We start from the raw sequence: 144,179 nt of genomic DNA on the forward strand, positions 1-144,179 counted from the left end.
ATTCTGTGCCAAATATAGTTAGTAAGCTAACAGGTGCTTCTGCCTGTGAACAAACTGATACTGTGATAAACTTGATGTGTGAACAAATAGATGGTGCTCAAAGAGTAGGCTGTGTGCAATCAAATAATGTGACTAAAATGACAAATAGTCCCAGTGGTGTTGATTTGGAAACTGTTGTGTGCAAAGAGGACACAACACATGTGGATGGTTTTAGTGACCATGCTTCATGTGAAGATAACAAATATGGCTGTTCTTCAGACCAGATTTTCTCCGGTGCTGAAATTACACCTGTCATTAAAGAAATCCAGACCAGGGATGTTTTGTCACAGTTGGATGTGGAAAATCAGTGCAAAATTAAAGGATCTGATACTATAGACAACAAAGACCAAGACAAAACTTCTGCAAGGCAGTTAAGTATTCCCAGTGAAAAAAGTCCAGTTCTGGTGGAAGACCAACTGCTTTCCTCAGAAGAAAGACGACTTAGTTCGAAGGAGGGGGTCACCCTTATCCCTGCAGTTGAAGATCGGACAGAAAAGATTGATGCAGAGGGAGAAGAGTTGAGCAGAGTCACAGACTGGCAAGGCACAAAATCAACTGGCCATGTTTCAGTACTCATTAAAGATGTAGATGCTGATATGGATGTAAATCCCAACCCTGTTACATATACTAGTCAGAGTGGCTATCCAGATTCAGATGTGCTTGTAGAACACAGTTCTTCTGAAACTCCCAGAGCCCTTCACGGTACAGCCAAAGAAGTGAAGAGGGAAACACTGACGGTGCAAAGTGAGTCTTCTGGCTGCAATGATATGGCCGTGATGGACTCACCTGGGGAGTTACATACACTGGAGTCCACTGAAGATGAAAATTTACCTGTGATTGACTCACCTGGGAAGGTGGTTACACTGAGTCCACTGAAGATGAAATGATATGGCCGTGATGGACTCACCTGGGGAGTTACATACACTGGAGTCCACTGAAGATGAAAATTTACCTGTGATTGACTCACCTGGGAAGGTGGTGATAACAGTGGACTCCACAGGAGATGATATTCTTGTGAAGGGCTCACCTGGGAAGGTAGAAACAAAAACTAAATCAACTGAAGATGTACATACATTTTCAATGAACTCACCTGGGAAGGTGATGACACCAATGGAGTCCTCAGCGGGTAAAGATTTTGTAGTGGTTGACTCACCTAGGAAGTTGATTACAATGGAGTCGACTGTCAATGAAAAGGTTGTTCAGAGACAGACACCTGGGAAGGTAGTGACGCAAACTGAGTCAACTGAAGATGAAGATGTTGTTGTGAAGCAGTTGCCTGGGTTGATGGTTAGAACAGTGGAGTCCACTGAAGATGTTCTGAAGGTAGTCACAAGAATTGATATCTCTGAAGATCAGGATGTAGCTCCAGTGGACTCTATTGCAGCTGAAGACGTTCTGAAGGTAGTGACAAGGATTGATATCTCTGAAGATCAGGATGTAGCTCCAGTGGACTCTATTGCAGCTGAAGACGTTCTGAAGGAATCAGATCAGAAGGCAGTGAAAAAAAGGGAATCAACTGAAGATGAAGATTCTGCAGTGATTGACTCATCTGGGAAGGTTTTAACTGCAGTTGACAAGATGAAAGATAAAGTTGTTGTTCTTCAGCAATCAACCCAGAAGACTGTAGTTGAATCTGGTTCACCTGGCAAGATGGTCACATTGTGTGACCTGAGTAACAAAGAAGATGCTGTGCAGGATTCATCTGGGGACACCACTGAAAATGAGAGGTTTCAAAGATCACGCACCACTCAGTCAACTACATGCAAGATACACCTTCCAACTGCATGTCACAAAAGTGTTCAAGAAGACATAGCTCAAGGTGTCAGAGACATCGGCAACGACAACAGTGCCTTTAAGAGCGTAGTATCTGGTTATAGCACCATCGTGCATGAAGGTAAAGAGAAGAACACACATGGAACAGAAAGTATGAATACTGCTTTGGAAGAGATGATGGCCTCTCAAGAAAGTATTAGTCTCAGTTCAGTCTCAGGGAATGATGTTCTAGATTCTGCCAAAGGTACAGGATGTGAACATTTCAGAGTGAAAGACACTAAACACACTGAAATGAGTGAAAGGAGTGATGGTATGGAACCATCAAAATCGAATAGTGCCGTTACTTTGAAGGCGGATGTTGATAATATTGAGGATGAGGATGAATTGTCTCCTGTTATTCCCCATCAAAAATCCTTCACCAGTCTGAAGAAAAGTGAACAAGATGACAATGCAGTATGTGAACATGACTTCTCAGAATCACAAGCAGACTTTCATCTCTACCTCAGTCAGGTAGAAGATTCACAGGCAATAGTATCTGACAACTTTGAAAGTCAAGGTGACCATGATGCATCTCTGAATTTGTGCGAAGAAGTGATGAGTGCAGATAACAAATGTCAAGGTGACATGGAGGCAGATGTGACCAATGGAGGCCCTGAAGGTCAAGGTGACGTGCAGGCAGATGTGATCAGTGGAGGCCCTGAAGGTGAAGGTGACGTGCAGGCAGATGTGACCAATGGAGGCCCTGAAGGTCAAGGTGACATAGAGGCAGATGTGACCAGTGAAGACCCTGAAGGTCAAGGTGACATGGAGGCAGATGTGATCAGTGGGGGCCCTGAAGTTCAAGGTGACATTCAGGCAGAAGTGACCAGTGAAGACCCTGAAGGTCAAGGTGACATAGAGGCAGATGTGACCCCAGTGGGGGCCCTGAAGTTCAAGGTGACATGCAGGCAGATGTGACCAGTGAAGACCCTAAAGGCCAAGATAACAAGGAGGCAGATGTTATCATTGGAGACAATGAAGTTCAAGATAACAAGGAGGCATATGTGACCAGTGGACACCCTGTAGGTAAAGGTGACATTCAGACAGATGTGACCAGTGGAGACCCTGAAGGTCAAAGTGACATGCAGGCAGATGTGACCATTAGAGAATTGTCTCCTGTTATTCCCCATCAAAAATCCTTCACCAGTCTGAAGAAAATTGAGCAAGATGACAATGCAGTACGTGAACATGACTTCTCAGAATCACAAGCAGACTTTCATCTCTACCTCAGTCAGGTAGAAGATTCACAGGCAATATTATCTGACAACTTTGAAAGTCAAGGTGACCATGATGCATCTCTGAATTTGTGCGAAGAAGTGATGAGTGAAGATAACAAATGTCAAGGTGACATGGAGGCAGATGTGACCAATGGAGGCCCTGAAGGTCAAGGTGACGTGCAGGCAGATGTGATCAGTGGAGGCCCTGAAGGTCAAGGTGACATGGGGGCAGGCAGATGTGACCAATGGAGGCCCTGAAGGTCAAGGTGACATGGAGGCAGATGTGACCAGTGAAGACCCTGAAGGTCAAGGTGACATGGAGGCAGATGTGACCAGTGAAGACCCTAAAGGTCAAGGTGACATGGAGGCAGATGTGACCATTGGAGACACTGAAGTTCAAGATAACAAGGAGGCAGATGTGACCAGTGGACACCCTAAAGGTCAAGGTGACATTCAGACAGATGTGACCAGTGGAGACCCTGAAGGTCAAGGTGACATTCAGGCACATGTGACCAGTGGAGACCCTGAAGGTCAAAGGTGACATGGAGGCAGATGTGACCAGTGGAGACCCTGAAGGTCAAGGTGACATTCAGACACATGTGACCAGTGGAGACCCTGACGGTCAAGGTGACATTCAGGCACATGTGACCAGTGGCGACCCTGAAGTTCGAAGTGACATGCAGGCAGATGTGACCTGTGGAGACCCTGAAGGTCAAGGTGACATTCAGGCACATGTGACCAGTGAAGACCCTAAAGGTCAAGGTGACATTCAGGCAGATGTGACCTGTGGAGCAAGACCCTAAAGGTCAAGGTGACATTCAGACACATGTGACCAGTGGAGACCCTGAAGCTCAAGGTCATTCAGGTAGACATGTGAACAGTGGACGACCCTGAAGGTCAAGGCCGGCAGATGTGACCAGTGGAGACCCCTGAAGGTCAAGGTGGCGTGAGGCACATATGACCATTGGAGACACCCTGAAGGTCAAAGTGACATGCAGGCAGATGTGACCAATGGAGACCCTGAAGGTCAAGGTGACATGCAGGCAAATGTGATGAGTGAAGGTCAAGTGGAGAGGCAGATGTGACCAGTGGAGACCCTGAAGGTCAAGGTGACATGGAGGCAGATGTGACCAGTGAAGACCCTAAAGGTCAAGGTGACATGGAGGCAGATGTGACCAGTGAAGACCCTGAAGGTCAAGGTGACATGGAGGCAGATGTGACCAGTGGAGACCCTGAAGGATCAAGGTGACATTGGAGATAATGAAGATCAGATGTGACCAGTGAAGACCCTGAAGTCAAGATGACAAGGTGTGACCAGTGGACACCCTGAAGGTCAAGGTGACATGAAGGCACATGTGACCAGTGGAGACACTGAAGGTCAAAGTGACATGCAGGCACATGTGACCAGTGGAGACCCTGAAGGTCAAGGTGACATTCAGGCACATGTGACCAGTGGAGACCCTGAAGGTCAAAGTGACATGCAGGCAGATGTGTCCAGTGGAGACCCTGAAGGTCAAAGTGACATTCAGGCAGATGTGATCATCAGAGACCCTGAAGGTCAAGGTGACATTGAGGCACATATGACCATTGGAGACCCTGAAGGTCAACGTGACATGCACGCAGATGTGACCAGTGGAGACCCTGAAGGTCAAGGTGACATGGAGGCAGATGTGATTAGTGAAGGTCAAGATAAGGAGGCAGATGTGACCAGTGAAGACCCTGAAGGTGAAGGTGACATGGAGGCAGATGTGACCAGTGGAGACCCTGAAGGTCAAAGTGACATGGAGGCAGATGTGACCAGTGGAGTCCCTGAAGGTCAAAGTGACATTCAGGCAGATGTGATCATCAGAGACCCTGAAGATCAAAGTGACATTCAGGCACATGTGACCAGTGAAGACCCTGAAGGTCAAAGTGACATGCAGGTAGATGTGACAATTGGAGACTCTGAAGGTCAAGGTGGCATTCAGGCAAATATGACCAGTGAAGACCCTAAAAGTCAAGGTGACATGCAGGCAGATGTGATGAGTGAAGGTCAAGATAAGGAGGCAGATGTGGCAGGTGAAGACCCTGAAGGTCAAGGTGACATTCAGGCAGATGTGACCAGTGAAGACCCTAAAAGTCAAGGTAACATGCAGGCAGATGTGACCAGTGGAAACCCTGAAGGTCAAAGTGACATTCAGGCAGATGTGACCAGTGGAGACCCTGAAGGTCAAGGTGACATGCAGGCAGATGTGACCAGTGGAAACCCTGAAGGTCAAAGTGACATTCAGGCAAATATGACCAGTGAAGACCCTAAAAGTCAAGGTAACATGCATGCAGATTTGACCAGTGGAGGCCCTGAAGGTCAAGGTGACATGCAAGGTGACATGCATAAAAGTCAGATTTGACCAGTGGGTTGACCAGCCCTGAAGGTCAAGGTGACATGCAGGATCATGTGACCAGTGAAGACCCTAAAAGTCAAGGTAACATGCATGCAGATGTGACCTGTGGAGGCCCTGAAGGTCAAGGTGACATGCAGGATCATGTGACCAGTGAAGACCCTGAAGATCAAGGTGACATTCAGGCAGATGTGACCAGTGGAGACCCTGTAGGTCAAAGTGACATGCAGGCAGATGTGACCATTAGACACCCTGAAGTTCACGGTGACATGCAGGATCATGTGACCAGTGAAGACCCTGAAGGTCAAGGTGACATTCAGGCAGATGTGACCAGTGGAGACCCAGGTCAATGTGACATCGAGGCAGATGTGACCAGTGGACACCCAGAAGGTCAAGGTGACATTCAGGCAGATGTGACCAGTGGAGATCCTGAATGTCAAGGTGACATGCAGGCTAAAGTAACAACATTTGGAGAACCTGAAAGTAAAGGTGACAGTGATGTTCAGCCAGAAGTAACACTGTACAGTGACCCCGAAGGTCAATATTTCAGGCAGCCAGATGTGACTACTAAAGACCATGAGGACCATGGTGGCATGCAAGCAGATCTAACAATATCTAAAGACACTGATGGTCAAGATGGATCACAGGCAGATCTAACAACCTTCAATAAGATTGAAGTTCAGGGTAGCACTGGTATTCAGGCAGATGTGACATTTGCTGTCACTGATGGCCAAGGTGATAGACAGGTCACAACACTGAAAGAGGCTGAAGATCAAGGTGACACTAATATTCAACAAGGTGCAACAACATTTGAAGAACCTGCATGTCAAAAGGATTCTGTTATTCAGGCTGATGTGACAAAATTTGAGGACACTGAAGGTCATGGTGACACTGAAGGTCATGGTGACACTGATATTCAGGCAGACCTAACAATATATGATGACACTGAAGGTCAAGGCGACACTGATATTCAGGCAGATCAAACAATATATGATGACACTGAAGGTCAAGGTGACACTGATATTCAGGCAGATCTAACAATATATGATGACACTGAAGGTCAAGGCGACACTGATATTCAGGCAGATCAAACAATATATGATGACACTGAAGGTCAAGGCGACACTGATATTCAGGCAGACCTAACAATATATGATGACACTGAAGGTCAAGGTGACACTGATATTCAGGCAGATCAAACAATATATGATGACACTGAAGGTCATGGTGACACTGATATTCAGGCAGATCAAACAATATTTGAAGAACGTGAATGTCATGGTGACACTGAGATGACAGATGTGGGAACATTTAGAAACCCTGAAGGTCAAAGTGATAATGAGGCAGCTGCTCTTAAATCACAGGGAGACCTTGAAGGTCAAGTGGACAAATGTGTTGCTTTGATGAAGTCAAATATGAAAGCTGTTGTAAACTCTATAAATCAAAGCGACAATGAGACCACTTCTATATTGTCAAATGAGCCAGTTGTAAAGGACTTCAAAGGTCATGGTGACAGTGACACAGCAGTGAAACAAGCTGGTAAATCAAACATGAATAAAGCAAAAGTGCATGATGAGAACAGGCATGACAGGTGCTTGAGTAGCCAGTCTAAGATTTTCCAGAAACGCAAAGAACAAGAAGAGAGTTTTGATTTCAGTATGCTGGGGACCGACTTCTCCGCATCAACACCAAAATCAGTTTCAGATTCCTTAGTAGTGAACTGTGATGGCCTGTCATACCAGAAGGATGTTTCAGTAGATCCCAGCCTCAGTGGTACTACAGATGTGGAAGAGTCCAAAGAGAGTGAGCAGGATCCTGGAGGATCTCCTCAAGGAGAAGCTGGAGTGGAATTACTTGGTAGCAGTGAGTGTCACACTACAGGTCCTCATAGTATCTCAATGACAGAGAACAGCTGCACCCTCAGTAGTAATAAGCAAGAGATGATGAAATCATGTATATTGTCAGATGACACTGAGCTTCACCTTCAGTTGTCTGGTATTGACAGCCAAACTGGCAATGCAGAGTCATGCTTAGGAGTAAACAGCAGCCCTATCAGTAGTAGTAAGAAAGAGGTGATGAGATCATGCACATCGTCAGATGAGACTGAGCTTCACCTTCCGTTGTCTGGTATTGAGAGTCAGACAGGCAATACAGAGTCCTGCTTTCTTGATGTCTCTCGACCAGAACTAACACCTTCACTAACAGGAACCGATGATCCTGACATTGTGAATGACATTCCAGAGAATGACAGCCCTGCAGCTAGCCCACACAACACTGCATCAGGAGAGGAAGCACTTCTCTCAGAAGAGGATCTGCACTTGGTGATGACAACATCGGATGAAAGTCAGCTACATAATGATTCTGCTGTCTCAGGAGAAAGTGCTGATGATTTCTTTCTGAGTCCTTTCAAAAAGTTCAAGGCATCAAAGGAGTCAAAACATTCAAAAATGCTTGGAACAGTTTGTGAAAGTGAGCCATTGTGTTCTCCCTCTGCTGAACAGCACCAAACCCCCTCTGCTTCTGACCTTGAGAGTAGTGCAAATCAGTTGAACCTGTGGCAGGAAATGTCCCAGTCTTCTTGCAACAGTGGCAAAGATGATCTCACTTCAGAAGACATTTTCCAAGGGAACATCACAGATGATGATATAACTTGTACACAAGAATCCATGATGAGCGGCATTGCTCCATTAGAGTTGAGTAATGATGCTGATGAACCTGTGAAGGCAACTGAAGAGGCAACTCAGGAAACTTCTTTGCTTCATGAACGGAAAGTTGAAACATTGCCAACCTTTTCACTTCCTACAGAAAGTGATCATGAGACTGTTTCAGAAAATGTTACAGACACGACAAATGGTAAGGGAATTGAATGTCAGCCATGTGACCAAGGATATGGATTTGCCAAATATGGAAGCGCAGGTGGTGCTGTGAAGATCGTGATGAAAGACTCAATCTCTAGTTCTGACACATTGTGTGATGACCATGCTATCAAGGAAAAACCTTCTACGATCGGTCTTTACAGATCTATGTCTGATTCAGAACCCACCTTTATTGCAGAACCACTATTCAGAGTTGATGACAGGAACACCATCATATTTGATGCAGTTGATGATGTACAAAGTTCTGAATGTAGACCCAGTTTCAGTGAAGATCTCAGTTTTCATGAAAAATCAAATATGGATGAAAAAGTTCCCAGTGATATTGATATGGTTGAGCATGAACAGGGTTGTAATCTGTCTGCCTCAAGAAGTGCAGCATCAGATGGTGAAGCTACTGAGGAAAGAGACAGTATTTCAGCTATTGACCTTGAGAGTGCAGATGGTGAAGCTACTGAGGAAAGAGACAGTATTTCAGCTATTGACCTTGAGAGTGCAGATGGTGAAGCTACTGAGGAAAGAGACAGTATTTCAGCTATTGACCTTGAGAGTGCAGATGGTGAAGCTACTGAGGAAAGAGACAGTATTTCAGCTATTGACCTTGAGAGTGCAGATGGTGAAGCTACTGAGGAAAGAGACAGTATTTCAGCTATTGACCTTGAGAGTGCACGAAACAAAACTACCTTACTGCAGCCAGGATCTATGGAAAATTGTTTCCAAAAGAACTTATCACCTGGTATTGAACGAAATTTGGTTGAAGTTCCCGATTTGGACAACTTCTCAGGTCATGAAAAGATAACATATGAGCCTGAGCACGCGACATCAAGTCTGCCAGACGACTACCATACAACAGAAATCTCAAAGAAAACTGATGCCTCAGGGATGACTTTACCATCCATGGAGGTGAATGAATATGATGGTATTGAATCAAGATCACTTGGAAGGGAACAGGTGACTATTGATGATGATAGGATGAAGATGATGAATTACATTGACAGTGTTCCTGAGTCTGAAGAAAATCTAGCAATCATCGATCTCAGGGAAGACACAACAAAGGTGATTGACCTGTGCTCTTTGTCTCCAACTGATTGTCAACAGATGAGTGGGCTTGACAAGGTGGCTACCTCTCACAAGAACCATGATGAGATGGGTGAGCCTGCAGATGATCATCTCCAGAACTGTAATCGTGATGGAGGGGTCTTTGGAATATCTTCGCTTCCATTCCCTGGTCCCAGACATGAAGCTGCAGATGATGAAGCCACAGAAATAAAAGATGATACACTTATAAGTGATGAAGACAGAGGCTGTAGGGTTGCTGCAGGAACTCCATGCGTATCTCAGTGTGTATTACTAGAGGAACAGTGCATGCCAATCATAGTGGAATGTTGGTCTAATGCTCCCAACAGCAGAAAACGCAAAGCATCAGATGACCGAGCAGTTGAGAAGAGATCTTGCCATGCAAATTTGTCATTAAAAGCACATTTAGGAAGTATGGTTGCAGACTTTTTCTTGATCAGAGAAAGTGTCAAAAAATTTCTGACTTGTAATTTGACCAGTGACAAAGAGAAATTGTCCATTGCTTGTCGAGATAGTGGTGAGCTTCAAGAGCAACATGGCCTCAGTCAGGACAGCCAGGGCATTATTGATGGCAAGCTCAGCCTCACTGGAAAAGGGCAAGACTTCAGGGATAGCCGACTTGGCCCTGATGATGGCAAACAAGGCCTTAGTGATCAGCCTCATGGCTTCAGTAATCAGAGTGATGGCCACCAAATTGGTGAGCAGCACTTGAGAGACATCAATCATGATTTGAATGCTCAACATCATGGCCCCATAGAAGGGCTTCGGGAAACAAAAGATGAACAAGGCATCGGTTTTTATGCAAATAATTCCAAAAGTGAATCCTGTCTTAACATCGAGCAGAAGATGATTTCAGCCTCACATGTTGTGTCCCAAGATGTAGTTGCAGCTGGAGATAGTAACACTGCAGTGGATGTTGACAGCATCGAAGAGGAAGCTGAGCTAAAAGTATCCCCTATTGTCATTGACCCTGACATTGATATGCCTGAATGTCCAGCAGTGTCAGCTTCTACCATTGTCATGGAGAAGATTCATGAAAGTAAGGAAACAAAACCTGATATTCTCGAGATATTAGAACCTTCTGGCAGTGTGGATGATGGAGATGGTGTTATTGTCATTACAGACTCAGATGATGAAGTAGACACTGACAACAAGCTTCCCATGGAGACATCAAAGGACGATGCTTCTGGAGAGGACAAGGAGATGTTTCATCAAGATGATCATATACTTCTGATGGAGACAGCAAATATTACTGAGGAAAGCAAGCAGACATATGAGGAGGATGGTGATGATGAGCTGAAGGGGGAATCAAATGGTGACATTGATGCTGATGAAGACACTAAAGTGTCAGGTAGTGGATCCTGTCTTGCAGCTAAGCCAGTCGAGGATGAGGATGTGTCTGACATGCCAGAAGAAGACAAACAAACAGCGACTGATCAGGAAAGCGACGTTGCTGAAGGAACCAAAGAGCCATTTAATCAGGATGATGATGTATTTCACAAGGAAACATCACGTCGTGACAACCCTGAAGAAAGTAAAGTGGCATACAATCAGGATGCTGAAGTATTCAAGAAGTCATCAAAGGGCGACATTTCAGATGGAAGCAAAGGGATATTTGGTCAGGATGTTCTGAAGGAGACATCAAACAGTGACACTCTTGAAGGAAGTGGAAAGGTGTTATATGAGGATGACGATGTACTTCTCAAGGATACATCACCTGGTGCTGTGACGAAAGGAAGCAAAAGGAGCATTGTCAAAGACAAGGACATCTCTCCAGAAGAAACATCCCATAGTTATTCATCTGCAGAAAGTAGAAGTACGTTTGAAAAGGATATTGATATGAATTTGGAATGTGATGAAAGCCTTTGTGCAGATGAAGACACACCAGAAACAGAAAGTAAAGAAACAAGTGGAGGAAGTTGGATGGATGATGTCGAGGAAGAGACCAATGAGGCAAGCACATGTACTTCTGAAGACGGGTTAGACTTAACAAGCTCTATGGATTTTGAGGTATATACTGATGAGGACACTCCAAACCTTGCACTGGAGATGGACGCAGACACAGATGAGGACCCCGTGAATCAATCTGACAATGCTAAAGATGTCCTTGAAACATCAGATCAAAGGTCGTCCAATTCACCCCAAGGTAATTCACTAGAAACATCAGATCGGGGGTTGTCCCGTTCATCACAAGAAACTGCACTAGGCACATCAGCTGAGCACAGCTCTCCACCAGATGCACGTATATCAAGTAGAAGTGCAATAGATGAGCACAGATTGGACAGTGACCAGCTTGGGACGGTACCGGACACAGTTTCAGAAACAGGAGGCAATACTGAGAACACTCCTGCTGATGCATCGAGTCTGGGGAGTTCAGTCAGTGTGCACACCCTTGAGAGTGATTATGACAGTGATGTGTATATAACTGAGTGTAGGCTTGTGGTCACAGTCCCTACTGTGAAGACTGAGCATGAAGATGAGGATGAGGATTCAGACCGTGGTAAAGATGGGAAGCATTCTGCCAAGAAACAAGAACCAAACTTTGGTTGTGGTGGTGATATTCAGACAGTGGACTGTTCAAAGATGGAGTCTAGGAAATCAGGAAACAGGCATGTGCAAAACACTGGAGTCACTGACAGCTTGTTTGATGAGGATATTCTCAATAATTGTGAAGCTGTTCATTTGAATGACAGTTCAGGGTTTGACATCAAAGAACAAGATGATCCTGAGATTGATACTGATGAAGACACTGAAGTGTCAGGTGGTGGAACCTGTCTGGCAGATGCCCAAGTCGAGGGTGAGGATGAGGATGAGGATGTGCCTGATAAGACAGGAGACAAACAAACAGAGAGTGATCATACTGTAGAATCAGCTGCAAAAGAAGGTGGAGGAAAAAGGGGGGAAGCCATTTGTTCCAATGATGTCCATGTCACTAATATTCCAAGTGATGCTGATATTAAGTTTGAGTCAGCATCAGTTCTAGCAGATTCATCCAGAAACACTTCAGAAGGTGCCAAGGATCTCATCAAGAAGGATGATCATGAGTTTACACCTTCTGTGGATTTGACCCAAGAGGTTAACTGCTCCAGTAAGAAGACAATGGCATTATTTTCAGATGGCGCAAGATACAGTCCCAGTAAGGAGGCCATTGTAGCTCTGCCTGATCCTGCTGTAAGAGAGACATCTGGTTCCTCAACAAAACCGGCTTCCATTCCAGTGCACTTTCACATGGACTTCTCAGAAGATGTGGACAATACCAGCAGCCCAGGTGTGGATGTGGGCAACATCATCGCTGGTTTGGAGCAGGACAACAGTGACACAGATTCGGACAGGAGATGCCGATCAGGTAGTTGAAGTCTCTACTAAATATCACTAGGGTTAAAATATATTTTGCAAGAATTTGTACAGATACACTTAGAGTCTGAGAAACAAAAATGTTTGTGTAATATAAATTTTACTAATATATTGTATACAGAAATTCTGTGAAGATCTGGGTTAGAATTAGTCTTCAGCTACCTGAGCTGTTTGTAAGAGGTGACTAACGAGAGTGGGTGGTCAGGTTTGCTGACTGGGTTAATGCATGTCATCATATCCCGGTCGTGTAGACTGGTGCTCATGATATCCATCACTGGATTGTTTGGTCAAGACTCGATAACTTACAGACTGTCATCATGTAGCTAGGAAATTGCTGAGCATTAAACATACATGACACAGTCATTACATGTTAATGTGTTACATAGCTGTGCGATTATATTTATTATGTCCATTTTACTTCTTGAAGATTCCCTGGATGATATATTTGATGATACCTGTCACAACACCAGCAGTTTTCAACCAGAGACTGCTGGAACCGATACTGTTGGCATCACGTCGGTATTGGTTGACTCCGGTGACAGAACAGCTCCAGGCCTTGTTCCACGAACTTCAGTATCAACTTCTAGAAAAGAACATAAGATTGTTTTAATTGATCCTGCCAAAGAACTGTTAGATTTGAGCTGCAAATCATTGGGTAGAATCACCCCTGAGGTTCGTACGGAAGCAGAGTGTGCGACTACTGTCACCCCAGAGAAGGGGAAAGAAAAGAGACAGGATGTGTCCAGGACCAGTGAGTCCATAAATAATAGCTTCGAAGAAGATGGCGATCGGTCGTCATCAACTTGTGGCATTGCAGCATCCACGGAGGAGGATGATAATGTTGAAGATTTTCCGATGTTGTCGGCTCCAAACAAGAGGAGACTGTACAGACAGGATAATGCGAAATCTGAGACAGTGAGGCCCAGAGTGGAAGAGGTCGCTTACAGCTCGGATGAAGATACCTGTTACTCTGTAGCCATTTCGGATCAGGATGTAGACTTCAGCTACAGCAGAAGTACTAAAAGTTATGAGCTGGAAGATGAAGTTGATGGTAGTCGGAATGCCAGGGACATCGACAGCACTGCTGAAACCCAGCCTGGTGTCTCGTTGATGAATGTCGAGACCCTCAGTAGTCAAAGGATGTGTATGTCTATGGATGACCTGTCCAACTCCCAGCTGAGTCAGTTGGACAGAAGGCTCTCCGCAGCTCCGGAGGAAAATCTAAAAAATGTCCGGCGTAGAAGTATATTAGAGAGAGTTCGGTCCAATCGTAGGAATCGTCAGCAGTGTGACATGACAGTACAAGATGAAGGTGAAACCCAAAACAGGAATTCCGTCAGTCCTAAAAATGTCCGGAGCAAAGTAGAGGATTCTTTGACCAAAGTGGAGGACTATTTGGCTAGGTAGGATTATTCAGTGGCAATTGTTTATGGATTTTTGTGAAAGAAATGCAGTTATCAATCATAGGTAGAGTAGGCATTCATGTGATATAATGATGTGTTTGTGTGAACCTTTCTTAAAAACAACTTGATATTCTTTCAAGAAACTAAAGATGAGGAAGTCAACTGGTACCTTTTGCAAATTTTAGATTTTTATTTAAAAAAATTCTGTTTACATGGCAACGAGTGTTCACAGATTGTTGTTTTCTTTGGTACACATACAGTGATTAAATAAGCTTAGCTTTTAATTCTGGACCTTTAAAACAGGTATCTGGCATACAAATACTAAGTCCTGAATCCTATGTGCATGTATTTCTTTTGATATCTCAATAAATACTCATATATATATTGGCAGATTGATTAAATAGGAATAATCTCTTCAAGTTGGACAGATCTCTCTTGTCAGACTTGCTGTAACAATCACATGATGACACAATTGTAGGATCAGAGTGTTTGTGGTTTCCTGGTGACTTATATTTGTGTTTCTGGAGGTCATTTGTCATACATAAATGCCCTCTGCTGATGATCTCTCGGTTGCTGTGTTTTGTTTAGGTGTAAGAAGATCCTGGCTATACTGACCGACTCTTTCAACACCACACAGGTCAGCAGCAACCCGACAGTCCAAGCATGGCGGTAAGTCCTAGGATTTACGTGGGGCTCTCCATTGGAGATTCCAGTAACTGGAAATAGTGGTCTTTGACTTCTGAGTGGAAGAGAGGGAGGTCTGTGGTTCAATTCCAGACATTAAGAGATGGCACTTGTTATTAATCAGCTGAAACAAAGTTGATTTTCAGGTGTACCACCAAGCTTGCCAAGTTTGTGTTTTTTCATACCAGAAGCCGAAGTGTTTTCATGGTCAACTTCTTTGAGTGGCATTTTGGAAGCTGGAAAGTACAAAAATTACAAACTTTATGGATAACAACTTCTTTAGTACGAGAGTGTGACATTTCGGTGCAGATTCTTGTACCATTGTAAAGCAGTTCATGCAAGAATCTGTATAGAAAAGTTTATCATTTGTGTTTTCCTGGTCACTTGCCATTTTTTGGAATATCTGTTGTGTGTGCGTGTCATTGTTTCATGGTTTTGACAGGGATGAGCTACAGACACTACACAAGACTTTACAGCTTCCCACGACCATCATAGCTGTTGTAGGGGACACTGGTGCAGGGAAGTCGTCCCTGCTGAACGCCCTGCTCAATCAGCCTTCTGTTCTCCCGACGTCTGGAGTGCGAGCCTGCACAGCTGTAGTTGTTGAGATTGTGGAAAATACACGCAGCCAAAACTTTAAGGCTGACATCCATTTTCTCTCCAAAGAGGTTTGTAATTTGATGCCTTGTCCCCTAATGTACGTATAGTTTCTGTGTATCCCCTCGGTACATATTGTTACGAGAGTGTGTTTGTTGTAATTTGTGATATCATTGATTGACTGAGAGTTATTATGGGTCACAATGTTTAGAGTTTTGAGTGTGGGTTGTGGGTCACATTTAGCATCATATATGTTCAATGGCAATACTATTTTTAGCGGTACGCCTTTTGATCGCGCTTCAGAGTTGCCTCCCTTGACTATCTTACTTGTTCTGAGTGGATAGTGATGCTGCCTATCTTTACTAGAACGCTCGAGAACTGTGTAAGAGCTATATAAAGGCTGGTTGTTGTGTTGACACACGGAATCACACACAGACTCTTTATATCACTGGAGTTGTGTACATGTGTCTTCCTTCGTCAGCATCGTCTGACCTACGTTCCATACTGACACTGCATGCTTTATTCAACTCTCATTGTAAACAACCTTCAATTAGAATATCTGCTCTCACTGTAAGTTAGTGAGTTAATATTTTATATTTGTGTCCATTACTTTAGATTTGTGACTCAATTGCATTGTACTAGATATCTGTATTGTCATTCATTGTAGCTTGCTCATTGTTTGCTCAATATATTATTGAATATTTTAGACTTGTGTGTGTTATATTTTGCTGGTTCAAAGGGAATTCTTAAACGTTTTGTCACAGCAGTTATTTAACCATAACAATATAGTTTGGTGTATCCCCTGATGTATGTAACTGACTTCGTGGTGCTTGGCATTAGTGGGTAAAACAAGCTCTGGTGGGCTCGGAATCAGTATAATGTGTCTGAGTGGGGTATTCAAGCTCAGTGACCTAGCTCTATAAAACCAGCTTAAGTCTGGGCTGGTACAAGCTGCCACACATGCACGTCGTCATATGAGTGAAATATTCTCAAGTATGACGTTAAACCCCATTTCACCTCACCTCACCTCACCTCACCTCACCTCACCTCACCACTCTGTGTATTCCCTCACAACGCTCTGATATTCCCAGAGTGTGTGTATATCCTTTTTTTTCCTTCAGGAGTGGCAGGAGGAGCTTGAGGTCCTCCTGAAGGACCTGACCAAGAGAGACGGCAGCCTGCAGACAGCACAGCCTGACCCTACATCAGAGGCTGGCGTGGCATACGCCAAAGTGAAGGCTGTGTACGGGAAAGTTCGCCAGATGAAAGTCCTCCTTAAACAGACTCAGATCACGCAGTGGCTCAGCAGGGTGAAGACAATCTCTGTCCAATCTGTGAGTGTGTCTCTATATAGGGGGTTGAAACTCAGGTTCAGAACTTGTGTAAACTGCAAGACACACTCCTTCCTTCTTCATCTGAATTAAAGACGGGTCCAAGTAACTGTTAAGAGCCCAATGGTCTGTGACTCAACATGACAAGTTTGGTTTCATGTGTAAAAAACAATACTAGTTTATGCCAGAAGTGGAGCTATGAAACACTTGGTTAATCTGCCCATTGACGATACACTGATCATTTTGGGAATACTGGTGCTGGGGAAGAGAGGAAATAGCTGGTAACAACATGAGAGTGCTGTCTTTTACCTGTCAAGTGAGTCAGACAATCTTTGTGATCTGTTCCAGGCCAAAGCACTCCGAGATGCAGTCAACTATAGTCATACAATGTTTGTGATCTGTTCCAGGCCAAAGCACTCCGAGATGCAGTCAACTTGAGTCATACAATGTTTGTGATCTGTTCCAGGCCAAAGCACTCCGAGATGCAGTCAACAAGTTTATTGAGAATACAGACAGTGGTTCTCGGGGCCAGCAGTTTTGGCCAATAGTGAAGAGGGTGAAGCTGTACCTTCCATCTTGTGAAGTGTGCAGTAGTGGTGCCGTCCTTGTCGACCTGCCGGGGGTACGTGATGCCAATGCAGCGAGGGATAAGATAGCCAAAGAGGTGAGATATGTTCTAGAGATAAATTCGCTTTTGTTGTATGGTTTTCGAACAAATATCTTCCCTGGTTTTCAACCAAATATGATCCCTCTTTGACGATATTGGTTAGAACTGCTCTGCCCATGCTTGTCGTGAAAGACAGCCAACATGGTTTGGTGGTCAGGTTTGATTGATGCTTGTCATCATATCCTAATTGGGTAGATCGATCAATCACTGGACTGTCTGGTCCAGACAGCGTTATTTTCATGCTGCCATCAGATAGGTCGAATATTGTACAGCAGTACATAAAACAACAAACAAAATCATAAACAAAATAATCAAACTTCACCGCATGTTTTCTATTTTGGCTTCTTTTCTCTGAGTTACCTGAGACAATTTGAAATGATTCAAATTTCTAGATATACATAAAGAAGTAAAACAGTGAATTAACATCAGTAACATTGTTTTGTCAACATCAGATGTATTTTATTGGGCATCAGCCATGGTGTCAGAAACCCTGTATAGCTTGGTCTGGGTGGTGGGAGTATATTAGTGTTGATGCCTGTGTTCCTGTACTTGAAGAACTATAGCTCATGAAAGTCAATCTGTAGACATGGCGATGCGGACCCCTTTAGCCAGTCAAGCTGCTGTCGGACTGACCCCTACCGTCTGGTGTGGCATGCCAGAGTTTCCCTCGGAGGAGAGGTGGGATGCAGTCAGGCGTCTCGAAAACGTCCTGCTTCCCCAGACATCCCGTCCATCGCAGCAAAAGTCTAAGAGGGCCTCGACTTCTACGCATAGCGCAGACTTCGTAATCCCAAGGCAGCATCTACCTCCAGGGAAAAAGCTAAGAAGTCATCAAGAACCTTCTCTGGCGAGATTCTTCCCGGCAGCTGAACTGGGCTTTGTATGATGATCAGCCGATCATCATACCCGATCTACCAAGAAAGCGACCAGTATCAGCAACAGTTACGCGTCAGCAGAGATCGCCATGCAGCCTGATGTGTCCATTCCGATGTCCGGACGATCTTCCTGAGGGGCCCGTCGCTAACATCGCAGAGGGGCATCGACTTCTTCGTGCGCGCAGAGCGTCCCGGACGACATGATGCAGCAGATCATGAAGAGATGATGGAGGACCGTTACAGACTGCGGCAACTCAGCAGAGCTCGCATGAAGGCTCCAACGCGAGCGACTTCCCAGAGGGACAACCCGTCAAGCGTGGCGAACCGCGACTAAACCACCTTCAGAAGGAAGTCACAGTCTACCTCCACGAAAGGACCCAGATGTACAGCCTGCGAAGGGGTTACAAGATCGTCACATTCCCGGACTCTGATGATCATCACTCACGAACAGATTCCAGAAGGAAGACTACATCATCCTTGGACTCAGACTCGGACCCCAGGACTTCCGCGAAAAGCCTTCATTGAAAGTCAGAAACGTCCTCCCCTAGATTTGGATACAGTTAAAGCTTCCAGCGAAGGGCCTCCGCGAAGGACATCAACAGCAGGCTCTAAATCTAGGCGGTCATCGGCCGGATTCCTCAAGGGCTTCGAAGTTATCAACATTCACCTCACAGAGCTTCCGCGAAGGTCAACTTTTTTCACGCAGTTCGTCAGGCCACTCACCAAGGCGATCTCCGGCGCCATTCACCACGTCGATCATCACATCATTTACCTCTTCGGTCTCCTGCGTGAGATCACCACGGAGATCTCCATGCAGGTCACCACACAGGTCTTCACAGAAGTCACAGTACAGATTGCGCCTATAGCGTCACCCGGTACAGCATTAGAAGCAGAAGAGCATCAACCCCCTTTATCGGGCGATCCCAGTACAGAAGATGATGGAGGCATCATTTTCTCAGGCAGCTGAGATACAATGTTACTGGATGGTTAACAACTTAGACCTGTCGCTACCTTCCAGAATGACAACCCGGCGATACCTATATGATGAAGAGAACGATGCTGATGCCATCACCTTGCACCTCTCAATCGACTCCGATTGCTGCGATTATAAGAACTTGGACACAGCCTTCAGCAAAGCCACTAAAGCCCAAACAGCACACTTCTACGGCTGTTCCGCGCTAACAAGTTCTCAACCCATAATATGGAACCCATTCCTAAAAAGGCACAAGACATTGATGATAACTACAAATTGATCAATGATGTCAAGAATAAGAACTATAAGATTGATGATGCCATGCAGTTGGTTCAGTTAGAAACCATGACTAGGCTGAATGTTCTTTGGCCTTAATAGATCTAGAGCGATCAATGAGACTTCTCTATCACCGTGAATTTCGAGACCTGCGAAATCTGAAGATAATAGGATGATCTACTGCGGCCCTACTTATGCAAAGAAGGACCAGCAGTTCCTAACGGATCATCTCTACAGCAGTCTCAGCGAAAGCGGTAACTCTTAGCCCGTCGTCAAGGCCTCCATAAGCTTCCTGCAACTGGGGTTGAGCAGTTTACGGCTCCACTCTATACAGCCCGTGGTCTGCTCCATCCATCTTCAATCGGAGAAATAGACAAAGTCTCCAAGGAAGTCACTAAAGGATTCCAGAGAAGTCCTTATGATTAAGTCTATGGATACGCTAGCCAGCGTCATCAGACAGGACGATCACAAAGATATTCAGGAAAATCTAAATTCACTGGATTACAGAGAGCACAGGGATAGGAAGATGGCCGGCTCCAGGGAAGATTCTTTCGTTAAGCCCATTTGGCAACTACAGAGGAGGATCAGGGAAGAGGGCAGGGCACCCAGAGGTTCCGCAACTATAACACGATTGAAAGTCAGGTTGGGGCGACTGGAGTCTTCCACCCCCAGCGTTCAGTACAACCCGGAAATCTACAAGTGGGTGGGCGCCTTCAACTACACTGGGAGAACTGGGGAATATTACAAGACCCATATGTCTCCAACATTCTTCGACAGGATATCGTATCCAATTAAGAAGCCACTCTCGTTGACCCAGTCAACCCTCACAGAGTTCGACTTCCTGACACAACAACTACCAAAGAGAAGAGGCTGTTACTTCCCTCCTGACCAAGCAGGCCATAGAAGTACTAGATCAAGTAAACATCGAACCAGGCTTCTGCTCCCGAGTTTCCTGAGTACCCAGGAAAACTCCAGGGAAAATACAGACTCATCTCTACAACATGAGCACGTTCAGCAGGGATTATCTAATGGAAACCACGAAGTTTAAGCATGATACATCTACGCCAACTCACGGCACTTAATCCGTCCCATGGATTACACTTAAGCCCGTATGAATCTTCAAGATCGTGCCTACATCCGATACATCCCGAATCCAAAATACCAAAAGCGGTTTACACTGGAAGCCGGGCTGCATTACCAATGGAAAGTGCTCCCATTAGGAATATCAAACGAGCCCATGTTTATTCACAAAAGATGCCAAAGACGCCCATGCGTCACATGCTTACATGCGTCTAGGGAGACTGCGCGAGTCGCGTTTTACCTGCGACGGCCGGGATACAAGTAGATCCAAGATCCACAGCATCTCAGAAGAAGCTACAACTAGACTGCATCATCAAGCTACTAACACGAAGCTGGGATGGTTAGTGCAAATCCTACTCAAATGATCGGACCTAGTACCCTGCTTAAGATCTGCAATTCCTAGGCATCCGATTTATCAAGACTCTCAACCGTATCGTTGTACCAGAGACCGTTGACTCAAGATCCAACGAAGACCATTTCCAACAGCTCTACTCTCTCCGTTACCCTCGACAATGGCAGAAGTCCTGTGGGTCTCCTCCGTCCAGCCCAAGATATGACACTCCAGAGGCAGGCTACGGATTCGCCCATTACGGGTCTTCATCAATGCTCATCTCGATGATACTACAACCATTCAGTCTATCGGTACACCTCAGATATCATCTACTTATGGTGGACCAGAATTCGAATGTCTGAAGGCATTTATTTAACAGAGCGGAATTGATAACCACCTCTATGTGAACCATTAAGCTCCAGGGTTGAGGGAGCTCATCACCGTGGCCCGGACGGGCTTCGAGCATATGGAATCAGCAAAGCAAGCTCCATGTAAACGTAATGTTAGAGATGGCGGTAATCAGCGCCATCGTCATTTGGAGTACCATTCTGCACAAGGGCACATCTGATGATTCCTTGCCGACAAGCTCAACAGTGAAGCGTTATGTGAACAAAGGCAAGGCTTGTGAGAATCATCGAGCCTATTATTGACTGTATGCTTTCAACTCAACGATCTCAGCTTTACCATGTCGATGCAAACCATTCAGACCAAGAATGTACTAGCAGGCGGCACTTTCTTGGCCCATACCTACCGTCACCGACAGAATGCGGATGCTCCATGCACGAGAATGCTTGCTCCAGATTATCAAGCTTAGTAGGAGCTCGCTGTAGTAGATCTGTTAAGCCACCAGGCTTCAAACAAACAAACTAAAGACATTACATTATCCGCAGTCCAGGATCCACAAGCATAGACAGCGGGCGCTCTAAGCATATCCTGGGGAAGGCCTCAGCAGCGTCGCTGTTTCAAAGCCACCAGTACTAATCCCTCAAGTGTTACAGAAAATCAGACAAACACAGAGTACAACTGACTTTGGTGTGGCTCCTTACTGGCCAGCCAGAGCGTGGGTTTCCCATTCTAATTCAAAAATCGGACCAGCCAACACTAAAGCTACCAAAAGCTCGAGATCTACTAATACATCCTCACAAACACAGAATACGAGAGCCAAGAGTATTCCAGCTTCCGCGTATGGACTGTATTAAAGTGTGTTTAAACAAGAGAGGATGATATTCTACAAAGGCGGCAAAAGCAGTCAAGCTTGCTTATCACGGCTATTCAACTCGTAGCAATGCGGCGACAAGTGGACAAGTTTTGAAGAGTACGCAACAAAGAATGGATTTTTCAATGAGGAAATGCTACACATCCACAGAGTGGCTGATTATCTGTGTTACCTCGTCAAAGGAAACATTTGAAAGGCTCGACATTGTGTCAGCATATCTTGCAGCTTAGTTCCAGTCATTACCATGAGAGCGGGATTGTCAAGTTAGCGAAGGCGCCAGAGTTACTGCATGCTTGCTCGCAGCTCTTTTAGTTTGGAAGATCAGAAGCAGAAATTCCAGCTCCAGCTTGGGATCTCTAATATGCAGTGCTTCAACACCTCACAGAGTGAAGTTTATGAACGTTAGAATCAACCACGTTTGAATTTCTCTCACAGAAGGCGGTATTCCTGTTCCTTCGCTATGCTTAGCGGCAGCCAGGATGTCAGAAATTCAGCTACTAGATTACGAGAGGATACAGTTTGATGACAATCATAACACAGAAGTGCACCTGGGATTGCGATGGGACTTTATTGCCAAAATCAATTGCCAGGTCAACCAGACGAACTATTCCATATCCCTGCACTATCCTCTATTCACCGGATCTCAAGATCGTTGGACTTATCTCTATGCCGAAGTCAAAGGCTCAAATCTATCTACGATGTTCCAAATCGAGGCATACGACATCTCAAAGCGATTATTCATCCCTTTAGCGGCTACAAATCAGACTGAGGTCTCACCGTACCACCATATCTATATGGATAAGAACTTCTATCATGCCAGCGCCTACAAGGCTGCGGGACTGGACCCTCAAGAGCGCTAATCCTCATGAGATCAGGCGGTAGCTTCCAGCTCGCTTCCGCGGTAACTGTTCACTAAATACCATCATGGAAAGCTGTTTTGGAAATCTGACATGGTGTTTTGCTAATCACTATCTGAGAGATATCTCTCCACTGGGGCGTCTCAGGTATTCACCATTTCGGTCCTCTGGTCCTCGCCTTTGGCAGTTGACAGTCCCTGCATTAGGCGATAAGACATAGTCTTTACAAGATTATTATGTATATTCATACCTGTATTATCTAAGCTTAAAACTCTCTCTCACGGAGTTGTTAGGGCCTATTGATATATTTATATAAGTCTAGTTAGTCTTAAGCCCAGTACTATGTTATGTACTTTTGGATAACTTCTCCATGTTGGGGTTAGTTTTGGTTTTACCTGTATTGATATATGTTTATTATGGTAATACCCCTTCTGTGGCAGTGTATGAAACTTATGGTTTATAGTAGCAGGAATTATCTAATTTAGTGCCAATATAAGTTCCCGTTAGGGGGTTATTACAGATATAATAATATATAAATCACTAAGTACTCTCATAAATCCAAAGTATTCTGTTCTGTCCCACCCCTCCGATTCCGTCGGATCACTACCAAACAAAGAGCATGAGTCAGGGATAAGGGAAAATATGTCTTAATTTTTGAGTAAAATTGATATTTTATACTATATCCTGACTCATGGTATGCTTCCCTCCATCCTCCCACATAACACTTTAGGATTTCCCTGTAAATTCAAGGTGTTGGGCTCGCAAAATCAGGGAGAGAGTGAAGCATGAGGCCAGAGGGTGGCACCACCTTTCCCGCACTGTAGGGGAAGGGGAGGCAACTTTCGGGGGTGAGTACTATTAGTGATTTTTACATTGAAGGGGGCTTCAATTGGGGAGATACAAAGTGTTCCACTGTGTGCTTAGGAGGAAGAAGACAAGCAAAAGGAAAAAAGGTCAGGACCAAGAATTATAAAATATCAATTTTACTCCAAAATTATATTCCATGCTTCCTTCCATTAATTCCACTGCTGTTCCATTTCCTTCCATTATCCACTACCATTTATTCTCCCCCCCACTATTTTCCTTCCAATCCCTATTCCATCTTCTCTTTCATTTATCCATCCACTTCCATCATTTCATCCACTGCTCCACTATTTCTCATTATTTCCTTCATTTTCCTTCATTTCCTTCATCCTTAATTATTTAACTATTATGTAACAAGCCTTTGTATTCTTATTTCCTTTCCTTCATTCCGTTAGATACTGTGTCCGCTGTCTATTTCTGTTTCACATACCATTCATTCCATCCTTGTCCATTTCCTGTGTCTGGTTCCTCAGGTCTCCATGTGCTATTTCCTATACACTGATCCGTGTGTGTCTGATTCCATTCCATTCCACAGGCTGGTTTGGACCATCTGTGTGTCCATGCTGTGTTCATGTGTGTGCTGTGTGTCTGATTCTGTATATTTATGTGGGGTCCTTTCTGTGTTTCCACCCTGCGTCCGGGCTTCCGGCCTGGGGCCACGGGCTTCCGTGTCGGTCTCTCTGTGTGGTCCTGGTTCCACTTGGCTGTGCCATTTCGTCCATTATGTGTATGTTGGTGTCTGGTGTGGGTCCATGATTCCATTGTTGTGTGTGTGTCCCTCACTCACGCCTGTGTTGTCTGTCCTTGGTCGGGCCGCTCCTTCCTGTCTGTGTTCAGTACATGGGGTCTGTGTGTCTGTGTTCCTCCAGTCTGGTGCCTGTGTGTATACCTGTGTTCTGGCCATGGGGTCGGGATTATGCGTTCATACCACACTGTGTCCTTGGCTCCAGTATGGGGTGGGGCTATGTGTGTGTGTGCCACATGTTCCTGTGTGGTCATGGTTCTGTGATTCTACTGTGTGTGGTCTGTGTGTGCCTGTGTTGTGTGTGTGGTGGTCTGTGTTCAGTGTTTCTGTGTGTGGGGTCGGTCTCGTGTGTGGACCTCTTCTCCCTACCCCATTCACCCAACTCTCTTCTCCCTACCCCCATTCCACCCCAGCCCCCTTCTCCTACCCCATTCACCCAACCCCTTCTCCCTACCCCATTCCCACCCAACCCCTTCTCCCATCTCCCAACCCCTTCTTCCTACCCCTTCTCTCTACCCCTTCTCCCAACACTTCTCCCTACCCCTTCTCCCAACACTTCTTCCTACCCCTGCACCTGTTGCTATCTCCTATATACTACCCTACCCCTTGCAGTCTCTCCCTGCTCCCTGCTCCCTACACTTGCCCACTGCCCGAACGCCTATGCTACCCCCTGATGTTTGCCACTGTTTCAGTCCTGTACCCATGACAGTAGTGCCTTTTGCCCTTCCCTTCCTGGTAGGGCTCTGACGGGTACTCGAGTACCCGGTAACGGGTTGGGTACGGCAGGACTCGAGTACCCGACAAAAGGAGATAACTCTAAACTAAACGTGACCTCATGTGCAGTCATGGGTGAGAAAAAGGTCGAACGTATGGGCCCATTTTGATCTTGACACTTCAAAACAACAAAACCAAGTGTTGCCTTTGCGTTTGCGGAATTATGTTGAGTTATGCAGGGAGCTCAACAAGCTCAATGAGAAAACATATTAACGTGTTTTATGGAAAGATTTCGTGTAAGTTTTCAATCAATACAGATGTTATAACTTATAAATGCGGCGTTCTTGTGTAAAATTCCGTTGAAAACTACTTAAAATACACTCACATAGCTCTCACTATTTATGCTATAATTTTCGGGTACTCGAGTCCGGGTTGGGTTTTATCCCCAGTGTACTCAAGTCTGATTTTTGCTACCCGTCAGAGCCCTACTTCCTGGTCTATGGAAAGTGCTCCCTCTTCCTTGTCCCCTGCACTACCCCGCTACCCACATGCTATAAACATGAATAAACCAATAAATGATATCTTGTAACTCCAGGTTGACTCCTAACTTCGAGACCCTGAATAATCAGCTGAAGACAGTTTTGGAGGAGTTGTCTGTCCTTGAATCCCGTCAGAAGCTCCTCAAACAAAAGCGGAGGAAACAGAAGTCTGAGATTGCTACGATGAAGGAGGACTACCAGGACTTGAAGAAGGAACTTGACCAGGAGCAGGGCACCTTGGACGAGGCGGTAATGCATGGGCTGATTAATTTAACCATTTGCCTTAAAAGGTAAAAAAAAATGTAGATCAGGATTCCTCAAAGTCTTAAAGGATATGACAGTTACAATCAGTGTGTGGAAGTTGTTTTAGCACAAGTTGCTGTAGTCGAAACAGAAACGAACCAATATATTTCCTTAGTTACGTTACCACAGGGTTGGAGGACTGTAGGGTAGCCCAGTGGTTAAAGCGTTAGCTCATCACACCGAAGACCTGGGTTCGATTCCCCACATGGGTACCATGTGTGAAGCCCATTTCTGGTGTCCCCTGCCATGATATTGCTGGAATATTGCTAAAAGCAGCTTAAAACCATACTCACTCACTCACTCACTCACAAGGCTGTATTTTACTGTAATAAACAGTGGACTTTGTGACTGATGAGAAGGTCAGAAGAAATTACGAAAGTTTAATTCAAGGAATTTGGCACCTGTGTGTTAGACAAAGACCTCTTGAATTTCAATGTTCGAACTCTGTACCAAATTGTCCTGATTAACTATGTGTCATGCCTATTTTGATAGCTAATAATGTGTTATACTTTGGACAGTAAGAATTGTTATTCATCTTTAATATAATTATAAAATGTTCTCATCACGATATGGCTGAAATATTGCCGATGTGACGATAAATATTAACTCACTCACTCAGTAAGAATTGCTAACAATGTTTTCAACCAGTACTTTAGTCTGTGTACCAGCTTGTGTTGTTTCCGGTCAGGCTGGGGTCCTGTTGGCTAGTACTGTAAGACACAGCATAGAGCTGCTGGTTGTGTTGTTTCAGGTCAGGCTGGGGTCCTGTTGGCTAGTACTGTAAGACACAGCATAGAGCTGCTGGTTGTGTTGTTTCAGGTCAGGCTGGGGTCCTGTTGGCTAGTACTGTAAGACACAGCATAGAGCTGCTGGTTGTGTTGTTTCAGGTCAGGCTGGGGTCCTGTTGGCTAGTACTGTAAGACACAGCATAGAGCTGCTGGTTGTGTTGTTTCAGGTCAGGCTGGGGTCCTGTTGGCTAGTACTGTAAGACATAGCATAGTGCTGCTGGTTGTGTTGTTTCAGGTCAGGCTGGGGTCCTGTTGGCTAGTACTGTAAGACATAGCATAGAGCTGCTGGTTCTGTTGTTTCAGGTCGGGCTGGGGTCCTGTTGGCTAGTACTGTAAGACACAGCATAGAGCTGCTGGTTGTGTTGTTTCAGGTCAGGCTGGGGTCCTGTTGGCTAGTACTGTAAGACACAGCATAGTGCTGCTGGTTCTGTTGTTTCAGGTCAGGCTGGGGTCCTGTTGGCTAGTACTGTAAGACACAGCATAGAGCTGCTGGTTCTGTTGTTTCAGGTCGGGCTGGGGTCCTGTTGGCTAGTACTGTAAGACACAGCATAGAGCTGCTGGTTGTGTTGTTTCAGGTCAGGCTGGGGTCCTGTTGGCTAGTACTGTAAGACACAGCATAGAGCTGCTGGTGTGTTGTTTCAGGTCAGGCTGGGGTCCTGTTGGCTAGTATTGTAAGACACAGCATAGAGCTGATGGTTGTGTTGTTTCAGGTCAGGCTGGGGTCCTGTTGGCTAGTACTGTAAGACACAGCATAGAGCTGCTGGTGTGTTGTTTCAGGTCAGGCTGGGGTCCTGTTGACTAGTACTGTAAGACACAGCATAGTGCTGCTGGTTGTGTTGTTTCACGCCAGGCTGGGGTCCTGTTGGCTAGTACTGTAAGACACAGCATAGAGCTGCTGGTTGTGTTGTTTCAGGTCAGGCTGGGGTCCTGTTGGCTAGTACTGTAAGACACAGCATAGTGCTGCTGGTTGTGTTGTTTCCACGTCAGGCTGGGGTCCTGTTGGCTAGTACTGTAAGACACAGCATAGTGCTGCTGGTTGTGTTGTTTCACGCGTCAGGCTGGGGTCCTGTTGGCTAGTACTGTAAGACACAGCATAGTGCTGCTGGTTGTGTTGTTTCCACGTCAGGCTGGGGTCCTGTTGGCTAGTACTGTAAGACACAGCATAGAGCTGCTGGTGTGTTGTTTCAGGTCAGGCTGGGGTCCTGTTGGCTAGTATTGTAAAGACACAGCATAGAGCTGATGGTTGTGTTGTTTCAGGTCAGGCTGGGGTCCTGTTGGCTAGTACTGTAAGACACAGCATAGAGCTGCTGGTGTGTTGTTTCAGGTCAGGCTGGGGTCCTGTTGACTAGTACTGTAAGACACAGCATAGTGCTGCTGGTTGTGTTGTTTCCACGTCAGGCTGGGGTCCTGTTGGCTAGTACTGTAAGACACAGCATAGAGCTGCTGGTTGTGTTGTTTCAGGTCAGGCTGGGGTCCTGTTGGCTAGTACTGTAAGACACAGCATAGTGCTGCTGGTTGTGTTGTTTCACGTCAGGCTGGGGTCCTGTTGGCTAGTACTGTAAGACACAGCATAGTGCTGCTGCTGGTTGTGTTGTTTCAGGCGTCAGGCTGGGGTCCTGTTGGCTAGTACTGTAAGACACAGCATAGTGCTGCTGGTTGTGTTGTTTCCAGGTCAGGCTGGGGTCCTGTTGGCTAGTGCTGTAAGACATAGCATAGAGCTGCTGGTTGTGTTGTTTCAGGTCAGGCTGGGGTCCTGTTGGCTAGTACTGTAAGACACAGCATAGAGCTGCTGGTTGTGTTGTTTCAGGTCAGGCTGGGGTCCTGTTGGCTAGTACTGTAAGACACAGCATAGTGCTGCTGGTTGTGTTGTTTCCACGTCAGGCTGGGGTCCTGTTGGCTAGTACTGTAAGACACAGCATAGTGCTGCTGGTTGTGTTGTTTCCACGTCAGGCTGGGGTCCTGTTGGCTAGTACTGTAAGACACAGCATAGAGCTGCTGGTTGTGTTGTTTCAGGTCAGGCTGGGGTCCTGTTGGCTAGTACTGTAAGACACAGCATAGTGCTGCTGCTGTTGTGTTGTTTCAGGTCAGGCTGGGGTCCTGTTGGCTAGTACTGTAAGACACAGCATAGAGCTGCTGGTTGTGTTGTTTCAGGTCAGGCTGGGGTCCTGTTGGCTAGTACTGTAAGACACAGCATAGAGCTGCTGGTTGTGTTGTTTCAGGTCAGGCTGGGGTCCTGTTGGCTAGTACTGTAAAGACACAGCATAGAGCTGCTGGTTGTGTTGTTTCAGGTCAGGCTGGGGTCCTGTTGGCTAGTACTGTAAGACATAGCATAGTGCTGCTGGTTGTGTTGTTTCAGGTCAGGCTGGGGTCCTGTTGGCTAGTACTGTAAGACACAGCATAGTGCTGCTGGTTGTGTTGCTTACTGGTCGAGGCATAGTGGGGTTGTTGGCTAGTACTGTAAGACACAGCATAGAGCTGCTGGTTGTGTTGTTTCAGGTCAGGCTGGGGGTCCTGTTGGCTAGTACTGTAAGACACAGCATAGAGCTGCTGGTTGTGTTGTTTCAGGTCAGGCTGGGGTCCTGTTGGCTAGTACTGTAAGACACAGCATAGAGCTGCTGGTTGTGTTGTTTCAGGTCAGGCTGGGGTCCTGTTGGCTAGTACTGTAAGACACAGCATAGAGCTGCTGGTTGTGTTGTTTCAGGTCAGGCTGGGGTCCTGTTGGCTAGTGCTGTAAGACATAGCATAGTGCTGCTGGTTGTGTTGTTTCAGGTCAGGCTGGGGTCCTGTTGGCCAGTACTGTAAGACATAGCATAGAGCTGCTGGTGTGTGGCATCTCACCTGTCTAGGGTTGGTCATTGGTCATGTTGTCAGTCACTGGTTTGTCTGGTCCAGATCGGACTGCTGATTGGCTAACAGTGAGTGAGTGAGTATGGTTTTATGCCGCTTGTAGCAATATTCCAGCAATATAATGGCAGTTGACACCAGAAATGGGCTTCACACATTGTACCTATATGGGCTTCACACATTGTACCTATATGGGCTTCACACATTGTACCTATATGGGCTTCACACATTGTACCTATATGGGCTTCACACATTGTACCTATATGGTGATTTGATACTGTCTTTCGACGTGACGAGCGAATGTTTTAACCAACAGACTACCCCAGCACCCCAGTTGGCTTACACGTACCAGTAACAAGTCTTTTTACTACTGTACCATATATTATACAAGTATGAAACAACGCTGTTTTAAGACTGACCTGGTTTGTGCAGGAGGAAGGTGATATCAGTGTATGAAATAAGGCCCGGCCGAGACGGGATAGATTTCTGACGGACGGTCTTAATTTACAGCTAGCCAGCCCGATGGTCTGGTACAAATTTTAGATCTTCCATACATCTGAGTAAATTCAACATATTTGGTCTGGTTAAATCCCTTTTGGGCTGGTAACATTTTGAAGTTAACAGTCCTGATGTCTGGCTGTTTGGCGTTTTTCATACACTGGTGATATGATAAAACAGGGAGTAGCCGAGTTAAAGCAGGAGTTGGAGAAGATGGACGAAGAGATGCAGCAGAAAGAGGCAGACGTGGCAGATCTAGTGGTTCAGGAGAGGGACGTGGCCCGAGAGGTGGGTGGAAATATTGCAGAACTGGGGAAGTAGGTGGAAATATCTCAGAAACAGGGAGATATGTCTGTTCTCTTGGTCTAGGTAAGGGAAGTGGATGGAAATATCTCAGAAACAGGGAGATATGTCTGTTCTCTTGGTCTAGGTAAGGTAAGTGGATGGAAATATCTCAGAAACAGGGAGATATGTCTGTTCTCTTGGTCTAGGTAAGGGAAGTGGATGGAAATATCTCAGAAACAGGGAGATATGTCTGTTCTCTTGGTCTAGGTAAGGGAGGTGGTTGGAAATATCTCAGAAACAGGCAGATGTGGCCTTTCTCTTGTCTAAGAAAGGGAGGTGGCTCAACAGGTGGGTGAAATACAGTAGAAACGGGCCGACACCAGCCTCCAGTTTAGCAAGTAGTTTCCTTTACCATAATTTGTGAGCATTTCCCCCAATCTTGTCAGTGAAATCTTTTAATGATATTGCTAAAGATTCCCGTTGTGTTGTGCAGATATCTGCCAAGAAGGACATCTGTGATGTTCATCAAAGGAAACTGGTTTCCATGTGTGCAAAGGCACGAAATGAATATTCCATGAAGCAGATAAAGAAAGATTTCAGAGCAGGAATAAGGGTAAGTACTACACTTAATACTTGATTTTTCACACACGCCACTTTCATGTCATGTAAATCAACCCCCACTCATTCACTCACTCTGGTACCCGTGAAGATGCGGGTTAGAATTCGGCAATTCAGCAACCCATCTTGTCATAAGAGGCGACTAACAGGATCTGGTGGTCAGGCTCGCTGGGTTGACACATTTCATCGCATTCCAATTGTGTAGATCGATGTTCATGCTGGATTGTCTGGTCCAGATCTGATTATTTACAGACCGCTGCCATATAGCTGGAATATTGCTGATTGCGGCGTAAAACTCACTCACTCACTCACTCACTCACTCTGGTGTGCTAGGAGTTGAAGCAGAAGTCTGAGAGCGTGTTAGTGGAGGAGGACGATATCCTGGACTATGACGATGGCGACTGTGATGACGAGGATGACACAGGCAACATGGTGGATAACCTGAAGGTGTTCTGTGTCAGCTCCACCGACTATATGAAGATGACGAGCCTGTTGACAGATGTTGATGGGGCACCCCAGGTTGGTTTGACCAATGAGTGGTTTCTTAAGACTGTGGACTAACGTTTAGGGTTAGTGACATGAGGATGAAACTATGGATTAGTCTTTTAACAATTTTTTTAAAAGTTTATGTCACCTATTGTTCAAGATGTCACAAATTCATGACTTTGCTTCTGCTAAACAAGAGGCTTCCTCCAGTAAAGTGTCTGTTTTTGGTTAACTTGTATGTTTTTCTCGCCAAAGTTTCAGGATAACACCATTGATTTACTTGTGATAAACAATCCATAATTCCTTGTGGCTAGTTAGAAATATTCTGAATCTGCAACCATTAGGACAATTGATGATGTTATCGTAAATTATATAAGACAAAGTGTCGACATTTTGTCATGTCACTTACCAACAGTGGAACAGATGACAGATCAGCCAATCAGCGGCCAAATCATGATGCACGGTGAGAATCACTAATACTAGTTTCACTTGTGTCCTTGACCTTGTGGGTAATACGATGTGTATGTGGGTCAGGTATTCAGTACCCCGGAGGAGACCCAGATCCCAGCTCTGAGGGAGTTCGTCCACGCCACCTCTCTACAACGACGGGATCGTGGAGTGCGGCAGGTCGTGGAGAAACTTGGACACTTTGTGTTTGATCTGGATAATTATCTGAAGATGTCAGAGTATAATGGAAAGGTTTGTATTGACTATATGGCACACCCATTAAGATCTGGGTTAACCCATGCTTGTTGTAAGAGGCAACTAATGGGATCGGGTGGTCAGGGTTGCTGACTTGGTTGACACATGTCATTGTATCTCTATTGCATTCATTGATGCTCATGTAGTAGATCACTGGATTGTCTGGTCCAGACTCGGTTATTTACGTGCAGCTGGAATAATGCTGCATGCGATGTTAAACAACAAACAAACAAAAGGCTCTAATTTTTTCTTACCCTAACTCATGATCTTTTGCTTATCTCCCTTTTTCTTGCGAATGCTAGTGGAACACTTGAATCCCTTGAAGTTCCTGAAGCGGATGTAAAAATACACTCACCCACGAGTTACCTCCTTTTCCTCGCGTAAACAGTCATGTGACCAGCCTTACTTGTCACTCTCTCCCTTTTCGCCCAGGTGGATGGTTGGGCGAGCACTGGACTCACATATACAGCATTATATCCTTTTTATTTAGGTCCTATTCTTCAAAATTACGCTGTGTATGGATTTGGCAATAACTACTATGTATTATATGTAAAACAATTGTAGAAATTATTTGTATTTGTGTCTTTATTTCATCGTTATGTAACTTTGTTTACATTTCATGAAATCTTGCAGTGTTTGCAGGCACAGGTTATCTGTGGCTGATCCTCACCCCCAATGCCTTTCGTGCATAAAACCATGTTCTTCCAGCTTGCGCTGTACTTATTGTGTTGATTTATCAAATCTACAATTTAATCAATATTTGTCATATCTATAGATGTGCCATGGATCGTGTATGGAAGTCATCTCAAGTCACGGCTGATAAAACAGGAGATCAGCCTGCAAACTGTATGTTGATTGCTACTGTGGAGATTCATAATACTGGTGCTATGTTGAGTACGTTGCAGGGGCAGTCTGCTGGTACAGGGGCTAAGAAGAGATAGGCTACAACGCAGTTGACTCAGACTCAAGCTAAGAAAAAGACATTGTCTTCTTCTACGTCGCAGACGAAAGCATCTGTTACCAGATCGGAGGGTAAATCTACGCGGCCCAGTAAGTCAACGCATCAGAAATCCTTCAACGAAGAGATATTACCTCCACATGAAGCAGACGTTTTTTGATGATCCCCCGTTACTTCTACCCGAAGTACCTACGAGATCGGCGACTCAATCGACTTCCACAACTACTAGATCGTCTCCTGCAACGGTCACAGCATGCCAGCTGTTTGACGAACTACCACCAACTTCTCAATGGAGTGAAGTTGAGGCACACAACTCATCAGCGTTCGCGAACGCTTCTTCTACACCACAGCAGCTTCAATCAACCCAGAACTTGATCTGGGTGAAATTATGAGTCAATTCACCAACCAGATGATGGCTATGATGGAACGGAGGTTCGAGGAAGAAGCGAAGGCATCTCATCTACTGACACCATGTGCAAACCTACAGACCTGCGCGAACCTACTCCACATAGAACTACGTCTCAAGACTACGTTGGCGAACGTACACCTTTGCGAAGGTCTCCACAGTCTGACGACTTTGTCATCTTGGAGAAGGATAGAAGACATGAGATGCCTACTCACCGTTCTACATCTGCGAACCGTCAGCCTTTTGAGAACATCGAAGGATTCATCTCCTACACATAGCCGTTCTAGATCGAGATCGCATATCTCTCACAGATGTTCGTGAAGTCACTCATCACGAGACAGAGGTTCGCGAAGAGGAAGCTCACATCACAGAGGTTCACGAAGAGATGAATCCACAGATAGAGGTTCGCGAAGAGAGGACTCTCAAGATAGACGTTTGCGAAGGGAGGAATCTTCAGTTCGCGAAAGGATGATTGAGGTTCGAGAAGGGATACAGGTTCGCAGAAGGACGATTCGTGGAGGCATAGCTCTGCCGATCAGGAGATAACTGATGTATAACCAGACTTCGTCTTCCCGGACTCGGAGGTTACAGCTTGGATAGCCAATGGTTTGAACTTGGAGTCTCCTTCTAAGGTTATAGATGAAGTCTACACTTATAAGATGCGTAATGACGACTTTGACTCGGTGACTATTCCTCCGATTGAACCTATATCCAAGGTACCTTCTAACCTACGCACAGCTTTGAGAAAGCTGCAGACATCTACAAGGTTCGAGAACTCTCAGATCTACAGGCAGATAACAGCAACGCAGACATCTACAGGGTTCGCGGACCCTAGGGTTATCAAACCCTTACATCAACAGGCAGGATGTTGACGTCGACTCTATTACCATACGGGGATTAGGATTTTATATCCTTTCAACTATATTCAACATCGGTATTACTTCAAGATCCATACAGACATACGTCTCGACAGCCTCCTTCGTCATGCTGGCTTATGTTATCCACAATGGGAATATGTTATTTATATCACTGAACAAGATTTTACACTTGGGGCAACCCTTATTCAAGAGGTGTATATGAGCGGCGTAGAATTACTCTCGCTTTTACTCAACCAACTAATTGCATCAGATTTTATGGAGGCCAACTTGCTACAACACCGGTGACGTCATGCTTGGAAGCTGATTGGTCCACGTCAGACAACGCCTCCCACTGACAGAGCAGGCTCCAGCATGTTTTCTGATTTATAAACAAACCCGTGGTGCGGGGGAATCCTTCATTGACAGCCTTGGAAACAGTATACAACTACGGCCTGTTAACATCATGGGAATCTAATAGATGTCTAGCCTTGACAGCAGGATAAACAATGTTTATTTTGGAAGTTGTCGCTAATAAAAGTCGGTATGAGTACCTGTCCCCTTTGATGCTACACTGGAGCCAGCCTTGCTATAAATAGACAACGCTTCGATGTATGCTGATCAACACAGATCGCCTGCGTATATAAGGGGAAGAATGATATATCATCACTGCAATCAGAGGTTAGCACTTCCAATGGAACGTCCTACCTATCGTCGGCTCTATGTTTATTCATACGAATAAGAGCCTATCGGCACCTATCAGCATCGAGGTCTACGCAGTGCCGGTTATCTGGACGATGGCATACAGGTTCTTCAAAGTGCCAGTCAACTCAGACAGCAGCTGAACTTCACAATTAAGTTGCTCACGCAACTAGGATGGTTAGTGAACCTGATGAAGTTGGAGTTAGAATCAAACAAGATCTTCAATTGCTGGGAATAAGAATTATCACAACACAGAATCGAATTGTGGTCCCAGAAGATCATTGGGTCAAGATACAAGCCATGATTCCACAAGCAGTCATCCCTCGGATCCCTAACCTCGGCGCAGGACTTGACTCGCGCACAGGAAGGTTACAACTAAGGCCGCTGCAACGGTTCCTGACTAAACATCTGGACAGCGTCGACCCTATCACACACGCCACTTTGATGTAAGTCAACCCCCACTCATTCAATCACTCTGGTACCCGTGAAGATCCGGGTTAGAATTCGGCAATTCAGCAACCCATGCTTGTCATAAGAGACGACTAACAGGATCTGGTGGTCAGGCTCGCTGGGTTGACACATTTCATTGCATTCCAATTGTGTACATCGATGTCCATGCTGGATTGTCTGGTCCAGATCTGATTATTTACAGACCGCCGCCGCCATATAGCTGGAATATTGCTGAGTGTGGCGTAAAACTCACCCTCTCACTCACTCACTCACTCACTCACTCATTCACTCTGGTGTGCTAGGAGTTGAAGCAGAAGTCTGAGAGCATGTTTGTGGAGGAGAACGATATCCTGGACTATTCCTCAAGTGGCGGAGTACCTGTGTCATCTTAGTCAGACTAGACATCTGAAAGGTTCGACACTAGCTACATATCTCGCTGCAATCACTACAGTGATTACCATGGAAACAGGCATCAAGTTGACGAAAGTACCAGAATTAATTGCTCTGCTGAGATCTCTTAAACTGGAGGACCAGCAAAAGAAGTTCAGAGCTCCGGCCTGGGATCTGAATGTAATTCTACGTCATCTTAAAAGTGATGCCTACGAACCTCTAGATCAGACTACCTTCGAGCTGCTGACACAGAAGATTCTGTTCCTGCTTGCGCTAGCCACGGCAGCTCGGATATCAGAGATACATACGTTGGACTTTGGTCGAACCAGATTCGATACGGGGCAACATGCTGCAGTTCATCTAGGACTTAGATGGGACTTCATTGCCAAGAACCAACTACCTGGTCAGCCAGATAGACAGATCCACGTATCTGCGCTATCTACAATCCTCGGACCAGAGGATATAGAGGACCTATCCTTGTGTCCGGTCAGAACCCTGAAGAGATGTCTTCAAAAGACTAAGACAAGGAGACAGAAATTCAAGCGCCTGTTCATCCCATTATCCACAGAGACATCAGCAGAAGTCTCAAGAACGACGATATCGTTTGTGATTAGAGCCGTCATATTGAGAGCCTATAAAGCAGCAGGACTAGAACCTCCTAGAGCTTCCAACCCACATGAAGTCAGAGCACTGGCGTCAACATTGGCTCTGCACGGAAATTGCTCTATATCAGCAATTATGGAGGGCTGCTTTTGGAAGTTTGATACGGTGTTTGCCAACCACTACCTCCGAGACATAGCCACTGAAGACATCTCAGGCATTCACCAATTTGGGCCTCTCGTTGTAGCACAGCAACTAACGGTTCCTCAAAGGCGCTGAGTTGGAAAGTCTCACCATTTATCACGTTGACTTGTTGATAACTTTTACTAAGGAAAAGTATTAGTTTGAAAGTCCATGCGCACAGTCTAGGACAGACTAGCATGAGTGATTAAAGATCCTGTACGGGTAAAGATCTTACCTGAACGTGAAGGGGTCCCAACTCATTTATGATAAAGATCTTATCATAATCTATGGGTTGTTATAGATATCTAGTAAAAAGAAGATACTAGTATATCTTAAGCCACATGAATCAAGATGATTCAACTTGTCTGAGATGGAAGTAAGACAAGAAAGTGGTCCCCCCGAGTTATAACAGAAGCTGGAAGAATAGGGTCACGGAAATGCCATTTCGCAGTTCCCATGGGGGGGATACAGGACGTATCTAAGGACAACTGATGAATCCACGAAGTGGCTTGACCCACCACCAATCCGTCGGATTCTATAAGCAAAAGATCATGAGTCAGGATAAGAAAAAATATGTAATTTTTCAAGTAAAATTGATATTTTTATACTTATCTTGACTCATGACGAGAAGCCCTCCCAACCTCCCCGCTGGAAACACTTCGGATTGCACAGCAGATCCAAGTGCTTGGGCAGGAAAATCAGGAGAGTGACAAGTAAGGCTGGTCACATGACTGTTTACGCGGGAAAAGGGAGGTAACTCGTGGGTGAGTGTATTTTTACGTCTGCTTCCGGAACTTCAAGGGATTCAAGTGTTCCATTAGCATTCGCAAGAAAAAGGGAGATAAGCAAAAGATCATGAGTCAGGATATGTATTAAAATATCAGTTTTACTTGAAAAATTCCATATTTTTCCTTATCCTGACTCATGCTCTTTTTGCTTGTCTCCTTCCTTTTGCGAACATAGTGGAACACTTGTATCTCCCTAATTGAAGTTCCCTTCAATGTAAAATCACTAATTAGTACACCACGAGTTACCTCCCTTCCACAAGCGCGGGAACGAGGGCGCCACCTCTACCCATGTGCCTCACTCTCTCCTTCTTCGCCCAGTGAGCTGGACGTGAGAGCGCCTGTGTCTCCCGACACACTATATCCTTTGATTATATTTAGTTAGTTACCTCGTATAGAGATCTATAGAGGTTTAGCTAGTATCTTTCAACAATTATATATTGATATTTAGTCGTGTTTCTACTGTTTATGCGGGGACGCCGTGCTGTTGCAGTGGATTACGTTGATAAAAATTCTGTACTGTTGCACATTACGTTTTTTATTCTGCTGCTGATCCGCATTTAATATGCCCTAGCTGTACTGCGCCATGTTTCATGTGATTCACGTTGCAGTTGCGATACTAATTTATCCAATTCTACCTTTAATAAATAATTACTTTGCGTTTGAGACGCACAGCAGATAGGTCGCGTGCAGAGTCTAGCCATGACTGATACACCTGAACCCCTCGCCAGTCTACTGCTGTTGGTCGACCCCCTCCGATCTGGTGTTCCGCTAGAGTGGTAGAGAGTGGGGCGTAGTCCGCCCGCCTCAAAGCGTCCTGCTTCCCCAGACATCCCATCGTCCGCAGGCGAAGACTAGAGGGTTTCTACTGCATCTCAACGCGACCTCTGAGGGGAAATCAACGAAGTCTACTTGAACTTTCTCAGCCGAGATTGTTCCCGTCGCAGATTTGGGCCTGTATGATGATCAGCCGATCATCATACCTGATGTACATCAAAAGAATGACCGATGTCGACAACAGTGATGTCAGCGCAGATCAACATGCAGCCTGATGTACCAACGCTGATATTCTATGATCTTCCTGAGGGTCCCGTCCTTGGCCGCTACCAACACTCAACGCAGACTTCGCACCCCAGGGCAGCGTCCGACCTCTGAGGGGAAATCAACGAAGTCTACTAGGACTTTCTCAACCGAGATTGTTCCAGCCGCTGAACTGGGCCTCTACGATGATCAGCCGATCATCATCCCCGCGTACGCCACAAGAAGCGACCGGAGACAGCTACAGTGACATCAACAGAGATCGCCATGCAGCCTGAGGTCTCTACACTGACGTCAGACGACTTCCCTGAGGGCCCCGCCGCTAACATCGCAGAGAGGGCACCGACTAATTCGTCGCAGACCATCCCAGATGAACTGTTGCGGCAAATCATGATCATGATGGAGGGCCACTACAGACTGGGAAGCAGCCAGCCCAAGGCCTGAGCCTTCGCGAAGGTTCCAACGCAGACGACACCCCAGAGGCACCCCCATCAGCGTAACAGCCACGACGAAGCCACCTTCGCGAAGGAAGTCGCAGACCACCTCCACGAAGGACCCAGATGTACAGGCGGGATAGATCATCACCTTCCTCGGCTTCATCCTTAGATGCGGACTCAGACCATCAGACCTCACGGAAGCCTTCGCGAAGGTCAAATCGCCGTTCCCCAGGACCGGACGCAGAGGAAGCTTCGCGAAGGCCTTCGCGAAGGACACCTGACTACACAAGAGCTTCGCGAAGCTATCAACATTCTCCTCACAGGTCTCCGAGAAGGTCAACCCATAGACGCAGATCACCAACACGATCTCCGCGCCGTTAACCGCGCCGATCTCTTCGTACATCACCACGTCGATCGTCTCACAGGTCACCACACAAGTCTGCACACAAGTCTACAGTCAGGTCTCCCCGAGCATCACCCGACATAGAGATAGAAATACACAGTCCACCATCAGAAGAGCATCAACATCTCATCAGCGATGCTGGGATAGAAAATGATGGAGGCATCATTTTCTCAGACGCTGAGATACGATATTGGATGGTAAACAACCTAGATCTCTCTTCACCTTCCAAGAGTGGCAACTCGGCGCAGACATACCTGATAAAGGAAGACGAGGCAGACGCCATCACCTTACCTCCGATCGACTCGATTGCTGCGGTGCCACAGTATGTGGACACAGCCTACCATAAAGCCATAACAGTTCAAACGCCAGAGGCGTATGTTCTTGGCATTAATAGATCTAGAACGATCAATGAGATTCTTATCACCAGATTTCGTGACACGACTTCTGAAGATGATAGGATGATCTACTCGGCTCTACTTATGCAGAACCAGCAAGAACCACACCCTGTATGAAGCTAACGCTCATATATTGATCGGATTCTAGACACTTCGCTAAGGAAGTCCCAGGCCACCTCCGCGAAGGAGCTAGAGCCTCACCAGTTACAAGGGGGGCGTCACGGAGGAGTAGCGCTTCACCGACCCCCCACATATTGCTGAGTGCGGCGTAAAACAAAACACTCACTCACTCACTCCTGTTGAACACAGAGGTCGTTCGCGAAGCAAGCGCTCATATATTATATATATACTGATCGGGCTCTGACTCGATACCTTCGCGAAGGTCGCGAAGGCTAAGTGGCTCCAAGTCTACCTCACACAGGAAATCTAGAATGGATGCTTCGAGAGCTTAAGCGAAGTCTCCGGCGTCCACCGAGGAATTCTCCTCCAAGGTCTCCATATATTAGCCACTTCGTCATATATAGCTACTCGTCAGTCCGTTCAAGACATCGCATAAGTTGTCTATCAACTGTATGCCATATGCCGTCTATAAGCCTACGCGAAGACAATTGCACAGGCTATTTACAACACAAAACGTCGCTATATTAATTAATCAACGGCGTTGCATAGATCTTCACAGAAATCAACCTTTCCGTATAGATTGCTAGAATATGCAATCCCGACTTCTGATCGATTATCTACATGCGTGACCATTCGCAGATCTGCAGACAATTCAATATCGAAATTGAACAGCAGCCTTGTTACAGCGAGTATAACTCATAATCGTCAAAGTTTCTGAGAAGAAATATGTACAAGTTCAGCTTTAATTCTACAATTATGGCGATACATTCATGTATACAGTCTACAAGCTGACAACTTGCAAGTTTATTGTACCTTTATATAAAGGAAGTCGAATTATATTCAAAACTGAAGTTACATTCACGACAGCCAGGAAAATAACCTACCCAGCATTAATATTACAGAGCGGGTATTTCGCGGAGGTTTTCAGCGAGTTTACCTTAACCCTCGAAACACGTGGTCACTTTCGGGTAACCGAAGCTACGGTGAAGACCGGCGATTATGCTAATATCAACGGCGGCAAGATTTTATACAAGGTTTTTCCTGCTACACCGGTGACATCACAGCGCGGTATTCTACAGAATCAAAATGCCTTGTTCTGATTGGACCGCGTTGGACAACGAGCCACTCACATGAGAGGTCGATCTTAGTTCACAGTTCAAGACTTACGTTACAAGTGACAACTATATATCAGTGAGCGAGCAAGCCTCCTTACAGTCCAGTTAATCTGAACCTTCATGATTGGGCTGCTTTCTTCAGGTTAGAGACCTCCCTGTCAAGTTAGGGAGGAGGCACGGCAGTCAGGCAATTTTACATAAAGTTCAACGAGGACAGACACACCTGGTTGTGCACCTACATCGTCAAGGACTTACGCGGCGAATAACCTAGACGGCGGGATACAAGTGGATCTAAATCCACAGCGTCTCAGACTACAGCTGAATTTCATAATCAAGCTACTAACACAACTAGATGGTTAGTAAACCTACTTAAACTTTCTGATTGGAGAATTAAAACGGAAGTTTCACCCTCCAACTTGGGGATCTGAATATAGTACTCCAACACCTCACAAGTGAGGTTTATGAACACGCCTGGATGACATACTTGGACTCCATGATACGATGATTCTATCACGATGGCCAGCAAGAGCACTGTAAATTTATCTCCACCGAAACAAACAGAAGGGAATAATACAACAGATTATTTCCTCTATCATCAACTTACGCAGAATGAAATCTCACGTACTATATCTCCGTTTGGATCAGAACTGTCATACTACGTGCATACAAGACGGATGGACCCAATCCGACCCTCCATGAGCTTTTAATACTCATGATATTAGAGCGCTAACTTCTACAATTGATCTACACAATATTATTTGAAATAATGGAGGGTTTATTTTCTGGAGATCCGATATGGTGGTTGCCAACCATTATCTGAGAGATATCATCACCGAGGACGTCTCAGGTATCCACCAATTCGATCCCATGGTCCTCGCACAACAGTTGACAGTTCCTCGGAGAAGATAAGTCAATCTTACAGATTTCTACTTATCTTATAACAGTACTAAATAGCTACATGCTATATATAATTTGCTTAAGTTCTTTTTATCATCACAGTACTATGATTATTACATCATACAATATATAAGTTAACAACTCTACAGAGTTGGTTATTATATATTTACCTTAACTTAATTATATCTTAAGCATAGTACTATACTCAGATTGTAAAAATATATAAGCTAACAAACTCTACAGAGTTTGGGCTATTATATAGGTAGCTTAAGCTTATTCATATCTTAAGCTCAGTACTATGTTTATATCATATCAGTATATTAGCTAACAAACTCTAAAGAGTTTTTGCTATTTGGCTTAAGGCTCATCATATCTTAAGCAATATGGTTACATTATAACATGTATTAGCTAACAAACTCTACGGAGTTTTTTACTATTATATATGTAACTTAAGCTTATTCATATCTTAAGCGCAATACTATGTTTATATCATATAGGTATATTAGCTATCAAAACTCTAAAAGAGTTTTTTGCTATTATATATTGGCTTAAGTTTCATCATAATTTAAACTTTATGGTTACATTATAACTTGTATTAGCTAACAAACTCTACGGAGTTTTTGCTATTATATATGTAGCTTAAGTTTTCCTTCAAATCTTAAGCTCAATACTATGTTTATATCATATAAGTATATTAGCTAACAAACTCTACGAGGTTTTGCTATTATATATGTAGCTTAAGGTTTCCTTCAAAGCTCAATACTATGTTTATATCATATAAGTATATTAGCTAACAAACTCTCTACGGAGTGTTTGCTATTATATATGTAGCTTAAGGTTTCCTTCATAAACTCAATACTAGGTTTATATCATATAAGTATTTTAGCTAACAAACTCTAAAGGGTTTTGCTATTATTATACAATTAGCTTAAGTTTCATCATATCTTAAGCAGTATGGTTACATTATAAAATGTATTAGCTAACAAAACTCTACGAGTTTTGCTATTATATATATAGCTTAAGTTTAATTATATCTTAAGCTCAGTACTATGGTTATAACATAAAAGTATATTAGTTAATAAACTCTAAGGAGGTTTTTGCTATATACATTTAGCTTAAGTCTAATCTTATCTTAAGCTTAGTACTATGGTTACATTATAAATCTATAAGCTAATAAACTCTACAGAGTTTTGGCTATTATATATGTAGCTTAAGTTAATTATATCTTAAGCACAGTACTATACTCATATTGTAAAAATATATTAGCTAACAAACTCTACAGAGTTTTGCTATTATATAGGTAGCTAAAGCTTATTCATATCTTAAGCTCAGCACTATGTCTATATCATATAAGTACATTAACTAACAAACTCTAAAAGAGTTTTGCTATTATATAATTACCTTAAGTTTAATCATATCTTAAGCTTAGTACTATGTTTATATTTTAAAGTAATTTAGCTAACAAACTCTAAGGAGTTTATACTAGCATATTAACAAGCTTAAGTCTATTAGTCTTAAGCATTGTATTAATGTTATATATACTTTATCATAATAAGTACATTGTAATAACCTTTATATGGCAGCTGATAAGTTAGCAGCAGGAATTCATCAATTCAGTGCCTTTATGAAGTTCCCATAGGGTTATTACAATCATCACAGTTCAAATCACTAATTATTAAAATCCAAAGTATTATATATTCCCACCTCCGCTCTGTTGGATTCTACAAGCAAAAAGAGCATGAGTCAGGATAAGGAAAAATATGTAATTTTTTTGAGTAAAATTGATATTTTATACTTATCCTGACTCATGAGGTCAGCCCTCCCATCCTCCCCCCAAATAACACTTTGGATTTCCTGTAAATTCAAATGTTGGGCTCAGTATATGGAGGAGAGAGTGAGGCACATGGGTAGGAAAAATATGGAGTAAAATTGATATTTTATGCTTATCCTGACTCATGAGTCAACCCTCCCATCCTCCCCAAATAACACTTTGGATTTCCCTGTAAATTCAAATGTTGGTATAGGGAGAGTACATGGGTAGAGGTGGCGCCCTCGTTCCCGCGCTTGTGGAAGGGAGGTAACTCGTGGTGTACTAATTAGTGATTTTACATTGAAGGGAACTTCAATTAGGGAGATACAAGTGTTCCACTATGTTCGCAAGAGGAAGGAGACAAGCAAAAAGAGCATGAGTCAGGATAAGTATAAAATATCAATTTTACTCAAAAAATTACATTTTTATGGCAAGACTACATTATTACATATTGTTTGTATATATTAATGTGAATACTCTTTATAAAAGGTAGGTGAACTGTTCTTTGATACCATGAAAGATGACATATGCTGTGTTACTGATAATCAACCTTTTGGACAACGTTTCGTCGGCTCCTGGGCATGAGGCTCTGGAGACCTATTCTGAGTTTGATATACAGTGATATACTAGCTGTGGATCATCTGGTTAACTTGTCATTAAGCTGGCAAATTGCTGTGTACAGTGTCCAGCGACTTTGATGTAAGTCCCTTCAGTAGCACAGTGTGACTGCTGGTTCAACGAACAGGATGTATATCTCGGGCAAGGACAATGTCTAAGCTTCACACACATATCAATAAGAATGTCTAGAAAAATTCAGAAAATGGACACCGGTCCTGAGAGTCCCCCATTTGTTTACAACATTTACTGTAATATACCCAGGGAGGTGGCAAAGTTCAGCCTGTTGTGACGAAGCACGTGACAGACCTTCTGCAGAAGATCGACCCAATCGTATCCCAGCTGAGCAAAGACATCCGAGATCTGTTTGACCGCTGCCTAAATCCCATCATAAAAGATGGATCCCAGCTTGCGGGTCAGAGAGCTCGGACCACCAGTGACAGGTGGGGTAGCAAGGTGGGTGTGCATACATGCCAATCATTAGGACTGTTGCAGAACAGTTCTGTGTGAACCACATGCCACAAACCCACAATCACAGGGTTCTGGCATGAGCTAGGGATGCAACTCTGGTTATCATCCAAAACTGTGTTCCACAGGAGATATTGCTTGTGTGAAATCAAACAATGTCTCCTAGGAGATATCATTTTGACAGTAGATTTTGTACAGTGCCCTGACAATGCTATGATGTCATGAACTTGATGACATCACAATGCTATGACATCGCTGCACTGCAAGTCTAACGGCAGAACCGTGTTCAGAGATGTACATATTTTATTGAAAACTAATGAAGAGTGATTTTTGATGATAAATAGAATCTCACCCTCGTGTCTTCTGATGTCAAATATATCAGCACTCATTGATACAAGTAAAACTATGCTCGGCAAGCCTCGATATTTGTTACTTTAATGACCCGTGGTGATATGTTTGATATCAAAAGACAGTCGGGTGAGATTCTCTTCGTATGAGATTTTGAGAACCCTGGGTGATCAGATGAAATGAACAAGATGCACGCTAATGGTGATTGCTAGTGATTACCAGAATGCATGTAGGGGTTGGTATCTCTTCATTCTTAGTCCTAAGTCACTATTGCAGGTGAACAAAGAAAACCGGCGCCTTGGTGGCCTGGCTTTCATGACGTATCGAGCAACGGTTTCAAGGCAGGGCAAGTATAGCTCGCCGACGGCTGGAGTCATTGACTTCAACACTGACCTGGCACAACCCCTCCTGGAAGCTGTCGCAAGCAGCTGGAGCCAGGTGTTTGGGTGAGTCCTGTGATGCGCTGGACTGTTGTTTTCACTAGTTTCAAAGTTTTGTGGAAGTACACTACTCTTGCTATTTTCTGTTTGTTTTAAATAATGTGTCATGGCAAGGATTAAATACATACCCTGTAAATCTCCCAGAAGACATTGTATTACTACATGTAATTACACTATTACACATTGATATCGAGATGCGATTTTGTCTTGGATTCATCAGTCGAATTTATGTGGCGGCATATTAACGGCAGTATTTTTACAGTATCAAAATTGTTTTGGCTGAATAAGCATTCAAATCTTGCTTTTAGTGTTGTTATTAGTCCCAAACATGCAGATATTGACATCTGATTACCTTCGTGATGATATACTTAGGTTACCCTCAGGTGCTTTATAGTAATAATAATAATAATAATAGGGGCCTGATGATGTACGTCTCTTCGTGGTGGGCCTAGATAGGGGAATTATATTCCCTGAACTGAATGTACATCACCCAGTTAGGGCTGACCCCCCGAAGCTGATTTTCTTAATGGGTTACAAACAGAGAAAAAGAAATCAATCTTTCACTTCCGCAGCCAAGTCAGCCTTCCTCCGGTAGTCAAACCAACCACACTGGAGATGGGACTTGCCCAAGGGGAAGGCACAGTGCCCGATCAAGACTATCTTGGTCAAACCATTTTAGAACCACACTACTTGAGTGTGCGAGAGCGACAGGGTGGCCTGATAATCCACGAATAAACGGCAAGTCGCTTAAGCTGCATTGGGACAATGCCATGCCCATGTATGCTTTCCTGACGGAGCAAAATCTCCAAGATCAATTCCGGCGGCTTAAAAATCTCATGCCCCGTGAGCCAGTTAAACCCACAACTGGTGCCCGTCAGGAACCTTTGCATGAGCAGAATGTTCAAGTGGTAGCAGACCCAAAACTTCTGATGGACGTCCGTGTTAACCTCTCTCCTCTTCTTGATGGAAACTCTTCCAGCATAGAGCCAACTAGCCCCGAAATTTCGGACCCTCACTCTTTCTTTTCCTCTTCCTCAGTTGCAGATATTTCCGAAAATCCTGTGTACATTTTGTTTCATTCTATTTATGATGAGATATCTGATTTACCTTTAGAAAAACGGAGGCCAATTAAACAAACAACTGAATCGTTTCCCAAAAATGAAATTAATTTATTAAATGACATTATTTTTATGACACTTTCTGCGGACTGTTCATTACATGAAGTTAATTGTTGTGTCTATGCTGCCGCTCGAACCTTGGAGGAACTTCACACAGTTTCCAAATAAAGAACATCCACTCCTAAGAACAATACACCAAAGAAAAACCGGTTTCAAGAGAAATTAACAGAAACTAGAAAATACATTTCCTGGATAGAGCTTTGCCTGAAGTTAAGATCATCAGGGAGTCCCATGTCTAAACGACAAAAGTCAACTTGGAGAAAATTAAAATTACAATATAGGACAACCAAAGAAAAGATACTTCTCCAAATTGCCGATTCCCTTGAGGCAAAAATAAAGGTTTGGACTGAAAGAAAGAAAAAATGGGAAAAGAAAAATAAATTCATCAAACAAAATAAACATTTTAGAAATAATGAAAAACACTTTAACAGGCAACTTAAAACAACGGTGATGGTGAGCATGATAAGCGGCCTCCCATGGATGCCAATGAGAGGTTCTGGAAATAGTTGTGGTCTGTACCCAGCGACTGTAACATGGAGGCACCATGGGTCTGTGATTATGACCATGCAATGCATGAGAAAGTAACTAGGTCGTTTGTCTGTTACATCCCACCAGATTGCCTGAAAAGTGTCATCAAAAAGTCTAAATCTAATACAGCTCCAGGGCCTGATGGCATTCGAAACTGGTATTGGAAACTGTTCCCCTGTGTCCAAACACCATTACTTCACTGTTTCACTGTTCCTCCATGGTTCTGCAAAGGTCGCACAATACTCCTTCCCAAGAAAGGAGACTTGACTGGTCCCCAAAATTCCGCCCTACCACATGTTTGAATACTCAGTATAAAATCTTCACAGGGTGTTTAACAAGTCTCGTGTCATCTTACTGCTCTTCCAATGATAAAATTTACAGAGAGCAGAAGGGAGCGAGAAAGGGATGTTGAGGGTGCAAGGATCAACTTCTTGTACAGAAAATGATTTTGGAAGAGGCTAAAACATATCACCGCAACCTCTCCATGTGCTGGATTGACTACAAGAAAGCATACGACTCTGTCCCTCATGAATGGATTCTGAAGTCTCTTCATTGTATTGACCTCCCTGAGCGACTACTTGATTTACTCAAGTCTTTAATGAGTTGCTGGTCGACTCAACTTGAGATGTACTCACAAGGGCAGGTGCAGACTTCGAAATCCATTCAAATCAGAAGGGGAATTTTCCAGTGGGACTCCTTCAGTCCTTTGCTTTTTTGTTTGTCTCTAAATCCTTTGAGCTTTCTGCTCAACAGAGAGGAGGGTTACCATCCCGGACCTCCTCAGCACAGATCCCCAACACCGCTTACTCATCTCCTTTACATGGATGACATCAAGCTCCTTGCCAAAGGAGATACCAGTTTGAAAGAACAGGTACTCCTTGTCGAGTCCTTTTCTAATGATATTGGCATGACATTTGGGCTCGACAAATGTAATACTCTGCATTTGAAATGTGGCAAGGTAGTTAATGATGGATCGGTCAAGTTACAAGGGGAGGAGTTATTGAGCATCTTGTGGAAGATCAGGCCTACACCTATCTTGGAATGCAAGTTCGAGACAAGCTCCAGAATGCCCAGATTCAAGAAAAACTTTGGGCTGAGTACAAATCTCGCTTAAAGAAAATCTGGAGCTCAGAGCTAAATGCTCAAAACAAGGTCAAAACCACCAATACTTTTGCTGTGCCAGTCCTCTCCTATTCCTTTGGAGTAGTTGATTGGACAAAACAAGACATCCAGAGTCTTGACCGCCTGACCAGAAGGATCATGTCTGATAACAGAGCCCACCACCCTCGTTCCTCTCTTAACCGTTTATACATGCCAATCAATTCTGGAGGTCGGGGTTTGATTAATGTGGAGGCATTTCATGATAAAATTTAAGTGTGTACTTTTGCACATATTTATTTATCGGATGATCCTCTGGTGATGCATGTCAAGACTCATGATGAAAGCTAGGAATTCCACAGCTATTTCAAGCGTGCCAAGCGATGGGTGTAAACCAGGTGAAGTCCTTCACCAAGTCTGCCCAGAGTCGGTCATTTATCCAGAAGCTTTCTGAGAAGCCATTGCATCGTGTGTACATGCAGTGTGTGGAAGCAATCCCACCGACTCCTTCGCCTGGATGAAGTCGGCTGGTCTCAAATGTGAAACTGAGCGCTTCCTTTTTGCTGCTCAGGACCAGTCACTTCCCAGTCGTAATCGCCTAAATGTGATTCTTAAAGAAAATATCAATATGAAATGTTGACTATGTAATGAATTTATAGAGACTGTCCAACATCTTGTCAGTGGATGCCCTTCTTTGGCACAAACAGCATATCTTAAACGACATGATGGCATGGCTCGTTGCTTTTACTACCGTCTCCGCCATGTGTGTGGCTTTGACTCCGAGGTCCATCCATGGTACGACCCTGAACATGTCCAGCCCGTCATGGAAAATGATGCTTTCATACTTCTGTGGAATAGGCCCATACACAGCCTCAGAAGAATTCCTGCCAACAAACCTGATCTTGTCCTTTTTGATAAAGCCAATGAATTTATTTATATCATTGAATTTTCTGTCCCTTTTGACAGCAATGTGATTGGCAAGATTCAGGAAAAGCATGATAAATATGCGGATCTCGAGTTTGAAATGTCTCTCTTGCATCCCAAGTACACTGTCTTCAGGCTCCCCATTGTTCTCAGTGCCCTTGGTTTGGTACCTCCTGATCTCTTGGCGCAGATCAGGAGAGTGCCCGGGTTCTCCACCGGGAGCACAGCCCTTCTGACAATCTGGGTAATGCAGAAGGCTGCAGTGTTGGGGAGCCTTCATATTCTCCGGAAAGTGCTTGGTGGGTTCGACTAGGAAGTGTTTCCTGGGAGAAGTCCCATTCGCTGTCTGGGCAGCGTGTAGAGGGGGCGACGGCCCTGAGCTGATGATGAGCCTTACCAGCCTGATTGTGCCAGGATCACCCGAACCCACTCTGCTGCATTTTCATCTTTAATCTGCAAAACAATAATAATGATGATATAAAAATATTGTATTGTGCCCTATATCATAACTAAACCAGTCTAAGGTGCTTTGCTGAAAGAATCACAAATGCTTCTGATTGTAGGTTGATTTAAAGAGATTTTTTTTTTCGCATTTCTGGAGAATGTCATAAGATGTTGAGTTTCTCCGTTTCTTATCAATGGCAGATGCCTAGATCCCTGTGTAGTTATTCAGTTTCCTGGCTTCTTGTGATGATACAAAATGTTTCAGGTCACTCTTCTGGTGCACACTGGAGAAGGTGAAAACTTCCATGATGGCAGCACTGGGAACCTTCAACGAAGATGTCAAGAACAACTTGGCTCTTGGTGGCTTTGACAAACTTCAGATAGACACTGTCATGCTTCAAATTCTTCGGGAATGCCACTGCAAAGGTGAGTTTACATTTATGTAAGATTGTTGCATTATAAAGTATTTTTAACTAATCCTGCACTACTTACTTCCTGCACTTATTGCTTACGACTCGAAACGTGGCTGTGCCAGACGATTGATGTTGAAAAGCGTAGACTGTGATAACTTCCTGGTCTCGGATAAACATCCGTCTGCGCACGCATCACCGGAAGGTGACATCAGCCACCTCAGATTATTGCTTTTCGCACGCCTAACAAGACGTGTGGTTTGCCAGCTCGACTGATTTGTATCCTATGAATTGTGTTTATTGATAATAAACTGACTTGTGGATGTTTTCCTTTGTGTTTCAGAGGGTGTAGGTATTACCCTTCTGTTTCTTTTATGTAGTACTGTTGTACTGATGGTGTTTGTGTTAAACACGATAGTTTTCATTATTATTATCGGTCACTTCGCCATTCAGAACACGTGGCTACGATGTATTCGTAGTGGCTTGTTCTTGGCTCATGCTTATTTGTTATACTATTATCGTATATTAAGCCTTAATTCTGGTCTCCAGTTTTTGTCAGTATTTGTGAGACTTTTGTTCTAAATTATGCTGTTTCCCTGTGTGTTGCTCATTACTATTGTAATGTTTTTCACTGAATGTTTGCTGGGGGTTTCTGCTATGTTGCAGTTTCTGTACGGCACATGCTGTATAGTTTGTAAGGCGGGGTATCTCATAAGTGCCTTCATTCATACTGTTTGAATTGCACTTTTCCGTGTTTTTCCCAGTTTTTTTCACATGGATGAATGTGCTTGTTGCGCTGTCTTAATATATCATCTTAAGACCTTTTTTCCATCTATGAAGCGCCAGGTCCAACACCAACGTCGACTATGGCAAGCACCCAGATACTTGCCACTTGATGTCCACTAACTATAGGGTGTCTGGCACTCCGTATTCTCCAGGTTGTTGTTTTCAGAGTTTCCATGGCAGGTATCATACTCCTGACGCCTAAGATCCATGCATGTGTCGCATGCTCAGCAGTCACTGGATGTTTCGACATCCATTCCACACTTGACCTAGTTAGCAGGGACTGCAGCGCCAGTACGGCGCATCTACCACATCGACTACGACCTCGGCGTTCAGCAGTTGGTGTCAGCGTCTCCGTCGCCATACCTACCTGTTCCAGCTTCGTTCCTGACTACAGCAAATGTCTGGTCTACCTGATCCAGCACCTTTACGGCACCTGTAATCCATACTTACCCACTAGAGAGCCTGTATGGCGTTTCCACCAGATCCAGCGCTTGTATGGCTCCTATAACACCATACTCACTTGCGCACTCCAGCTCCTGTCCAGTGGTTCCACCAGATATAGCGCCTGCACGACACCTATAAAACGGCGCCTACTCACTCCAGCGCCTGTCCGTTTTTTCTACTAGATATAGCGCCTGTACGGCACTACCAGCTGTACGGCGCCTTCGAGATCCAACGCCACCATACGTCTTTATACTAGCTGGGCTAATTAGCTGGGTTATGCTTGCCAACGGTACAAGAATCTGTATCGAAACGTCGCACTCACGAATAAAAAGAAGTTGTTATCCATAAAGTTTGTTCTATACTGGGTTGACTTGTCAACCGGGACGTTTCGGACCTTGTACCATCACACACACTGACGTGCATTTGAAGCCTCTTTTAAGTAGACAGGATCCTCATTCGGAATCCGGCAGGTACAAGTTTTAAGCCCTCATCCCCTGTGTGCTGTTCGGCGGACATTCTTCAACATGTCGGTCTCCTGCCTCACTAACCTCAGTATTTTTTTTTCTTGTAGTGGACTCGCCCATAGATGTCCTACCTGCAGTCCCCTTGACTGAGCGAGTTCCAAACCACCTACGTTTAGGTCGGCACCTCCATGCAGAATTGAGGCGCCCCCTTACTATATCTGATAATCTCAGGGTTTCGGTCATGAGCTCAATCAGCAGTTTGGAGCTCTAGGCAGACTAGTGTTTTTCGCTATCTGTCACTGGGCACATTGTCTCCTAGGCAACCCAATTGTTTGGTTTAACAAGAGTTTGACCAGGTTACTGTTTCCAGAAGTTCCGTCTGTTCTCCAGTAATAGCCGACACCCATGTCTGTCTGAGAACTCAGCATATTCCTGGGTGCAGGTACATCTTAGCGGACGCTATATCGGGATCTGACAGAGTCGCTTTCACAAACTGAATGCTACACAAAGAGATACCAGTTTATGTGTCTCCGTCTCCGGTAGTGGTGGTCCGATTAATTGAATTAATCTTAGATTGGTCGCAGTGACTAAACGACTAAGCAATCAATCATGTTTTCTCATAATCGAAGACAAACAATTCTGGAACACTTTTTGCATTAACAATATTTTTCACAAGGTTGGTTTTGTCTGTTATATTTCATGAGCACTACAAGCTTGTTCCAAGTCATGATTGAATTTATCTTAAAGACCACAAGAAATATATGTTCCTAACATACTAGTCATCCTTTAAAGATGTGCAATTTGCAAAGAAAACCCCAAGAACTACATGGTTTTTTTCTTTATGCTTTTGTGCAAACAAAAATAACCAGGAAAATTTGATAAATGACGCTAACCAATAATTTTCGATGATTGATCGGTTATAATGAACCAATCATCAATTAAGGGAGATTTTAACCAATTCCCAACACTAGTCTCCGGATGGTCAGCCTGGGCAGCAGATGGCTTAAGCCTTTTCATGGGGGAGCTACATGCAAAATACGTGTCCTCCAGTCTTGCTTCCAAATGTTTTCGTCCCAATCAAGAATTAACAACTTGACTTCGACTATATTTAGTCGGTCCCAGATGATCAACCAGAGGTTGGTTTCTGATTTGAAGCAGTCTAGTGTCCCGTGCCCCTCTTCAACTAGCCAGATGGGGAAACATCCTATAGTGTATCCTCATCCCACGCCAGAACGGTTCAATTAACACACTGCATCTGCAGGCGGCATTATGCGCCAATTACTTTTCAGCCAGCGCATTGTTACTGCATTGCTGATGAACATTAGACTCCCATCAGGCACATGTATAACAAGGGGCAGTCGGTCGAGCAGTTGTGTTGCCACGAAGCAGGATCCGCTGAATACACACACACCCTGTTTTTTTTTAGCAGACGGAATCCGTTTCAGGAGGGACATGGCTGCCACTTATGTTAGTGGCCATTCGTTTTAGCAGTCCCCATTGACAGGAGTTACCGTCCGTGCTTCGTTTTCAGCACTTGTGTACCCAAGCTGCAGTTTTGACCACCCGCCAGGACTCTCAACATGGTCCTGGACCGCCTACGCCTTGTGTTTTACAAGTCATTCACGAACACTTCCCTTGCAGACTTGCACAGCGATAGCGACATGGGTCATGCGTTTGGTGCTCTTGGTGTTAATTGGATCCAGTTTGAACGACGCAGTCATGGTTCTGTAACTCTGGGTATTTTATGGGGATTTCATCACTACAGACCCGTTGCCAGCTAGGGCAAAATGATCAACGGTTCTCTATTTCGCCCTTATCGTCTGTTGTCGGCGTGATGTTCCTGTGTTCCTTTTGTGTTCAGCTGGTGTACTCAGTTTGTACATTAAGCGAACTCGAGCCGTCAGAGGCATGTAAGCAAAACCCCGAGTGTTTTGTGGATACTGACTTCCTTTATTCATACGTATAATGCGGCTGGTCTGGTTTCCCCTACATCTACGCCAACCATCGGACACAGTCTTTGCCAATTAGTATCCATAATCCATATGTTTCTAGTCCAATGCTTCAGACCATTGGTCAACTATAACGCCGAAGAATATCACATCCTACATTGTTGTTCGCAATGAAGCACGGCGACAATGTTGTGTGTGGGATGTCGTGTGGGGAATTAGTTGTCGATTTAGGTGACCTTGACCTTATTTTCAAGGTCACCACGCACACTTTGACCACTTTTTTTAAACTCTTGTTAACGCGATATCTCATGAAATGGTGTACCCAATGTCTTCAAATTTGGTGACAGCCTACATTGGGTGATTATGCAGACACCAGTCGATTTGAGTGACCTTGACCTTATTATTTAAGGTCACCACGACACTTTGACCACTTTTCAAACTCTTGTTAACGGATATATCTCATAAGTGTTGTACCCAATGTCTTCAAATTTGGTGACAGCCTACATTAGGGGATTACGCCAGACACCAGTTTATTTTAGTGACCTTGACCTTATCTCCTTCAAGGTCACCATGACACTTTGCACGCTTTTTAACTGTTAACGCTGATATTTCATGGTCTGTTGTACCCAATGTCTTCAAGTTTGGTGACAGCCTACATTGGGGATTTCACAGATACAACTTATGTAGGTGACCTTGACCTTATTTTCAAGGTCACCACGACACTTTGAACACTTTTCAAACTCTTCTTAACACGGCATCTCATGGACTGTTGTACCCAATGTCTTCAAATTTGGTGATTGCATACATTTGGGGATTACGCAGACACCAGTTGATTTTGGGTGACCTTGACCTTATCTTCAAGGTCACCACGACACTTTTCACACTTTTAACTCTTGTTAACGTAGATATCTCATGGACTGTTGTACCCATTGTCTTCAAATTTGGTGACAGTTTACATTGGGGTATTACATTAACACACACCAGTTTATTTGGGTGACCTTGACCTTATCTTCAAGGTCACCGCTGATACTTTGACCACTTTTTAAAGGTGATATCTCATAAAAAACTTTTGCACCCAATGTTTTCAAAGTATGTTGACAGCCTACATTGGGTGATTATGCAGACACCAGTCATTTCAGGCATCTTGTATGTGACCCAAAAATAAAAAGTAGTAATTATAGATATTCCATTCTTTAAGCGGTGGGGACATTGTCATATCAGTGGCAAACACTTGTTTTTAGCAAAACAACTGGGTATGTCAGTTAAGGGAGTAACACTTGGATAGACTCAGGTCCATGCTTCTTACTGCATTCCCTAAAGCTAATAACGCTTTAAAATCGGGTGCCTTTTCCATTTGGGCGTATTACATGGCCTTATAGGCGCAATGACCACAGAGATGTAATCCCTCTCTGTCGAATTCTCAGTCTTCCAGATTCCAAGGTGTCTTCATTCATGATATTTCTTCCCACAAGGCATGATGTCTACATGTAGGGAAAAGAGTTGTTCCGAGGGAAACAACTGGGTGTAATCAGTTAAGGAGCAACACTTAAAACTGCTTTTTACTGCATTTCCTAAAGCTAATCTCGCTTTAAAAATCGCTGGTCTTTCCATTTAAGCCTACATGCCTTATATCACTTAATTACCACTGAGAAATAGTCACTGTCTGTTGACTATTCTTCCAGGTGCAATGAAGATACCTTCCACCATGCATTTTCTTCCCATGAAGCACCGACACTGTATGGGAAAAGAGTTGTTCAAGGAGAATAACTGGGTGTGTCAGTTAAGGAGTAACGCTTGGGTTAACCGAGTCATACTACTTTTACTACATTTCCTAAAGGTGTGCCGACGGTTTCCCACCACCGAGCACTTCTGATAACATTGACTGAGCTGTCTTTGTTTACCTTTATGCAGGCTGATCCCCACAGATGACACACACCTCCATCCTGCCTTTCCGATAAATGTGCAGGAAGTAAGTGTGTAGGATTAGTTGTAATTTAGTAAGGTCTAAATATTTTTATATATGTATACTTATCCTGCACTACTCATGATAGGCCCACCCTGCCCTTCCAGCTACCTCCCTCTTCGCGTGAGATTCATCTGTGGATTTACTTCAATAATCAGAGGTGGCTGACATCACCTTCTGGTGATGTGGGCGAGACGGATGTTTACCCGGTGACCAGAAGTGATCACAGTCTACGCTTAATATACAGGTTGCTGTTATTGAGGGATATTTAATATACAGGTTGCTGTTATTGAGCGATTTAATATTTGTTGATCACTCAGGTTGCTGTTATTGAGCAATATTTAATATACAGGTTGCTGTTATTGAGCGATATTTAATATACAGGTTGCTGTTATTGAGCGATATTTAATATACAGGTTGCTGTTATTGAGCGATATTTAATATACAGGTTGCTGTTATTGAGCGATATTTAATATACAGGTTGCTGTTATTGAGCGATATTTAATATACAGGCAGCTGTTATTGAGCGATATTTAATATACAGGTTGCTGTTATTGAGCATATTTAATATACAGGTTGCTGTTATTGAGCGATATTTAATATACAGGTTGCTGTTATTGAGCGATATTTAATATACAGGTTATTGCTTTAATATATTGCTGCCAGGGATATTTAATATACAGGTTGCTGTTATTGAGAGCCATTTAATATACAGGTTGCTGTTATTGAGCCGAGGGATATACATTGAGTTGCTGTTATTGAGCCTGTTATTGATATTTAATATACAGCTGTTATTGAAGCCGATATTTAATGCTGTTATTGAGCAATATTTAATATACAGGTTGCTGTTATTAAGCATATTTAATATACAGGTTGCTGTTAATATACAGGTGTTATTGAGCGATATTTAATATACAGGTTGCTGTTATTGAGCGATATTTAATATACAGGTTGCTGTTATTGAGCGATATTTAATATACAGGTTGCTGTTATTGAGCGATATTTAATATACAGGTTACTGTTATTGATCGATATTTAATATACAGGTTGCTGTTATTGAGCAATATTTAATATACAGGTTGCTGTTATTGAGCGAATATTTAATATACAGGTTGCTGTTATTGAGCGATATTTAATATACAGGTTGCTGTTATTGAGCGATATTTAATATACAGGTTGCTGTTATTGAGCGATATTTAATATACAGGTTGCTGTTATTGAGCGATATTTAATATACAGGTTGCTGTTATTGATCAATATCATAATCTTGTATATTATGTAGTGCAGCCTTTGATAAAATCACTTTCTACATGAAAGACTTATTGGCACAATATTACTCTGCAGCTGAATGAAATGGTTGATCTGATGAAAGGTTATGTGACAAGCGAACAGAGGGACATCTCCAGAATCATTACCCCCAATATACAGGTACGTGCTTTGGTGGATTGTTTGTCTAAATAAACTCCATTTCTGGTGTCCCCTGCCTTGATAATGCTGGAATATTGCTAAAAGCGGCACAAAACTAAACTCACTCACTCTAAATAAACTGAGATGGTGAAACAGTCACAGGATGATGGCAACTTCGAGGTTCTCATGGCAACTTCGAGGTTCTCAGTTCTTGTAGAGAGAGTGCCATGGCACAGTGAGTTCCCAGGGTCTGTAGGTGACTGTACATTTGTAACAGTAACACCATGTGATCATGGTACAAGTAAAAGCTGCTGATATGAAGCCAGTCATTTTTCCACATGTAAACTGGAGAACAGTGATCATGCTAAATGCAAAGTACATATAGTTGACGATTCTGCAGTTTAGAAGGAATCCTTGTTATCTAGTTCATGATGACTAAATGGGATGGTCCGACTGAGTGTTTGGGTTGCTTACGTATCCAGTGATGTGGGAAATCTAGCTTGTATCAACCTCTGGTTGGTCCGGCGCGGGTGTAGTGGTTAGAGCGTCCACCCGAGAGAGCGGAAGGTCGCTGGTTCGATCCCCCGACCGCGCCATACCAAAAGACGCTAAAATATGGTACTTGTTGGTCCCTGCCTGGCGCCGCATTAATGGGTACAACAAGGACTGGTCGGCTCGAGTCAGTATAATGTGTCTGAGTGGGGTATTCATGCTTCACTGTGGCATGGTATCTCAGTGGGCTAGCACTATAAAACCAGCTTCAGTCTGGGCTAGTACAAGCAGCCGCGACATACACATACACACGCATGCACGCCGCCATATGAGCCAAATATTCTCAAGCACGCGACGTTAAACCTAATTTCACCTCACCTCACCTCTGGTTGGTCCGGTCAAGAGTTTATCAGTTGTCTCTGTGGTAGATCTGGAACAATGCTGACTGCAGCATGAAACAACAGAGGAACAAAACATTGATCACATCTGACCCCAAAGGGGTAAATTTCTGAATTATTCACAACTTCACAGACTTCATCACCAGGTGACCAGTGAAGATCCGGGTTAGAATTGGTTTACAGCAACCCATGCTTGTCGTAAGAGACGATGACTAACATTATTGGTTGGTCAGGCTCACTGACTTGGTTGACTGATGTCATTGTATCCTATTTGCGTAGATTTATGCTCATGCTGTTGATCACTGGATCGTGTTGTCCAGACTAGAATATTTACAGTGTGACATCATATTGCTGGAATATTGCTGGGTGCGGTGTTAAACACTGTGTTTACTTCTACAGATGGCCATGTTGAGCTGACACACTGTGATATAACTGTTTACTTCTACAGAAGGCCATGTTGAGCTGACACACTGTGATATAACTGTTTACTTCTACAGATGGCCACGTTGAGCTGACACACTGTGATATAACTGTTTACTTCTACAGAAGGCCATGTTGAGCTGACACACTGATATAACTGTTTACTTCTACAGATGGCCACGTTGAGCTGACACACTGTGATATAACTGTTTACTTCTACAGATGGCCATGTTGAGTTGACACACTGTGATATAACTGTTTACTTCTACAGATGGCCATGTTGAGCTGACACACTGTGATATAACTGTTTACTTCTACAGATGGCCATGTTGAAGGTCTACGACATGGCAAGTAGAGAACGTGGCATGGGATGCTACAACCGGATAAAGCAGATGATGGCGAGTCATGTCGACAGCTGTGGCTATGCCATGTTTCACGACACTGTCACCGAGATAAAGGACAGGCTGACCAAACTACAGGTAGATTGACTGTTGTCTGCCAAAGGTCCAGGTGTGAGAATATAGCTCATTAAAGATTCTGGTACAAGATTGTAGTGTATCGGAGGTTCAGGTACAAGATTGTAGTGTATCGGAGGTTCAGGCTCAATAGTGTATTTTGTCAAAGATTGAAAACAACTTATTGTCTATGAAGTTTATTATATCTGACCCAGTAACTGTCAACTGTAATGGTAACTGTAATTACAAAAAGTCATGTAATTACACCACCTGAACCGCTTCGATCATCTAGCTGAAGATCAGTGGTTCTGCATGACACCAAACAATGTTAAAATAGCTGAAGATCAGTGGTTCTGCATGACACCAAACAATGTTAAAATAGCTGAAGATCAGTGGTTCTGCATGACACCAAACAATGTTAAAATAGCTGAAGATCAGTGGTTCTGCATGACACCAAACAATGTTAAAATAGCTGAAGATCAGCTGCAAACAATGATCAGTGGGTTCTGCATGACACCAAACAATGTTAAAATAGCTGAAGATCAGTGGTTCTGCATGACACCAAACAATGTTAAAATAGCTGAAGATCAGTGGTTCTGCATGACACCAAACAATGTTAAAATAGCTGAAGATCAGTGGTTCTGCATGACACCAAACAATGTTAAAATAGCTGAAGATCAGTGGTTCTGCATGACACCAAACAATGTTAAAATAGCTGAAGATCAGTGGTTCTGCATGACACCAAACAATGTTAAAATAGCTGAAGATCAGTGGTTCTGCATGACACCAAACAATGTTAAAATAGCTGAAGATCAGTGGTTCTGCATGACACCAAACAATGTTAAAATAGCTGAAGATCAGTGGTTCTGCATGACACCAAACAATGTTAAAATAGCTGAAGATCAGTGGTTCTGCATGACACCAAACAATGTTAAAATAGCTGAAGATCAGTGGTTCTGCATGACACCAAACAATGTTAAAATAGCTGAAGATCAGTGGTTCTGCATGACACCAAACAATGTTAAAATAGCTGAAGATCAGTGGTTCTGCATGACACCAAACAATGTTAAAATAGCTGAAGATCAGTGGTTCTGCATGACACCAAACAATGTTAAAATAGCTGAAGATCAGTGGTTCTGCATGACACCAAACAATGTTAAAATAGCTGAAGATCAGTGGTTCTGCATGACACCAAACAATGTTAAAATAGCTGAAGATCAGTGGTTCTGCATGACACCAAACAATGTTAAAATAGCTGAAGATCAGTGGTTCTGCATGACACCAAACAATGTTAAAATAGCTGAAGATCAGTGGTTCTGCATGACACCAAACAATGTTAAAATAGCTGAAGATCAGTGGTTCTGCATGACACCAAACAATGTTAAAATAGCTGAAGATCAGTGGTTCTGCATGACACCAAACAATGTTAAAATAGCTGAAGATCAGTGGTTCTGCATGACACCAAACAATGTTAAAATAGCTGAAGATCAGTGGTTCTGCATGACACAAACAATGTTAAAATAGCTGAAGATCAGTGGTTCTGCATGACACCAAACAATGTTAAAATAGCTGAAGATCAGTGGTTCTGCATGACACCAAACAATGTTAAAATAGCTGAAGATCAGTGGTTCTGCATGACACCAAACAATGTTAAGATAGCTGAAGATCAGTGGTTCTGCATGACGCACACCTAACAATGTTAAAATAGCTGAAGATCAGTGGTTCTGCATGACACCAAACAATGTTAAGATAGCTGAAGATCAGTGGTTCTGCATGACACCAAACAATGTTAAAATAGCTGAAGATCAGTGGTTCTGCATGACACCAAACAATGTTAAAATAGCTGAAGATCAGTGGTTCTGCATGACACCAAACAATGTTAAAATAGCTGAAGATCAGTGGTTGTGCATGACACCAAACAATGTTAAAATAGCTGAAGATCAGTGGTTCTGCATGACACCAAACAATGTTAAAATAGCTGAAGATCAGTGGTTCTGCATGACACCAAACAATGTTAAAATAGCTGAAGATCAGTGGTTCTGCATGACACCAAACAATGTTAAAATAGCTGAAGATCAGTGGTTCTGCATGACACCAAACAATGTTAAAATAGCTGAAGATCAGTGGTTCTGCATGACACCAAACAATGTTAAAATAGCTGAAGATCAGTGGTTCTGCATGACACCAAACAATGCTAAATGGCTCTCAGCTTTAAGGAGATAAATAAGCACTGGTTCATTTGGAGTCCGCTGACTGTTTGAGTGGGGTATCCATGTTGAACTGTCACATGGTATCTGAGTGAGGAAACCCTGGAAAACCAGCTATTACTGGACTACTGAATCACCTACATGCATACACACATATGCACATGATAATATGAGCACAATAATCTTCTGTCTTACCTCGTCTAAACTGAAAGTGGAGTGAGTCATTGTACACAGTCGCTTTTTGAACTGTTGTTAACTTGTTATGAATACACAATGCCATTTAGAAAGAAGTGGTCAAATGTGACACCTTGTGGAAGGTGCGGTGGCTGAGTGGATTAGATGGCTAACTTTGTGTGCTGGATCAGGTGCCAGAATCTGAAAGTGTGGGTTCGAATCCAGGCAGGGAGTCGACCCAACAGAAGTACTAGAATCTGTACTCTACTGATAAAGTGTACTCCCAAATATAACGTGTGTTGTTGCCTCTGATTCCAGGAGAGCGTTGTGGAGAAGGTGAAGGGGGTGTTAATGGCACTGTGTCGGGGGTTCAAGGTGTACTTCGAACCCCTGTGGCAGTCTCCAGACAGCTGTCACGACTTGAGACAGAATTTCTCAACAGGTAACAATCTCGCTTGCCTTTCCCAGTATCCATAATGAGCACTGGATGCCCAGCTGATTGAGGCATCACTTTTATCCCACCGGCATATAATGCGGTGGGATATAGTCATCGCCTTCGTCCGTCTGTCCGTCCGTCCGGTCCGTCCATGTCCGTCAAATCCACTTCCCGTCATTCGTCCGAATCCGTCCGATCCGTCCGTCCGTAATCATTTTGTTTCGGACCATAACTCAAAGACCGTTTGATATTTTTAACCAAAATTGGTAGATATGTCAAACATAACCTAAGGTGGTGCCTTTGCTATTTACAGATAATTGTCATTTTATTTTTCTCGGTTTCCATGGAAACGTTTTGGACTTAGTCTTAAAGAAGGGTGGGCTTGTTTCCGAGCATAACTCAAGAACCATTCAATATTTTCAACAAAACTTGGTAGATATATCAAACAGATCCTAAAGTGGTGCCTTTTGCTATTTACAGATTTTTGGCATTTTATTTTTCTCTCCGGTTTCCATGGAAACAATTCGGACTTAGTCCCAAAAGTGAGGGTGGGCTTCGTTTCGAGCATAACTCAAGAACCGTTCAATATTTTCAACAAAAGTTGGTAGATATATCAAACAGAACCATGAGGGGTGCCTTTTGGTATTTGCAGATTTTTGTCATTTTAATTTTTCCCGGTTTCCATGGAAACATTTTGGACTTAGTCTCAAAAAGTAAGGATTGCTTTCGTTTCCGGAGCATAACTCAAGAACCATTCAATATTTTTCAACAAAACTGGATAGATATATCAAACAGATCCTAAAGTTGTGCCTTTTGCTATTTGCAGATTTTTGGCATTTTTATTTTTCTTGGTTTCCATGGAAACATTTTGGACTTAGTCTCAAAAAGTAAGGATTGCTTTCGTTTCGAGATACCAACTCAAAAACCGTGAGGATAATATTTTTCAACAAAACTTGGTAGATATATCAAACAGATCCTAAAGTTGTGCCTTTTGCTATTTACAGATTTTTGGCATTTTTATTTTTCCCGGTTTCCATGGAAATGATTCGGACTTAATCCCAAAAGTGAGGGGTGGGCTTCGTTTCCGGAGCATAACTCAAGAACCGTTCAATATTTTTCAACAAAAGTTGGTAGATATATCAAACAGAACCATGAGGGGTGCCTTTTGGTATTTGCAGATTTTTGTCATTTTTATTTTCCCGGTTTCCATGGAAACATTTTGGACTTAGTCTCAAAAGTAAGGATTGCTTTTCGTTTCCGGAGCATAACTCAAGAACCATTCAATATTTTTCAACAAAACTGGATAGATATATCAAACAGATCCTAAAGTTGTGCCTTTTGCTATTTGCAGATTTTGGCATTTTATTTTTCTTGGTTTCCATGGAAACATTTTGGACTTAGTCTCAAAAGTAAGGATTGCTTTTCCGTTTCGATAATAAACTCAAAACCGTTATAATATTTTTCAACAAAACTTGGTAGATATATCAAACAGATCCTAAAGTTGTGCCTTTTGCTATTTACAGATTTTTGGCATTTTATTTTCGGTTTCCATGGAAATGATCTCGGACTTAATCCCAAAAAGTGAGGGGTGGGCTTCGTTTCGGAGCATAACTCAAGAACCGTTCAATATTTTTCAACAAGACTTGGTAGATATATCAAACAGAACCTTAAGTGGTGCCTTTTGCTATTTGCAGATTTTGGTATTTTATATTTTTCCCGGTTTCCATGGAAACGATTCGGACTTAATCCCAAAAGTGAGGGGTGGGCTTCGTTTCCGAGCATAACTCAAGAACCGTTCAATATTTTCAACAAAACTTGGTAGATGTATGAAACAGAACCTTAAGTGGTGCCTTTTGCTATTTGCAGATTTTTTGGCATTTTTATTTTTCTTGGTTTCCATGGAAACATTTTGGACTTAGTCTCAAAAAGTAAGGATTGCTTTCGTTTCCGAGCACAACTCAAAACCGTATAATATTTTTCAACAAAACTTGGTAGATATATCAAACAGATCCTAAAGTTGTGCCTTTTTGCTATTTACAGATTTTTGGCATTTTATTTTTCCCGGTTTCCATGGAAGCGATCTCGACTTAATCCCAAAAGTGAGGGGTGGGCTTCGTTTCGGGCAGCACAACTCAAAAAGCCTCTCTATATCTTTCAGCAAAACTTGGCAGATATGTGAGGCAGATCTTGAAAGTGGTGCCTTTTGCTATTTGCAGATATTTGTGATTTATTACTTTCTCGGTTTCCATGGAAATGATTCGACTTAGTCTCAAAAGGAAGGGATGGGTTTCGTTTCGAACACAACTGGAAAACTTCTTAATATCTTTCAGCAAAACTTGGCAGATATGTCAGGCAGATGCCAAAGTGGTGCCTTTTGCTATTTGCAGATATTTGTGATTTATTATTTTCTCAGTTTCCATGAAAACAATTTGGACTTAGTCTCAAAAGGGAGGGGTAGGTTTTGTTCCGAACACAACCCGAAAACTTCTTAATATCTTTCAGCAAAACTTGGCAGATATGTGAGGCAGATCCCAAAGTGGTGCCTTTTGCTATTTGCAGATTTTTGTCATTTATTTTTTTCATGATTTCCATGGAAACGATTTGCACTTAGTCTAAAATCAAGCTGGACTTTAAGTAACTGTCAGATGATTTGTTCTTTCCAAAGATATGGGGGCGCCGGGGATATGTCATCTTCTGATGACTCTTGTTTCTTTCTTTTTTTTTTCTTTTTTTACACAGTTGTGTCCCTTACATGTGCCAGGATTTGGTGGTCATGAATGTTAGTCTCATGTATGTCCAAATTATGATCCTCGGATTGTCATGACATGTGTTTTTGCTTCACTAAGGTAATTGTCCTCCCTCAGTATGATGGACATTCTGTGCAAAGCAGGATTTAACTCACTACACTCACTCACTCACTCACTGACTGCAGGTGTGTCCCAGTGCCTCAATGAGCTCCACCAGCTGTTCCTGGACTGTGGTCTGCCGTTCCCTGCACTGATGCCAGACAACGTACCTGACACAGCAGAGGTGGTTATCGAGGAGACAGTTGACGATGTGTTGGGAGCTCTGCGGCATGATGTGGAGGACAGTCTGAAACGTCTGGAGGAGGAGCCTCAAGGATCGGGAGTTAAGCAAGAACCATTGATCGTGTCAGGGCCGAAGGATGTGTTTGACTTCGACTGTAGGCAGGAAGGTAAGCATTGTTTAGTATATTCCATTTAGTAGCCTAGTTGTCGCTCATCATGAGGATAGCCAGGGTTCGATTCCCAACATGGGTACAAAGTGTGAAGCATATTTTCTAGTGTTACCCAACTACATACTGGAGTACTGCTAAGAGTGGCATTAAACCATGCTCATTGACTCTGAGTTTGGTCTTTTGGGGATTATTCTTGCCGAAGTGACTCACTTTTGGGGATTATGTCATGAAACATCAATTTGGAAAGTGTTTGCCTTGTATCAGTCAATACAACACCCAACTCATAGACACAGCCTTGTATCTGTCAATACAACACCCAACTCATAGACACAGCCTTGTATCTGTCAATACAACACCCAACTCATAGACACAGCCTTGTATCTGTCAATACAACACCAACTCATAGACACAGCCTTGTATCTGTCAATACAACACCCAACTCATAGACACAGCCTTGTATCTGTCAATACAACACCCAACTCATAGACACAGCCTTGTATCTGTCATTACAACCCAACTCGTAGACGCATGCCTTGTATCTGTCAATACAACACAACTCATAGACACAGCCTTGTATCTGTCATTTACAACAACACCCAACTCATAGACACAGCCTTGTATCTGTCAATACAACACCAACTCATGGACACAGCCTTGTATCTGTCAATACAACACCAACTTCGTAGACATGTATCTGCTCATTACAACTCATATAGACACAGCCTTGTATCTGTCAATACAACACCCAACTCATGGACACAGCCTTGTATCTGTCAATGCAACACCAACTCAGACACAGCCTCTGTCAATACAACACCCAACTCATAGACACAGCCTTGTATCTGTCAATACAACACCCAACTCATGGACACTGCTATTGTCCAACTCATAGACACAGCCTTTGTATCTGTCAATACAACACCAACTCGTAGAACACAGCCTTGTATCTGTCATAGACACAGCCTTGTATCTGTCAATACAACACCCAACTCATATATAGACACAGCCTTGTATCTGTCAATACAACACCCAACTCATAGACACAGCCTTGTATCTGTCAATACAACACCCAACTCATAGACACAGCCTTGTATCTGTCAATACAACACCCAACTCATAGACACAGCCTTGTATCTGTCAATACAACACCCAACTCATAGACACAGCCTTTGTATCTGTCAATACAACACCCAACTCATAGACACAGCCTTGTATCTGTCAATACAACACCTTAACTCATAGACACAGCCTTGTATCTGTCAATACAACACCCAACTCATAGCCTTGTATCACAGCCTTGTATCTGTCATTACAACACCCAACTCATAGACACAGCCTTGTATCTGTCAATACAACACCCAACTCATAGACACAGCCTTGTATCTGTCAATACAACACCCAACTCATGGACACAGCCTTGTATCATACAACACCTTAACTCATGGACACAGCCTTTGTATCTGTCAATACATACACTCCAACTCACAATCTCATATAGGAGACACAGCCTTGTATCTGTCAATACAACACTCAACTATGGACACAGCCTTGTATCTGCATTACAACACCCAACTCATAGACGCAGCCTTGTATCTGTCAATACAACACCCAACTCATAGACACAGCCTTGTATCTGTCATTACAACATAGACACCAACTCCATAGACACAGCCTTGTATCTAGTAGACACAGCCTTGTATCAACACACTCCAACTCATAGACACAGCCTTGTATCTCATCTGTCAATACAAATACAACATCCCAACTCATAGACACAGCCTTGTATCTGTCAATTACAACACAGCCTTGTAACACAGCCTTGTATCTGTTAATAAAACAGACACAGCCTTGTATCTGTCACATTACAACACCCAACTCATCAGGACACAGCCTTGTATCTGTCAATACAACACCCAACTCATAGACACAGCCTTGTATCTGTCAATACAACACCATCTGTTAATACAACACCCATCATAGACACAGCCTTGTATCTGTCAATACAACACCTAACTCATAGACACAGCCTTGTATCTGTCAATACAACACCCAACTCACTCATAGATCCTTTGTATCTTGTACCCAACCTTAGGACACAGCTGTCTGTCAATTACAACACAGCCTTGTCATACAACACCCAACTGTCATGTATCTGTCATTACAACACCCAACTCATGGACACAGCCTTGTATCTACAACATTACAACACCCAACTCATAGGCACAGCCTTGTATCTGTCAATACAACAACCCCAACTCATAGACACAGCCTTGTATCTGTCAGTACAACACCCAACTCATAGACGCACCTGTATCTGCCTCATAGACACAGCCTTGTATCTAGACACAGCATCTGTCACAACACCCAACACATCCTTGTATCTGTCATGGAACACAGCCATAGACAGTATCTGTCAATACAACACCCAACTCATGGACACACAGCCTTGTATCTGTCAATACAACACCCAACTCATAGACACAGCCTTGTATCTGTCAATACAACACCCAACTCATAGGACGCAGCCTTGGTATCTCTCATAGAACACAGCCTTGTATCTGCCAATTACAACACCTTCCAACGCATAGACACATTGTATCTGTCAATACAACACCCAACTCTCAGACACAGCCTCTGTCAATACAACACCTACAACACCCAACTCATAGACACAGCCTTGTATCTGTACAATGTTCCAATAGACAACACTCATAGGAGGCTACAACACCCAACTAAGCCTCATCTGTCATTGTACAAACACCCAACTCATAGACACAGCCTTGTATCTGTCAATTACAACACCCAACTCATAGACACAGCCTTGTATCTGTCAATACAACACCCAACTCATAGACCACAGCCTTGTATCTGTCAATTACAACAACACCAACTCATAGACACAGCCTTGTATCTGTCATTACAACACCCAACTCATAATACAAATACCTAACTTCATAGACACAGCCTGTATCTGTATCTGTCATTACAACACCCAACTCATTGTATCTGGCGCAGCCTTGTATCTGTCAATACAACACCAATACAACACAACTCAGACACAGCCTTGTATCTGTCATTACAACACCCAACTCATAGACACAGCCTTGTATCTGTCAATACAACACCCAACTCATAGAGACACAGCCTTGTATCTGTCAATACAACACCCAACTCATAGACACAGCCTTGTATCTGTCAAGCCTTGTATACAACACCCAACTCATAGACACAGCCTTGTATCTGTCAATACAACACCCACATAGACAGCCTTGTATCTGTCAATACAACACCAACCTAGGTATAGACTCAGCCTTGTATCTTAGACACAGCCTTGTATCTGTCATTACAACACCCAACTCATAGACACAGCCTTGTATCTGTCAATACAACACCCAACTCATAGACACAGCCTTGTATCTGTCAATACAACACCCAACTCATAGACACAGCCTTGTATCTGTCAATTACAACACCCAACTCATAGACACACAGCCTTGTATCTGTCATTATGGACACAACACCCAACTCATATCTGTCACACAGCCTTGTATCTGTCAATACAACACCCAACTCATAGACACAGCCTTGTATCTGTCAATACAACACCCAACTCATAGACACAGCCTTGTATCTGTCATTACAACACCCCAACTCATAGACACAGCCTTGTATCTGTCAATACAACACCCAACTCATAGACACAGCCTTGTATCTGTCATTACAACACCCAACTCATAGACACAGCCTTGTATCTGTCAATACAATACAACACCCAACTCATAGACACAGCCTTGTATCTGTCAATACAACACCCAACTCATAGACACAGCCTTGTATCTGTCAATACAACACCCAACTCATAGACACAGCCTTGTATCTGTCATTACAACACCCAACTCATAGACACAGCCTTGTATCTGTCAATACAACACCCAACTCATAGACACAGCCTTGTATCTGTCAATACAACACCCAACTCATAGACACAGCCTTGTATCTGTCAATACAACACCCAACTCATGGACACAGCCTTGTATCTGTCAATTACAACATAAACTCATAGACACAGCCTTGTATCTGTCATTTACAACACCCAACTCATAGACACAGCCTTGTATCTGTCATTACAACATCAACTCATAGACACAGCCTTGTATCTGTCAATACAACACCCAACTCATAGACACAGCCTTGTATCTGTCAATACAACACCCAACTCATAGACACAGCCTTGTATCTGTCATTACAACACCCAACTCATAGACACAGCCTTGTATCTGTCATTTACAACACCCAACTCATAGACTGTCAGCCCTTGTATCTGTCAATACAACACCCAACTCATAGACACAGCCTTGTATCTGTCAATACAACACCCAACTCATAGACACAGCCTTGTATCTGTCAATACAACACCCAACTCATAGACACAGCCTTGTATCTGTCAATACAACACCCAACTCATAGACACAGCCTTGTATCTGTCATTACAACACCCAACTCATAGACACAGCCTTGTATCTGTCAATACAACACCCAACTCATAGACACAGCCTTGTATCTGTCATTACAACACCCAACTCATAGACACAGCCTTGTATCTGTCATTACAACACCCAACTGTCAATACAACACCCAACTCATAGACACAGCCTTGTATCTGTCATTACAACACCCAACTCATAGACACAGCCTTGTATCTGTCAATACAACACCCAACTCATAGACACAGCCTTGTATCTGTCATTACAACACCCAACTCATAGACACAGCCTTGTATCTGTCATTACAACACCCAACTCATAGACACAGCCTTGTATCTGTCAATACAACACCCAACTCATAGACACAGCCTTGTATCTGTCAATACAACACCCAACTCATAGACACAGCCTTGTATCTGTCAATACAACACCCAACTCATAGACACAGCCTTTGTATCTGTCAATACAACCAACTCATAGATACAGCCTTGTATCTGTCAATAAACACCCAACTCATAGACACAGCCTTGTATCTCTCAATACAACACCCAACTCATAGACACAGCCTTGTATCTGTCAATACAACACCCAACTCATAGACACAGCCTTGTATCTGTCAATACAACACCCAACTCATGGACACAGCCTTGTATCTGTCATTACAACACCCAACTCATAGACACAGCCTTGTATCTGTCAATACAACACCCAACTCATGGACACAGCCTTGTATCTGTCAATACAACACCCAACTCATAGACACAGCCTTGTATCTGTCAATACAACACCCAACTCATAGACACAGCCTTGTATCTGTCAATACAACACCCAACTCATGGACACAGCCTTGTATCTGTCAATACAACACCCAACTCATAGACACAGCCTTGTATCTGTCATTACAACACCCAACTCATAGGACACAGCCTTGTATCTGTCAATACAACACCCAACTCATAGACACAGCCTTGTATCTGTCAATACAACACCCAACTCATAGACACAGCCTTGTATCTGTCAATACAACACCCAACTCATGGACACAGCCTTGTATCTGTCAATACAACACCCAACTCATGGACACAGCCTTGTATCTGTCAATACAACACCCAACTCATAGACACAGCCTTGTATCTGTCAATACAACACCCAACTCATGGACACAGCCTTGTATCTGTCATTACAACACCCAACTCATAGACACAGCCTTGTATCTGTCATTACAACACCCAACTCATAGACACAGCCTTGTATCTGTCAATACAACACCCAACTCATAGACGCAGCCTTGTATCTGTCAATAAAACACCCAACTCATAGACACAGCCTTGTTTCTGTGTCCTATAACCCATAGTGTCAGTACTGACACCCTGCTAACAGAGACGCCCTTGTGACATTGTCATATTACTCTGTGACTTCAGACACAAGTCCAGCGGAGAGAGCCTCTTACCGCTCCGTCATCAAGTCTGAGCAGGCTCGACACACAGGCTGGCCAGCCTCCGAGGAAAGGCAGACCAATGCCAAGGTCAAACTAACAAGTCCCACAGAGACCTTACCTAGTAATATCCTCGCCCAGTACCGGGAGTCCACTGTATCATCAATGAGCCAAGCCTCTGCAAGATATATAGATCAGGCACACACTGCTCATGTTCATGATCCGACCCGAGTCACTGCTATCACAAATGCAAGTTATGTCGGAGGAAGCTCTCACAGTCACATGCTCGACAAACAAGCTGTACATCAGATTAGTCTGCCTGACAATACAAAACAAATACTGACAACTGCAGCTGCAGGGAATGTTCATTGTCCCAGGATAGGTACAGCGGCAGTGAATGTGCCAGTTACCATGACAATTGCTGCGAATATTCAATGTGCCAGGATAGGTACAGCGGCAGTGAATGTGCCAGTTACCATGACAACTGCTGAGAATGTTCAGTGTGCCAGGACAAGTTCCACTGCAGGGAATGTGCCGTTTAACGAGATAACTTCAGCTGTATGGAATGTTCAATGTCCAGGGACACGTACAGCTGCAGCTAATGTGCCAGTTGCCATGACAACTGCAGGGAATGTGCCGTTTAACGAGATAACTTCAGCTGTATGGAATGTTCAATGTCCAGGGACACGTACAGCTGCAGCTAATGTGCCAGTTGTCATGACAACTGCAGGGAATGTGCCCTTTGCCAGGACAAGCACAGCTTTGCCATTTAATGAGACAACTTCACGTTCAAGGAATGTTCCACCAGAGAACAGTTATGTCATACCAAGGCGCCACAACAAACTGTGTCTGAATGCTAAGAATTTGAAACGACCTGCATCCTTCATCCATTCAGTAGCTGTTCCTGGAACAGTTCCAATCAAGCAGGAACCAGGTGATGAGCCACAGAAGAAACGCAGACTCCAAGGTGAGTACATCCTTCTTCTTGCACTTCATCTTGCACATCTTGCCTTGAATTGTTTGTGTTTGTTACACATTTGAAAATACAAGACCATTTCTTCCAAATTGCATATGAATGATACACCAATGTAAAAATGATGACTTTTTACCTGTAAAGAGAGAGATTTAACCATGCCCCATTTTTGTATGGAGTCTATGTTATTGCGTCTGTCTAATAGTGACACTTAAATGAAGTAAAAAATAATCTATGTTGTAAAAGTATGAGGCGAATTTCAGGAATGACATGGTGGTATTGTACTGGAGACAGGTCATGTATGTGCCTCGGTGTCGGAACATACCACAGAATATTTCCACTATATCTCGGGTGAAGGGAGAGAGAAGCACATAGTATGATTCAGGACATGTATAAAAGAATATTGTTACTTTGAAAACTTCATTTTTCTGTTTAAGTTGATGAAGTAGTGGACTTAACAGGAGATTCTGACTGTGATACAAGTATCAACCACCACTCCACCAACAGCAGGAGCAACAGCAGCAGCGACGATGACCTGCCTTCATTTCTGTGATAAGGAAATGAGGACATTCAACTGTTTCAAACTTGGTTCAAATGTTTTATCATGATTTTAGTATTTTAACTGAATTGATTCTTACAATGAGTGCAATAGCTGTCTGTATGATATCATGTGAACTAAAATACATGCTAGTCTGCTGTCCAGAGACTACTAAATGGTGCCGAAGTCAAATCAAAATCCTTGATGGAGGCTTTGTTTACTTGTAGCAGACTACCAGTTTCCAGGACTTTGACCCTCTGACAAATTGATAATGAATAAAACTGACAGGAAATGGGCAACATACAAAACATTTTAGTTTCAGTTAAGTGAAGTTAAGGTTTCACTGGTTATCAGGACATGTTTAAATAAACCAGTTTCTAAACCTGACTGCAATAAAAATATTATGGTGTTCGACTATACTTGGTGCCTGAGGCATTTTATCATGGTTTTTGATGAGTTGATCATTTTGATAACTAATTAGATTCAGAATTGAACACATTTCTCATGTTTTGAGGACGAGAAATATTTCCTGCTTTTCAGTGCTGGTTTCAAGTACATTTTGCACTATCTGTGGTTTTGGGAATAACAAGAAATGCAATGTTGATAGCCATAATTGTTTGTATGTGTCTTCTGACTTAAGGCTATGTGTATTTGTTAAAAATAGGCTTGTCTTGTGTACAATGTGTACTTAGCAACATGTATTGGGAATTGGACATTTATTAGGTTGAATACAGTATTAATTTCTACGTAGATGTACTTAAGTGCCAGAGTATATTCAAGCAGTACCATGTTCACATTGTTAAGTGCTTTGTTCTTTTTAGCACTAACTGAACAACTTGGTAAATAATATGTAATCTTTTTAGGATCCCACAATCATGCTACTGTCCGTACTTTCTTGAAAATATTGGATTTACTTTTACAGAAAACAGCTCAGTAGAAGATTATATGATTTTCAATGATTGGAAGGTTCTAGTAGCATCCATGTAGTTTCTTCACAACCATTTGAGTTATGAAGCACAGTGTTACATGCTGTGTATCCTTTTCATAAGCATCTCCCCTCCTTCACCTTTGTCATTTTTCTGAATGCCCAGGGTATTTATTACAACGAATACGGTTTTGTTATTCATTGCTACTGATCATGACATCATGTGAAGTTTACCCATGGGAACTGTGTCTCAATCATTATTCGTAGATCCATAACGTGCTGTATGGATATTACACGGTATAGTTTGTTACAGGGGCTTGAAGTTACAGGGTAATGTTTGTGTGTTTTCATGTTATGAAGACTTTAAGTCACCTCATTTCAAGTGTTACATATGTATATATGTAAATATACTACACATACCTGACAGTGAAGTGGTCCATGTACCTTATCTGACGTAGTGATGACAATCAGTAAATGTTTCAGTGATCAAGTTTGACACCACTAGTCAGCTGAATGTTTTCAAATGAAAGTTTTGTTGTTTTATGGAAACAATCTGATTTATTGAATTATTGTTAACATATTCCTGTAACCGTGGTTACTAATCGAAAGAACCGAGGAAATTTCAGTAAATGGCAGGATGTGCTGATTTACCTGGAGTCTGTGACTTGAGCCATACGCTCAACAAATAATACGATGATCTTAGCTGTGGTTACTAGTAGTCAAAGGAGTGGTGGCACAGACTTTACCAGCTGAGGAACTGCACGAGGAAGGTCTGCTACGGGCATTAAACAGGTCTATCTCCCCATATACATTCATTACTCTAACAGTGACATGTGAATAAGAAGGTGCATATATTACCCATGTGTCTTCATATCATAAATGTTTTACATCAGAAACAGATACTGGATTATGCATGCCTTTGACTTCTAATATATGACATATATGACACAAGGAAATATTTGATGGTATATGTTATTGTTAAGTTACCTAAGCATAGGTCATATAGGTAGACAATCAGTAAGTAACTCATACAGTATGGGAATACAAGGCCTGTGTGAGTCTCCACATGTGTTGCCAGCTGAGTTAGAGCCATTTCTGTTGACTAGCACCCTGACATCAAGAAACTCATATCTTTATGGACCAGTGAAGATCTTTGTTAGAATTGATCTTCAGTAACCCATGCTTGTCATAACAGGCGACTAACGGGAGCGGGTGGTCAGGCTCGCTGACTTGGTTGACACATAGTCAACCCAGTTTCGTAGATTGATGCTCATGCTGTTAATCACTGGATTGTCTGGTCCAGACTCAACTATTTACCGGTACAGACCGCCGCCATATAGCTGGAATATTGCTGAGTGCAGCATTAAACAACAACCAACTGTATGTTACTGTCTGAATACCACCGGAAGCTTTGGCTGAGTGGTGAGTGCACACCTGGACGACTGAATCCATACATTAAACTGCACCTGGACAACTCTGAAAGTAAGTGTTGTTCCTGACATCGATTGGATTTGAATTTTTCTATTGTATGTTATATTTGGTAGACATATTGTTTCGCCACAATGCATTTGTATGACAATACTCCATTGCAAGTTAAGACAGTGAAGATATTTTAATTTTCATAATCTTAGACAAATGTTCAGTTATGATTGTGATTTCACAGTTTCATGTTTTTGTGAAACATACTGAGACTGAACAAGAGCTGTATCCCTATGCCAAAATGTGAGTGTAATGTAAGAATTATTAGAAAGGACAATCGAAGTGTTAAGTGCCATACAACAGATATTTAGATGTTGTATTAAGTTTGTTGTTCACCAATACATTGGTAACTGTTCAGCTTATATATATTTACTGCCCGAAAGATGGAATATAAAATGTTAATCTCATTACCTTGCTACTCCAGCTATAGTTTTGAGAGATATGTAGCTGGAAACGCCTAACAAATATTTCTAAACTATTTTTTTAGTTAATGGTGTTTTAGTACATGATGCTGGTAGAGCTAAAAGGGCAACCGCAACACAATCATGGCTTCATACCAGACTGTAATCAGAGTTACCTCCCTTAAATACACATTGGTTAATACCGCCTCCGTGGTGTAGTGGTTAGAGCGTCCGCCCGGAGAGCGGAAGGTTGCGGGTTCGATCCCCGACCGCGTCATACCAAAAAGACGTTAAAATATGGTACTTGTTGGTCCCTGCCTGGCGCTCGGCATTAATGGGTACAACAAGGACTGGTCGGCTCGGAATCAGTATAATGTGTCTGAGTGGGGTATTCATGCTTCACTGCGGCATGGTATCTCTAGGGCTAGCAGTATAAAACCAGCTTCAGTCTGGGTTAGTACAAGCAGCTGCACATACACATACACATGCATGCACGTCGTCATATGAGCGAAATATTCTCAAGCACAACGTAAAACCCAATTTCACCTCACCTCACCTCACCTCACCTCAGTTCACACATTGGTTAACTATTAATAGTCAAATGTAGATGTTGTCAGATCTTGACATTGTGTTCAAGAAAGATAGGAAATCTTTATTGTTGAAAGACTGTGGAAGAACTTGAGAGAGATTGTTAGGATTATATATACAACCATGCAACATTGAAAGTTTACCACGACATAGTCTTCCAGAGTCTCACAAACCCAGGGGGCGGTGGGGTAGCCTAGTGGTTAAAGCGTTCGCTCGTCACGCCGAAGACCTGGGTCGATTCCCCACATGGGTACAATGTGTGAAGCCCATTTCTGGTGTCCCCCGCCGTGATATTGCTGGAATATTGCTAAAAAGCGGCGTAAAACCATACTCACTCACTCACTCACTCACAAACCCAGACTCTGGCTTCCTGTACGCTGTAAATACTGCACCAGTCAGACATGGTCACATACTCTACTACAATTGTGCTCTTACTTGCATGTTTATATAAGTCTGTGATTGAATTGTTTTGAGTGATTGAACAAAGTTTACTTAACATATGATTACTTAAACAGTGTTTTCATAGATATGAAAAGGTAATGAACAATTGCTTGGATGATTGTATTTATTTAGTGCAAAATTGTTTGGTAAAAAACATTTGTTTCAACACATTTGGTTTGAGATAATGATTACTCTGGAATGTTGTAATGGAGATGTTGACACAGCCACACCACTGGGCAGGCTTATTCTATTAACTACAGGTAGCGGGGCAGAATGTCCTTGTGTACAACAGTAACACCTGTGTAGGGCTGACTCCCACACATAAGCTGTGTTTGTATAATGGAAACATGTTTTAGCTGTGGGAGTAGACTGTCATGCACACAGCATACCACGATGCCCTTCTGAGATCAATCCCAACACACACTGGTTCCAACTGCCTTGTTACACTGTCTCATCAGCCTGTCTCTACACACACACACACACACACACACTTTATAATGAGACTGTCACACAGACTGAAGGGTTTCTGGTCACATGTTTTAGCTGTGGGACTAGACTGTCATGCACACAACATACCATGATGCCCTTCTGAGATCAATCCCAACACACACTGGTTCCAACTGCCTTTGTTTCACTGTCTCATCAGCCTGTCTCCACACACACCCACACACACACACACACTTTATAATGAGACTGTCACACAGACTGCAAGGTTTCTGTTCACAACCCCCTCAACCTGCCCCCCCCCCCATCAACCAGGTTTGTCCAGGTACAACCTGATGGTCACATTGCCAGTACATGTACATACCTTTTATCCTACCAGCTAATCTCATCGCACACATTAATATGATGGTATAGACGGAAGTGCTTTTATCTGATCAGCTTTCGTTTTTATGCTCAGTTTGTATTTTTTATGGTATTTCATTGCTGACATAATCACACCTGAATCATGTAATAAATAACCGAATGAAAGAGAATGTCTTTGTTTAGTTTAAACCAGAAGGAATAGACCCAACCTACAATATGATCTGAGATCCTGTGTGTCAATGACAAGTGGAGGACTCATGAATGGCAGACCTGTGGAGATCGCGGTTAGCATTGGTCTTCAGTAACCCATGCTTGTAGTAAGAGGCAACAAAGGGATCGGATGGTCAGGTCCGCTGACAAGTTATTGTATCCTGGAGGTGTAGATTGATGCTCATGTTGTTGATCACTGGATTATTTGGTCCAGACTCCATTATTTACAGACTGCTGCCATGTACCTGGGATATTGCTGCATGCAGTGTTAAACAGCAAACAAAAGCAACAACATCGTTATAGCTGCCTTCATGTTACCACCGACACAACAGTGGTCCAGTGGATGGACCAGCTGTCTGGTGAGTTGAGAGTTGGTGTTTGATTCTTGACCCCTTCATACCAATATATGGCACTTGTTGTTGCCTTGCCTATCACGCAGCATTATGGGAATAAAACACAGACTGTTGTACTATAGCATGTTAGAGGAGTTTCCACTGCAGGTGCTTCCTGAGTTGGCTTTCTCTATAATAAGAGGGTTCTGTATACTACAACAGACAGCATGTAACCACTGATGGTAGGTTTATGGTGCCAGCCCACCCATATAGGTGCCACAGTTAAACACAGATACCCCACTCAGTGGGTGAGTGACTTCAGTTTTAGTCTGCATTTAGCAATATTCAAGCAGTATCAACACGGGAGACACCAGAAATGGGTTTCACACATTGTACCCATGTGGGGAATCGAACCCGGGTCTTCGGAGGTTACCAGCGAACGCTTTAACCACTAGGCTACCCCACTGGCCCACCCCACTCAGACACAGCCAAGTAGGGTAAGGACATGTATCATCTTTAAAGTCTCATTGTGTTGTTATACGTACAATGTGACATATGATGATCAGAATGACAAGAACGGTGTGTATGTATGAGGTAGGTATACCATGAAATCCCAGTTTAAGATGGACATCCCTCTCGGGATCAGTGAAACAATGCCTGACTTATCCCCTCAGTGCCAAGCCGAGTGTTAACGAGTGCCATATTATTTTCAAGTCTTTGGAATGATGCGTCAGGAGATCAAACCACCCCCGTTCCTATATCTGGTTAGACAGGGGCGGTGGGGTAGCCTAGTGGTTAAAGCGTTCGCTCCTCACGCCGAAGACACGGGTTCTATTCCCCACGTGGGTACAATGTGTGAAGCCCGTTTCTGGTGTCCCCCGCCCTTATGTTGCTGGAATATTGCTAAAAGCGGCGTAAAACCAAACTCACTCACTCACACTGTGCATCCACTAGACCATGGAGGCAGTCGACCATTTGATACCGGAGTTCTGGACACAACTGGTCCAAAGTTCAGTTGTCTGTGCGCCAGATACACAAACGACCGTCGGATCCACACAAACACGGTCGAAGGGAAAGGTATTTGTTTTATTTCAATAACTCCAAGTAAAACAATGGATAAAGATTTTAAGTCGTAAAGATATCACACAATAAAACATTGCACCTGTTCATTAATTTATACACAACCAAACAAGCCATAATCACACTAGCCAAGTCTCTACTCTCACACTGAGGAAAACCATTCAGGCCGGAATGAACCCTGGGGTAAAGATGAATAAATAACACACACTTGCACTGCCAAATTTCTGTTAGATAATCCACAACATTGTTAGCTAGTTAAACTGATCTGAAAAAAAGAACAAATCAATAGATAATTAACAAATATGTACATTGTTATATATACACTAAGTCCTACGGTGAATAGAAAGACAAGAAAGGTATGCTACTCTGTTATAGTCCTGCTGAAATCTCTGGAGTGCGTGAAATTGGTAATGTCCGTGAATATATATGAAAAGAGGTGAAAATATGACGTATTAAAGGAATATTGTTAGGAAATCGTAATAAAACTGTGCAGCAATAAACATTATATATAATGGAACTGTCAACATTACCTACCAGGAAGTTACCTTTAAGAATAAAACGGATGTAAGCTATGGCATAATGTTCCTGATTATTCCATACCACTCTAAAAATACACCGCAATAACAACTGGAGTCACACTGGGAATGGCTAGGGCAACTGTAAACATGGATATCACACATACATGCGCGCGCACACGCACACACACTTTCACAACATACACATGGGGTGAGCAATTGTGGAGCTACACGGGGTGAGGTGTTCACTTGAGGTGACGGGTGGGATAAAGATAATTGAGGTGAGAGGTAGACAGATATATGACCGGAAGTCTCAAACCATTTCATGAAAATACTGGTTCCTTCTGTTCAAACGCGACATGTGTAGGAACACCCTTATATTATACAACATTCGCCAATATTTCATGTATTTCAAGCGGTTTCCAAAAGAACTATATAAGTGTGCATTTATTGTATATTTTATGTACAAAAGTTCTTCTGTAGAAGGATATTTTTGTATCTACCTCCAAACTAACACTAACATTTAATTGTTTGAAACTGAAGAACATTGTCAAAACAAGGTTAAAATGTAAAATATCTTAAAACATTTAGCGTGTTGAAAATAACTTAATATACAAAAAAATAGAAATGTTTCAATGCAGTTGCTATGGCACTTGGGATTCACAACTGTGTAACAAGATGGGGTGTTATCATTGATGTATGTGTGCTCACTGGTTTTTGGAGGAGATGACAGTAACAGGTTGAGGAAATGCATTTGGAAAAAAATTGAAGCATATTAAAGTGTTAAGGACAAATTAAATTCAGATTTTCGAATACACAATAATGGGAGCATCCTTCAATAAAAAACATATTTAAGACCTTATTTAATGACATCTGTCCATAAATAACGTTACTGTGGTATCCATATTGAAAATCAGATTCGAATCTCTTGAACAAGATTCCCGTTTCATTTGTCTTTGTTTTTGCAATTTGCGATGGACAAACAAGCTCCCGTTATTTTCAGTAATACTAATTCATAAGCCTACACCTAGACCGAAGTCAGAATGCAGGATATACAGTGAGTCACATTGCTATAGGTTCTGAACTGATAACTGAAACCTCGTAATTGACAGCTGAACTCGCACCTTGAACAGGGAAGCACTTAATCAGTTGTCCTTGTTTGAGGATTATATATTTGACTGTAAACTGAAATTGCTTCATTAGATTGTTTTGCAGAAGACAAAAGTAAGAGGAGAGAGAGTGTTATATGATTTCGATGAAAGTTTGGATGTGACTGACTGAACAAGAATGTGATTGATAATAAATATTTTCCCAAAACTCCAAAAGCTCACAGCAAACATAACGTAGTGTCATCCTCAAAATGTGTTGATTCATCAATGTAGGACATTTAATTATGCCTGGCATGTTCATTGTTTATTGCTTGTATTCGGAACTTATTCCCCTTATCTGTGTCAGGATCCGTTGTCACAGACTTCAAATTCAAATACTATGCTCAACGTCCACGGCCTGTGTCACTTCCGGTTTTCCCTGACATCAAGCTGTCATCAGCTTCCGTCATATAGCATATACTGTGTACAGCAGGATTAAACACAAGAGGAACCAAGACATTCTACCATACAACTTACCGACTGTATGGCTCAAGGACTTACATGACTGTAAACGACACATGAACCAACAGTACTTCACACGGGTTTTCAGACGAAACGTATACAACCAGCGCTTGATCATGATCACATGACTGCACCAAGCCTTAATGTTGACAAACACAGATACACAGCAGATTGTGGACAAACATGGAAATACGACAGTTTGGTGAAGGACACGCGGAACCCGTGGTAGGTTGTGGACAAACATGGAAATACGACAGTTTGGTGAAGGACACGCGGAACCCATGGCAGGTATTGGACAAACACACAATGGCAGATAGTGAAGGGTACACGGGACGGTGACGGAATCAGGGGATCCAAAAAGTGGATTTTGTCAGAGACACGGGATCCAAAGGCAGGCTGTTGACACACAAGGGATAGTACAGCTGGTTCTTGACAAACTCAGGATCCTACAGCAAGCTGTTGACACACACGGGATCCTACAGCAAGCTGTTGAAACGCGATATCCTACAGCAGGCTGTTGACACACACGGCATCCTACAGCTGGTTGTTGACACACACGGGATCCTACAGCACGCTGTTGACACACGGGATCCTACAGCTGGTTGTTGACACACACGGGATCCTACAGCACGCTGTTGACACACATGGCATCCTACAGCTGGTTGTTGACACACACGGGATCCTACAGCTGGTGCTGACACACACGGCATTATACAGCTGGTGTTGACACACACGGGATCCTACTGCAGCTTGTTCACCTGTGAGTGTTCCGTCTGACAGATGATCTTATGGCCTTGCTTCCACGCCTTCTTCTGACAGGCCACGGAACAATACCAGGCTCGGTGACATTTTCCACATGATGGGAACTTCTTGCCCTCTTCAACCTTCACCCGACATGTAGTACACGATGTTGCGTCGTCACCTTCATACTGACATCGTAGACAGTGACACCAGAAGTTGAAAGACTTGTACAGCCATGCGCGCCGTAGTTTCCGCGGCATGGAGGTGTCGATGTACGTGGTGAGAACCTCCTCGCCCTTCTTCACGTTCCGTTTGGCGATTACAGCAACACCAGGCGTGTTATCGCCACAACGGCCATCGCGGACCTCCACGTTGTTGTAGCAGGAATGGTTCAGACAAGCATGGAGGGCAAACATTCCCGTGAAGGCGGACTGTTTAGGATTCTTCTGCAAATATTTGAGCATCTTCAGACCACGTGGGTCGCCCTTGTTGGCGACGTTTGTGAGGAAGTGCTGGTACGGTGTGATGTAGGAGGTGAACATCTGAAGGTTACACGTTGCCTGGTAGTAGCGGCCGTTGAATTCTGCCTCCGTTATTTCGTAGCTGATACCGTCGCCGTTGTTCTGGAAGATTTCCTGAAATACCTTGATCATATCGGGCATCCTGTCTGTTGCCTTCGTACACCCGAATGCTATGAACCTGTCACAGAACAAAATGGAAACAAATGAACAGACATCTACTAAAACATGAACTTGGGTGTTTCAAAAACTTTCCCAGACTATTTGTGTTCTTGTTTTATGGAATTTCTTGGTCACAAATATTCAAAGAATTGTTAGTGTGATCTGTTGTTAAATTTCGACACAAAAATTAATGCAAAATAAATGGAAAATATCGGTACCTTCGCAAAAATCGATGCTCATGCTGTTGCTCACTAGATTGTCTGGTCCAGACTCGATTATTTACAGACCGCCGCCATATAGCTGGAATATTGCTGAGTGCAGCGTAAATCTAAACTCACTCACTCAATCGCAAAGGAGACATCACTAATTGTTAACGGCAAGTAGACATGACACTTGGTTCAGCTACCACCAGACATGATACACGGATTCACTGTACGCTGAGTGCCGTGGGGCCGCCAAGTGCTTTAAGGCATATCGTTTTGTCACTACTTACAACTGATTATCCATGTTGGAGCAGTATGTGAAGACTATGTCAATAAAATGCAGGAATATTGCTTAAAGCGACAACCCAACTCCCTAACTTACCGTGGGCTGCAAATGATGTGAAAAACAAGTGTTGTCTTTCAATGAAACCATTTTGGGACTCAAACCCATTGGATAGGTTCCCAGGACAGTGTCAATCCCTTGAACCACGGCCTGATGTAAGGGTGAGTGAGTGAGTGAACGATTGGGTTTAATGACACCTTCTCAAACCAAGAACCGTAATCAAGCGCTTGATCTAAAGGACCGTCATTCAGTACCGGGTGGGTCACAGTTTTGTGACGCAATAATTTACTGAAACCAAAACCCCTCCCCTGTTGCTTTTCAGTTTTTACTTTCGCCATGTCCGTGTCCATTTTTTGTTCGTTGTGTTCCCTAAAATACTGTTCAAGTATTTATCAATTTAATGGAAACACACACACACACACACGCAGACGCACACACACACATGTTTATTCTCATATATTACCCTCCCCCTAGAGTCATTTCCCTCTGGCACGGACGGTTATGTGTGTAATGGTGTAACCATTGGTATGCAAGGTCCAGGGACCCTATCCACAAAACGTTCGCAGCACTATGTCATTCGTAAGCCTATAGTAAAGTACAAAGTTACGATATGTCGTAACGTCACGAACGCTTTGTGGATCGGGACCCAGATCTGATTACTTTGGGCCACCTTGCTGGAATATTGCTGACAGGGGCATAAAACAACATGCACTCATTTACTGTTCATCAAAACCTTTGGTACCTCCTGAATGGGGCTTTTGCCTTTGCCCAATGTTCTGCTGATGGTTGTGTTAGACCTTCCGATCTCATCATGGTCTTGGCATCCTGTACAATGGTCCCCCAGATCCTGGCAAGGACCAGTGGACTGTATGACGCCAGCCAAACATCCTCCTTCCTTCCGTCTGCTTGGACCTCAACACCTTTATTGGCTACCAGGTCGTATAGCCGCTTGGCAGCGGGGTTCCTTCCAGGACATATCACCTCGTGGTACTTGGCCCAGGACGCTTTCTGGCACTTGACACTGCAGTACTTCACCCTCTTACACACGTCACACAACACAGGTGTGGTATCCGGCCACAGCTCCTTCACCAGGTCTTTCATTGAGTCATCAAACAAGTCCAGAGCTTCCCCAAAATAGTCCTCCGGGGACAGCAGCGACATGGCACAGTGATGACACCCAGGTACAAAGTAGTTGTTGAGACTTTCAGACAGGACGACTGGCTTGTCTGTCAAGCACTCTGCTCCCTCCTCGATGTCCTCTGTAGCAAATATAGATCGGCCAAACTGACCAAAGTCCACTTTCACTGGAACCTTCTGCGTGAGAGGCCCGTAGAGTCTCTCGGTGCGAACTTTCTGGAATAAGATGGCCGACTCCTCATCCTTGTTGTCACTAATCTTGGTGGCCTTCCGGAACCAGAACTCGGAAGACACTGGCAGCCCCATTTTCAATTGGATTTGGCCTGAAACAAGTCACATGTTAAAAACGTTCAATGTGTTTAACAAATTACAGCTAATTCAGACAAAAACCATAGTGTTACACGTAGGCCCCTAGAGTGTATCTGATTACTTTATCAAATGTTTGGTATTACCTGTGGTGCTTGTTGATATTTATAAAGACATTAAAGGAAAATAACTTTTCCATCCGATGTTTCTGCAGCAAAACCAGGTAGTGTTCACATGCAAAATGGAAAGCTTGTACTCGTGTGGATGAAGAATTAATTACAAACTATACCCTGCCGTTATGGCAACAAACATTTTGCCGATATATCTGTAATCTCTGCAACTGAGGCTCCATACTATGAAGTGGTATCTCGTGATGTATATTAACACTGACTTCATTGTATGTGGACCATCACATGGCTACAAACTTGTGATAAAGGATATTTGAGGTGACTCTGCTGTAAGCTTATCCCCCGGGAATACGGTTTGGTCTGCCCTCTGTGTGGCAATACACCGACAAATATGGAACCCGTGAAGATCCGGGTTAGAATTGGTCTTCAGCAACCCACGCTTGTCGCAAGAGGCGACTAACGGGATCGGTTAGTCGGGCTCACTGGCTTGGTTCATGGTATCCCAATTGCGTAGATCGATTCTCATGCTGTTGACCACTGGATTGTCTGGTCAAGACTCGATTATTTACAGAACGCTTCCATAGAGCTGGAATATTGCTGAGTGCGGCGTCATACAACTAACCAAACAAACCACATATATAAATGCTATATCAAACCATCTAAACTCTTAACAAACCTAGGGGCGGTGGTGTAGCCTAGTGGTGAAAGCGTTCGCTCGTCGCGCCAAAGACCCGGGTTCGATTCCCCTCATTGGTACAATGTGTGAAGCCCATTTGTGGTGTCCCCCGCCGTGATATTGCTGGAATATTGCTAAAATCGGCGTAAAACTATACTCACTCACACTTAACAAACCTACACGTCATACCCATTTATACTTGATCAACAGGTAGAAGCTGTGTTATTGGTCCCGTCATTATCAACCATTAGGTTAATCTGAATCTGTTTTCCACAGAAATCCCCCCGTATACACAAAACGGCCTACCTCCCTGTTTCCAGACCTCAACTGACCGACTTTGTGGTGGGATGGCGTAGAGATCACGGAGGGAGTCTTCCCGTTGTGACCTGTCCAGAAGGACCTCTGCCCTCAGCTGCCGATACAGAACATTGTAGGGGTCAATGGCTACAGATCTGTCACACTCTCGGAGAGCATCTCCTGTGTTGCCTCCTGCCCGGTACCGTATCGCCATCGCAGCATGTTTGGCGGCATCCTCCGGCTTGGTGTTGGGTATCGGCTCCGCGATCTCCTGGTTATTGCAGATCTTGTGCTTCTTGTTGAGGATCTCCTGTTCCATCTGATAGAGCTCCTTATCGCCGGGGTAGGGATCCTGGGTACAGAACTTCACTGCACTGTACGTCGGCTCATCAACAGACTCTTTCTCATGTTCCGCCATAATGGCTGCTTGTAGTTTCTTGAGTTCATCAGTCACTACTGGATGTTTAGGATCAACTTTCAGTGCATCCTTGTAATATCTGAAAGCTTTTTCAAAAGACTTCGTCCTCGTTGCAGCCCTTCCACAACAAATGCAGGCGTCAATATGGGTGGAGTCCATGTTGTGAGCAGCCTTGGCGTCATTGAAGGCCAGGTTGTATTCATTGAGATCGTAGTAGCATCTGGATCGCCTCAGCAGCAGCTCAATGTTGTCCTGGTTCTGTTCAAGGAGTTTGGAGTATTTCTCGAGTGCACCGTCAAGCTTGTTCTCTTTGTAGAGTCTGTCTGCTTCTTGTAGGGCAGCTGCAGTACCCGCCGGATCTGCCATCGTGCTGGATGGGAACTTACCTGAAGATACATAAGTTTCATAAATACACTTGTTCTGTGAGATTCGCGAATGGTAGTGTGAATGAAAATACGATGTGCTTGAATGAATGTAGATATCCATCACATATCATTTAAACAGTCTCTTGTTTAGCAATAGACAGCTTTGTAGTCTATGGCTGGAGCCTTGCAAAATAATGCAATTCATTACAGTTGAGGTTCAGCGTATTGTAATGCTAGAAGCATTGACAAGCCATGTTGTTTTTACTGAAAAGCGGAGGTCTGGTTCATAGGATAGAGTGTCTGCATAGAGAGATTGAGGTTGGCGGCTCGATGCCCATACGTTTCATACAGACATTACACTGTGCTTACAACTTTTCCATACCCAAGGGCGGTGGGGTAGCCTAGTGGTTAAAGCGTTGGCTCGTCACGCCGAAGACCCGGGTTCGATTCCCCACATGGGCACAATGTGTGAAGCCCATTTCTGGTGTCCCCCGCCGTGATATTGCTGGAATATTGCTAAAAGCGGCGTAAAACTAAACTCAGTCAGTCAGTCCATATCCAAAGAATAGTTTACTGTCTACAAGACAAATGGACCATTCACAACTCGTATAAAATATGTTTGGATAACAGAAGGACACAAGGTGTTGTACCAGATGACAAATAAATTTGGCAAAACTTTCCATACTGTGTTAAGGTACTGTTTACACATGGACTGATGTATTGTAAAACACATTTGTAACGTTGAAAAGATTATTGTCATGAGTTCAATAAATGATGAAACTCAGTGAAAATTGACGAATTCGTAACTAATCTTTACACAAAAACGCAGCTGTTCACATGCATGATATTTGCACATGCTGTACAGCAATTTGATGCATGATCCTCGTGCAATTCATCTGCATAAGGTTTTCAGTTTCAAGTTAGTTGAGAAATTCATTTTCGATGTAACCATACATATATATATAACATATAGTGAGTGCTTTAAGTGAGTCTAAACTTTTGATGGGTAGTATAGATTGGAAAAAAACAACACAGAGCCAATTTCAGTCCTACATGTTTCATTAACTTCTTCAGTAGTAGAAGCAGTAGTACTCCCTGAAGAAATGAATGAAACATCTAGGAGTGAAATTGTTTTTTTTCAGTCTATTTCAATATTTATATATATAAACAATATTTCACAGCTCATACAGCACGTCTTACAACAATACCTAGCCTCTCAGGCAGACACTTCCATCCCACCCCCAAATATATCATTAAATCCTGATGCAAGTATGCATAACTTAAGCAAGTCTAGATTTCGGGAGTTCAGGCCATAGGGATTATCTTGGCTCCTTTCTGTTATTTATCAAAAGGAAACGTAACAAACAATAAAATAATACATTCATTTCAGGAACTATATTTTCATCTGTAACAGTACAGTTTCTTCATGGTTGACTGCAAAGAGATAAAAGAGATAAAATATGTATTTGCAAACGTTCCATACAGAAACAGTGACAATATTCTATAAACTACATAAACAAGATACATGTATATAATCTAGTACTTACCTCTTGTATCTAGATAAAAACTCTACAATAGCCTGGCTTCAGTGATGTTCCTAATCACTGTAAAGAAGCCCTACAAATGTCAGCTCTGAGGGAGATGTAAGTCTAGATAGGATGGGGGAAGCTGGCATTGGGCAGGTTGGGGTGGGGGGGAGAGGTTGGATGAGGGAGAGAGATAGCTGACATTTAATAACTGCCCAGATGCTGTATCTCAAACTATGTGCTGCATTATCTTCCTTAGATCTTGAACTTCGGTGCCCTGTTAGGGTTGGACAAGATTGTGTATTCTTCCTGAATAGTTGACGTGTGCAAATTGTTTTTAACATGACTTTTATTTTGTTTTTACATTTAATTAAAAAAAATTAAAAGTATTAAAAAACATAGGTCTACAGATTATGCTGTAGACACCATGAAGCTACTAATAGGAAGTGCCACTATTTTTATGAAGATTACTGGTGTCTCGCTGGTTTAAAGATGTGTCTTATGGGGTGTCTGGTTGTTTCCTTGTAACCCAATTACACGCTTAACAAATTCCAAATTCAATATACTTATAAATTATTATGCAGATTGAATAAGCTTACACGTTCGTGATCCAAGTTACTTTTGTTCATGAGCATATTTACCTTCATCGCCGTTTATACACACCAGCTGGTATTTGTACATCTTCAATCATTCGTTATTACAATATATGTGCACTATCATGTCAGGCCTGTTTAATGTCACTCTAGGTTTGAGCCTTAGCTATCAGACAATACTCTTGAATGAAATATATTCATAAAAACACATGACGACTACGTTAAGCAAAAATATATAGTTCTCACCCTAAGTGGGCCTCTCAAAGAACACTATCCTGATTCTACTGGCATATCACTGCAAGACAAGTAAATATTTGGACAAGTGAAAGAATTTCAGGAAATCCTGGTCTGATGGATTGCAGTGATAGCCCCGCAAATAGTTCTAGGTGTTTCATGACAAGCCTCCATGAAATATTAGTAAATGTCGGTCCACCAACAATAAACACTGGATATCTGTGCTTACAGCTTGAGAAACAACACGATTAGGGATTAATGAGAGTATCTCCCCCAAACACGTTCAGCCCCGCTGTCTCTCTCCATCACCCTATTCTCTCTCTCTCTCTCAAATTTCTCTCTCCGTCACCATACTCTCTCTCCATCACCCTATTCTCTCTCACTCTCTCAAATTTCTCTCTCTCTCTCTCTCAAATCTCTCTCTCTCTCACTCTCTCTCTCTCTCCAAATTTCTCTCTCTCCGTCACCCTATTCTCTCTCTCCATCACCCTATTCTCTCTCTCTCTCTCTCTCTCTCTCTCAAATTTCTCTCTCCAACACCATACTCTCTCTCCATCACTCTCTCTTCTCTCTCTCTCTCTCAAATTTCTCTCTCCAACACCATACATCTCCCTCTCTCATCACCCTATTCTCTCTCCATCACCCTATTCTCTCTCACTCTCTCTCTCTCAAATTTCTCTCTCTCTCTCTCAAATTTCTCTCTCTCTCTCTCTCTCTCAAATTTCTCTCTCCAACACCATACTCTCTCTCCATCACCCTATTCTCTCTCCATCACCCTATTCTCTCTCACTCTCTCTCTCTCAAATTTCTCTCTCTCTCTCAAATTTCTCTCTCTCTCAAATTTCTCTCTCCAACACCATACTCTCTCTCTCCATCACCCTATTCTCTCTCTCTCTCTCTCAAATTTCTCTCTCCGTCACCATACTCTCTCCATCACCCTATTCTCTCTCTCTCTCTCTCTCTCAAATTTCTCTCTCCATCACCCTATTCTCTCGCCCTCACCACCTAACAGCGATAACACTATCTGCCATATAGGTCCCACGTAAAGAGACAGAAGCTAATTGAACTAATCCTGTAGATACTACATGTCTACACCCCTGTGTTAATCACGTGCTATCAGGCCGATGAAAGCCCGTGGACTACCCCTGTACATCAACTGTGGTGACCCAGACACGGAGATACCGTACGTTTGTTCAGTCGATAGAGCGCGGGTTTAACACACCACACTGTCTGCAGCCTGCACACCGTCCCAACATGTGGAACTTCAAAGCCGAACCATGTTTAACACGTGTACACTGTGCATGGTATATAAGTCGCTATACTGCTACACTGCCTGTAAACATTTACTATCAAATCCACCATGCAAATGTCATAAGGTACGTGTTGTACATCAACCATTTTAAGCTTCAAAGATACTTAGTGTTGAAAATCAAACATGTTTAAGCTCCAAAAATACTTGTTGCTGAAAATAAAACATGTTCAACTATATAGCAGTATGCACAAGATGATTTTAGGATCATGTACAAATATCCAGTAGTGGACTTATAACTCGATTCTAATGTTAATATCAAGAGAAGCTCCTGAAATGAAGATGTTAGATGACGATCATTCTACTTGATGAAAGTTGTGCTAAAGTATAGTAAAGTTTGGTACAAGACGGTAAGCAGACGACAATGTTATCATCGGTCCGCCGTATCTGTATACCCAAGTGAAGCTGTCATGTCGTCTGCTACACTATCTGCTTTATAATAACTTACGTTTGTCAATATAACCCACGCAGTTCCCACACTCCGAGCTTGCTTCTGACACCAAGCCCCAATAGTGCATGTTCCGAGGTAGACATGCTGTACTATGAATAGTGTCAAGTCTGCCCGCTCCTTACTACTGCTACAAGTTGTACATACACTCGCATTCCGATCAGAAAAAACACCCACCTTCCACTGTGCCCTTGGTCCGGGATACTGACTGGGGTGTTCTGTGCTGCGTGTTGCCGTTGACGATGATGTGGTCAGTGTGTGGTCACATCATGGGCGGGTCTCCTCGTGTGCCGCTGAGTGCCGTGACTAACGCCGACTAATCCTCCTCCCATATCGCTGCTGAAGGAGCACGCTGCGATGGTGCAGATGGGTCGGGTTACGCTGCCCCATGGGAAGCTCCCCGACAGACGCGGGGGTGGGGAGGAGGGGGGAGGTATCTCTCACCACTGACACTACACACAGATGGAGGGGGAGATGCAGGGGGTAGAGCAGGGATGTGTAACATGTGCTCATCAACCTAGCAGGACCCTGCAATAAATGATGTGATCAGAAATTAGCATAATGAAAAACTGAACGCGGGAATTCTTAGTGGATTTAAAATATATGTTCCCTTCACTTACGAACAATTGATAGAAGAAGCAGACGACAGCGAAGAAGAAGGAGGAGGGGAAGAAGAAGAAGGAGACAAAACTGTCCTCTTGGGACAGAGTACAAACACTACAACACATTCTGTACAAATATGATTGATATGATATAAATTATATCAATATTGTAAATATATGCACTACTGGGTGGATTAAACATACAGTTTTTGGAGTAGACTATACTGTGGTTACAAATACTGTTTCCCACGTTAAGACCACATTATGAAATTTGGTTTATGTTGTCCAGTATTGAAATGTATTACATAATTTGTAGTCCCACATAACATAGCCAGTATAGGTTTTCTTGTGAGTGCATTCATAGTGGTCATCAATATGTATAAAGTGAATGTGAGGGTACTTTCTACGTTAACCTGTTAACCTTTCAAATGCAAGTTTGATTTGCTAAGGTAGACACGCCACCCCCACCCCCGCTTTCACCTCCCCATTTGCTAAGGTGGACACGCCACCCCCACCCCCGCTTTCACCTCCCCCACTCCAACCCACCACACACCCTTTTAAGAATCACACATGGCCTCTCATTACCTATACCTGTTTCTGAAAATTAATGAAAAACAATCGAATTAATTAATTTCGCATTCCTTACCCAGTTGTCAATTTCCCGTCAAATTAAGCATTCAAAGTATAGCTATAAACAGATGGACACGTTCCTGTTGGTACAGACACCTTAATTGCATCACACCTTCGGACTCCAGTCTCTCGGGGCCGGATTGTCATGTTACTGGAGACAGCCTTAACACAGATGACACGACTTCCCATATGGATCCTTGTTTACAACTGGACTGCAGTGATCTACGTTTGTCACTTGAACAACTGTAGTAGGCCAGGTTGACAGGCTCACACATACCAAAACATAGCTCTATGAATATCCTTCTCCTTCCTCAACGCACTTTGTACGCTAAAATCCTGTTCCTGAAATGAATTTTTTTACAGAAAAACAACAGTTATTAAATCAACTGAAGACAATATAATAAAAAAGAGATAGAGGCCTTCTTCATTCTTTAACTGCAATAATCTAGACTTACCTACTGTTATAGATATAGTATTGTGTTTCTGGGATGTATTTGGTTCAGGATCTGTATGTCAGACAACACGTGGTGACGCTGACACACACTGACTGTTGCCACAGTTTCCTCAGTGTTGCAGAGTAACACGCTGCCACTCAACACGTAGGTAATTGATTGTGAAAAGTAAAAATCAATTCAAGACTGCACAAGTGAACTATCGAATCACATTCATTATTCGTCAGGTGGCGCAGTGGCATTTGCATACGAGAGCACTGCCGACATGTTTGTCTGTCTCTCACTCCCTGAACCGCATTATTCTCCATCCCCTAGCCCTGTCTGCAATGTTAGTCTGTCTCTCACTCCCTGAACCGCATTATTCTCCATCCCCTAGCCCTGTCTGCCATGTGAGTCTGTCTCTCACTCCTCAACCGCATTATTCTCCATCCCCTAGCCCTGTCTGCAATGTTAGTCTGTCTCTCTATTCCCCGAACTGCATTATTCTCCATCCCTAGCCCTGTCTGCCATGTTAGTCTGTCTCTCACTGTCATTATGCTCCACCCCTCCCTGTTAGTCTGTCAACCTGTCTCACTCTCATTGCATTATTCTCCATCCCCTAGCCCTGTCTGCCATGTTAGTCTGTCTCTCACTCCCTGAACCGCATTATTCTCCATCCCCTAGCCCTGTCTGCCATGTTAGTCTGTCTCTCACTCCCTGAACCGCATTATTCTCCATCCCCTAGCCCTGTCTGCAATGTTAGTCTGTCTCTCACTCCCTGAACCGCATTATTCTCCATCCCCTAGCCCTGTCTGCAATGTTAGTCTGTCTCTCACTCCCTGAACCGCATTATTCTCCATCCCCTAGCCCTGTCTGCCATGTTAGTCTGTCTCTCACTCCCTGAACTGCATTATTCTCCATCCTAGCCCTGTCTGCTATGTTAGCCCTCCTGAACAGCATGTCTAGCCCTGTGTCTGCCATGTTAGTCTGTCTCTCACTCCCTGAACCGCATTATTCTCCATCCCTAGCCCTGTCTGCAATGTTATTCTGTCTCTCACTGCATTATTCTCCATCCCTAGCCCTCTGGTCTGCCATGTTAGTCTGTCTCTCACTCCCTGGAACTGCGTTATGCTCCATCCCTCTAGCTCCTGTCTGCCATGTTAGTCTGTCTCTCACTCCTTGAACTGTGCATTATGCTCCATCCCCTAGCCCTGTCTGCACTGCATTAGTCTGTCCACCCCTAGCCCTGTCTAGTTTGTCTCTCTACTTGTTAGTCTGTCTCTCACTCCCTGAACCGCATTATGCTCCATCCCCTAGCCCTGTCTGCCATGTTAGTCTGTCTCTCACTCCCTGAACCGCATTATTCTCCACCCCTAGCCCTGTCTGCCATGTTAGTCTGTCTCTCACTCCCTGAACCGCATTATTCTCCATCCCCTAGCCCTGTCTGCCATGTTAGTCTGTCTCTCACTCCCTGAACCGCATTATTCTCCATCCCCTAGCCCTGTCTGCCATGTTAGTCTGTCTCTCACTCCCTGAACCGCATTATTCTCCATCCCCTAGCCCTGTCTGCCATGTTAGTCTGTCTCTCCTCCCTGAACCGCATTATTCTCCATCCCTAGCCCTGTCTGCCATGTTAGTCTGTCTCTCACTCCCTGAACCGCATTATTCTCCATCCCCTAGCCCTGTCTGCCATGTTAGTCTGTCTCTCACTCCCTGAACCGCATTATTCTCCATCCCCTAGCCCTGTCTGCAATGTTAGTCTGTCTCTCACTCCCTCAACCGCATTATTCTCCATCCCCTAGCCCTGTCTGCAATGTTAGTCTGTCTCTCACTCCCTCAACCGCATTATTCTCCATCCCCTAGCCCTGTCTGCCATGTTAGTCTGTCTCTCACTCCCTGAACCGCATTATTCTCCATCCCTAGCCCTGTCTGCAATGTTAGTCTGTCTCTCACTCCCTGAACCGCATTATTCTCCACCCCTAGCCCTGTCTGCAATGTTAGTCTGTCTCTCACTCCCTCAACCGCATTATTCTCCATCCCCTAGCCCTGTCTGCCATGTTAGTCTGTCTCTCACTCCCTCAACCGCATTATTCTCCATCCCCTAGCCCTGTCTGCCATGTTAGTCTGTCTCTCACTCCCTGAACCGCATTATTCTCCATCCCCTAGCCCTGTCTGCCATGTTAGTCTGTCTCTCACTCCCTGAACCGCATTATTCTCCATCCCCTAGCCCTGTCTGCCATGTTAGCCTGTCTCTCACTCCCTCAACCGCATTATTCTCCATCCCCTAGCCCTGTCTGCCATGTTAGTCTGTCTCTCACTCCCTCAACCGCATTATTCTCCATCCCCTAGCCTGTCTGCCATGTTAGTCTGTCTCTCACTCCCTCAACCGCATTGTTCTCCATCCCCTAGCCTGTCTGCAATGCTAAAGCTCTAAATGAAACAAGTCTAGATATTCTCAGGTTCTGAGGCTTAATTAGTTAATTTAATCCGACTACAATGAGTTGTGAATCGCCCCGTTTATCAAAAAGTGTCAAATGTCTACAGTCATCTTTCTCTACAAAAACACGCTCACAACGGAAAAGTACGTCTGAACTTATCTTGGATGGCCCGTCACTAACCATTGATGAGGCAGGCCTTGCATCCGTGTATCGGGAGTAAATGTAGTTCCTGCTAATATTATTGACAGTTCTATGTATTATGTGACGAAAGAACGTACCTAACCAAACTGAGGGTCCCTGCTAATTTCTGTCATCAACAATATCATCGCGAACGTGTATTGGACTGTTGAATCCTTTAGGCACGGGTTGAAGCATTCTCTTCCCACAGAGGTTACTTGTCATATCTTCTTACGTAGGAAGATATGACAGGAGTAACCTCTGTGGGAAGAGAATGGGGTTGAAGTGGCACAGAAGACACTGGTTCAAGCACAGTCAGTGTTTGCTGCTGGAGTAGACTAACAGCTAGTCTCTGAAATGCATATATTTTACAGAAAATAAAAGTTTTTAAAATAAAATTGTAAATGCAATAAAAGAGCCCAGGGACTTTCTTCATTGTCAGAAGCTGTGGAAATCTAGACTTGCCACATTTTCTAGACTTGCGTGGGCTTTCTTGGACATATTTGCTTCAGGGTCTGTACGACAGACTACTGCTAGAGGTGTGTACACGTTCGTTGATCTTTGGTTTGATGACGACGTTGGTGGCAATCCCCAAACCGAAGACCCTTCACACACGTCAGGTATGACATGGTTGGGTCCGAAGCGCACTTTGACAACGTCGAAGGTTATCCAACAGGTGGCGTTGTACAAAGCATACCTTAGCGCTATGCCAGCCCTAAGTCTATGTTATGGTATGGGCGTTACGATCACCTTAGCGCTATGTCAGCCCTAAGTCTATGTTATGGTTTGGGCGTTACGATCACCTTAGCGCTATGCCAGTCCTAAGTCTATGTTATGGTATGGGCGTTACGACCACCTTAGCGCTATGCCAGTCCTAAGTCTATGTTATGGTATGGGCGTTACGACCACCTTAACGCTATGCCAGCCCTAAGTCTATGTTATGGTATGGGCGTTACGACCACCTTAGCGCTATGCCAGTCCTAAGTCTATGTTATGGTATGGGCGTTACGACCACCTTAGCGCTATGCCAGTCCTAAGTCTATGTTATGGTATGGGCGTTACGATCACCTTAGCGCTATGTCAGCCCTAAGTCTATGTTATGGTATGGGCGTTACGATCACCTTAGCGCTATGCCAGTCCTAAGTCTATGTTATGGTATGGGCGTTACGATCACCTTAGCGCTATGCCAGTCCTAAGTCTATGTTATGGTATGGGCGTTACGACCACCTTAGCGCTATGCCAGTCCTAAGTCTATGTTATGGTATGGGCGTTACGACCACCTTAACGCTATGCCAGCCCTAAGTCTATGTTATGGTATGGGCGTTACGACCACCTTAGCGCTATGCCAGTCCTAAGTCTATGTTATGGTATGGGCGTTACGACCACCTTAACGCTATGCCAGTCCTAAGTCTATGTTATGGTATGGGCGTTACGACCACCTTAGCGCCATGCCAGCCCTAAGTCTATGTTATGGTATGGGCGTTACGGCCACCTTAGCGCTATGCCAGCCCTAAGTCTATGTTATGGTATGGGCGTTACGACCACCTTAGCGCTATGCCAGCCCTAAGTCTATGTTATGGTATGGGCGTTACGACCACCTTAGCGCTATGCCAGCCCTAAGTCTATGTTATGGTATGGGCGTTACGACCACCTTAGCGCTATGCCAGTCCTAAGTCTATGTTATGGTATGGGCGTTACGACCACCTTAGCGCTATGCCAGCCCTAAGTCTATGATATGGTATGGGCGTTACGACCACCTTAGCGCTATGCCAGTCCTAAGTCTGTGTTATGGTATGGGCGTTACGATCACCTTAGCGCTATGCCAATCCTAAGTCTATGTTATGGTATGGGCGTTACGACCACCTTAGCGCTATGCCAGTCCTAAGTCTATGTTATGGTTTCGGCGTTACGACCACCTTAACGCTATGCCAGCCCTAAGTCTATGTTATGGTATGGGCGTTACGACCACCTTAGCGCTATGCCAGTCCTAAGTCTATGTTATGGTTTCGGCGTTACGACCACCTTAGCGCTATGCCAATCCTAAGTCTATGTTATGGTATGGGCGTTACGACCACCTTAGCGCTATGCCAGTCCTAAGTCTATGTTATGGTTTCGGCGTTACGACCACCTTAACGCTATGCCAGCCCTAAGTCTATGTTATGGTATGGGCGTTACGACCACCTTAGCGCTATGCCAGTCCTAAGTCTATGTTATGGTTTCGGCGTTACGACCACCTTAGCGCTATGCCAATCCTAAGTCTATGTTATGGTATGGGCGTTACGACCACCTTGGCGTTCAGGGGCTCCTTTCACGAAGCAACCTTTATTAAGTTTAACCTTAACTCCCATTCTTTAACATTGTACTAAGGTTACCTTAGTGACTTACGATCACCTTAGTGTTTTGTGAAAGGAGGCCCAGATCGCTTTGCACAATGGCACCCATATGTCGAAGATCTGGGGATTCCACTTTGTGACATGGGAGGAAAATGGGAAGCAGGAAACACGTGAGCACCTGTTTGGTGCTGAGAAACATAGAAACACTATTGGGGAGAATAACTGATTTGAACATCATTGCAGAATTTGGCGCCTAAGACAGTCTCAAGTCTTGCTCCATCCCCAGGTGAAGAATATACACACAACAGGTGAAGGATGTACACACAACAGGTGAAGGATATACACACAACAGGTGAAGGATATACACGTAACAGGTGAAGGATATACACGTAACAGGTGAAGGATATACACGTAACAGGTGAAGGATATACAAACGTAACAGGTGAAGGATATACACGTAACAGGTGAAGGATATACACGTAACAGGTGAAGGATATACACGTAACAGGTGAAGGATATACACGTAACAGGTGAAGAATATACACACAACAGGTGAAGAATATACACGTAACAGGTGAAGGATATACACGTAACAGGTGAAGGATATACACACAACAGGTGAAGAATATACACGTAACAGGTGGTGAAGGAATATACACACGTAACAGGTGAAGGATATACACGTAACAGGTGAAGGATATACACGTAAACGGTGAAGGATATACACGTAACAGATGAAGGACATACATGTAACAGGTGAAGGATATACACGTAACAGGTGAAGGATATACACGTAACAGGTGAAGGATATACACGTAACAGGTGAAGGATATACATGTAACAGGTGAAGGATATACACGTAACAGGTGAAGGATATACACGTAAATGGTGAAGGATATACACGTAACAGGTGAAGGATATACATGTAACAGGTGAAGGACATACACGTAACAGGTGAAGGACATACACGTAACAGGTGAAGGATATACATGTAACAGGTGAAGGATATACATGTAACAGGTGAAGGATATACACGTAACAGGTGAAGGACATACATGTAACAGGTGAAGGATATACATGTAACAGGTGAAGGATATACACGTAAATGGTGAAGGATATACAACAGTAAGGATATACAGGTGAAGGAAGGATATACATGTAACAGGTGAAGGATATACATGTAACAGGTGAAGGATATACATGTAACAGATGAAGGATATACATGTAACAGGTGAAGGATATACATGTAACAGGTGAAGGATATACATGTAACAGGTGAAGGATATACACGTAACAGGTGAAGGATATACACGTAACAGGTGAAGGATATACACGTAACAGATGAAGGATATACATGTAACAGGTGAAGGATATACACGTAACAGGTGAAGGATATACACGTAACAGGTGAAGGATATCCACGTAACAGGTGAAGAATATACACACAACAGGTGAAGAATATACACGTAACAGGTGAAGGATATACACGTAACAGATGAAGGATATACATGTAACAGGTGAAGGATATACACGTAACAGATGAAGGATATACATGTAACAGGTGAAGGACATACACGTAACAGGTGAAGGATATACACGTAACAGATGAAGGACATACATGTAACAGGTGAAGGACATACATGTAACAGGTGAAGGACATAACGTAACAGGTGTATACGTAAAGGTGAAGGACATACATGTAGCAGGTGAAGGATATACATGTAACAGGTGAAGGACATACATGTAACAGGTGAAGGACATACATGTAACAGGTGAAGGACATACATGTGAATGATGAAGGATATGTATGTGAATGATGAAGGATATACACGTCAGAGGTGACGGGTATACAAGTAACAGATGAGGAATGAAAATGAATAATATACACGTAGCAGATAATGCCCAAACACCTACCAACTGCTTTCGTCTGACAAACATAACATTTACAATTGCCGAACACTCTCCGATTACTGAACTGAGCTGTGAGATGTATGAAATAATAATGTATGGATCTAAATCGGCGCCTTGTCTTCCCGATACACAAAGACCCACACACAGTGTTTGGCGACGAAATGTCCCTGGGTGAACATGAGTGCCGACTGTTATTGGCTTGCTTGATGTACTGCATGCCAGCGCTGACGAACCACGTGGCATCTCAGGGTTAGGACTGATCTGAGAAAACTGTGGTCTGTAACAATCCGGACCCTGATCTAACTGGTTAGCAGATCTATATTACTGGAGTCTCCCGCCCTGCCATTGTTGCCCAGAGCGGCGTAAAACCGATATCACTCACTCGCTAACGTGATTTTAGTGGAAGCCACAGGCCAAGTGGTATATATTTGTGTCAGCGTCTGTATGATAGACCATTACAGTACTTTACAGATTACGTTCTACACTTGTCAACTAAGGAGATCTAGTAAGGTGAAGCTACAGACAGTAACATGGCTCGCCTGTCGACAGAACAGACAACTACTCAGTGGCAATCCAGTTGGCGTGATGTCTAACTAACTGGCACCATAGACCAGTTATCTTGACTCGTGATCCACTCAATAGACCCGTAAGACTGGACGTGTGGGGAGCTGCAGGATTCCGGGTATGCATGTGTCTCATTCTGTACCTAACTCGCAGAACCGCTGGTGAGTGAGAGAGTTGAGTGTACCTCCGCTTTGAACACTCCTACAGGTATATTAATGTCTAATTTATGTTATTTGGGTTTACACTTTCTCAGTAAAGATCAGATTCTAGTACTTTTGTTGGGTTGAGTCCCATCCGGGATTCGAACTCAAACTCTCAGAATCAGGCACCTAAGCGCCAGCACACACAGGGGAAGCCGGCTGAGCGGATTAGATGGCTGACTTTGTGTGCTGGCGATTAAATCTGGTCTTGGACGTTTACCTCCTTGGTGAAAGCCAGGAAGAGAGGTATGGTGCTGGCACACCTAGAATCGTTATACGGCAAGCACTTACAGTCTAATGACAGGTATACCATTCCGGGGGGACATCCGTCTCCACACACAATCAGATTCGAGTTGCCAGTTGAAACAGACATGACATAGGCCAGTTACAGGCCACGTACTGAACTACTGTGTCAAGGTCAAAGTCTGAGCACAGCAACGCTATTGGGTGCCGTTGCAAAACGTGATCTCACCCTTAAGGTGATCGTAACACACTTACGACAGTCGTGGGGTTAAGGTGATCGTAACACACATACCTTAACATAGACTTACGACAGTCGTGGGGTTAATATGATCGTAACACACATACCGTAACATAGACTTTAAGCCACAGTTGTAGGGTTAAGGTGATCGTTACACACATACCGTAACATAGACTTACGCCACAGTCGTAGGGTTAAGGTGATCGTGACACACATACCGTAACATAGACTTTACGCCACAGTTGTAGGGTTAAGGTGATCGTAACACACATACCGTAACATAGACTTACGCCACAGTCGTAGGGTTAAGGTGCTTAACTCCCATACCTTAATATAGATTTACGACAGTTGTAGGGTTAAGTTGATCGTAACTCCCATACCTTAACATAGACTTACGACAGTCGTAGGGTTAAGTTGATCGTAACTCCCATACCTTAACATAGACTTAAGACAGTTGTAGGGTTAAGTTGATCGTAACTCCCATGCCTTAACATAGACTTACGCCACAGTCGTAGCGCCAAGGTTGTTTCTTGCAACGGTATCCCGGACATGTAATGGGATGTTTCTCGATGGGCAAAGTGATGTTTGTGGCCATGTCAGCCTCACGAATGCCAAAGGTCATGTTTCTGACTGTGCACAATGTTTCATTAACCAATACCATGACTACGTTTACATATATTGATGTAGGAAAGGTCAGGTCACTAGAAGCCTAAAGCTTCTTCTAAAAAAAACCGCAGAGATCAGGGTTAAAATTGATCTTCAGTAACTCATCCTTGTCATAAGAGGCGACTAACGGGATTGGGTGGTCAGACTTGCTGACTTGGTTGACACAAGTCATCGTATCCGAGTTGCGTAGATTGATGCTCATGCTGTTGATGACTGGATTGTCTGGTCCAGACTCAATAATTTACTGACCGCCGCCATTATAGCTGGACTATTGCTGAGTGTGGCGTAAAACACCAAACCAAACCAAACCTCTAAATAAAAAATGTAATAATTCTGAAACCGTTATGTTTTAGCTCGTTTCAACTAGTGTATGTATTCCGCAAATACGGCATATTGTTTTCAGTTATTCATTTATACATCTTGCTCCACTGTTATGCTTGTCATAGTCTGTCGTACAGACCCTGAAGTAAATATATTCAAGAAAGCCCACGCAAGTCTAGAAAATGTGGCAAGTCTAGATTTCCACAGCCTCAGGGCTCCTTTCCATTATATTTTTTTGTATTATGAGCAATTTCTCTGTAAAATATTTTCATTTCAGAGACTAGTTGTTAGTCTATGCTTGTGCGGTCAGCTTCGATGGGAAATATTCACTGTTACTGATGTAAAATCTACTGTCCAGTAAAAACAAGTTTTTGAATGTTCCTTGAAGCCACTTTAGTTTCATGTCTAGCAGATACCTTTGGTTAATGGCTAAAACTGAGCTTTTATTAGGACATAAAGAATCTCACCCTCGTGTCTTCTGATATCAAATATATCAACACGAGTTGATTAAAGTTACAAATATCTGAGTTTTGCCGAGGATATTTTTACTTTAATCAACGATATATTTGATATCAGAAGACACGAGGGGGGGAGAATTTTTTATCATCCCAAATCATTCTTCATCAGTAAAAGAATGAATTTATCTGAACACAAAACTGCCATTAGGCTTCTTTAGCAGTTATCTTAGTTATGTCATAGCAGTGTGACATCATCATCTGTATCACATCATAGAATTGTGATGCCATCAACTTTGTGACATCATAGCATTGTCAACTGTGTTCTAGTGATGTGAAATATCTACTGTGGGAGCCAGTTTGGGATGATCTATATCCTATTCGTATTTGATTGAACTTTCAAAACATAGACACAGACATTTTGTGAGGCAATTTGGATTCCGGATGGTTCTCTGACCTGGATGTAAACCTTGGTGTTTGTGATAGAATTATTTTAATTTACATTTGCTTTATGGCATTGTCTGAACATGATCCTAGGAATTTCTTTTGCAGATTCATCTTATCCTGAATTACTGTAACCTTGGAAGTCATTAAGAGATCAAGGAAAGCATACCTAATGGTCTAAAGCCCTACAGTTCAATGTTCCTTGTTGTGCCTCTTGGGGCGGCGCCGCCATATAGCTGGAATATTGCTGAGTGCGGAGTAATGCTAAACTCACTCACACACTCTTGGGCCGGAGGGGTAGCCTAGTGGTTAAAGCGTTTGCTTGTCCGCTGAAGACGTTCGATTCCCCACATGGGTACAATGTATGAAGCACATTTCTGGTGTCCCCCGCTGTGATATTGCTGGAATATTGCTAAAAGCGGGGTAAAACTAAACTCACTCAGTTGTGTCTCTCACTACTCTTTCTGGCATACATATTTAGTGCCAGTGTGTACATGCTTCGTAAGTTGGAAAAACTATGATATTTGGTCTCTATGGTGTCAGGAATGTCAGGAATTCAACAAAGACTAAACAACATTATGTCTGTAATCATGATTTTTTTAATTCTCAAAATATATATGTATACATATTTAACAAAAGAATTGTTCAGTCATAGAAAACTGATTTTAAATAAAATTGTTAAATCTTGCAGATGACAGAACCATATGTAAATCATAGATGTCTGGCTGTCAACTGAAAATCATACAAGTACCGGTATATATGTGATCTCTTCAGATCACCAAGTTTGGTTCTAAGCTCTCAGGGAGGTATGGAGGAAACAGAGATCCTCTATAATTGTTATTGCCCATATACCATCGGCCATCACGTGACTGTATAAGAAAAGTCACCATATGGCCGAAATATTCCAGATGTGACTATAAATCTTAACTCACTCACTCACTGTATAAGAAATATGTATACATGTTCTAAAATGCTGTTATGTTTGTAAGAAACATTCACACTGAGGCACACAACATCAAATATTCTAGGGGTCAAGGTATGGGACTTTAGCAAGAAACAGAATAATTTTATCATTGCTTACAAACAGTAATTCTGTTAATTGACATAATCGGACAAACTAATGATTTACGTCTTAACCAGGAAGATATATTTGACAAAAACTCCATGAAATACCTGAACCCCCACGGCATATCAAGTAGTTTGTCCCGTCAGCTCACAGCTCAGATGAACTAAATAATGCATCAAATCCTCATCCTCCCACTTGTAAACACACAAAATTCCCTCACTCACTTTATAAGTCAATTAACACAACAAGCTTATACACAAAGTAAACAAAGAATACTGCAGTTAAAAAGATAAAAAACTCTGATAAGTATAAATTATCATTCTTATAAACAAGAAACAGTCACACCCATGGTCTACTGTAGATGCTGTAGATGAAAGCAGTCCACGTTTCCATGGTAATACTTTACATGGTCAAGTTTATAACGTGTTTCCATGGACACGTTACATGGTCAAGTTTCCACTGTGAGAGCCACTGGTATATGGTCAGTCAAGGTTGCCAAGCGACTCACAAACTTGTACTTTGATGCTCTCTGGAAATACAAAGTTGTGACGATAAATACCCAATATCAATAACATGAGAATGTAATTTTACACTGACACAGTACACGTGGTCAACGGGAATATGTCAAAACAGGGAATGGAAGTTCAACAACACTGCATTTATGCTTGTCAGCCAAGTGTGTAAAAAATACAATTATTAAATAAATGCAATATATTGGAAAATGCAATACATATGTTATGGTTGACTGGTGGGTACAATTGAATTTTCATGTTTATAATCAGATCAGAGTTTCAGAGGTAAACTTTGAAAATGTTACAGCTTATGATGGATGGATTGTCACCAGGCAAGTAGATGTCACGTTATTGACCAAAGGTTACGACTTGAGACCCTTTATATTTTTAGTTGAAGTCAGGTGTATTTATATGCCTACTAAATTAATGACGCTTCACTACATTTCATCAAGATCAAACTTACAGAAACATTTTTACGGTGAATCACATAGTCCACCCTTCGCTTGCCTCCAAGAGCTGATGGAATGATGTTGCCATGGAGATCAACTTTACACGAGGAGTTGACAATGGAGTCTAGCGTGCTGGTCTGGAGGTCTGCGTCGACCATGTAACGCTGTCGCATGAGTGGGTCCTTCAGTACGGAACACAGACCCTCTGGAGTTGAAACTTCCTCGTCCCACAGTCGGTTCTGCCGGAACTCCGTTCCTTAACAGCCAAAATGTAGAACTGCATCATGGGAATATCAACCATCTTTCGATTCAGATTCTTGTACCATTGTCTAGCAAGAATCTGTCAAACTCACACTATAAAAGAAGATATTATCTATAAATTTGTCAGTATTGTACTTCCTAACTTCTGAAATGATTCTTAAAGAAGTTATCCACTGTGGTATAATCATGATAATGACAATGTGAAATGGACAAAAAGACCATCCAGACACTTTATAATCCCAGCACAAGACGGGTCATTACAAATTCCATAACAAGACATGGATGAGTTTACGCTAGGGGTCTACCATGTTAGATAAGACATTTCCTGATAAAGACGTGTTATACTTATATCTTCCTGTAAACGTGGAGTACTTTAAAAGGAAATCATTGACAATTTTGTACACTTGGTTAGCCATCAATTCATGAAACTGTTATGAAAATGTACTTTGGACACCTAGTTACTTACTATATCTATATATATATATGTCTATGGGTGTATTTGTGTGTACTAATCCCCTTAAACATGCAGTGCAGTATAGAAAGTAATACTGCTTCTAAAGCAAATACAGTAAAGTAAAATGAATTGCCTTTGTATGGACGGAAATAGTATGTTGGTGTATGCTGAGTCAAAAACATAGCTTAGCGATACCGGGCTGCCTAAACGTTGCAGTATAGTATAGAAAGTAATACCCCTCCTAAAGTAAATACTGTAAAGCTAAACGCAATACCTATATATGGATAGGAATTGTAAGTTGGTCTGTTCTGAGTCAAAAACATATCTTGGCGATATGATACACCCTTTATTCTCGTCAAGACGAGGACAGATTATCATTCTACGCATTACGCTAGGGGTCTACCATGCTAGACAAGATATTTCCGAATAAAGACGTGTGATACTTATATCTTCCTATAAATGTGGAGTATTTTAAAAGGAAATCATTGACAAGTTTGTACACTTGGTCAGTCATTGGTTCATAAAACTGCTATGAAAATGTACTCTGGATACCTATCTACCTATTATATCTATGTGTGTATGTGTACGTATGTATACGTAGGCACATTTGTCTATGGGTGTGTTTGTGTGTACTAGCCTCCCTAAATGTGCAGTGCAGTATAGAAAGTAATATTGTTTCTAAAGCAAATACAGTAAAGTAAAATGCATTACCTTTGTATGGATAGGAATAGTATGCTGGTCTGTGCTGAGTCAAAATCATATCTTGGCTATGTGATATACCTTATATTCCCGTCAAAATGAGGACAATTCATATATTATACAGTACGCCAAAGGTGTACCAGGTTATAAGATAGTGTTATACCTATATTTTCGTTGACTATTTTAAAGGAAATCATGATAATTTTGTACATTTGGTTAGTCATTGGTTCATGAAACTACTATAGAAATTTATGTTATAATGGTTTATTAAATTTGCATAGAAATCATAAATACCCGGAGGAAAATAATAACTTGTTACCTCGTTTTGGTAATAGAACAGGACTGTCATATCATATTCTATATATACTGTTGACAGAAACCAAAGTTTTCCCCCCACTTCTCTTGTACTAATGTAAAAGAGACATGCTACTGCTCAATCCCTATAACATGTATAATAGTAGAAGTTGTAAAAGACTATTGACTATACCGCAATAAGAAATATGTTTTACTATTCAATAACACACAAGCTTGATTACTGTCCAAAAGTAAGAACAATTGTATGTTGGTGTACATTGAGCTAAAAACATATGTGGGTGAAGAAATACAACCCCTGTCCTTGCCAAAATGAGGATAGTCTAGTATTTTATGTTTTACGTTAAGTAAATTTTGGTATGTTTTAGTATTCTCGATAAGGATTAGTTAAATTGGTCTTTACACACAAGTGTGTACTATGTTAAAAGAAAATTATTGACATTTATGTATATTTGATTATTTATGGATTCAAGAAACTACCATGGAACATTCGCTTAATTTTTACAAAAATATGCTTATTAATTTGCAATATTTATGCTCGATTATTGTCCAAAAGTATGGACAACTGCTGGCATGTGAGAAAATGCCAATTTTGATGATGTAAAGCAATTGTTATTGTGGTTGTCAAAATCAATCTTTCTTCACCAGGGGAATACGATTCATTCATTTAAACCTAACTGGTAGATTATTTGTTTTCATTGATACAGTGAAAAATCATTGAAAAGAATTGTACCCTCAGGGTAAACATTTTAAATTGCCACTTTATGTCATTCAAAGTAGCTGCCATACTAAGTATTAAATATTTGATTCCACTAAATACGTATCTAACTGCCATGGTACCACAATTGGTATAGAAATATTATATTATTATTATTATGCCTTTCACTTTCAACAACTTATACTGGGAAATATAAATGTGGGCATTATAATTGAAGTAAACAAAAATTACATATGTAATTGTTAGTAATATTATGTACCATGGATTATATTTGATACCGTGACATGGCCTGGGCCCTTTGTAGAAATGCGATATGCACGAAATTGGGGAACTGAAGAAAAAATGATCCATAAAGCTATGCCACTGTTAATATCAGTAATATCACAGAACCAGAGCCCAAACTAAAGTGGATTCATAAAAAATGAAAACAAACTATAATTAAAACGGACGGAAAAGGCTGTAAGATGTATATTTAAGAAATAAAGTTCGCTCTACCCCAATGTGTTTTGTAATAAAGTATAGTTTTGCCCTGAACTATTATAATTAAAGCACGAGGACGGTAGTGCGTCGGTAGCCCTGTGCGAGGATTCTTAATTTAGGTTACCGACACCGTCATTTGTTTTCTGCCTTAAATTAATCGTAATTATCCTTAGAAAGTATTAAATTTAGCATCTTAGAAAAGATGTAAAGTTCGCTTTACCCCAATGTGTTTTGTAATAAAGTATGGTTTTGCCTGAACTATTATAATTAAAGCACGCGAGGGCGGTAGTCCGAGTGCTTTTGATGTTATAATAGTTCAGGGCAAAACTATACTACAATTACAAAACACGATGAGAGAAGCGAGCTTTACATCTTTCTAAGATGCTAAATTTAATACTTTCTAAGGATAATTCGATTAATTTAAGGCAGAAAACAAATGACGGTGTCGGTAACCTAAATTAAGAATCCTCGCACAGGGGCTAACTGATGCGCTGTTCTATTGATGTGTCTGCCCCCTCGTTAAGCGAGCGTTACCAGAAAAACACAAATGATAACAGTTTGATGGCGGTTTACGTTCGATTTAATATCTTCTCTGAATTATTTTAATTACATCTGTCATTAACGTAAACCATATGGGGCAATATCAGCGTCGCATTTCTACTACCAACCTAAGTTTAGATCAGTACATCCAGATGAAGCGGAGTAGTCAAAAGCGACATTCCACGATTGCATTGTGGGAATGTAAACATTGCGAAACGTTACCGTGTCGCTGAAAACTTGTGAGTCGAATTGACACATTTTGACCGTCGTAAAACATAAACGTAATGTTTCCACCAGTGATGTTAGCTGCGTGAAACAACTGCAAACCAAGAAACGGGATGCAACGGAGTAGTTTACTGTAGGAGGCCGTACGAAGCGATGACAACTGACATGCATCGTGACGTCACTTACATTGTGACGTAATGTAAAAATAATTCGATTACGAGGGGGCACACTAGAATGGCGCAGTGACGGGATAACGTCATTCAATTGTTACGTCATCAAAAAACTATACCTTTATTGTCTCATAATGTATTTTTTTTCGATTGTTCTAACAGCTAGGCATCTTAGAATATGCTTTATCAGCATTATAGGACGGAAGTCGGAAATGTACACATATATATATTGTTTACTGTTATATCTTTTGTTCACTTTTGTTGTACCAAAAAAATTCCCAAATGTATGTTTGCTGCTGTAGATGCTTTATTACTCATCCCAAGAACTTGCAAGGTCATCCAAACCATCTCCTTCTACTGCAAATCATTGTAAGATAATTAATGAAACAAAATGTAAATAAGGAAAATCTAAAAATTCTGTCTCTTAACTGCAGAGGTCTCAATAATGCTTTTAAAAGAAAACAGGTATTCAGGTTCTTAAGGCTAAAAAAGGCTAACATATTCTGTCTTCAAGACGTTCATTTCACTACTGAGCAAGAACAGCTCATTAAACAGCAATGGGGCTATAGTGAATGTTATTTCAGCCATTTCCGAAGCAATGCAAGGGGAACAGCTATTCTATTTAATAACAATTTTGAATTTAAGGTTACAGGTAAACAAATTGATATGGATAATGGAAATTATATTCTACTGAGAGTAAAAATACATGACAGTGACTACACAATTATTAATGTATATGGACCTAATAAAGATTGCCCCGAGTTCATTATAAATATCAAAAATATGTTAAAACAACAAGAAAACGATAAATTTATAATATGTGGAGACTGGAACATGGTATTAGACAGTGACTTAGACACCTACAACTACAAACACACGAATAACCCCAAAGCCAGACAAGAACTATTAAACATTATAACTCTATTAGACTTGAAAGACCCCTGGAGAGAATCAAACCCGTATAAAAAACGTTTCACTTGGAGACAACCAACCCCGCTTAAACAATCTAGGCTAGATTTTTTCCTTGTATCACATAATCTCTTACAGGCAGTTACACAAATAGATATATATCCCCAAGCATTAATTCGGACCACTCAATAATCTCACTATCATTATCTTTGGGAGATACGATAAGAGGGAAAGGATTTTGAAAGTTTAATAACTCTCTACTCCACGATGAAAAATATGTTGAAAAAGTAAAAACTACAATAAAGAATACCTTACAACAATATGAAGTTAAAACGGAAGCAAAAGCTGAAGAAACAAGATATACCATAAATGATCAACTGTTATGGGAAATGCTACTGCTAGAAATTAGAGGTATGACTATATATTATTCATCTACAAAAAAGAAAATGACTTTAAACAGGGAAAAGGCTTTGGAAAATAAATTAAGAGAATTGGAAATCGACCTGGATACAGAACCAGCTGGAAAAAAGACAGAAATATTTAAAAAAGTAAATGAAGTTAAACAAGACTTTGAAGAAATTAGCAAACAAAAGATAAAAGGTTTATACATAAGATCTAAGGCAAAGTGGATCGAACAAGCGGAAAAACCATCAAAGTACTTTTTACAATTAGAAAGCAGAATTTTTTTAAATAAATCAATAATGGAATTGGAAAAAAAGGACGGTACAGTGATAAAAGATTATAAGGAAATACTAGAAGAGACTAGAACATTCTACAAAAAACTTTACTTAAGTGAAGACTGCACACAAATTAAATTAGAAGAATTGTTCATAGAAGATGAAATACCTAAACTGTCAGAAGAAGCTGCCTCATCTTTAGAGGGAGAAATAACATACAAAGAAACGCTTGTCGCTTTAAAGAAAATGAAAATGATAAAAGTCCGGCCCGGATGGCTTCTCCAGTGAATTCCTCAAGTTTTTGGAATGACTTAAATAAATTTCTAATTAATCCTTGAAATATGCATATGAAAATGGTTCCATGTCCATTATCACAAAAACAAGGTCTTATTACTTGTATCCCTAAGAGTGGTAAAAGTAAAAAAATGCTAAAAAACTGGAGACCAATATCACTACTAAATACCTCCTACAAACTAGCTTCTGCAGTTATAGCAAATAGAATAAAGACAATATTACCACTTAATATCAGCGAGGATCAAAAAGGTTTTATTCAAGGAAGATACATAGGAGAAGTCACAAGGCAGATATACGACGTAATGGACTATAGTGAATCATATCAAATTCCAGGATTATTACTGCTTATTGATTTTGAAAAAGCTTTTGACTCGGTTGACAGAAAATTTATGCAAAATGTAAATGAAATTTTTAAAGTAAAATCAATATTTTTATACTTATCCTGATTCATGTTTATTTGCTTGTCTTCTTCTTCTGGCGAACCTAGTGGAACACTTGTATCTCCCAATTGAAGTTCCCTTCAATAAAAAATCACTCATTAGCACTGACCACGAGTTACCTCCCTTCCACAAGCTCGGGAACGAGGGCGCCACCTGAACCCATGTGCCTCACTCTCTCCTCATATACTGAGCCCAACACCTGAATTTCCAGGGAAATCCAAAGTGTTAAGTGGGGAGGACGGGAGGGCTTACCCCATGAGTCAGGATAAGTATAAAAATATTAATTTTACTTTAAAAATTTCATATTTTTTCTTATCCTGACTCATGTTTATTTGCTTGTAGAATCCTACGGAATAGGAGGTGGGATTATATATACTTTGGATTTTACTAATTAGTGATTTGAACTGAGATAATTGTAATAACCCTAAGGGAACTTCATGAAGGCACTGAACTGAATTCCTGCTGTTAACTTACCAGTTGCCATATAAGGGTTATTACAATTTACTGAATATAATAAAAGTATATAGAACATTAATTAAGCTATTAATGTGATAGTATAAACTGTTGATAGTTTATAATGAATACTTTTATAAGAACCAAAGTAGTAAGTTTACAATATGCATATATGTAAGTTATAACAGAATTGTGCTTAAGGTATAATGATACTTTAAGCTGTATAATAGTAACCAACTACTGAGAGTTTGTTAACTAATACATGTTATGAAATGAACATATGACTGAGCTTAAGGATTGAAACTTAAGCTGAACATATATATAATAGTAGAACTCCTAAGAGTTGTAGGATATATATAGTATGATTATAGAACTGTGCTTAAGATATAATTAACTTAAGCAACCTAAATAGCCAAAACAACTCCGTAGAGTTTGTTAGCTATTACATTTTATAATGTAACCATAATGCTTAAAATATGATGAAACTTAAGCTAAGTATATGATAGTAAAACTCTTTAGAGTTTGTTAGCTAATATACTTATATGATATAAACACAGTACTGAGCTTTAAGATATGAATAAACTTAAGCTACATATATAATAGCAAAAACTCCGTGAGAGTTTGTTAGCTAATACATGTTATAATGTAACCATAATGCTTAAGATATGATGAAACTGAAGCTAAGTATATGATAGCAAAAAACTCTTTAGAGTTTGTTAGCTAATATACTTATATGATATAAACATAGTAATGAGCTTAAGATATGAATAAACTTAAGCTACATATATAATAGCAAAAACTCCATTAGAGTTTGTTAGCTAATATATTTATAATGTAACCATAGTACTGAGCTTAAGATATGATTAACTTAAGCTAAATATATAATAACAAACTCCGTAGAGTTGTTAGCTTACATATTGTATGATATAATAACCATAGTACTGAGCTTAAGATAATAAATTGAACTTAAGCAAAATATATATAGCATGTAGCTATTTAGTACTGTTATAAGATAAGTAAAATTCTGTAAGATGGACTTATCTTCTCCAAGGAACTGTCAACTGTTGTGCGAGGACCATGGGACCGAATAGGTGGATACCTGAGACGTCCTCGGTGGTGATATCTCTCAGATAGTGGTTGGCAAACACCATATCGGATCTCCAGAAATAACCCTCCATTATTCCAAAAGCATTTGTGTAGAGCAATTGTAGATGTTAGCGCTCTAATATTATGAGGATTAGAAGCTCATGGAGGGTAGAGTCCTACAGTCTTGTAGGCACGTAGTATGACAGTTCTGATCCAAAAGGAGATATAGTAGTACGTGAGACTTTCGTCTGCGTAGCTTGATAGAGGAAATAAATCTCTTGCATTTTCCCTCCTGTTTGGCTCGGTGGAGATATATTTTCAGTGCTGTTACTGGCCATCGTGATAGATTCATCGTATCATGGGGTTCAAGTACATCATCAAAGTTGCGTGTTCATAAACCTCACTTGTGAGGTGTTGGAGCACTATATTCAGATCCCAAGTTGGAAGCGTGAACTTCCGCTTTAATCCTCCAATCGGAAAGCTCGTGCAGCAGGCCAGTAACTGGGTTAGGTTAACTTGACGCCCGTTCTCAGTTATGATAGAGCTATTGCTGCAAAATAGGTGGACAAGCTGAGCCTTATAAAATCTTAGTCTGACGTAGATAACATAAGTAGTCCGCCACTTGAGGATGAGTAGCATATCTAGCTGTAAATCCTTCCTTTGCAGCATAATTGACAAAACTGTGCCATTTGTCATCGTATAAGTTGCCAGTTGAGTTATGCAGGGCAAGTTAGACTGCTTTGCCGCTCTGGCTGAATAACTTGTTATTCAGACACTCCTTGATACAATTCATACGTGAAGTTGGAATATATCTGGCTTTCCGTGCACTTGTTTGGTGTGCGGATGTATTAACAGATTCGAGCACTCTGTAAGATGTAGTATTGGTTGTCCGATTTCTTGAATAAGAGTTGGAAACCACTTCCTGGTCAGTAGGCCGTGACCAAAATCAGATGGAGGCTCTGCTTTAGACTGATTTAGAGTAAACTTGTGAGATTAACGCTGGTGGCGGAAAAGCGTACGCGTTGAGACCTTCCCACGATATGCTTAGTGCGTCTGTTGCCAATGCTAGTGGGTCTGGAACTGGCGATACGAATGTTGTCAGTTGTTTGTTGAATCGAATGGTAAATAGGTCTATTAGTGTAGTTCCTATTTCCTTGATAATTGAGTGAATATCTCTGTATGGAGCATTCATTCTGTCGGGGATAGTATGTGTGACCGAGAGAGAGCGTCTGCTATCACATTCTTTGCTCCTGGAATGTGATATGCTCTGACATGTATGTTGAGATTGTTGATTAAATCGAACAATTGAAAACAGAGTCGATATGTTCGGGGGACCTGGTTGAGCTTAGTTTGTTCACATAAAACGCCACTGTCGAATTGACTGTGTGAATCATCCACTGGGTATACTGTAGTAAGTTGCTCCAGTGTATTAAGGCGTTTATTACTGCTTGCATCTCTAGCAGACTTATGTGTAATTGCTCTCTTGATTGCTCATAGCCCTGATGCCGTCCTGTTGGCAAGATGGGCTCCCCAACCTTATAGTGACACATCTACGTAGAGAAGTGTTATCGATTCCAGCTCTATTAACGAGACGCCTATTCAAACATTCGATCTCTTGGTGCATCATAGTAGATGAGGTTTGACCTGAACCGATGAATTGAACGGTAGAGATTCGTCTAGATGCGAATTGCTTATGACTTGTAACGGATGTAATTGTAGTCTGCCTCTGTCTGTCATGTCTTGAGCTGAGCTGAAGTGCGTAACCCCAACAGACTCTGTCACTGTCGTAGTGGTAGCGGAGATAGTAAGGCTTGTGGAAATGACTGTTGGATCTTGATCCATGGTCCTCCGGTACAATTATACGATTCTGCGCCGTTACAAATCAAAAACCTAGAAATAGCAGATCTTGCGAAGGTTCTAAGTCCAACTTAAGTAGGTTTACTAACCATCTAGTTGTGTTAGTAGCTTGATGATGAATTCAACTGTAGTCTGAGACGCTATGGATTTGGATCCATTTGTATCCCGTCGTCGAGGTAAATTCGCTGCGAAGTGCTTGACGATGTAGATGCATAACCAGGGGTGACTGCCATTGTTGAACTTTAAGTAAAAAATCGTCTGACTGCCGTGTCCTCGTCCTTACTTGACAGGGGAGGTCTCTAACCTCAAGAAGGCAGCCCAATCATGAAGGTTTAGATTAGCTGGACTGTAAGGAGGCTTGCTCGTTCACTGATATATTGTTGTCACTTGCAACCTAAGTGTTGAACTGTGAACTATGATCGACCTCTGCGTAGGGCGTTGTCCATCTCGGTCCAATCAGAACAAGGCATTTTGATTCTGTAGAGTACCCGCGCTGTGACGTCACCGGTGTATCAGGAAAGGAACCTTGTATAATATAGTGCCGTCGTTGATATTAGAACAATCGTCGGTCTTCACCGTAACTTCCCGAAGTTACCCGAGTGACCACGTGTTTCGAGGGTTGATGGTAAACGTGCGAAACCTCCGGCGCGAAATACCTCGCTGTAATATTAATGCTGGGTAAGTTATTTTCCAGGCTGTCATGAAAGTAACTTCAGTCTTGAAGATAATTCCGACTTCCTTATATAAGGTTCAATAACCTTGCAAGTTGTCAGCTTGTAGACTGTTAAAGCTGAACTTGTTGTACATATTACTTGAGGAAATCGTTGACGATTATGAGTTTTACTCGCTGTAACAAGACTGCTGTTCAATTTCGTTTTGAATTGTCTGCAGATCTGCGTAATGGTCACGCATGTAGATAATCGTATCGTAGTAGGTAGTCGGCTTGAAGATCCCTAATTAGGCTCTTCATCCGTTGATAAATTAATACAGCGACGTTGTGTGTTGTAAATAGCCTGTGCAATTGTCTTCGCGTAGGCTTGTAGACGGCATATGGCTTACAGTTGATAAACAACTCATGTGATGTCTTGAACGGACTGCCGAGTGGCTATATATGACGAGTGGCTAGTATATGGAGACCTTGGAGGAGACTTCCTCGGCGAACGCCGGGGACTTCGCGAAGATCTCGAAGTAACGCTTCTAGATCTTCTGGGTGAAGTAGACTTGGAGCCACTTAGCCTTCGCGACCTTCGCGAAGTATCGAGTCAGAGTCCGATCAATATATGAGCGCTTGCTTCGCGAACGACCTCTGTGTTCTACAGGGTGTGGGCTCGGCGAAGCGCTCCTTCGATCTTAAATGATACCATCGTCTTCCTCTGACGTATGGTCGTATGTCGGAGCCTCGATCTGTAAGAAGATCTATGTGAGGACTGAGGAGAACGGACTGACGATTGGCTAGTGTATGTAGACCTTGAAGAAGACATCCTTCGCGGAAACTGTGGGCTTCGAGAACGGTGATGGCTTCGCAGACGCTCTGGACTTCTCGAACGTCGAGGGCTACGCGAACGCCTCCTAGGCGTTGTAGAACCACTTAGCCTTCGCGTCTTGTGCGAATGTCTGGAGTCAGTGTCCGATCCGACATATGAGTGCTTGCTTTGCGAACGCCCGCGCATTACATGACAGGTGCATGCTAGGCTTAAGCTCCTTCTCCGCTGGCCTCTTGTAAAGGGTCAGGCTCTAGCTCCTCCTCGGATGCGGCCTGGGATACCTTATGCAAAGAGCTCACTCCGGGCAGGGATGCCCTTCGCGGAGGCGCGTCTATGGGCTCAGGGGCCCTACGCGAAGTCAAGGCGGGCTCTGGGGCCCTGTATGACTTAGTATGGGGTGGGCTCTGGGGCCCGCGGCTCTGAGGCCTCTGTAAGCCGTAACGGTCTTCCATCAGCCTCATGATTTGGTTGACCAGGTCGTCTGGGATGGTCTGCGCTGGCGTTGAGGGTGTCCTCTCTGTGATAGTGATGGGACCCTCAGTTATAATCTCCGGCGTCAGCGTAGGCATCTCTGATTGCATGTTGATCTGCGTTGAAGTGACGGTAGTCGTACTGGTCACTTCTTATGACATACATCTGGAATGATGAACGAAATGTCATCATCATATAAACATAATTCTGAATATCAGAAGCAAAGTTGTTTTTTTTTAGTGGCTTCGTGGATTTCCCTTTGACGAGGCTGTAGACCTGGGGGCTCGGAGCATACGTTGAGACGACATGGAAGTTCTAGTTTTATACTGTGATGAAGGAACGTCCTGGGAAGCAGGTCGCTTCTAGATATAGCGGACTGCGTCCCACGCTTATCCCCCGAAGGTAACTCAGGGTATATCTGACTCCGATCTATTAGCCATGACTGAAGATTGTTTCCGAGATTTATCAAAGGCAGAAATTGGTAAATTAATACATAATTTACAACGAGAAACAATAGAACATGGAGTAATGCAACTAGGGCATTTTAAATGTGGATCGGTAGCAGAGTAACGTAATTTACAACAGTGCAGATTTTTATTAACGCAAACTGCTGAGCAAACACGGCGAACCGTGAATCAAGCAGCAGAAACACGAATAATTATCAATGCATGTTGAATAATGATACTAGTTACACCTCTATTGATGAATGTAAGAGGTAACAAACTAAATATAAATAAAGGATATAGTGTGCAGGGAGACACAGGTGCTCTCACGTCTTGCTCACTGGGTGAAGAAGGAGAGAGTGAGGCACATGGGTTCAGGTGGCGCCCTCGTTCCCGCGCTTGTGGAAGGGAGGTAACTCATGGTCAGTACTAATGAGTGATTTTTTATTGAAGGGAACTTCAATTGGGAGATACAAGTGTTCCACTAGGTTCGCCAGAAGAAGAAGACAAGCAAATAAACATGAGTCAGGATAAGAAAAAATTGGATTTTTTCAACTTTGGTGTATTCAAAATTGGATACAAGTATTGCTAAACGATTGCGAGTGAGTTTTTCAAGATAACTAGGGGATGCCGACAAGGAGACCCAATATCACCTTACATTTTTATCCTATGTGCCGAAATACTACCTATTCTAATAAGAAAAAATAAGAAAATTAAAGGGATAAAGATAGGTAATATACAAAGCCTTTTAGCCCAATTTGCAGACGACACTACAGTGACCTTAGACGGATCTGAATCAAGTTTATATGCAGTTTTGAACACATTAGCTTTCTTTGCAAGATCTTCAGGGTTAAAATTTAATGCAGAAAAAAACAGACTAATATGGATAGGGTCAAAAAAAAGATCTAGGTATAAGATGTGCAAGGAATGGAATCTGGATTGGACACAATCAAATTTTAAACTTTTAGGAATAGTTTTTGATGTTGAATTAAATAACATTGTAGACCTAAATTATAATGATAAATTTGAAAAAATCTACCAAGAAATGAATATTTGGTCTCTGAGATATTTGACACCAATGGGCAAAAATGTTATTCTAAAATCCTTGCTTTTACCAAAGTTAAACCATTTATTTTCATCCATCCCGAGTCCATCTGAAGACACATTACAAAAGTTCCAAAAAAAGTGTTTAAATTTTGTTTGGCAAGGAAAAACAGACAAGGTAAAGCGAGAAATTATGTATCTTAAACCAAAGATGGAGGAATAAGTGTACCCATTGTAAGAACTACTATAATTGCTAAAAAATAATGTGGATTAAACGGTTGCTGCTCAACAGTTCAAAATGTACATCTATTGCAAATGAAATCCTAGACAATGCAAATAAATTATGGTATGCTGATGCACAATATGTGTGCAATAATATTATTCCCAGTGTCTCAAATCAATTTTGGAGTGACGTGTTAATGGCATGGTGCCACTACTTAAAAAGGTGTTACACAAATGTGCAAGAAATATCAGATATTTTCAACCAGTCTCTATGGTTTAATAATAACATTAAAATAGAGGGAAAGTCAATCTACTATGAAAATATGGCAAAAAAAGGAATAATGTTAGTATGTGACATCCTAGATCAGAATGGAAACTTCTTACATAAAGTTGATATAGAAAAAAAATATGGAATTGCAAACATAAACTTCCTCCATCTAGAAGGTATAAAGTGTACTGTCTTAGCATATTGCAGACTCAGAAAAATACCCGATACAGCTTGGACCTATCAGGTTAAATACCCAACATTACCTTTTAATATATCCTGTATCTGCGGACAAAACCAAAGGAGTAAATCCTTTTATAACATACTTATACCTCAAGTTGAAACTGGACCAACAAGCCAAAGAAAGTGGGAACACATCCTCAACAAACAATATAACAAAGAAGACTGGTCTAACATATATTTAATGGCAAATAGATGTACAGAAAGTGTACAGTTAAGATGGTTTCATTTCAAGATTACTCACAATATTTTAACGACTAAACATAAGTTACATTTGATGAATTACACAGACTCTTCAATGTGCACATTCTGTGAATCTGCTCCTGAAACAATTATTCATTTATTGTGTGAATGTCGATATACCGTGAAAGTATGGAGGGAGGTATCCGATTGGCTGGACATACTGTCTGAAGGAAATATTGATTTGTCGCACGAAAATATTATCTTTGGTTTCAAAGGTAAAAACAACAACCCACTTAACCTGGTGTTTCTAATAGTGAAATACATGCTATATAAAACAAGCCGAAATAATATAAAGCCAGATTTTAGAGTGCTTCAAAGGGAAATACTCAATTATTATAAAGCTACCAAATTTTAAGCATTTTCAAATGCAAACCCATCAAAATTTTATGCCTTCTGGTCTTCCTTCCATACACTTTTTGCTAATTATACCAACCTAGATGTCATATAAGTATAATAAAATTTGATAAGTGCATCTGAATACAAGTACTGGTATACATATTAGCCTTGGGTAAGGATAACAGATACATTATACTAAATTCACCCTGAACATACGATGATTGTTTTTGTATTGATGTATTGATTGATTGTATTGATGGTGATGTTTTTGCACAATGTTTGATGACGAGGATGTGTTGTGTATGATGCTTTTGTACTACAACAACAAATGTACTTTGGGGAAATAAAAATATTTAAAAAAAAGAAAAAAAAAGACATGGTTGAGTAAACCCACGGTAGTTAACTGTAAATATCTCATGTGGTATACACAGAGGATACTAAACGACCTTCCGTAATACCATTTTTATTAAACGAGTTAATGACTTGGTATCAAACAAGCGAAAATGAGTTTGATACTAAATCTTTCACGAGTTTAATAAAAATGGTATTTCACGGAAGCGAGTTTAGTATTCTGTTTATTACTCTCCAACATAACTTGGTAGAAACTGCCTACAGGGTGATGACTCTCAGCTTTCCACAAGTCAAGCAAGGTCTAACACCATTCTGACACAGATATCAGCATAACTCGAAACCATTATGACGTCATATGTCCAGCGGTATTACACTAGTGTAATATTGCCATACAAATATTACACTGCAGTATCTTCCACGGGCGAGTAATTTACCTACCTACAGTCCAGGGTTTGTCCAGACCTTGCCTCTCTCTACAGGGGTCCTCGTACTGGTCAAACAGTGGGTGGCTGGACAGCTCATGGTCACGAGTAATTTACCTACCTACAGTCCAGGGTTTGTCCAGACCTTGCCTCTCTCTACAGGGGTCCTCGTAGTGGTCAAACAGTGGGTGGCTGGACAGCTCATGGTCACCTGGGAGGGACACAGGAAACACATGCTCTATACATTATGTTCTCCTTAATAAATCTGCTGCTGTTTTGATCAATCAGTGATCAAGGGTAGGTAACTCTAACCACACAACAGGGGCAAGGCTTATGTAATATTATAGTAACATGAAACTCTATAGCACCACATGCATCTATCCGTCTGGTATCATCAATACTTTAATAGTGACCCACAAACATATGCTTGTTTATTTCAAAACAAAAGTGTCATGTACAAGAGAATCAGCTAATGTGACAGTTTTGTACAACACTGGCGATGTGGCTGCAATGGGGGAACCTACATGGGGACATGTTGTCAAAGTTGAAGTCTCCACAAATGCAGTCCAACTTGATGTTGTCATGTTTGGATGCTGTTTCCCTCCGGAACTCTTGTGTCCATCGTAAGACATCGTCCAGTTGCTTGTCTGTCACTTTCTGTTCTCCTGAATACAGAATTTGAAATCAGAGAACTACAGCCCCAAATGGTTTCATTATCAACAAAGTGAAGTCAACAACGTACTGTTTCAAAGGAACTTTTGTAGGTAACTTATAGGTTGTTATCTCTTAGTATGAATTTGTATCATGGGAGATAACTCTTATATATCTGTGATATATAAGATTTGAAAACAATCAGTGACTCAATGAAAGAATTTAAAAGAACCCAGTCCCTTGCTTCCCCCATTCTAATAACCATTGCATGTGTGAGGAATGTATGCTGAAATGGAATATTTTGTCAAATGACTATGAGTGAGTATTGTTTTATGCTACACAAATCTTTAACCACCCAACACAGAAGGTTGGCTGGCTTGTCGTTTAACGCTGCACTCAGCAATATTCCAGCTATGTGGCAGCAGTTTGTAAATAATCGAGTCTGGACCAGACAATCCAGAGATCAACAGCATGAGCATCGATCTACACAACTGGGATAGGATGACATGTGTCAACGAAGTCAGTGAGCCTGACTACCCGATCCCGCTACACGTAAGGAATAATAAGGAGGGCATGATGGAATATAACAGACCCAACAGACAAGACTATGGGTAATCTGCTGGATTTGCTCTATGTTTTAAGTTCCACTAAGTTTAGGGGCGGTGGGGTAGCCTAATGGTTAAAGCGTTGGCTCGTCACACCAAAGACCCGGGTTCGAATCCCCACATGGGCACAATGTGTGAAGCCCATTTCTGGTGTCCCCCGCCGTGATGTTGCTGGAATATTGCTAAAAGCGGCGTAAAACCAAACTCAGTCAGTCAGTCCACTAAGTTTAAGAGCTAATATGGCTTTGCTGGCCTGGTCAGGTAAACTCACTCTACACACACACAATGTCATGTCCTACCTTGGTACGCCTGTAGGTGTGTACAGAAGATGTAGCCGACATCCTGCTTGTGTGCACCTGTCTTGCCGAGGAGCACCTGCAGACAGTGATCAACATACAGACAATATGGACAACTCAACAACACTGGCCAGCATGATGAGTGAGTGAGTGAGTTTAGTTTTATGCCGCACTCAGCAATATTCCAGCTATATGGCGGCGGTCTGTAAATAATCAAGTCTGGACCAGACAATCCAGTGATCAACAGCATGAGCATCAATCTGCGCAATTGGGAACCCGATGACATGTATCAACCAAGTCAGCGAGCCTGACCACCGATCCCGACATTTCGACAACATAGTCATTTTGTGGTAAACACCTTTAGCTGGATCTTCAAGGGCCTATCAAGCTAAGCATGATGACTTTCACAAAGCAGGAATACTATATTGTGGTTTTGTAGTGTTTTGAAAACAATATGGCATAGACATTTCTAAACAGTCATACACATTTAGCTGGCTCAAGTGATCCAATGTGATAAGTCCCAGCAAAGTGAAGGCATGGGTTGCACCTAAAGCACAGCACTACACTGTTAGTTCCAGGCTAGTCAAAGTCCAGAGGGACAATGACTGGTTGTTCTAGTTTATTTAACCACTAGTCAGAAATGGCTAGTAGTTGGATTTGACCAGTGGTACCTACCCTTGACCTTTAGAAGCTTATACTTATGGGTGTGAACCCCAAATCTTCCTGGTTATGTCTCATGGTTGGCCTAGTGGTTAAAGTATTTGCTCATCACGCCGGAGATCCGGGTTTGATTCCCCACATGGGTACAAGCATGGTGTCCTGCCGTGATATTGCTAACAGCGGCGTAAAACTAAACTCACTCACTCATTTAGAAGTTGGTGCTATGAACAACGAAGAGAGGTCTATGGATATACAACTTCCTTAATATAAATATGAGTGACGTTTCGATGTAGCTACTAACGCCGTTATCAATGATGAGGAAGGGATTTGCTTGGTAACGGTGTTAGTAGCTACACCGAAATGTTGCTCATATTATATTAAAGAAGCTGTATATCCATACACCTCGTTGTTCATCACACCAACTTCTAAATGCCACTCAAACAAGTCACTCACTCATCCATACCCATGATAGTGAATTTGGCCGCCACCATGGATGTTCATGTACACTTCAGGCCTTACTTTAGGCTTGCTTCTGGCTCATACAACAACTGGTATGTATCTTACCTTAACCATCAACAGCCCTTTGGAATTTATCACACAAAACATGCAACTGTTCAAGAAGGGTTTAAAGTCCACGTCTAATATTTCATAACGACTCGCAAACAGAAGTCCACTGTTGAACATGAAGTAGTTGCAACTCAGGCTCCAGTGACCAGCGTCATGGATGACATATGGGAACACCTTCTGCAGTTCTGCCATCAACGGCTGCGCGTAACAACGCTGCCACACTTCCTGGAAACAGATGAAGTCAAGCTGTGGGAAGTGTGCTTCAACTCTAGCTTCAATGTCTCTACTCTCAGACACTCGCTCCTGGAGGATATGATTCCTTGATCTTAGGTTGTATCTGGATTCTGGATTCTGGTGACCATTTCTTTGAAGAAAATCTTTATAAAAATATTGGTCAATGATAATACGCTCACCAATTTGCTTTGCCCGTCTAGAAGGATCATCCAGATTGTTGATACGACTAGGGAACTCTTGGAAAAGACACACATTAATTGAAGCAATGCTGTAGCTTCCCTGTGTTGGCGCCGGCTTAGCAACGTTGGTCTTATGGACGTAAGTATATTTCCTCCTGACACCAAGCAGCAGCAGACGCAGAACGGCGCCTACCAAGGCAGTGGGGTACATGGAAACGTACAACACCAGAAACGGAATGGTCCATATTATTTTGTTGTACAGCACACGTTCTGGATGTGCTTGTTCCTTTGTGATGGGCATATACAAGGACAGCAGGCAGGACAGGCTCCACAGACATGGGTGGATCAGGGCTTCTGCTGCCAGAAAACATACTTCACATGTTACCCGGGCTGGACGCCATCCCGGGAATGTGTTCTTGTACAGCATCACAGTTGAAGGTTCTGCTTTGAAATGTGCTCTTTGATTCCTGAAACAGAATATTTTGTTTTAGTTTGACGAGAAGAGGCTGCAGCATCACCTGGAATAGTGAGAGAAATGAAACAATTCAGTTTTAACTGAGTGTACAACTTGTTTGTATGTTGATCAACCCTACATTTAATGCAGCACTCAGCAATATTCCAGCTGTATGACTGGGGCCTGTAAATAATCAAGTCTGGACCAGACAATTCTGTCACGAACATCATGATCATCAAAATAGGGAATTGGGATATGGAGAGTGAGTAAAAGAGTTGAACTTCATAACGCTTTTAGCAATATTCTAGCAATATCACACTGGGCAACACCAAATATTGGCTCCACACTTTGTACAAATGTGGAGATTTAAACACCGCTTTTATCAATATTCCAGCAATATCACAGTGGGCAACACCAGATAATGGATCCACACCTTGTACAAATGTGGAGAATTGAACACAGGCATTCCGTGTGAAGGGTGAACACTCTAACTACTGGGCTACCCCACCCACCCGGGATATGAAGAAATGCAGTAAACAGAGACTGTGAGTCTGACTACTCAAACCTGTTTGCTGCCTTTTACGACAAAGGTTGCTGAAAATCGGTTGTAACCTGGATATTGTGTGAGAGTGAATGTGGTCTGTAACATCCCATCCCTATAACAGCAGAATACACCACACATGAGGGTCCAAAACAACAGCTTGTCATAGCAATACTCCCGTCTTTTATAGGGACTAGTTCTTATTATTTACATAATCTAGGAATTATGATTTGAACTTAAGAAACATGTCCTTGTAGACCTGTGCAAGTGTAGCAACCTACCTCTTGTTTATAGCAGGAAGAAGGAAGGCTCTATTTAGCCCCTAGCTGGTGATGAGGTGGTTATAGTATACCACTGTGCCGCTAGATAGTATCCTGTTTGTTATATGGGTGACATTACTGCACCTCACACATTGCCAGGCTTGACACAGTATCATTTAACTATAAACAAACCAGCTGCCAAGCCAGGGTAAGAACTAAGCATGCATCACAAGCATTTTCTAATCGCTTGAGAATCTAAACTAATTTGCAATCCATATAGCACAATCTGTCTCACAGTCCCTGAACCACATTATTTTCCCTACAGTCTAGCCCTCCCTGCGATGCTAAAGCCCTAAATGAAGTAAGTCTAGATTTCCTCAGGTTCAGAATCTCTGGTCACGCTATGGCGCCTTTTCAATTTTAATGGGTTTATTTGTTACAATTAAAACTATATATATTTAGAGAATAAGCGTTAGTCTATATATAGCTGTGAGCGGCACTGGCTGTAAACAGGACAGAGTTATGGTGGGACCAGCACAGGCTGACGTATTAGGTTAAGTCACATACTTTCTATGACTTTCACTGTAATATGTTTTTAAGAAAATGGCATTAATTTCAATGTCAGCAATATAACCATGACCAACCAAATGACAGGTTTATGATGTAAGCAGATCCAACACAATCCTTCCTTTCAACATAATCATGGTTCTGTAAGACAATTATTTCTTGTTACTGTGTGTTTACCGAGGCTAGATGATAATTGTGACAATGAGACCACTTCACTGTACCTGAGTTGAGGCGAGTGCTACCTGGTGAAGATTACTTCCTGTCCTGCTACTGTGTCGGCTGTGATCAGTATTTAGGTCCGGTATTCACATACTCGAGCCTCGATCAAAGGTTGAGTGTTATCTTCATGATTTGTTGACTCAAAGAATGTCTCAGTCTGTGCCCAATACTAGTATGATGTGTATTTTTAGCTTTTAAAGATACAAATATTATTTGTAAATTGTTACTTAATAGTTTTGCATTTCAATTGAGAACAAGTCTACATGGTTTTTACTTAGCTGGATCAAGGCATGTGGGCGTAAGGAAATAAGAGCAAAATAAATGTTTTCAATAACGGATGAAGTATTTCTAATTATTCTATACATCAGCATCTCTTCTGATCTACACTTGACCAAGTCTGTTTAGTTAGTAATAGTTATCAGTTGCTACAACTAGGAGAGTCAATGATCAAGGGAGATAACCATTCTCCTAGACTAAGGCTTAGTCTCTGAATATATATAATTTTGATAGTAACAAACAAGCCCATTTATATTGAAAAGGAGCCCTAGGGAGACCAGAGATTCAGAGACTAAGAACATCTGCATTGGGGCTACACGTGCTGGGGTCATTACAAACATAACAAATAAACCCATTAAAATTGAAAAGGCGCCATAGCGTGACCAGAGATTCTGAACCTGAGGAAATCTAGACTTGCTTTATTTAGGGCTTTAGCACTGCAGAGAGGGCTTGGCAGTAGGGAAATTAATGTGGTTCAGGGACTATGAGACAGACTACCATTCTCCCTACTGGAACAAGATTGCACAACCATTTGAAGCATCATACAATCTCTCTCATTGCCTTTGCTGTGTGGGCAAAGGGAGTAAGGGTATAGTGCGGTGTACGGCCGAGGGTAGTCTAACAGCATAGTCTCTCAAATGAACATATTTTACAGAAGATATAATTGTTTAAGTTAAAATTATAAATACAATAAAAAGGAGCCCACAGACATTCTTCATTTTTAGATTGCCACATTTTCTAGACTTGCGTGGGTTTTCTTGGATATATACTGAACAGCAAAAGAAACGCAACTCATGCTTTTTGTCATTTTTTAAAAATAGATGACATAAACATGAATGCTTACTTATATGAGATTTCATTTTTTCGAAACTTGCGTTTCTTTTGCTGTTCAGTATATTTGCTTCAGGGTCTGTATGAGAGACTAGGCCGAGAGGTGAAGAACAGGGCTAGTCTAATGTTCATATATGCCTTATATGCTCAAAAAGACAATGAACATTACATGCTTTTCTTTAGAACAAGCTTCTCAAGGGGACATTTCTGTGGGACTCTTTGAGGATTATAGACTATTTATGTGTTTGTTGTGGTTTCACTCCACACTTAGCAATATTCCAGTTATATGACAGTGGTCTATAAATAATCAAATCTGGACCAGACAATCCGGTGATAGAAATGATTAATATCAGTCTATGAATTTGGGATACAATGACATACACGATCCACATTCATCAGCTGTTACTACCAGCATTGGTTGCTTAACGTCAGTCATTGTACAATATACACAATGCTCATCTTGATTCAGAAGATAACATTACCTGATCTACAAGATCTGTCTGTACTTACATCCAACACCCTCAGTCCCATCAAGGACTGTCACAACACAACTGAATATCAGGACATTCTGAGTGTTTGAACATCTTTTTGTTGTTGTTTAACACCACACTCAGCTAACGGTGTTAGCAGCTACATCGAAACATCTCTTACGTCAATAATAAAGAAGTTGTATATCTATAGAACTCTCCCCATTGTTCATCACACCAACTTCTAAATATTCATGCACATTCAATTCTAATGATGGTGGATAATGAACTGAAGTCTGAACGAATATGCGAGTGAATTATAACAGCCCTAGTCTTAATCAAAGGAGCCAAGTGATGTTCTATTATAATGTCCAATAGAGACATGTCTCATCAAAAAGCAAATAAACAAAAAATAATTAGAAATACTGTTGAAAGTAAGTAACAGATGATGTTTCATGCATTCAGATCAAGGGAGATGAGGACAAAAATATCAGCAGTCATTTTGTATATCATTTTATATATCATTTTATATATCATTTTGTATAACCAACTCATGTTGGAATTGGATAACTCCAATGTTAAGTAACTTGTGCCTCTAATAAAACTAAGTGTATCAGATGGTCCTCTAATAAAACTAAATGTATCAGATGGTCCTCTAATAAAACTAAGTGTATCAGATGGTCCTCTAATAAAACTAAGGGTATCAGATGGTCCTCTAATAAAACTGAATGTATCAGATGGTCCTCTAATAAAACTAAATGTATCAGATGGTCCTCTAATAAAACTAAATGTGTATCAGATGGTAAAATGTATCAGATGGTCCTCTAATAAAACTAAGTGTATCAGATGGTCCTCTAATAAAACTAAGTGTATCAGATGGTCCCTCTAATAAAACTAAATGTATCAGATGGTCCTCTATAAAACTAAATGTATCAGATGGTCTAATAAAACAGATGGTCCTCTAAATAAATATCAGATGGTCCTCTAATAAAACTAAATATATCAGATGTATCAGTCCTCTAATAAAACTAAATGTATCAGATGGTCAAGTGTATCAGATGGTCCTCTAATAAAACTAAATGTATCAGATGGTCCTCTAATAAAACTAAATGTATCAGATGGTCCTCTAATAAAACTAAATGTATCAGATGGTCCTCTAATAAAACTAAATGTATCAGATGGTCCTCTAATAAAACTAAATGTATCATGGTCCCCTAATAAAACTAGATGGTCCTCTAATAAAACTAAATGTATCAGATGGTCCTCTAATAAAACTAAATGTATCAGATGGTCCTCTAATAAAACTAAATGTATGTAAATAAACTAAATGCTGTATCTTTGTTGATTGTATGGCATTCTACTCAAAGGTACTAATGTAAAAACTAAATGTATCAGATGGTCCTCTAATAAAACTAAATGTATCAGATGGTCCTCTAATAAAACTAAATGTATCAGATGGTCCTCTAATAAAACTAAATGTATCAGATGGTCCTCTAATAAAACTAAATGTATCAGATGGTCCTCTAATAAAACTAAATGTATCAGATGGTCAAATACTGTAACTTTGTTGATTGTATGGCATTCTACTCAAAGGTACTAATGTAAAAACTAAATGTATCAGATGGTCATCTAATAAAACTAAATGTATCAGATGGTCCTCTAATAAAACTAAATGTATCAGATGGTCCTCTAATAAAACTAAATGTATCAGATGGTCCTCTAATAAAACTAAATGTATCAGATGGTCCTCTAATAAAACTAAATGTATCAGATGGTCCTCTAATAAAACTAAATGTATCAGATGGTCCTCTAATAAAACTAAATGTATCAGATGGTCCTCTAATAAAACTAAATGTATCAGATGGTCAAATACTGTGACTTTGTTGATTGTATGGCATTCTACTCAAAGGTACTAATGTACCTTGTTAGGACTTGATTATCAACAAAATCAGGATACAGCTGGAATATTGCTGTGTGAACTATTTAAAACAAACAATCAAACCATTATAATCAATGATTGTTGGGCAATTACTCCTCAGGGCTCGATTTAAGAGATGTTAACCTACTTGCACCAGGTGCACCCTAAGATAAAAACCTAGTTGCACCAGCCAAATTCCAGTTGCACTGCTTTTATTGCAACATGTAATAAAAGAAATATGCTATTGAATCATTTAGATGTTTTATTCCGAAGTTTACCCACTTGTCGTTACACAGATTCATCACTGCTCCATGCCTGCTCTGTCTGTGTTCTCTTTCCAGCTGCAGCAATCCTCCTGTTCTTCTTCAGTGAGCCATGGTGCAATGGCAGCATCTGGAGTTGTAATCATGTGTGGCTGGACCATTCACTGATACAGAAAGCAGATCTGTCAGAGTGTCACTCCTCAATGAACCTCGCCAGTCAGATTTCACTCTCTTCATGAGGAAAAGCCACTCTTTCACATACATTGCCGAGCTCACTGTCAGTGAAAGGATTATTCGAACCAGGGCTAAGATGTCCTTGTTTTCACCTTTCAGATCATTAGTTGTCAAAACCCTTTCCCATACCTGTACAAAGTGAAGATTTTCTTCAAAACTGAGCATCCTCACAATCTGTTTCTTCACAGTAAGCCATTCCTGCTGCTGCTTGGGAACATACCCTTTAGCAGTCAAGGGCCTGTCAAAGTGCTGAGCCAACAGCTGGATCTCTGTGTCCCCATAAGAGTTGAGTGCAGCTGGATCCTTGGGCCAGTTCTTGGGGTTGAGACACGTGGGATGCTCCACACACATCATCTGTCACATCATATCTTGATGCCAAATTTGACTTCATTTTCTGTATGATCATTTCTGCCCGATTCAATCGTGATCTTCTTTTTCAGATTTTTTCACAGGTTGCTTTCCTCTTTTTCTTTGGTAGTCCCCTTTCAGGTACACTAAGTGTCATCCCATGGAACCTGTACTCTGGGTTGTCACCTTCAGCCACTTCAATTCCTTTCATCATGACTTCAGTAAGTCTCTCTCTGTCTGTCAGCTTTTCAATATGTCCAACTGCCTTTTCTACATTCTCATGTACAGAGTGCAAGCCAGATTTGTCACATTTAAAAGATTTGCTCAGTTTTGACATCACTCCCAGAAAACTGGTGAGAAAATTAAGAATCATGACAAACTTCAGAGACTGGACAAGCGAAGTATGCATCTTGATTTTTCTTGATTGTCTTGATTGCCAGTTCTTGATTCATTCTGAAGATGAACAGCCAGTGCTTCATCACGACTGAGAGACAGCCTTCACAGCATGCTCTCGTGATGAGGGAGCCATCTCACACCAAGTATTCTAACTGGCCTGAAGGTTTACATTCAGTGCCTCAGCAGCTGCTTTTAGTCCTTGCCACCTCAGTGGCGAATACTTGTAGAGAACTTGTACAAGTTCACAAGAGTTTAAGATCAAAGTCTTCCAAATGGGATATTTGCTTTGTGACATCTTTAACTGCAAGTTCCAGTCGATTGGGCACAGCAGTGGATTGCAATCACATGAGGGGCTAATGTTTGTATTCTCTTTGCCACACCTGACTTACACCCCATCATCACAGCTGCCCCATCAAAACACAAACCAACTAGACCACTTTTCCATTCATCCTCTGATAAATCAAGTTTCTCATCTAACATTTTCAAGATTGCCTCCTTGATGTGAAGAGCATCACCTCTTTCCACATGTGATGCACACACACAAACACAGTTTTGGGTTTGTCCAAATTTAATGTATCTCACATACATGATTTCTTGTTCCAAAACACTGCAGTCTGTTGACCCATCACATAATACTGAAAAATATTCAGCTGTCGAAGTTCTCCTACAATTTCCTGGCGAAAAGATTCACTGATTAGGCCAATAAATTCTCTTTGCTTTCTTGTCATTTTGCATATGTCTGGCCTGATTTAATTCCAAGTATTTCTAAAAGTTCAAGCATTTTGGAGAAATCTGTAAATGGTTTTTCATTTTTTGCTATCCAGTATGCTACTATGAATAAAATCTTCATGGTGTCAACTTGATTTTCCTGCATTTTAAGAACTGTCTTTTCAATGGCAAAACTGATTTATTTTTGCACAGTTGTTGCTAGTTCATGGGCCTCAGATCGGAGGTGAACATCACTAGTTTAGTGGATTTCTATCACACTTAGTCTTATAGACTTGCACCCACTCCTAAAAGAATTACTTCTTCCACTTTTATCATACTTTTGACATGTGGAATCACAAGACATGTGGCTAGAATGCAGTTTACCGGGCGCAGCCCGGCGTGCGCAGAAAGGTCGCTAATGAGCAATCAGTGCGCATCGCGCATCGCGCTATAGCGCGGCTGCTCTGTAGCTCTACTGCACTGTCTTACTATAACGCAGTCGTTCATCGATCCTTAGGGTTAGGCACCCCTTTACGATCCTTAGGGTTAGGGGTTAGGGTTTAGGGTTAGGGTTGGGCACCCCTTTACGATCCTTAGGGTTAGGGTTGGGCACCCCTTTACGATCCTTAGGGTTAGGGTTTAGGGTTAGGGTTGGGCACCCCTTTACGATCCTTAGGGTTAGGGTTTAGGGTTAGGGTTGGGCACCCCTTTACGATCCTTAGGGTTAGAGTTTAGGGTTAGGGTTGGGCACCCCTTAACTTACCTCTGAACAGAGTAAATTCCATTGCATCCAATTGGTTTTGAAACACGTTTCGTCCCACCAGGACTCGTCAGTGCAGCTTGGTTTCCAAAAGGAAACTGCAGACGTGTTTCGCTTGTTGTCTGTTTTTCTTGGACGAAACACGTCGGGAAGCTTTACATCTTCTCAGCCAAAGGCTGAGACTGAGCACTGCGCATGCGCGCGAAATGAAAACAAACCATTGCGCATGCGCAGGGCTAGCAGTGCTACTGTGGTAATGACCCGTTAAACGAGCACATGCTGGCTGTGATCGCACCCGTGGTCCCGAGGTACCGTGTCGGCTAATTAGCGTAATTAGCACCCACCAGGAATCCCCCTAATCCTGCTGAGCGCGTTCGAGCCCCAGCAGCGCTGATTAAATCTGAAAAAGTGCGCCCGGTAAAGTGCAGTACCATACAATCCAGTGATCCACAGCATGAGCATCGATCTACTCAACTGGGATACGATGACATATCAACCAAGTCAGCGAGCCTGACAACCCGATCCTGTTAGTCGCCTTTTACGACAAGCATGGGTTGCTGAAAACCAATTCTAACCCAGATCTTCATGGGTTTTGAGTATACAGACAATTTGTAATAGTCTACACAGATGAAACATGTATGTTCAACTTCCACATGTTCTCCCTCGATTTACGGACTGCGATATTTCTGAAAGACATTGTTGGTGTCAAGAGTAGCAGTGTTGGACCAATCATGTTTTTCTAAATGTGTTGTTTTGGGGGGAGTCATGGTTTACTTTGGACGTACTGAGCAGACGCAACAGAGTGTGGCGTAGATCGAATGAGTATTTTCATGCCGTTCATGTAAGACAGAACGATTGTTTTGGGGGTGGCTCATTAATAAAGTGGGGTGGGCTCACTGTGGTAGGCAGAACACCTTTACATGTTATTCACAGATGCGTCGCTGGTACTAGCATAGGATATTTTTATAACGCACATATCCACGCAACTAGTGCATGCTCAAGGAGCTGGTATTTTTTTCCCTCGATCATTGGATGTCAATCTCAACGCCACATCGTATTATCAATCTCAACTCCCTGGGGAGTATGCAACTCTCGCACCGGGTTATTGTGGCTTTCTCATCCTAATGAGGTACACATTCACAGCTGGGTGGACTGGGACACATAGTAACAGTACTTTGTCCATGTTCACTGCACGTTGCTGTACCCGCAACTAGGTGTTTGCATGTATTCATGTGGCCACCATTTGGTCATATACCAACGGATTCGTGGGTTCTTTTAAGTGCACAGGGTTGTGTACTGTACACTAGGGGTTGTGACAACACTGAAAGAGTCTGCACACAAAGTTGACTCCAAGGTTTTTACAGCCGGTCACAGGTGGGCTCGATCCCGAGACCTCAACCTCGCTGGATCACTAACCTGGCCTTAGCCAGCTTGCCCACCGCCGCTCTCGCCCGGCTCGCCCCGTGCCCCTGGCTTGCCCACTCGCCCCCAGCTCACCCACCCGCCCCCCAGCTTGCTCCCTGAAGCTTCCCCGGCCCCTCCACCGCCACTCCCGGTACTATTGTGACATCCTGGAGGCACATGTGGAGCCATTTGGAGCCAACATGAACATCGTTTTGTGCTTCAGGATGGCAACATAGGAGCACACAGGGCTCATATTATTATTGAGTACCTCTAACAGAACAACACAACCAACTTACCATCACCAGCACATTATCAGTGCATGTCTGGGATACCCTTGACATCACTGTCAACAAACCTGGCACTGCATTTGAGGAAGTTTTAGGATTGATCCAAGTTTACACTGGAATACACTTGTATAAGGCTTGTAGCAGTGAACAGTGTCACTGAACCTATCAGTTATGCTTTGATATAGGCCCGTCAGTGGCTGTCTCTAACAGTACCAAATTGGAGCCCAATTGTTTAAAATGTGTAAAGTCAAATAAGGATTTTAATGAAACGAAATAAGAGTTCGATAGCCAAAAAAGGATGAAAACATGTCAAATAAGGACATATTGTTGTACCATTAGAATTATTTCATGGGTTCTAGTAAGTATGGTGTAACTTTGCGTTTCAATCAGTAAACAGACATGAACTTTAATTTTTGTTGAATTACTTGTCAAAGACTTTAACTACTTAACAAATCTTGGTTTATTTTGAGAATACGTGCAGATTTACAAGATGTTATAGAATATGACACTCCATGATGCAGTGGACACTAGAGCGCATTGGTCAGTCGTCTAACAAAATCTTTGGTCATATATGTTCAACAACTAATGCAAATCTCAGTCAGATGTAATTGTTACATTGTTAAACTATTTCGGTCATTAACTGTATAAATGTCAGCAGTTGTGACACCTTATCACTGAATATCCCCTTCTTTTTTATATCCCGTCAGCAAAAGATTTTGGACAAATATGCAATGCAAGTAATTAAGTTTCCATCCTACATGCAGTGTATGAAATAAGCCAAAAATCCAGCCAGACATCGGGACTGGTAACTTCAAAATGTTACCAGCCCAAAATAGATTTAACCAGACCAGTCATACCAAAAGATGTTAAAATATGGTACTTGTTGGTCCCTGCCTGGCTCTCGGCATTAATGGGTCCAACAAGGACTGGTCGGCTCGGAGTCAGTATAATGTGTCTCAGTGGGGTATTCATGCTTCACTGCGGCATGGTATCTCAGTGGGCTAGCACTATAAAACAAGCTTAAGTCTGGGCTAGTACAAGCAGCCGCTGACATGCATTGCGTAATGCGTCGTCGTCCAGATGAGGCGAAATATTCTCAAGCACGACGTTAAACCTAATTTCACCTCACCTCACCTCACCAGGCCAAATATGGTAAAATTTACTCAGATGTATGGAAGATCAAAATTTTTACCAGACCATCGGGCTGGCTAGCTGTAAATTTAGACCGTCCGTCAGAAATCTAGACCGTCTCGGGTGGTCGGACGGGCCTTATTTCATATACTGCTAGATAGGTATTGAAGGGTCAGATAAAAGCTCTGTGTTGTCCCTAAATGAAATAACTCTCTTTGTCAATTTCTATTAAGTTTCCTGAAAAAGAATATTGCCACACATAATGTGATTTGTGTAGTAAGTGCTTTTGACTTTGCAACCAAACACCGTTTTATGCAAAACCATGTTCTATGGATACCCTGAAGCAACTTGCGACAAGTTTTAGTGCAATGAGTCGCAATCAAGCGTTTGGTCGTTAGTACCTACCAAACGTCACACTCATTGCAATAAAGAAGTTGACTATTCATAGAACTTAGTTTTCCTTCATCTTCACAACTTCTAAAATGCCTCTCAAAGAAACCAAGAGTTTTACATCAGTTAATTAATGCAAAATGCCTAATGTCAAAACTAATACTAAATTGTTCTGAAGTAGAAAATATACTTTAAAATTAATGTTGACTAAAGGAATTTATTACTACACCATGAACATTGACCAGTATTTGAATATTGTTTATCATTAAAATGTGGCCAGTTTATTGGAAGAGTAACACTTAATATTCATAATATTCACACGTCTCAGTGAACAATATCACAGGTCGAGGGGTTAGAGCCAGAACCACTTATAACCACACAGGCACATTTCGAGAAACAGCACTCAAATGTTTGGACAGTTATAAAAAAAAAATTAATAAATTCTTTTTTACTGTTTTGTGACTAGGTGACAGAGTATGTTGGTGCATTCATGTTACTATACAACCATAAATATAATCAGCCTAATTAAAAAGGTATGACGAAAATAAACTTTAGCTTGTTCTGGCGTAAATGTAAAACACTCTGGGCTCTGTAAACATGAGAGCGAGAACCAGTTAAATTACAAACACAGTGTATGGCAGTTAAGAATATGTTGAGAATATGTCTGTCCCCTCGAGTCAAGAATCTGGTTATCTTTAAACAGGGGATTGTGGCATAGTTTGCGGCTCACGATTTCCCTGTGTCGCAGTTTCCACTAACTCGGGGGAGCATTATCTTTGCCCCAACAATTGTATCAATGCGGAAGCCAACTAAAAGCAATGACACCTGATCTCAAGATCACCCATATCATCACAGCCAACCACTGTTTCCTCTAAGCCCTGTAACCATATCCCGCTGTAAAGCTGCTTTTTCGGCAGTATCCCACACTCTCAGCTGGTGGCTGGAACCATTAACCAGCACTAACTGCCTTTCTGTTATTGAATGCATTTTACTTATAGCTCGCTTTAAATTGTGCTTGTGAGATTGTATCTTCACATGTTGTTATCACTGAAGACATCAGTAATTGCTTAAACCACCTTCAAGACTTTCTTTTAGATATATTCATGACAACAGCGTCACAATACTTTCAACATAATTCCACAATGCATCATTACCGTGTACTTCTTTTTATTGAAGAATAAAACCAATTACTATAAGACATTGTAAGTGTTTCAGTATTTTTAACTATTTCAATATTATACTACATGTAAACAGAAATTCATAAACAGTATAGTTTCAAATTAAATAGAATAGAAGAAAAATCACGCACAGTCACAAACATACACATAATACGCAAACCACAGACAAGCCCATTGCATATTAAGTCAAATTAGGGATAATGTAACGATCTGAGTAATAATTTAAGTCGCTTGGTATATGTAGAGTATCTCACCCGAGTGTATTTTGATATCAAATATATCACCACGAGTTGATAAAGTAACAAATGTCCGAGGCTTGACGATATGTTTACTTTGATCAGCGAGTGTTGATATATTTGATATCAGAAGACACGAGGGTGAGATTATATTTATCATCAAAATCACTCTTCATTAGCTTTCAATGAAAATGTTCATCTCTGAACACAGTACTGCCATTGAACTCGCAGTGCAGCGATGTCATAGCAATGTGACGTCATCAAGTTCATGACGCCATAGCATTGTCAGGGCATTGTGCAAAATTTACTCAAACGATATGTCCTAGGAGATTTCAGTCTGATCTCACACAAGCAATATCTCCTGTGGACACAGTTTTGGATGATAAAATGCATTTATCAGTCATTGTTTTATAACATTTTCGCCTCATTTTACAGTGAATAATAATGAGTAGTATTTCGTTTCGATTAATGATTTGATGACTTCTCAAAATTTAAATGTCATTTCTTGAATTGAGAATTAATATTGATATCCACCTCTTAACACTATTTCATACACTTTAAACTTGTTAAATGTCTTATAGGAAAAGGTTTGCATAACTATGTCGTTTGGTGGAAAAGGTGATTTGTGTGAAATATTGTGTGCAAGTTATATGCGGGAGTTAAATTTGCAAAAAGAGGAAATATATAGCAGAACACTTTACAGTAAATGAGGAGTCAGGAAATAATACAACATAACCTGTTCTTGGAAACATGACATTCCATTTAAAATGAAAGTGACTAAGAAATATATAAAACCAAACTATGACAGTATGATAATTACACTAACCTCACCCATGTCCACAATCATATTATAACTAACACCATGTAATAGCACAAAGCAACGACTGTTGTTTCAGTGTCGTAGCTTTAGTCTGTATCAGTGTCCGTATCCTGCTCTAAGGCGCCAGGAACGGGGAGGCATTCTAGTTTGTCAGCATCTGTCAGGAGTTCTTTGTAATAGTTGTGATACTCTCTCGGTATAATACCCGACCGACAGAGTGACATGAGATCTTTTTCTTGGCTGAAGAAATTGCTTGTTTTCCCGAGTACTTTCGGGTCAGAGGTCCACAGATACTCTGAGGTCTTCCCAGTGGCGGCTGCCTGTAGACACTTTCAGTTCTCTGAATGGCTCATTGCTGTGCTCAGTCTTGAAGAAGATGTTTTCTGGGTTGCCTGTAATGTAGCGCATCCAGCACATTGACAACCAGTTCACCACGACCACCATCTGTATCAATTTTGGTGTTTTTCAGTCTACCATGGGCATATTTCTTAAAGTCCATCACATCGGTGAACTGTATTGGGACGACAATATAAGGGTCCTTTCTTCTGGCCATTCTTATAACAGTGTCCCACTGGCTTCAGCACATAGATGCTAGTATTCTTTTTTGGCAAATTCAATGGTGGAATGAATTGCATCGCGACTCCATCTGTGTGTGGCCTGGCTCCTGAAATTTGTGGTCAATTGTACTTATGTGTTCAATAGTGGTCACAACATGTAATAGGGAGGCTGCGACATACTGGTTTCTGTTCTGTCCTGAACAGGTATCTGAATACAGAACTACATGCTTGACGGTTGGTGGCAAAGCCTTCAGCTGAATTTGCAGACAAGATGCAACTTCACATGATCCCCTCTTGGCATCCACTTCCGACCATACAAAGCATGTGCCTCCTTTTGTGACTAAATCGTACACTGTAAAATTGTAATAGTTCAATTTCCTCATGTAGAAAAGTTCACTGACAAGTGAGCATGGGGAATCTGATACAGCCTCCAGATCAAATGTTGCCACAAAAATGGATTTGTCCTTCAGAGCAAGGGCTTTGTCCTTTATCTTTTCTTCACGGGCTCTCATTTTTCTCTCTTGGTGTTGGGTGTACTTCTGTTCAAGTTCTTGCTGAACTGACCCACTCTCCTTTTCTCTGTAGTACTTCTGGCACAGAGAGCACTGGTCCTTTTTTGGTATATGAAAGGAATAGTTATACTCCTCGGTGAACACCTTCCTGTAAAGTGATGATGACACTGCTTTGGTAGCCTCACTGGTGCACTAGTCTTTGTACAGTTCATACATTTTTTTTATATTTAATGTCGATCCCAAAAACTTCCTGTTCGTATCTCGCCGGGTGTAGTGAGCATCAACTGTTGGGAATGATTCTATGTGCTCTCGAACCATTTTTAGTGCACCGGTGGCAGTCTTGTTATGTGGTTTGTGGTGTCCCCTTTTTTCAGTCCCAGCAAATATCCCCTGGTTCTTATTTAGTAGAGCGTGATTGATATAGGATTCACCAACATCCAAAGTTTTTCTGAAAAATGTTTTACAAACATTGTGTCGTTCTCCATCAAGTTGAAAGGAGTACGTTCGGTGAACTTGGCATTTTTTCTGTACCACATTTTCTTCTTCATCCAGGTATGTGCGAGTTTTTTTTCTGTTGTATTTGAACAAATGAAGTCTTTCTGTCTTGTGTATGAGGATAACTTCCAAAAGGTTTCAAACATATTTTTGCGGGTTTCTTCAGAGATGTTTGCAGAACATTTGTACCGACATTTGGAACAGTCGGCTGCTCGTACAGATCTAGCCCTCATAGTTTTCCTTCCTGATTTACATATTCTTGTCCAGACCGTCTTAAGTGTTTTCTTTTATTTTTAATCCAGGTTTCAGGAGTTGCTTGACGTTTCCTGAATAATGTCTTCTTTGGAGGTGTGTTGAAAGCTGCTGACTTTCTTGGTGTTGGTGGTTTGGGGATGTTAGAAGTGGGTGCTGGAATATCAGTATCGTTTGTGGAGTACATTGTGATGTAACATCGTTCTCATAATTGAATGTAACAGGAATTGTACTGGAGTTGTCAGAATTGGCGAATGAAGTGCCCTGGGATGTTGCTGACGCCAGTGCAGTACTGTCGTGGGCAAATGTGTGTTGACGACGAGATGGCATTGCTGGAGTCATACAGGCATCATAGTGGTCGGGAAGTCCTGTAATCGATGTATATGCCAAGACAATTGGTTTTTCTTCTCAATTCCTAGGGCTGTTGGCGTAATGTCTATGAGAGGGATTGATGCTTTGCTGCAAAATATTCGAACACATTGGCCAGACCAGTTTGCCAGTGACAGAGGAGGAAATCTGCAACTCTGTTGGAGAAGTAGCCAGCCTCACGCAGCTTTTCTACTTCTAGCAAATAATCCTGCCATTTTTCTAGATTACTGTCCTCCTTGATAGGAAAAAAGTCAATGTATTCATTCATCCTTTCTTCTAAATGATCACAAAGTTGTTTTCTCAATTGAGTGGCCTTCATACTTCCTGATAGATGGAGCTGCTGACGCAGTAAAGAAGCAGTCTCCATCGCGAGGCACCTGTTGTATAATGTATCCGTTAGACTGAGCAAGTTGTAACAATCTTCTTTCATGAATCTGACGCATTTGAGCTGAATAGATTTGTACCTGTCGACTTTTGTTTGATGCAGCTGATAAAGATGCGGTCTTGGAAGTATCCAGGCTCGCTTTGTCATGTGGTTTCTTTGTCTTAAAGTTTAACAAGTTTTGCTTTTTTGATCACAGGTTCATTTGAAGATTCTGAACCGAGTAAAACTCTGAGTCTGATGAATCGTGAGTGCGGTTTTATCTGGATCATATTCTTCACCTGGACGATGATGCTGGATCGTTGTCAGGGACCAGTCCTTTCCTACTCCTTAGTGTTGACAATAGTTCATTATCAGAACTGTCAAAGTCACTGTCACTATCCCTCAGAGATGATGTTCCTCCGCGTCCATAACACTGTACTAATGAGTCTGTAGGCATCACTCTGTGCTGGTATGTCTATAGGTGCATCAGTCTGTACTGGTATGTCAATAGAAGCATCACTCTGTTCTGGTATGTCTATTGGTAGCATCACCCTGTACCTGTATGTCTATAGGTGCATCACCTGTTCTGGTATATCTAGAGGTGCATCACCTGTTCTGGTATATCTAGTGGTGCATCACTCTGTTCTGGTATATCTAGAGGTGCATCACTCTGTTCTGGTATATCTAGAGGTGCATCACCTGTTCTGGTATATCTAGAGGTGCATCACTCTGTTCTGGTATATCTAGAGGTGCATCACCCTGTACCTGTATGTCTATAAGCATCAGACCTGCACTTGTATGTCTATAGGTGCATCACTCTGTTCTGGTATATCTAGAGGTGCATCACCCTGTACCTGTATGTCTATAGGCTCATCAGACTGTACCTGTATGTCTATAGGCGCATCACTCTGTTCTGGTATATCTAGAGGTGCATCACCCTGTACCTGTATGTCTATAGGCGCATCAGACTGTACCTGTATGTCTATAGGCGCATCACTCTGTTCTGGTATATCTAGTGGTGCATCACTCTGTTCTGGTATATCTAGAGGTGCATCACTCTGTTCTGGTATATCTAGAGGTGCATCACTCTGTGCTGGTATGTCTATAGACGCATCAGACTGTACCTGTATGTCTATAGGCGCATCAGACTGTACCTGTATGTCTATAGGCGCATCACTCTGTTCTGGTATATCTAGTGGTGCATCACTCTGTTCTGGTACATCTAGAGGTGCATCACCCTGTACCTGTATGTCTATAGGCGCATCAGACTGCACTTGTATGTCTATAGGTGCATCACTCTGTTCTGGTATATCTAGAGGTGCATCACTCTGTTCTGGTATATCTAGAGGTGCATCACTCTGTTCTGGTATATCTAGAGGTGCATCACCCTGTTCTGGTATATCTAGAGGTGCATCACTCTGTTCTGGTATATCTAGAGGCATCACTCTGTTCTGGTATATCTAGAGGTGCATCACCCTGTTCTGGTATATCTAGAGGCATCACCCTGTTCTGGTATATCTAGAGGTGCATCACTCTGTTCTGGTATATCTAGAGGTGCATCACCTCTGTTCTGGTATATCTAGAGTGCATCACTCTGTTCTGGTATATCTAGAGGTGCATCACTCTGTTCTGGTATATCTAGAGGTGCATCACCTGTTCTGGTATATCTAGAGGTGCATCACCCTGTTCTGGTATATCTAGAGGTGCATCACTCTGTTCTGGTATATCTAGAGGTGCATCACCTCTGTTCTGGTATATCTAGAGGTGCATCACTCTGTTCTGGTATATCTAGAGGTGCATCACTCTGTTCTGGTATATCTAGAGGTGCATCACTCTGTTCTGGTATATCTAGAGGTGCATCACTCTGTTCTGGTATATCTAGAGGTGCATCACTCTGTTCTGGTATATCTAGAGGTGCATCACTCTGTTCTGGTATATCTATAGGCGCATCAGACTGTACCTGTATGTCTATAGGCGCATCAGACTGTACCTGTATGTCTATAGGCGCATCACTCTGTTCTGGTATATCTAGAGGTGCATCACCCTGTACCTGTATGTCTATAGGCTTTCATCAGACTGTACCTGTATGTCTATAGGCATCACCTGTTCTGGTATATCTAGTGGTGCATCACTCTGTTCTGGTATATCTAGAGGTGCATCACTCTGTTCTGGTATATCTAGAGGTGCATCACTCTGTTCTGGTATATCTAGTGGTGCATCACTCTGTTCTGGTATATCTATAGGTGCATCACTCTGTTCTGGTATATCTAGAGGTGCATCACCTGTTCTGGTATATCTAGAGGTGCATCACCTGTTCTGGTATATCTAGAGGTGCATCACTCTGTTCTGGCATATCTAGAGGTGCATCACCCTGTTCTGGTATATCTAGAGGTGCATCACTCTGTTCTGGTATATCTAGAGGTGCATCACTCTGTTCTGGTATATCTAGAGGTGCATCACTCTGTTCTGGTATATCTATAGGTGCATCACTCTGTTCTGGTACATCTAGAGGTGCATCACTCTGTTCTGGTACATCTAGAGGTGCATCACCCTGTTCTGGTATATCTAGAGGTGCATCACTCTGTTCTGGTATATCTAGAGGTGCATCACTCTGTTCTGGTATATCTAGAGGTGCATCACTCTGTTCTGGTATATCTAGAGGTGCATCACCCTGTTCTGGTATATCTAGAGGTGCATCACCTGTTCTGGTATATCTAGAGGTGCATCACTCTGTTCTGGTATATCTAGAGGTGCATCACTCTGTTCTGGTATATCTAGAGGTGCATCACTCTGTTCTGGTATATCTAGAGGTGCATCACTCTGTTCTGGTATATCTAGTGGTGCATCACTCTGTTCTGGTATATCTAGAGGTGCATCACTCTGTTCTGGTATATCTAGAGGTGCATCACTCTGTTCTGGTATATCTAGAGGTGCATCACTCTGTTCTGGTACATCTAGAGGTGCATCACCCTGTTCTGGTATATCTAGAGGTGCATCACTCTGTTCTGGTATATCTAGAGGCATCACTCTGTTCTGGTATATCTAGAGGTGCATCACTGTTCTGGTATATCTATAGGTGCATCACTCTGTTCTGGTACATCTAGAGGTGCATCACTCTGTTCTGGTACATCTAGAGGTGCATCACTCTGTTCTGGTATATCTAGAGTGCATCATCACCTGTTCTGGTATATCTATAGGTGCATCACTCTGTTCTGGTATATCTAGTGGTGCATCACTCTGTTCTGGTACATCTAGAGGTGCATCACTCTGTTCTGGTATATCTAGAGGTGCATCACCCTGTTCTGGTATATCTATAGGTGCATCACTCTGTTCTGGTACATCTAGAGGTGCATCACTCTGTTCTGGTATATCTAGAGGTGCATCACTCTGTTCTGGTATATCTAGAGGTGCATCACTCTGTTCTGGTATATCTAGAGGTGCATCACTCTGTTCTGGTATATCTATAGGTGCATCACCCTGTTCTGGTATATCTAGAGGTGCATCACTCTGTTCTGGTATATCTAGAGGTGCATCACTCTGTTCTGGTATATCTAGAGGTGCATCACTCTGTTCTGGTATATCTATAGGTGCATCACTCTGTTCTGGTACATCTAGAGGTGCATCACTCTGTTCTGGTATATCTAGAGGTGCATCACTCTGTTCTGGTATATCTAGAGGTGCATCACCCTGTACCTGTATGTCTATAGGCGCATCAGACTGTACCTGTATGTCTATAGGTGCATCACTCTGTTCTGGTATATCTAGAGGTGCATCACTCTGTTCTGGTACATCTAGAGGTGCATCACTCTGTTCTGGTACATCTAGAGGTGCATCACTCTGTTCTGGTATATCTATAGGTGCATCACTCTGTTCTGGTACATCTAGAGGTGCATCACTCTGTTCTGGTATGTCTAGAGGTGCATCACCCTGTTCTGGTATATCTAGAGGTGCATCACCCTGTACCTGTATGTCTATAGGCGCATCAGACTGCACTTGTATGTCTATAGGTGCATCACTCTGTTCTGGTATATCTAGAGGTGCATCACCCTGTACCTGTATGTCTATAGGCGCATCAGACTGTACCTGTATGTCTATAGGCGCATCACTCTGTTCTGGTACATCTAGAGGTGCATCACTCTGTTCTGGTATATCTAGAGGTGCATCACCCTGTACCTGTATGTCTATAGGCGCATCAGACTGTACCTGTATGTCTATAGGTGCATCACTCTGTTCTGGTATATCTAGAGGTGCATCACCCTGTACCTGTATGTCTATAGGCGCATCAGACTGTACCTGTATGTCTATAGGTGCATCACTCTGTTCTGGTATATCTAGTGGTGCATCACTCTGTTCTGGTATATCTAGAGGTGCATCACCCTGTTCTGGTATATCTAGAGGTGCATCACCCTGTACCTGTATGTCTATAGGCGCATCAGACTGCACTTGTATGTCTATAGGTGCATCACTCTGTTCTGGTATATCTAGAGGTGCATCACCCTGTACCTGTATGTCTATAGGCGCATCAGACTGTACCTGTATGTCTATAGGTGCATCACTCTGTTCTGGTATATCTAGAGGTGCATCACCCTGTACCTGTATGTCTATAGGCTTGATCAGACTGTACCTGTATGTCTATAGGTGCATCACTCTGTTCTGGTATATCTAGAGGCATCACCCTGTACCTGTATGTCTATAGGCTTATCAGACTGCACCTGTATGTCTATAGGTGCATCACTCTGTTCTGGTATATCTAGAGGTGCATCACCTGTTCTGGGTATATCTAGAGGTGCATCACTCTGTTCTGGTATATCTAGAGGTGCATCACCCTGTACCTGTATGTCTATATAGGCGCATCAGACTGTACCTGTATGTCTATAGGTGCATCACTCTGTTCTGGTATATCTAGAGGTGCATCACCCTGTACCTGTATGTCTATAGGCGCATCAGACTGTACCTGTATGTCTATAGGTGCATCACTCTGTTCTGGTATATCTAGAGGTGCATCACTCTGTTCTGGTATATCTAGAGGTGCATCACTCTGTTCTGGTATATCTAGAGGTGCATCACTCTGTTCTGGTACATCTAGAGGTGCATCACTCTGTTCTGGTATATCTATAGGCGCATCACTCTGTTCTGGTATATCTAGTGGTGCATCACTCTGTTCTGGTATATCTAGAGGTGCATCACCCTGTTCTGGTATATCTAGAGGTGCATCACCCTGTACCTGTATGTCTATAGGCGCATCAGACTGCACTTGTATGTCTATAGGTGCATCACTCTGTTCTGGTATATCTATAGGTGCATCACCCTGTTCTGGTATATCTAGAGGTGCATCACCCTGTACCTGTATGTCTATAGGCGCATCAGACTGCACTTGTATGTCTATAGGTGCATCACTCTGTTCTGGTATATCTATAGGTGCATCACTCTGTTCTGGTACATCTAGAGGTGCATCACCCTGTTCTGGTATATCTAGAGGTGCATCACTCTGTTCTGGTACATCTAGAGGTGCATCACTCTGTTCTGGTATATCTAG

At 42.3% G+C, this 144,179-nt stretch overlaps 5 protein-coding genes and 2 long non-coding RNA genes across 7 annotated transcripts in view; 4 read left to right on the top strand and 3 right to left on the bottom strand.

Annotated features, from left to right (window-relative positions):
* Nucleotides 1-927: 927 nt before the first annotated feature.
* LOC124268437 (retinitis pigmentosa 1-like 1 protein) lies at nucleotides 928-5,455 on the top strand. The gene is made up of 4 exons (XM_046703397.1): nucleotides 928-2,425; nucleotides 3,374-3,598; nucleotides 4,716-4,934; nucleotides 5,070-5,455. The coding sequence occupies exons 1-4, from the start codon at nucleotides 928-930 to the stop codon at nucleotides 5,453-5,455; spliced, it is 2,328 nt and encodes a 775-aa protein (XP_046559353.1).
* Nucleotides 5,456-5,535: 80 nt separating this feature from the next.
* Nucleotides 5,536-19,274, top strand: LOC124268438. The gene is made up of 9 exons (XM_046703398.1): nucleotides 5,536-5,620; nucleotides 5,843-6,325; nucleotides 6,398-12,742; nucleotides 13,178-14,153; nucleotides 14,742-14,822; nucleotides 15,280-15,505; nucleotides 16,556-16,768; nucleotides 17,232-17,429; nucleotides 18,795-19,274. Exons 1-9 carry the CDS (start codon nucleotides 5,536-5,538, stop codon nucleotides 19,272-19,274), a joined length of 9,087 nt encoding a protein of 3,028 aa, XP_046559354.1.
* A 712-nt stretch (nucleotides 19,275-19,986) lies between these two features.
* Nucleotides 19,987-59,114, top strand: LOC124268440. Its single transcript, XM_046703399.1, has 11 exons — nucleotides 19,987-20,255; nucleotides 25,959-26,151; nucleotides 30,516-30,623; nucleotides 31,114-31,233; nucleotides 31,572-31,757; nucleotides 32,259-32,423; nucleotides 44,849-45,040; nucleotides 45,677-45,846; nucleotides 50,278-50,438; nucleotides 57,373-57,456; nucleotides 59,066-59,114. The coding sequence occupies exons 1-10, from the start codon at nucleotides 19,987-19,989 to the stop codon at nucleotides 57,378-57,380; spliced, it is 1,572 nt and encodes a 523-aa protein (XP_046559355.1). The 3' UTR covers nucleotides 57,381-57,456; nucleotides 59,066-59,114.
* LOC124268415 lies at nucleotides 50,514-50,752 on the top strand. The gene is made up of 2 exons (XR_006896271.1): nucleotides 50,514-50,627; nucleotides 50,674-50,752. It is a non-coding gene; the product is annotated as an uncharacterized LOC124268415 (long non-coding RNA).
* A 19,786-nt stretch (nucleotides 59,115-78,900) lies between the features above and the next one.
* LOC124268414 lies at nucleotides 78,901-91,498 on the bottom strand. The gene is made up of 5 exons (XM_046703383.1): nucleotides 90,616-91,498; nucleotides 85,555-86,349; nucleotides 83,744-84,461; nucleotides 81,793-82,474; nucleotides 78,901-79,174 (listed from the first exon to the last, which is right to left on the bottom strand). Exons 2-5 carry the CDS (start codon nucleotides 86,327-86,329, stop codon nucleotides 79,157-79,159), a joined length of 2,193 nt encoding a protein of 730 aa, XP_046559339.1. The 5' UTR covers nucleotides 86,330-86,349; nucleotides 90,616-91,498; the 3' UTR covers nucleotides 78,901-79,156.
* Nucleotides 91,499-102,672: 11,174 nt separating this feature from the next.
* On the bottom strand, nucleotides 102,673-129,263 carry LOC124268441 (sphingomyelin phosphodiesterase 5-like). The gene is made up of 9 exons (XM_046703400.1): nucleotides 129,165-129,263; nucleotides 128,566-128,790; nucleotides 128,232-128,332; nucleotides 121,991-122,873; nucleotides 120,770-120,845; nucleotides 119,739-119,879; nucleotides 119,336-119,425; nucleotides 104,133-104,374; nucleotides 102,673-103,686 (listed from the first exon to the last, which is right to left on the bottom strand). The coding sequence occupies exons 1-9, from the start codon at nucleotides 129,261-129,263 to the stop codon at nucleotides 103,606-103,608; spliced, it is 1,938 nt and encodes a 645-aa protein (XP_046559356.1). The 3' UTR covers nucleotides 102,673-103,605.
* A 2,749-nt stretch (nucleotides 129,264-132,012) lies between these two features.
* The window catches only part of LOC124268416, a 22,309-nt gene continuing 10,142 nt past the window's right edge, over nucleotides 132,013-144,179 (bottom strand). Inside the window, exon 3 of the long non-coding RNA XR_006896272.1 lies at nucleotides 132,013-132,092. This is a non-coding gene — a long non-coding RNA (uncharacterized LOC124268416). The remainder of the gene's footprint in view (nucleotides 132,093-144,179) is intronic.

Source organism: Haliotis rubra, unplaced genomic scaffold (genome assembly GCF_003918875.1).
Source record: "Haliotis rubra isolate DU_JTF1 unplaced genomic scaffold, ASM391887v1 Scf138, whole genome shotgun sequence".
NCBI classification, from domain to species: domain Eukaryota; kingdom Metazoa; phylum Mollusca; class Gastropoda; order Lepetellida; family Haliotidae; genus Haliotis; species Haliotis rubra.

Bases quoted from the DNA above. Each gene is read 5' to 3' on its own strand.
- LOC124268441 (XM_046703400.1), bottom strand. From the start codon at position 129,263: ATGAAGCACTGGCTGTTCATCTTCAGAATGAATCAAGAACTGGCAATC. The intron at 120,846-121,990 runs GTAAGATACATA...CACTGTCTGCAG, and splicing joins AAGGGCTGTTGATGGTTAAG to GTGCTCCTCGGCAAGACAGG. The intron at 104,375-119,335 runs GTAGGTAAATTA...TTGGCTGTTAAG, and splicing joins GGACAAACCCTGGACTGTAG to GAACGGAGTTCCGGCAGAAC.
- LOC124268414 (XM_046703383.1), bottom strand. From the start codon at position 86,329: ATGGCAGATCCGGCGGGTACTGCAGCTGCCCTACAAGAAGCAGACAGA. The intron at 84,462-85,554 runs GTAGGCCGTTTT...GACTTGTTTCAG, and splicing joins TGAGGTCTGGAAACAGGGAG to GCCAAATCCAATTGAAAATG. The intron at 82,475-83,743 runs GTACCAAAGGTT...GTTCTGTGACAG, and splicing joins GCAAAAGCCCCATTCAGGAG to GTTCATAGCATTCGGGTGTA.
- LOC124268437 (XM_046703397.1), top strand. From the start codon at position 928: ATGGCCGTGATGGACTCACCTGGGGAGTTACATACACTGGAGTCCACT. The intron at 2,426-3,373 runs GTCAAGGTGACA...AAGACCCTGAAG, and splicing joins GATGAGTGCAGATAACAAAT to GTCAAGGTGACATGGAGGCA. The intron at 3,599-4,715 runs GTCAAAGGTGAC...GAGACCCTGAAG, and splicing joins GACCAGTGGAGACCCTGAAG to GTCAAGGTGACATGGAGGCA.
- LOC124268438 (XM_046703398.1), top strand. From the start codon at position 5,536: ATGCATGCAGATGTGACCTGTGGAGGCCCTGAAGGTCAAGGTGACATG. The intron at 14,154-14,741 runs GTAGGATTATTC...TGTTTTGTTTAG, and splicing joins GTGGAGGACTATTTGGCTAG to GTGTAAGAAGATCCTGGCTA. The intron at 17,430-18,794 runs GTGAGATATGTT...CCTTGGACTCAG, and splicing joins GGGATAAGATAGCCAAAGAG to ACTCGGACCCCAGGACTTCC.
- LOC124268440 (XM_046703399.1), top strand. From the start codon at position 19,987: ATGGATACGCTAGCCAGCGTCATCAGACAGGACGATCACAAAGATATT. The intron at 32,424-44,848 runs GTTTGTATTGAC...TAATATACCCAG, and splicing joins TGTCAGAGTATAATGGAAAG to GGAGGTGGCAAAGTTCAGCC. The intron at 45,847-50,277 runs GTGAGTCCTGTG...AAAATGTTTCAG, and splicing joins AGCTGGAGCCAGGTGTTTGG to GTCACTCTTCTGGTGCACAC.